General features: G+C 46.2%; 3 protein-coding genes and 1 long non-coding RNA gene across 8 annotated transcripts; all 4 read right to left on the bottom strand.

Annotated features, from left to right (window-relative positions):
• Window positions 1-3934: 3934 nt before the first annotated feature.
• On the bottom strand, window positions 3935-4605 carry LOC134156058 (forkhead box protein E3-like). Its single transcript, XM_062603817.1, has one exon. It carries the CDS (start codon window positions 4600-4602, stop codon window positions 3976-3978), a length of 627 nt encoding a protein of 208 aa, XP_062459801.1. The 5' UTR covers window positions 4603-4605; the 3' UTR covers window positions 3935-3975.
• A 4877-nt stretch (window positions 4606-9482) lies between these two features.
• TMEM201 (transmembrane protein 201) lies at window positions 9483-36431 on the bottom strand. Of its 2 annotated transcripts, none has more exons than XM_062604289.1 (11): window positions 36098-36431; window positions 29253-29373; window positions 28453-28647; window positions 26465-26641; window positions 25681-26072; window positions 25052-25255; window positions 14659-14876; window positions 13026-13097; window positions 11743-12033; window positions 11126-11257; window positions 9483-10684 (listed from the first exon to the last, which is right to left on the bottom strand). In XM_062604289.1, the coding sequence occupies exons 3-11, from the start codon at window positions 28609-28611 to the stop codon at window positions 10587-10589; spliced, it is 1743 nt and encodes a 580-aa protein (XP_062460273.1). In that variant the 5' UTR covers window positions 28612-28647; window positions 29253-29373; window positions 36098-36431; the 3' UTR covers window positions 9483-10586. The 2 variants fall into 2 exon arrangements, with proteins under 2 accessions (XP_062460273.1, XP_062460267.1); XM_062604283.1 differs by lacking the exon at window positions 36098-36431 and adding an exon at window positions 35136-35358.
• A 2995-nt stretch (window positions 36432-39426) lies between these two features.
• Window positions 39427-64461, bottom strand: SLC25A33 (solute carrier family 25 member 33). Of its 4 annotated transcripts, XR_009961890.1 has the most exons (8): window positions 60177-60255; window positions 51272-51451; window positions 44681-44758; window positions 43372-43472; window positions 42536-42602; window positions 40941-41224; window positions 39932-40276; window positions 39427-39740 (listed from the first exon to the last, which is right to left on the bottom strand). XR_009961890.1 is itself a non-coding variant. In XM_062604314.1 (7 exons), exons 1-7 carry the CDS (start codon window positions 64444-64446, stop codon window positions 40074-40076), a joined length of 933 nt encoding a protein of 310 aa, XP_062460298.1. In that variant the 5' UTR covers window positions 64447-64461; the 3' UTR covers window positions 39838-40073. The 4 variants fall into 4 exon arrangements, 3 of the variants coding, with proteins under 3 accessions (XP_062460298.1, XP_062460287.1, XP_062460307.1); XM_062604314.1 differs by lacking the exons at window positions 39427-39740; window positions 60177-60255 and adding an exon at window positions 64427-64461 and having other exon boundaries at window positions 39838-40276; XM_062604303.1 differs by lacking the exon at window positions 39427-39740 and having other exon boundaries at window positions 39838-40276.
• Window positions 64462-69737: 5276 nt separating this feature from the next.
• On the bottom strand, window positions 69738-91392 carry LOC134156325 (uncharacterized). The gene is made up of 3 exons (XR_009961885.1): window positions 90925-91392; window positions 72696-72761; window positions 69738-71573 (listed from the first exon to the last, which is right to left on the bottom strand). It is a non-coding gene; the product is annotated as an uncharacterized LOC134156325 (long non-coding RNA).
• Between the last annotated feature and the right edge of the window lie 15413 nt (window positions 91393-106805).

The raw sequence follows: 106805 nt of genomic DNA, 5'->3' as shown, positions 1-106805 counted from the left end.
CACTGCATGAACGCTGTAGGTGCAGTTACACAGGAGCCTGCTGGTAAACTGCAGTTATAGCTAAATACAACCATAATAATAAACCACTAGAACTGCTTCAGGCACTACTGAAGCATTAAAAAAGCCCCAAACCAAACAGAGCAAACACTGAGAACACCTCCTTTCCCCGAACCCTCGAAAGGCCAGATTTAATGGGGAAGATCATTTATTCACTCACACAAAGATGGAGGCTAAGCCAGCCATTGAAGGACTTCAGACACACAGAACACTTCCAGCTACTAAAGCAGCAAAACCAGGGGATTAATAACAAATCAGCTGTCCTCACATTCAAGTGCAGCTGTAAAAGTCCAAACTGAAACACTTTTAGATCCAAAAATCATGCCTCCAGGACCCAAACTGTTAGCTTTGAAAGCCTTGGACCAGATGGAGCAAAAGGGCTCATCTTGTGAGCGGTGCCTCGGACACCAGGGTCATCTGAGAGTTAAACCAGGACAGAACAACCAAAGCAAGCCACAAAACCCCAGCGGCAAGGGCCACTCGTAAGTACACCAGGCCTGTTTCTGGCTCCAGGCAGCATTATATGAGCTGCACAACGCACACAGTGGAGGCCTTGCTGGGTTGTTTTAAACAGCTGTAAATATAAATAAATATAAACCCTTTTTTGTCCCGTCTCAGCTGGGTCCTGGCCCAGTCCTGAGGCCACCACAACGCACACCAAGGAGAAACCAGCAACAAATTCCTCCCTTTACACCCCCAAAGCCAACACTGCGAGCACCTCACGAGGCACCGCCTCCCCTGGGCCGCTCTCTTCAGCCTACAGCATTCACTTTATACACTCATAATGCCTTGATTTCAAGGATAACAACAGGGACAGGAGCAGCCTTCACTTAAATTCACATAGAAGTAGCTTTACCCATGCATTTGGCGTGGGTACAAGCAAGAGAACACCCACAAGGGGCAAGGCAGAAGCGCCCCTCACACAACCCAGCTTGAGCCGTACCACCAGCCATTATGGAGGCAAAACCCGCCATCACTTACCTCAGCCATCCCTGCCAGGCACCTCCGGGGGTCGCAGGCGGCTTTGTCCCCAAAGCAGTCCCTGTTTTCGGCCCGTTTCCCACACCAAGGGCTGCATCTCGCAGAGCCAGGAGCCGGCAGCACCCACACTGCCCTCAGAGAAGCTTCTGGGTCCATCAGCACAGAGCGGCCCCAGCTGCGAGCGCTCCGCGGTGCTGAGGGGAGGGCGCTGCACCCCCGGTGGTAACGGCAGGTTAGCAGACAGACACCGGCCCCTTAGGAGCTATTGACTTGGCAGCTCCTCACTGGAGCTGCCGCCCCTTCTCCAGCAGATGCTTTTCAACATAAAACCAACCAAAAAAGCTCCCTTTTGGGTCTCGCTTTGCAGCATGAGCTGCATTTGCACAGGAGGGCACAATTAGCTCAATGAAGGTGAGCACCTGCAGGCCAACGAGGCATCGACCCGGTAAGAAGCATCCAGAAATCCCTATGCACATAACCAGCCTCCTGCACCTCTTGTTCCTCCCTCGAAGGAACTGGGATGGGTTGAGCACAACTCTTAGCAACAAGGGAAACTCGGTTTAAACCCAGCTTGGGGAGGAAAGGCATTTCCCTAAGACTCCCTGGGCTTCTTTCCCCAGTACCCAAATCAGGGAGCACAAGTTGTAGTTACTGGCTATAAGTTCCCCAAGTCAAGACTGGTTTGCCTGCAGCAGGGCTGCCTGGCACCCAGGGCCATGGCCCACCACAGGGTTCTGAGGAGAATCCATGCACTGGACCTTTACCTGGGAAATAGGAAATCCCATTTTCCATAGGGATGGGATGTGATGGAGCCATTGAGAAAACCCTGAGCAAGTCTCCCCCAAGACTTGGTTTCTTTCTACTTTTAGAGATCCATGTATGAAAGCACACACATGCAAAAAGCAGACGCTTTCCCCCTTCACAAGGTATCTACAAAACAGAGCAGAAGGTCAGGGTCCAGGTCCATCTAAGACCAATTATACCATGCTCTGAAAGCAGGATGGCACCATTACTTTATACCTGAGGGCATATTGAGTCCAACATGAGCCAAAAACTCACGCACAGCCACACAACTGGTTCACGCATGAGGGCAAAGTCAGTTTATGCATGCGCAAAACATCATTTAATACCTGGGCACACAATTAGTTAATGCATGGGTGCACAATGAGTGCACGTGTGACTGTGGAGGTTCCTACTCTTCACACATCACCTACAATGGAGTAGGATAAAGAAATAGCACAAGGAGAAAATCTGGGTCTATTTGTACTAGTCCTGAAGGCAGTTCTATTTGAACCACAGCAGTTATCCAAGAAACTGATTTGATCTTCCTATTATTTTAGATTAAAACGGGAGTCCTTTAGAAGAAAACAGTTAATGCTGTTCCAAGCTCCAAAGAGCAAGGTCTGTTCTACAGACACCAGCTGAAACACCGTCACATTCAATAACCTGCACTTGGCCCTCAGCTGATGGAACAACCTGGGCAGCACACAGAAAGACCTTCCGAAACAATTCCTGATTCCCCAGTTCTGCACACAGTGGAATTAATGGGAGCGCAGAGGTCAAACCTAATACCCCAGATCCAGCAGCTGCAGTTTCACTCATGTGCTATTCATCCACGCTCGAAATTGCAGCCAAAACACAACAGAAATATGTTTTATTTGTAACAAAAACCAGGGAAGAATTTGTTTCAGTTACACGCTCACCACCAGCTACAAAATGCAACAGTTCTTATGGGCTAATGTTCCACTCTGGGGACTGAACTGATTTGACAACCAGAGTCCAAGGAGAGCTTTTCAAAGCACAGAAAGTGGTTTGGTGTTCAACATTATCAGGAGCTACATCAAAAATGACATAAAAAGAGAACAAAAAGCAACCTGAAAAATCATAAAACCACAGGATCTTTAATACATTAGCATCCCACCATAAAGTTGTTGTCCCAGCTAAATCTAACAGCATTTCCAGCACTATTTACATCGTATCACTAGAGCTCAAAGATGACGTTCAGAACCACTTTGTGAGTATAAAATAACAACTGGAAAACTGGCTTTAAGTCACACTTTCTGTCAGGAATAATCAAGAAAGCATCAAAATAGCTTGCATACTTTCTGAACCCACAGCTCTTAGGGATTTCTATTTAATAAACAAGTCATAAAACAGAACACAGGGCAAGTGCTGCTCTTCACATAACAGTATTTGGACTCTTCTCTCAAACTTAGAACATGGTTAGAAAACTATTTGCCTCTGAACCCTTAAGGAAAAAGCATAGAAACTACTCCCTCTGAAATGAGAAGGGGAGAAGACCCTTACATAGTAATTATAACATCGTTTATAAGAAACATGTTAACAGTGAATACATATGTAAATGTATATAACAAGCAACAATACAAAATACCCCTTTACTGCATGAAAAATACTGGAGAGATTCACTTCAAACACAAACCCACAAGATTCCCAGTATTACTCCAATGATGTTTGGGGTTTGGTGGTGTTTGTCCCGTGTTCCCCCCCCCCCCCCAACCAAAACATCCAGAGATTGTTTTTTTCACAACCCTTTAAAAAAAAACCCAAAATGAGTGTAAGGGCACTTGAAAAGATAACTCCCCTGCACGACCCGTTTGAGGCTGAGCATCTGTGGGACTCTGCAGGTTCGAGAACAGCCAAGACACTGCTGAAGCGTCCTTGCCCAAGTTCTGCAGCTGCCTTTCGGGCCTCAAAGCTCAAACAACACAATCATAATACACCCCCCAAATCCAACCTGACAGCGCCATTCACCCTCCTCAGGGCAGAGAGGAGCGGAACAAGGCGGCACAGCTCAGTCACTGCAGCCGCCAACCTTCTTCGTGCATTTCCAGCAGCGGAGCGGTCTCAGGGCTCAACCACAGCCGCGATGCGGGCTCCAGCTCTGCCGGGCCGGGGCGGAGGGGTGGTGGGGGGGTCTCACTTGAAGGCGCTGTGCGGCTTCGCGCCCCGCTCGCAGATGACCCCGCACTGTGGCTCCGCGGGGCCGGGCATGGCCCAGGCGGGCAGCCCCGGGAAGCCGGGCGGGCTCCAGGCGGGCGGCTCGGGGCAGCGGCAGCCGCGGGGCAGCGCCAGCGCCGCGCAGGGACCGTGCGGGCAGGCGGGGAGCGGCGGCAGCACCGGCGGCGGCAGCGGCCAGGACGGGGCAGCGGGAGCGGGCGGCGGCAGCGGCGGGGCCGGGGGGCTCGGCTGCAGGGGGCGGCGGCGGCGGCGGTAGTCGCCCTCCGGGAACATGTCGTGGAAAGCCGGGTCCAGCGCCCAGTCGCCGCCGCGGCCGGGGCCGTTGGGGCCGGGGCAGCGGGGCAGGCGGCGGAAGCAGGGGTTGAGGCTGAGGTTGTGCCGGACGCTGTTCTTCCAGCCCTTGGCACAGCAGCGGTAGTAGGGGAAGCGCCCCGCGATGTAGGCGTAGATGCCGCTGAGGGGCAGGCGCTGCTCGGGGCTGGCACGGATGGCCATGGCGATCAGCGCCACGTACGTGTACGGCGGCTTCTGCGGGCTCTCCCCTAAGTCCTGGCCGGCCGCCTCCCCGCGGTCCGCTTCCCCCATGGCCGGTGCTCCCCGGCCCCGCCGCTGCCCCAATAAACCCTCCGCCGCCCGCCACCCCCCGGCCCGCTCGGGGTCGCGGCCGGGTCACGACGTCGCTTCGGCTCCGCGAACCCAAACACGGCGGAGGAGGAGGGGGGGACACACACGGACAGCGGCCCCGCCCGCTCCTGGGGCAGGGAGAGGGCATCCCCGCGCTGCTGGCATGCACCTGCAGCAAAGCCGGCCCAGGGGATCGCTGCTTACCCTTCCCGCGGGGTGAGGAGCTCTGCTGCGACCCACACGGGATGCTCCTGCCCCATGGGCACTGCGCTGCATCCCAGCAGGTACCGAGGGGAAGGCGGAGGAGCGGAGCAGAGCACTGCCATTCACCAAATAGAATCAGAATCCCAGACCGGTTTGGGTTGAAGGGACCTTAAAGCTCATCCAGATCCAACCCCAACACCTTCCACTAGAGCAGCTTGCTCCAAGCCCCTGTGTCCAGCCTGGCCTTCAACACTGCCGGGGATGGGGCAGCCACAGCTTCTCTGTGGCTTCTTCCTAATTCCTTCTTCCTAATCTCAATCTTTCCCCTGCCAGTTTAAAGCCATTCCCCCTTGTCCTGTCATTACACGCCCTTGTGCCTGTACCAGGATAGTTAACAGGTCAGTAAATACCCCTGGTAAAGACATTCGTGGCAAGACATATGTGAACTCACGGAAGAAAAACCTTGTCTCCAGACAGTTCAAAGGACTATCCCAAACTGCCCCAAAATAGTTCAAAATACATCCTTGTGGAAAGAACCGTTATTGGGATGATGCCAGTGATGTCATTAAAACACAGATCCTCCTTGGAAAAGAGTTTCTTTGATCACCCTTAATGAATTAAGAAAAACCAACCCCTACCACCAACCCTTAATGAAAAGAAATGATGACTCACTGGGCTGGAAGGAATCAGCTCCTCTTTTCCAAAGGCTGTACAGAAGACCATCCAGGACTATCAGGCTGCTGCTCTCAGATTACCAAAGCTACCAACAGTAGCTCAGCTGTGTCAAACAACGCTGCCAGGTCTCCTGGTTTAAATTAAAATACTTTGGATAGAAAACTTCCACTCTAGATGGAAACAATTAAGAATGAAACATCCCTACTGGTTGTTACAGCAGGAGAAGGGAGCTCTTTGCTGGAGCACAGGAAGGCTCACCTGTATGACCACAGTTTGGGTTTCTGCTAGCCCTGTGTACTGGAAAAGGAATTACATACAACACCAGTGTTGAAAATAAAAACAGATCCAAGCCCAAACTGGTTTCTAACACTAAAGAACAGGGGGAGAAAGGAGGAGCGAAGCGTATCCCCTCCTGCACAGCAATACACAGAACTCCAGGTATTTAAGGAGAAGACTGAACACTGTGCCAGGTTCTAAAACAAACTAGCAGCACATTTTAACAAAGTAAAGCCTAAGTCATAAAAGCAGAAATGGAGGCAAACAGCCTTTGAAGCCTGGTCTAAAAGCTTATGCCACCCATCTTAATTTACATTACAAAATAAACCCATAAATTAGAGACCATAAAACAACATAAAAGCAAAATCTTGGAAAGACTTTCCATTTCCCAGAGGAAAAACATCCCTGAAGTGCCAAATGAGCACAAATCCTACAGTCTGAAGTTCAGAACATCAGTTAATGGCAGTAGCTGATTTCCCTTTTCATTGATGGAAAGCTCTCAAAGCATAACCATGTACTTCCCCTTCCATCTCTGAATCATGGTCATGAGCTCCTCCAAAGTTCACCAGGCTTTGTGCTTTCTCTTAGTTCGTGCCAGCTTTAAAAGAGTGACAAGATCAAAGTCAGTTTGACCAGACACACACACAAATCATGCCTCACTTTCCCCCCCTCCCAAACATTCAGCTCCCCAGAAACAGAATCACACCGAGGTGAAAACTCATCTGGTTTTATTTTCTAAAGAAAAATATTCCTCTTTGAACACAAAGCATCAACTAAAAACCTCCGAGGAACAGTTCCGCCCCCCCTGGAGCGCATTGAACTAAACTGTACAGTGTCAGAGCTCCCCAGACAAGCAGACACACATTGACACACAGTCTGTCTTTCACAGGAAATCAGGTTTAGGACTCAAGAGCTGACCTCCTCACCCTCTCTAGCTACCCAATCCATCCCCAAGTACTCTGTCCCTTTGTCCCACCACAGGTCACAGTGATGGCAATTTCTGGAATCAAAGTCTATTAAAGAAAAGTAGGATTGGCCAAATTGTCCCTTTCTAATCTAACACGTGTCTGTGAGAGAGGTTAAGACCATAGTTGTTTCCAGGAATGGTGCTTGGAAGAAAAAAATATAGCAGCATCCACAGGCAACGCAAGCCCTTCATTCCAGCTGCCCTGTTTAAGGAACCCAGTCAAGTTCAGCAGTGTTTTACAGGTGTTCCCAGCACCCAAGAGGAGGGAGTGGGAATAAAACATTCACAGGCCAAATCACAGCCAAAAAGTCAGTGAATCTGGCCTACATATGCTAGCAATGAGAGATTTCCACATTGCCACAGTGACCAATGGCATGTTAAAGATTAATGTAAAAACATATGATAACCTTCAGAAATCAGCAACTTGTTCTGCCAATCCTCTCTATCCCATCAAAGGGATGTGTGCATTGTATTTGCTGCATCTGCCAAACTGCTCCCATTGCGGCACTGGAATCAGACTCTAGAATCCAAATTCTTCCTACTCCAAAGAGCAAAATCATCAACAGTCTCTGCAAGGTCTCAGAACGTGCCCAACAAGCTCATATGCAAAGTACCTGGATGTTTTCAAGGGGAGGTAAGCAATGGAAAAGGTCTGGAAATGGAGCATATTTATATCCCACACAATCATTAGTTGTTGGTATGAAGTAATGCTCAAATCTATCAGACCGTTTTGTCAGGATCTTTTCCATTCCATACACTCCAGTAGTTTTTACAGTAGGAAAGACATTAGAAAAATAAAATCTCACCCCTGACCAATCCTGTCTGAAGATCAGCATCATCAGGCACAGACTTTTACAGGGGGGCCACATAAACTTCAGTTTCCTCCAAACCAGCTTCATATAGAAAACAGCAGCAAGATAGACACAGTATCTAAGAGCTAGATTAAGGCCAACAATATAAGACAAACATGGGCTCAGATCTTCTGAAATGATGAAACCCTCCAAATGTTTCCATACACATGCATGCACACGTGCACATACACACACACACACACACATACACACGTGTACTCGTGTGTGCTGCTCAAGCAAAGGCTTCACAACCGTGAAAGCACCACTGGAGAGTGTTCTAGCACCAGAATGAAATATAGTTGGTTGTCTTCCCTCTTCAGCAATAAAATCCAAAGTCTTTATATTGCTTTGGACAAAGTCACCCTTCCGAGAACAGTTTCAGCGAGCAGATCCAGAAGCGCAGTGACAGGTTGAAGTGTTCCTGTTGTGGAATACAAGCAAGAAGAGGTGTGTTGTGAGGCTGCAGCTCCTTGGTTGCTGGAAAGGAGGAGAACATTTGCATTGCAATCCCGTAGAGACAGAGACCAACGTGGACTCCAGGCGAGTGCGATGGTGAGGCTCAGCGCAGACTGGGAGGTGGAGGTGGGAAGTTTGCATACACAAAGTCACAGTGCACTTCTGTTGGCATAATAAAGACAAGCAAACCCACAGCATTTTCTGGCATGCTTGTCTCTGCATAGGAGGCCCCTGGTATGCTGGAAGTCAGGAGAGGGATCCATGAATGGGATGTTGCACACTGCACCAGGGCATCATGAAACAGAAACAGCAGAAGTCTAAATAGCTTCTAAGTTGGTTGCTAGCATCTTGCCTATACACATGCTCAAATGAGCCTGCAGAAGTCTATAAAGGGGACAAAAATCTCTAAACTGCAAGGTTATGGGTCCGGTTCAGCTACAACAATTCATGCAGGTTAAAAAAGAATTCATCATCAACCTGCAGCACATCTTCCTGCTGCAGGTCTCTATCCTGGATCTAGGCCTTTGTACAGGAGGTGGTGGCTGCGTGGCCCTTTACCAACACTCTAAAGAGGCCAAGAGAAAGGTGCAGGGTCAGAAGTGACACCTCCACAGTGTCTCAGATCAGCACGTGTGGGCAGAGGTCTGTTCTCTGCCTGTAAGATGCAGAGGAGGAGATAAGCAGGCCTCACTAGGAAAAGAGAGGATGGGGAGCAGCAGCTGGAAGTGGCTGCTAAAAGAAAGCAGGAAGAAATGGAAGAGACACGGAGATTTAATTTGTCAGTGCTTGACTTACCAGCAGTAAAGCCCCATTTAATGTGTCATACAGTGTGCCGAGCAGAGTCTGGCTATCACTCCAATGATGTACTGTGTTAGGAACTCAAAACGTGCAAGAGAAACAATGAAGTGAAAGAAAGGGTGATCATCACTCTGAGGTGTGAGTTTCGGGTTCAAACAGAGAATTACCAGCAGATACACTCTGCTTCTGTGCACATGCAAGAGTACAACAGAGGGAACAGCAGCAGTACTGAAAGGGAGGAAAACACACAGTAAGTGTAACTGTAATTCAGGATGCAAACATAGGACAGTGAGGGAGAGGAAACAGGAGTTTGAGGTAAACAAGCCCAAAGGAAAGGACAATAAAACCCCATCTTAATAGAGTCAGCCCTGCTTCAGGAAACATACAGCTAATGGCAGTTGGCTTTCCCTCTTCACCACGTGTCCTTGACACATTGGTGGATCTGCTCTCTGCACTTGGGATTTAAGAATCAAAACACCAAGACTTTCTTTGTTCCTAAGTTGTCCTATATGATTATGAGCACTCTGCACTATACTCTAAATGGCCCCTGAATCCTAAGCAATGCTGAAGTCTCACCCAAAAGCAGAAGTGCCCAAATGCCAAATTTGGGCTGGATTGTCCAGGAGCAGGTTTGGCATTCCCAGCTGAGAGCACCTTGGCATTTAACTAAGTAAGCAATATCTTCAATGGTTACTTAGCAAATCCCAATATCAGATTGAAGGTTTCCAGATAAATGTCTACAGTCAGACAGCTCCTCATGTATCTTCTAATAGAACAGACTTGTGTGGTGTACAGCAACAACAAGCTGCTCCAGTGACAGCACCAGCAGAGCTGTGAGCTGAAGCTCTCTGACCACGGTGCAAATCACAGAGGGATCCTTCCTCACTACAGAATTCACTGTAACAGAATTAATGCCTCCTGGGTAAAGCAAAGCACAGGCTTCCTCCTCCTAATGCAAATCACAAATGGATGCCTGCCTGGGGTTTGTGCACTCCTGCAGCGACGGTGCTGGCTGGAGGGATGCACAGGTTGTGAGAACCAGCACGACCAGAATGGCAGCCGGTGAAAGCGGCCTCAGGGCACAGCCCAGGTGGAAGCACATGAACAGAGAAGATGCTAGAATATGCCACAGCAGCCAAGGTCACCCATGTGCGTAGGCAAGCTTAAGGCAACTAAAGAAAATTCACTGATAATTTAGAGGAGAGTGCCAAGAGGAAGAGAGAAGAGGAACCATTGGGCGTAGAAGCTGGGAATGCTGCTACAGTAGCCAAAGCCCAGCACCAGCTACTAAGCAACCCCTCTTCTCCAGGTCGTTTGTTCCAATTCTCCTCATTTTACCAGCACCATCAGCATGAGGTTCGTGTGTCAGAAAGAAGAGCTGGGGATAGGTTCCTATAAACACAGCTTACACATTTTCAGGCTTGTCTCTCAGGTGAGTTCCTTTGAAAGAAAGCACAAGGGCCATTTGACTGGCTGCTCACTTTGAACTGGAGCTCTCTGGGAATCCTGCCACCTCCAGGGACAATCCTGGGATATGTTCTACCTGGAAGTGATGGCAGCAGCAACTGGGTTCCTTGTCATGAGAGTTGAGTAGACAGTAGTTCATTAAAAACCAGCATGCACCAGTGGCATGGCCATTAGACATGAAGCCATGGTTGAATCCTTCTTGTCTCCTCCGAAGCGGGTGGAACCAGAAAGAAGGGGAAGGTTGGCACAAATCAACGCAGGCTCCGGTAGACGTAGGCTGACGTGAAGATAGCATTGAGAGTCAGACTCAGGGCTAGCAGGCCTCGGAGAGCAGAGTTACCAAAATGACCTTAGTAGAAGAGGACAACACAAAGAAAAGGAATAGCAGAAAGAGATATTAAAGAATCGATGAGACATATAACAGCAAACGTTGCTTGTGCTCTTTTTCTCTCTTTGCCCAGCATTTTCACCTTAAACAGAAACTGCTGAAGCACTTCTGTCAGGACAGATTCCACTGCCCTCTTTGGTTCCATTTTCATCTCATTGCTCTTCTCAACACCCACATCCCCACCCCTCTCCTTCTGTCTCAGTTCAGTACTCTGCCAGTATTCTTCAGACAGTCCAAAGAGCAGGAATAGCCTTATTAAGACCTTAGAATAGCAGTCAGAACATCCATTTTGCTGCTACTTGTTTATTTGATCTGAAGATCAGATCACTACTGCAGCATAGGAAATAGCTCAGTTACCCCTCCCAGAAATGTATATGAAGCACTCAAATGACTTGCACCTACCTCTCCAGCCTGCCAAATCTTCCCCTTTGGTCGTTGTGTCGACCACACAGGTAGATGAGTGTGATGAATGATCCTCCTTTTTGATGGAATTATCACTGCAAATGCTCCCTCCTTCCATAGCAGATCTCACATCTGCAAGACAAAAAAGGTGAAAATTCAGAAGGCACCACTGGAAGCCAAAAAAGCAGAAGTTACCAGAATAAAGCTAGAACATCAGTAATGAATGGCTGCTTGGTAAGAGTCATGAAAGGATTGAGGACAAGGGCTGGAAACAAAAGGCTAATTTCACTGCTGTGCAGCAGAAGCTGCCTGCATGCTTGCCTCATACACTGCCCATATCAGTATCACCACATCTATGGTAAAAGGAGTTATCCAAACAAGGGTGAAAACAGTGGCAGTAGTACCCCCGGGGCACCACTAAGTGAGCAAAGGACATCTGAGGCTCTCCAGGCCAGTGGATTTTTAAGGGAGCTTTGGTAGCCCAGCAGTCATCACCATCTAGGTTTTTCCTGAAGGTTTCCCACCTATTGTATCACCTAGATGATGCGTGGCTCTGCTTGCAAGCCAGCTCCTCCCTACAGATGCATTTCCGAGTCAGCAGGAAGCTGGCAGCATACCATGAATTCCCCGCTCGTTGAGGTTCTTCTTTGGAAAGGAGGCCAGCTCGGTGGCAAAGATGTTGTTGTCTGAGTGGGTGTGCTCCTCTGAGCTAGACGGAGTGAGCTGAGCTTCATTCTGAGATGGGAAGAGCAGCAGCTTCTGGCCTTTCAGGTTGAGGCGGGCAGGGCTGATGAGCGGGCGGCGGTACCGCAGGGAACCCGAGCTGGAGGTCACAGAGCCAGCCACTGATGGTGCTGGGGAAGGGATGCGGGAGGGAGCACAGCTGCCTGACAGCAGGGAGAAGTGCTCTGGAACGGAAACAGCCCGAAGAGAAAATGATGAGATGGTAATGCCACACAACAGGCACTGTTTCCTTTAACAATTCTACAAGATGCCCCAAACCTCGCAGTGTTCAAAGCACATTGGATGGGGCTTGGAGCAGCCTGCTCTAGTGGAAGGTGTCCCTGCCCATGGCAGGGGGTTGGAACTGGATGAGCTTTAAGGTCCCTTCCAACACAAACCAGTCTGGGATTCTATGATTCTATAAGAAAAGGGAATGGGAGTTGCAAATGTCCAACATATCTTGCACTAAAATTCTTTATTCATTTGAATTCCCACATAGCAAAACATGGAGAAATTCCACATGCACTTTGGTAACTCAAGAATGACTTAGACTAGAGAAGGGTTTACCAGGACCTGAGTGACCTTTCTCTCTGTTCAGTTGTGTCCGCTCAGTAGAGCCTGTTTTGCAGGTAAATGAACTGTTCTGGCATGTCCTTTAAAGGCTGTTAGGAAAGAGCATCAGGATGTGAGAAGGTTTGCATTAGCTCAGGCTGTGCCTGTATTTCCAGCAGCAAATGCTTAGGCAGCACAAACAGCCAAAGGATCCACCTGGGGTCAGGAGGGCAACAGACAGGTCACTGGAGGACACGGGAGCAAAAGGGCAGAGCAGACAGGGCAGCAGCTCCTCTGGCTGGGAAAGTGCAACAGAAGAGCTGCCCTAGGAACAGTTTAGTCTCCTGCCAAAGCAGTCTCAACTCAGCTGTAGAGCAGGGAAGGGATCCTGACTTTGTCTCACTGGGTTCAGCGTGAGCTCTCCCAGGACTTCCAACACATCCAGCACCTTATTTTAATGCAATCCCACTCTTAGCTGCAGCCCCCTCTGCAGCATTTCTAACAGCAAACCTGACATTTGCACTGGGATGTGAGCAGGGAGGAAAGAATTAAACTTGGATCATGTATTTCAACCCACTCCCTGCAAGTCCTGCAAAGAGTTGCTCTGGAAGGCGTCGTGCATTACCTGATGTAGGAGATTCCTTGGACTGAGATGACTGCGAGGCTGGGCGACTTCCACTGAACAAGTAGCCAGAATCTAAAGTGCAAAATGAAACAGTTTGAACCCAGCTGGCTCAGTTTGAACCCCCAAAATGTAACTGCATCAGCTTGTCTCAGAAAGGGATGGGTGGTGAATGCAGGCAGGAAAAACTGTTTTCCCTGTTTTCCTGGCTAAGCTACATGCCAGCACCAGGATAATCCACTTTTCCCAGCTGCCACAGAACTGGCTGATAATAATTTACCTAATATTGCACAGGAGTAGATGACAAGTATACACACAATTTAGTTGCTGTGAAAGCAGCAACAGAAGGACAGGGCAGCTTCCAAAGGTGGTACCTTCATCTGCTCCTAGCCAAGCTGCTAGATGACTCCTGAACACCACATCAGATTCACATTATCTACCCTGTGACTGTATCACAGCTGGGGTGCATCTGCTTCGAAAGGAAGAAGGTGAAGATATGGTTGTATCCTTTTATACTCAGCCCCAGCAGCTCTCTCCAGTCTGTCTGGCTTTGCAGTGAGCAAAAGCAAGCACAGACCTCACAAGGGTGGCTCTGCAGGCAGGGGGGATCCCAGCCGTCTGGTGCGTTCACACCTGCCCTTCCCATGCCAGTTTGGGAACTAGGAGAATGCAGGCTGTGCCCAAAGCTGCTGTGCTGCCTGGCTGGTCTTTCTCTTGCTCTTTCAGAGGAGCTGGCAAAACTGTCAGCAGCAGGAGCTAGAGAAATGTTGGATGAAGTAAAAAGTCCCTGCAAGACTGCTGTCTGCTGCAGTGCTATCCTAGAAACCTCCCCATTTTGGCCTCTGACCTTTTGCTAAGCAGTTACCTGCTTTATAACTCTCCTTGAGTTGCAGAGTCTGACTCCATGCACCAGTTAGAGACACAGGAAAGCTTAGCTTTCCTTGGATGGAGAATAGCACTTGAATGCTATTTTCCATCTGTTAGCTTCTAACACAGCAAAACTGAGGGCTTACTGAGATACTGAGTCTTTCCTTAGGCCTAGAAATCTTTCCTAGATCAGAGAGCCCTTAAAAACAGGAGGAAACAAGGTCTCTACAGCAGTTTCCATAGTTGTGCTAATGCATGTCAAACACAGACTTTATGAAGAGCCTGCCTTTAGCTCTGCTCCCTTCAGCCGTAGCAAGAAAAGCAAGCTACACAAAGCAGGTAGGGGAGGAGCAATCGCTCTTGCCGGATCAGTTATCCTCATGCTCCCAATCACCTCCTAACACTGCTCTTTTCCATTCCCACTTCTAACTGCTCCTTCTGCCTCTCTCCCACACACTATAGCTTGTGCTGTACCACCACAAATGCCCAGAGAAGCCTCTGGATTTCAGTAAGCACACAACAGGCAAACGCTCGCCGAGACTTTGTTTCACCAGGGTGGCAAGAGTAGGCTGCGTAATTTCTTAATGACAAAAGCCAGATTACAGCAGCAATCCCTGAACAGGGCTGTAACATCATGTCCCTGCTCATGGCAGAGGGGTTGGACTAGACCTTTGTAGGTCCCTTCCAACCCAAACTATTCTATGACTCTATATGGATACCTCCCAGCCTGTTTCCTTCTGAAGCATTGCACCATTGGGCACACACTTACCTGCTCTGGCCAAGGAGGGGATGGTTCCCAGTGAGAGTGCCCTGTTGAGACGCCCAGGAAGAGAGGAAGGAGAAGATCTGCGTGGGGACCTGAAGAGCTGCTGGTTTGTCAGCTGGAGAATACTGGGTGGTGTTGGGACAAAGAGAGATGTAGCAGGGGAAGTGAAGCCAGTCCCAGTGCCGCTGGGGAAGAGAGTAATGGAATCCCCAGAGAGGTACCTGCAAATGACACGCATGACAGACATTCAGCAACAAGAACCTTCCAGTAACCCCTCTCTCAGTTGTACTTTTTGTGTTAACAGGTCTGGACTCATTTTGCAGTGCAGGAGTGCAAGATGCAGAATGCTCAGGAGTTTATGGGAATGTTCCTACACTTCTGAAGCCAGGGAAGGAAGAACTGCTCAGCCTTACTGAAGTTACTGTGCACCAGCCTGCCCCACAAGAGAGGGTGTGAAAAATGGTGGAAGAGTTTAAGAACTCAGGTGCAAACAGACATAGGACCTTGGTTCTCTCCCTGCATGAGGGAATCACCCAGAGCCCACCAGAATGCTTTACAAAGTCCAGATCCACACAGGACTAACGATGGAGTACACCTTTTGCTGTGTGCACATGCAAACAACATGCTTAGAAATGTCATGACTGGGAAGCAAGTGGTTATCTACAAGCCTTTTTGTCTTTAGAAACCAGAATCAACATCTTACCTCTGATGCCAGTCTAGAGAAAAGTATGTTTATGGGTACCTAGATAAAGCTGTAGACACAAGAGCTCTGTTTTAAAACTAACATTCAAGCCTCTTCAATACATTTGCTTTTATTATACTTCTGTGAGGTCATGAAGACTCACTGCCCTCATTTTAGATAGGAAAGAGAAGCAAAAGAAAGCTAAGTGACTTGTTGAGAGTCACATAAAACTCCTAGGGTAGAAGACAGACACAGACCTGGGTTTTTCAACCCTAAATTGATACCTAAAGCATCACATTTTCCTTTCTCATATCATAATTAGCCACAGGTATGTACTAGCATAGCCATTCACAGGGAACTGTGCTCCTGTATCATATGCTACAGGAATTGTCTTGCTTTTAGTGAGTAAAAACCAATCTCTATTACAGTAACTGGAGAAAATGTCAATTGGCAATAATAATGGCCATTGTATTTCTAGGTCTGTGAGTTGTTTTCAATGGGCTCTTTCCAAGTGCCAGAGTGGAGCTGTAGAACAGCACATCCAACTTGAGAACACACTACCTGAGAGAACAGACAGAACGTGCTCAGGGTACCTGTACCAGCGAGCTTGATTTTGAAGTGCTACAGATACAAACTGGTTTCTGTTCCACTGTGTGAAAGGACTTTGTATTTGAAAGTCCTCACAGTATTTCACATTCAGTTACTGTATGTAAATAAACTCTGCAGTTGGTGTCTGATATCCCATTTCCTCACTGACCTTTGCAATGGTTTAAGATTTAAAGACCAACCTAAGCTGAACAATCTGTCAAACACTTACTCCTATTTTTACCTTCTTTATATTCCACCTTGCAATCATGTACTGATCTTAGTCTGTATGTAAGGTTTAGCTGACTACATTGCATCAGAAATGAGGGGTCAGCTTTGCAGTCTCACTTGTGTCCATATACCATCAAAATGAGCATTCAAAGAGGGTTGAAAACATAGGAATTTTGTATTATTTTGCACAATTGAACAAAGTACAGGAAGGAAAGTCTAGAATATGAACAAGATCTCTCAGGGATCTCCTGTAAGCTTTTGTTTAGTTAGAAATAGGTAAGACACTTGCCAAATAAGTCATGATGAAGTACTAACTGAGTATGAAGCATACATAATTTACAATAGATCAGGCTTTGCAGCATACAATCAAGCTGCAGCATTTGGAGGGTTAATCTGATGAAAACAGAGACAGATGAGAGCAGCAATGTGGCTTCTCTTCTGTCAGAGGAAAGCCAGCAGTAAATGAGAGCGTGAAGGAATATATATATATCTCAACCTTGAGCTGTGAGGTGATTTATGCACATGCCATTCTCTCTGGGAGATTAAAGAGGGGATGCAGTAAGATTATGCAGTGCTAGCACGTCCAGAAGCAGCAGTCTAGAGTTAAAATTACATTTAAAGTATCTTATGGAACTACTTATCTGCTAGTACGAGGCAGACATCAACAATCCCGACCAGCTTAATCAGGCTGAGCAACATCTGAGCCAACCAGCTTCCTGGCGCTTGCAAACAGGACATGCCTTTAACAGCAGCAAGGAACTCCTCAGTCTTGCAGCAGAAACTGCCCAACCTCTTCAGGTTCCAGAGGACCTGGGAAGGGTGTCATGCTTCGCAAACGTGCAGAGGTCTTTAGTGCACAGACATAGACACATTTGCCCCACCACACATACAGATGTAAACAGCAGAGGTACATGTGCATCTCAGCTTTGTAAGAGGAAATGAATGGGAAAGGAAATGAGAAGTGCAGCTCAGGACTATGATGTGCATGGTATCAGAAAGAGTGATACCTACCACTCACTGGGGCACACCTGCGAAGGGCAAAGCAGAGCATGGCCTGGGGACAACACAGCTCTTTTTTCCTAGCTTTGCACTCTTTGTGTCCTTGGGCTAAGGGACAAACCTCACACAGCTCCTGGCTGCAGTGGAAAATACCTTCTCTGGCTCATTGACAGTTTTCACTTACTGGCCTGGAAGACATTACAGTCATTTAGCACTCATAACCACTATCTTCTTCCTGGGATTTTAACTGTTTAGGATCAGAGTTCCATGGGCTCTGCTGCTCACCAGCCCCACTTCACAACGTGCAGCCAGATCCTCTGGGCAGCTGATGGCACCATCCAGAAAAGGCCTACTTCTGGTTAGCAAAGAATAGCTGAAGAGTTTTAAGCATAACATATTAATGACTTAGGGATTGAGTGCTGACCAGAGAATGGCTTATATATTGATCTGCTCTGAACAGAGTAAATTCCTGCAATATGTGAAAAGTCCTGTGTACTCTACTCTTTCGTGTCCACTGCTGTCATGTCAAGAGGGGTGGATGCTGCTAAGAAGCAGGGTGCTCTCATGGGAATGCACTTCATGCCCAAGAATGGTGAGCTCAACCAAAACTTCTTTGAGAAGCAGATGAAAAAGGTGAAGAGATCAAGAGGACCATAAAGCAGGACGCAGCCACATCACACTGGAATGGAGCAGTGCAGCTGTGTCTTTGCTCTCACACTACTGCCTTGCTCCAAGCCGTTTGTGCACGTGATGATAATAATGGGTCTGGTAACAGAGGGGGGAAAAAGTCACAAAAAAAGGAAGGGGTAAAAAAAAAAAAGGCTCTGGAGTCACAGTTTGTGGAAATAGGGCCCGGAAGCCGTTTATTTCAGAACTTGGTATTGTGAACATCAAAACTGGGGTATCTCAGTCAGTGGTTACAATGGTCACAGCGTTACTACAGTTGGGCACAACTCTGCTACACAGATACTTCAAAAATAAAGTTAAAGAAGAGTATTACATGGTATGGGACTGTACACTGTCCTGAAGAAAAGCCTCCCAGCAGAGCCTCCCCTCCTCTTGTCCCAGTACCTCCCTCTTATCCACAGACACCACCACACGTGTGTGCCTTCTGAATTCACATTTTAACCAGAGATGCTGCATCATCTATGGGATAGAGACATGGGAGAGAGCCTTTTGAATTCACATTGCAATGAGAGATGCTGCATTACCGCTGGGCTACAGATATGGGAGAGCACGGTTCAGGTCAGACTACAGGGCTGTAGCTGGACCCACTATGGGATAATTCAGCACATGAAGTAAGAAGGTAAGACAGTCACAGCCAGGCAGCTTGCTGTATGTGCTGAGGTTCATCTGCCTGGAGGCAGCTAGGGAGCTATGGGTCAGTCATGGGTTATAATATTTGCTCTGGACTTAAGGTCCCATCCTAATTTAGCTATGAGTTACCCATGTATGACTGCACCACTTTCTCCAAGCAGCACGGGTGCTGCTGCCCTGCCTGTGGAAGCAGCTCACTTAGGGCTGGCAGAGATAAGCACATTTGTGTGAGCTGACCTGCAGTCACTTCTCTGGTGCGCTGCATCACATCTGCCAGGGCCATAAGCTGTGCCTCCATATGCCGACATAATCAGGGGTGAAGAGCAATATAGTGAATAAAAAACAGGGAGAGGGATGGATCATGCTAAAAAAGGGGCACAGGTCTCAGACACATTAAAGTGACTTAGCTATAAACTTTAGCTGCCAAGACTAAGAGTTCTTTTCTCCTACACACTGTCCAGCTTTGGATGCAAAAGGAGGGGTGAATTAAAGATGAAAATGCTCCAGATGCCAGGTCCTGCACTAATACCTTCTAGTGTAGACAGAGATGGTTGTCAGATAGAGGGGGGTGTTTGTGTGTATGCACATCCCGTGTCTACAACACTCCAGACTTGCTGGCATGACAAAAGCGTTCGGAAGATCTCTTCCCTGCCTGGGCACTGGATAGCTTTGGTCCCAAATGAGGCTTTACAGGGGATGACTTCAGGACTGAGTACTGCCCCTTTCATATGAGAGCATCTGCTATGGTTCGGAGGCCCCAAGGTACTCGCAGGTGACAACACACCAGGAATGAACCAGTAGGGTATATGTGACAGCACACAAGTTCAAAAGCATCTCTTTAAAAACCAAAGCAAAGCCAAACACCACAGCTCCCTGCTTTCAGGAGTGGAGTCAATCTCAAGCAATCATTTGGCTATTAATTATATTAATTTTCATAAGAGTATAAATAATTTATCCACAATACATGAATACATACTTTCTATAGTATCTAAGCATGATTATTAGCTTCACATCATCTCAGCGTACTGGAAAAATAAGTCATAAAGGCAAAATAAAACACCACTACACCAGTTTTATAGTCCCATCTTGCCCTCAGCTTTTGACACACCCAAGCTCAGCTCACCAGGGCATGCAAAGCACAGACGCAGGCAAGGAGGAGTTAATACAAAGGAAAGACTGGGATATAAATATCGAGTATTTAGAGTTTAGAGTTGTAAAGGGCCACAAAGGCGTCAGTTTGCATGCAGTGATGTCAGTGAGGGCTTCAGGAAGACCAGAAGCAGCAGCAGCAGAGATGCTTGCTTGGTTGCTCTGCGTTCTCCCTCAACCCCTCTGTAGTCTGCAGAGCTGCTCAGAAACTGAAGAGTGCAGCCCAAGTGTCCTGTTCACTGCCACACTCACTGGTGGCACTTGAAGGACAAAAGCACCAGCCTGGCAGACATACAGGCACTGCTGTCCCGAGCTGCAGCTCCATCAGCCCCACTGAAGCAGAGCCACACAGTGTTGTCAAAGACCATGTCCAGGGAAAGGCACTTAATGAACTCCCATTGGCCCTTTTATATATCCAGCTCTGCTGGGCAGGGTACAAGATGCTTCCGAGTTGGCAGATCAGCCACAGCCACTCTGGGCTGGAGCACATCTGATCTGGTGACACACAAACCCTCCCCACCTCAGCTCCATTCTGCAGTACCATCCTCTGCTCCAGACACCCAGCCTGTGGCCAGTGTGAAAAAGTAGCACCTGAAATTAGAGGCTTTTGGGCTAAAACCCTCTAATCATGTTAAGATGTTTGCATGTTCTGGCCTGCATGGCTGGGAGGATCCTCAGGCAACAAAGCCATATCTGGTGACCAAAGGTTATATATTCCTTTATGGCCTGAAATAAGAGTCCAACTAAGTGAAAACAAGAAGCTCAAAGCACTGAGCTCACAGCATATCGGTTCTGGATGAGTTTTGTATCAGCCATGTTAGAAAGTTACAGGCTCTTTTTAGCTACTACCCCCTCAGCAGCAGGAAATGTGCACTCATGTGTCATACAAAATAGCACCTCAGCTGCAGGAGGCTGGGAGCACTGTGCTCAGGTGCTGGACTGGCACCGAAATACCTGAGCTGGAAGCATACATTTTCTTCTGCTGGGCTCACTGGGGGAAGCAACCAGGCAGGGTTAGATGACAGAGCTCACCACGGAGTTATTTGCTACCTGAACCTCAAGTAAAAAATGCAGTTAGTAGAGCACCTTCCATATAGACCCTACAGACTGGCATAGGGTTTAGAACAGTCTATTTGGCATTGCAATAGTGCACTGCAGGAACAGGACTTGGGTGATCTTTAAGGTCCCTTCCAACCCAAATCATTCCATGATTCGAGGGTGCTTTAACCTTTTTTCCCCCCAGAAACAGTTAACAGTGCAATACTGCCAACTTGTAACTGACCTTCAGGGCTAACTGTCTAAGGAGATGCAATGGGTACAGATGGAATGCTAGCAGGTTATAGAAAGAAAACGCCTTTCTGTTCCTCCCAAAGATCAATCATTCTCTTCCATCAGCAAAAGCATGTGAGACAAAGCATGTGAGAACAGCAGAAAGAGAGGAGACTGTCAGCATTAGAGCCTCTAAAAGACCATAAATCCAATCACTGCAAGTTTGCTTTTGCAGCTCTGAGGTTTTTAGTTGCTTTCAGAAGCAGCAGCACAGACATGAGGCACCAAGAAGTGGGAAAATAAGCTGACACCTGAGCAAAGACAAAAGCTTCTTTGGCATTAGAATTGAACCACATTTCAATGCGCTTTGTTATTTTGTTAGCAGTCTTTCCAATTATGAGTCCAAAAGTTGTGGACAAAGCACCACAGAGACCAGGGCATCAGTTGTACAGGTTGGCCACGAAACAAGGTCCTTTTCTGATGTTCTGACATATAAAATTAGGTTAACGTGTACAAATACATCATTTGTATTAATCCGCATGAAGACTTTTGTTTGAAGACAAATGCATTTCTTGCTTGCATGCCACAAGTAACAGATCTCCCAGAGGAAAAGATTTTAAAGTGGGCAGAGATTAGCACTTGCTGTGTAAACAGAGCTAAACCATTTCTTAACAGTATCAGTCAGGTTTCACAGTGTAAATCCCACAGTTCTATCAGCTGCCTGTTCCCGCTGCCTAGTGTCCATCCTCCCCATCCCAGTACTGCACAGGAAAAAAAAGAGAAGAGATGAGGCACAGGGAAACAAGGTAGCACTTAACAGCAAAAGAGGGTAAAAGGCACCAAACCCCAGAGAGCTCAAAGATGAGGCAGGTTGAAATTGAAAGGAAAATAACCCAAAACGTGCTGCTAAAACGAAGGCAGGAAAATAGCTGCTCAGAAGAGACAGGAGGCCACATGAAACAAGATAAAGTGAAACTTAATACTGAAAGCCTTGACTTTCAGCTCCTGAAAGCAAAATGTGCAGAGGCTGAGGAGCATCTTTAGAGGAAGAGCGTTTCCTTTGCTACTGGGTGAGAAAATTTGGACAGATTCATTTTATTCTCCTTAAAAAGAGGGTATTGCTGTGAAAAATCAGGCATGACATTACCATGACCATCCACACACTGTAATAGTTTGTCAGCTGCTCATCCCCCTCCTCCTTCTAGCAGTCTCAATATATCCTTCTAAACATGAGTCCTTCCATCACTTGGACATACCTGACAGCAGCAAGAGGGACCGCTCACCTCTGCCATACCAGGTATGTTCATGTGCTAGAAGCTAGCAGGAACTTCCAGTCCAGCCTGCAGTGCCCAAGGCAATCCCAGCTAAATAGAAACATCAGTCTTTTCCTATGTTTATGAGGACAACTTGAAAGCACTGAAGAAAGAAGGGAGAAAGGGGAAAAAAAAAGGGCTAGATGTCTTATTTCACTTAATGGACAAGGTTTCCTGGCTCTTCTGTGCAGCTTGTTTAGAGAGCAGCAGAACTGGCACTGGATTAGGTTCCAGTGCCCATTACATTGGGTGGCTTCGTCCACTAATTGGGCTACAGAACAATGGTGTTGGAAGGGCTGCTGCAAAGAGTTCTCCAGGGTGAACACATTAGAGCCATCACTGCACTGAAAGGAACGTTGAGTAGACAGCAATAGCACATCCATACACAAGATTGTGTGCACCTTCCTGTCCTTTCCCCAGCTTACTGCTGTCTTAGCATTGCTCCCTGCTCCAATAGGCTGACAGGCATAGAAAAAAGACTGGACTTTTAAGGAATGCATCCTATTAAGTCTCCTAATGGGGTGCAGGAAAGAGGCACCAGAGTGACTGTGAAGGTCTAACCTGGCACTGAGGACCCTGCACGCTTCTGCTGGTTTTTCCTGTTTTAGTAAAGTCATATGGCTTCTTAAAGTATTTACTTTGAAGCACTTCTCTAAATTCAAGTATCCTAGTGGAAAATGGGACATAATGGTTCTAATTTAGCATTTTGGAAGTCTAAGACTGGAACAAGAAACAATGTGTGACTGTGAGCTGGAAGACAAGCCTTTTGGGTCAGGATTCATACACAGAAGACTGGAACCAGACTTTGCAGATGCTGGATTCCTGTTGTGGATAAGTAAGTAAACAACGCACAGAGCAGCACCATTGACAAGCACCAGAATGGAGAAAGGTGTTCTCTTTGCTTGGAGGTGGGTATTGCAGTTATCTGAAGGCACTGGAAAGAAGTTCCAAAGGAGAGCACAGGTGGGAAGGAGGATTGTGTGCCCCCTTCCCATGCCAGTTGTTAAGTTAGAGGCACATGGACCCTCACCTGGGAGCTGAACCTTCCCATGACACCCTCAACTTGGCTGATTGTTAAGGAGACACTACAGAGCTTTGGGGCAGTGCTACCTTTCTGCTTTCACAATGATACCGGTTTGAAGAACATGAACAATGAAGAGCTGTAAAATCTCTTTTGTTTCCTTTAAAAAAGGTTCTGGAACTTTACCAGCATCTGCAGCATCCAGTCGTGTCTGAACTGTTCAGCAGGAGATGCTTTTTCAGAGTGAGAATTCCTACTTTAGAGTTTATACATAGAAAGATCAAGCCACCTGATTAACTTCTGTCAGACTGTTAGCATGGCAAGTTCCACTGTGCTGCTCTGACCAGAAGAAAATAGCACATCCCCTGTAACAATGCTGTTTCCTCTTGAAAGACCTAAACCTGCATGAGAAACTCATGAGTGCCTTGCAGAAACCACTGCAGAGTAATCAGACTGCTTAACCTAAGAGACCCCAAGAAGTTAATCCTACAAAAACCCAAGCAGCTGAAAGCTCCTTCCTCCCCACATGGTAACAACCACTAATCCCAGCTTTCAGTGGAGCAGGCACTCAACCCCAAGTCCCAATTTCCAGACCCCTTTGTTCAGCAGCATTAGCACCAATGCCAGTTTTCAAGTAAGAACCCCTCCAAGTAACAAGAAAACTCCATCTCTATTGCCATGTAGCCCTGCAGCAGAGGCTCCCACCCCTTCCCATATAGCACATCCTCCTGATCTGTGTTCTCAACTAAGTAGTGATGTACAATGAAAGCTGACTGCATAGCATGAGGTTGTTAGTCCCATATTTCTTCTCCTTCTAAGGCTACAGGAGTGGAGGAACATTCTCTTTTTTATCCAGTTGTGCTTTTACACAGATGCTCCTCAGGGGGTGGGTTAAAATCCCAAAGAAAACCAGCACTGAAAGCAACAGCCACTGAATTTGAAATGCAAATCAACAGCCACTGATTTGAAATTGTAGCCTAAACCACCTGAACACCCTCAGATATTGAATCAAGACACCCTGAGCTACAGAACCTTTTAAAGCACCCTTTTACATAAGTCATTGAAGTTCCAGTTAAAAGCACTTAAGGATGCCTCTCCACTTAAAACAGGAGTCACAGGAGAATGGCAGAGAGAAAGCATGCAGTTAAGTGATGCTACACAGTAGAAGGCAAGAACCACCAGGTTATGGACTCCCTCCCCTCGCATGCCTGCACACCATGCAGTGTTACTACAGCACACATTACGAGGACTTGGAATCCAGAGGCAAGTTCCCATCAGTTCAATATTAAAATGACCAGCACCATTAGAAAGCCGAAGGTGGCCTGGGCCCCATGGTGGATCAAGGCAGAGGATTCCTCTGTGACTGGCTAAGGATGGACAGGCAGTGAGAAGAACCAGAAGGAGAGGAGAAGCCAGAATCTCTTTGGCTGGAGGAGCAGAATGGGAAGGAGGCTGCATTTATGGAGCAGTTTGTGAAGCAGCTGCTGGAAGAACTGGCTTTGGGGAAGTTGGATATTTGCACTGCTGACGTAGGATTCAGGAAGAAGGGAGAATGGAGGCAGCAGGAGTAGCTTCCATGGCTAGCACCAGCAGCGGAAGTGCTCCAAGCAGCCAGCACAGTGGGAAGCAAGGATGGGAAACAAAATCATTATCTAAAAAGGAAGAAAAGATCTTCACTGCTTATCTAAGTAAAAAAAAAAAAAAAAAAAACAACAGCAAAAAGAAGAAACAGAGGAAGGGGAAATCAAAAGAGGAGAGAGAAGCACCAGTCGCAAAGAGTTCACAAGGCTTTTTTCCTCCTTCCCCCAGCGTCACTGCTCTGGCTCTGACCTTCGGGGCCGGTATCTCCGATGGCCCGTTGATTTCCGCGTGGCCACTGCTGCAGTGAAGCCCACCAAGCAGCACAAGGATGTGGTGCCAAATTTGGCTGTGTCCAGCCAGCTGGGTGTTTCTGTCTTCAGGTATCTCTCAGCTAAATGCAGACTCATCACTACGAACCACAAGACTGAAGCAAATGCATCAATTCTCCGGAGCCTGCAATGCCAGAAAGAAACCAAACAAGACACAAGGTAAGAGTTTAAACACCAATGAATCCTGAAGAAGGGAAGATGGGGAAAAGATGGGGAGGTACTCAGATTGAGGAGGTTGTGTACTATCTCTTACTATGGTTTTGCCACCTGAATAGGTCAGCTCCATTTTCTACCAGATTAGAGCTGCACTGGGAGTTTTTCATTCATGGTAATTCAAGATTAAATTGAACAAACCACGGCACAGATCCAAAACAAGCTCTGCTGTTGCCATCCAGCAGGCCAGCAACCCAAAGAATAACAAGGAGAACGGTGCCACCCAGTACTACATGTCCCATTCTGGCAACATTCACGCCCTGGCTCACTGGGTCAAGACAAGGCAAAAGACCTCCAACATAATGCAGCTGTGCCAGCAGAGAAGATCCCACGCACCTGATCCGCCCAGCTAAGAACATGGCCAGCAGGCAGGTGAAGAGCCCAAGGACAGCAACTGCAACCTGGTGGTTCTTCCCGTAAGCCCATGCTGCACTCAGGTTCTCCACCATCTGCTCTGGGAGCAGACGGAGCAGCTCCCGCCAGCGGGCCACCGCCATGGAAGTGTCGTTTTCCAAGTCTGCATGTGAGCTTGTGCCAGTCCTGTTTGGAGTGGATGTGGGACCAGAGGAGACAGGAGCAGGGATTGCTGTGCTGGGTGAGAAGGGGTCGCCTGACCCGTACAAGGCCATCAGAACCAGGAATGCACAGCTGAGGAAGGCCAAGAACCGCAGAAGTATCACCTGAGCTGGTGTGGTTATGGAAGCAGAAGAGGTGGATGAACATAAATTCTGCAAAGAAAGGAAGAAACAGCTCATCAGAAGCTGAATGAACTCTGGTAAGGGTCTGAAATGGTGCTTTATGAAACACTTCCAGACTATAGGGTTTACCAGACAGTTTTGCTCAAGTCTTTTTAAGTCTCTGTACTGACACCACAAGGTATGTTGTAGACCAGCAAAGAGGAACAACAGAGCTATGAGCAGAAGCCAAGCTCAGGCAGAGCAGTGAGGGAAGGAGGTGGTCACAATTCACTTCCCATTGTTCTTACTTGTCTTGTAATCTATAGTTTCCTGCACTGTACTCACAGATTGGCTTTCCTACCTCCCCTTTTCTGCCTGTCCCACTATTCTCCTTCCAGTTCTCCTCACTACCCCCTAAATTCATCCATCTCTCCCATATGTACCTGACTATAGGTCTTGTCTGTCTCACGGCGTTTGAAGTGGTGGCTGAGCAGCAGCGCCCGGAGCTGCCGGTTCTGATGTTTGATGTAATACTCCACAGCAGCCTGGCACGGTCGGCACAGCTTGTAGGTCTGCTCCAGGTGGTGCTTGTAGACCTCAATCTCCTCATCGTATTTGTTCTGGTGAGAGAACAGGAGAGGAAAAGCAGGTGAGAACTGCAGGTCCCTTAATCACTATGCTTGCTACTGGCATGCGAGCAGGGAATGATTCCAGTTTCCAGTTCCAGAGGAAGTCCCCTGAAACCAGGCCTGAACAGTGACCAAGCTGCAAGCCAGCATAAAACCAACTCTGCATACAGCTCCATGTCCCAGAAGAGAAAATAGCCCTTGAAGAAGTCTGCTCTGACCCAGTTTCAGGATGCTGAATTTCTGTGGCCTGGGTTCAAGACCTTATGAACTCAAAACAGAAGGTGAGAGCAAATACTAGCATCGCTTCTCCTCCTCAAATGAGAGGATACAAAAGACACATTGCCCTTTACAGCACTGTGCTGGAGAAAGGAACAAGCGCCTTCCAAAACTCAGCCCCAGGCTCAAAGGCTGTCACTGTCCGAAGGCCTTGGTGAGATGAGCTGCATAAATCATTAACAGCACTTGTAAAAACAGTGAGTCGGGTCAAAGGTACATTTTTCAGTGTCACTATAGTGGACCCATCTCTTTATCACAGATGCTTGTAAGGCTTTCCCATCTCGACCCCAGCCTCTCTCAAGATCCTTGTACCAAAAGCATACAGCTGAAAGCATGCAGCTTCTTTGGGAGAGGGAAGTAACAAAGATGCATTGCAAAGGGCCTTTGGACTTGCTGCAGCAGCTTCACAGGCTCCATCTGCTGGAACCGAGCAGGAATCACAGGGGTGAGACCAGTAGCAGCAGACTTACCCCTTACTGGACAGGCCAGCAATGCTGAGGGGCCACTGCTCTCACCGACAAACCTATCTAACCACGTTGGACAACACAGTCCTATGTTTCTGAGCTGGCACAGACACTGCAGCTCACTGAATGACTAAAAAGGGGCCAACGGCTGGTGTTACCTGAGCAAGTGAATAGGTCTGGCATGGGGCAGGCACTAGAAATAAAGCTGAGAAAAGGCAATCAGCCAATGGTGTTCTCATCAGGCATGATCAAATTTGAATCTGTTCCCTGCGTCACGCTGATGAAACTCATTCCAATTCCACAAAGCACACTGGATTAGGCAAGCCAGAGGATGAATGCATCCCACTATTGCACAGTCTTATAACCCCAAGGCTTTACCATAGCTGAAAGTGAAGGAGTGCAGCAGTGAATTCAGCGCATGAAACCCTGCAAGGCATGAAACTGTGAAGGATAAACCCCAGTATCCTCCACACATATTAAGTAGTGGGAAAGCCAAGAAGTTGCTCAGCAGGAAATCCTGCTGTGTAACTGTGAAATCCCTTTGACCTCCTAGGCACAAATGCCTAACCAGGGACACGATGTGGCTCCACAGGATTCCTCTCTCACTCCACTAGTAAAAGCAGAGCAGCACAGCCAAGGCCTCAGGAAAAATCTACTAAATCTATTAAGGCTTCAAAGTGATTAGCAGGCTGTTGTGCCTCCCAGATCCTGCAAGCTCAGCTAGGTAAGTACTGGAGGTGTAAGCTGATCTCAGCAATGTGAGGGTTTAGTTTTGGGCTCAAGCTTCAACTTCCTGCATCTATCTAGAACAGGTCATTACATTCTGGCTTTAGAGCAGGATTAGTAAGTCTGCAACACCAATCAGTAACCTCTGCACTGGAGTGCCACATAGGGCTTCTGAAGACTCCTGAAGCATCATTCCACAGCACACTGAAAAGTTCCTGTCTCTCCTGCTTACTAGGCTGAAGCATGGAATTAAACAGAGCAGGAATAGCAGATAAACGCATTGGAATGCCTTGGACAAACATTCTCCTGTGCCACCAGCCCCTAAGGAACACTTACCTCTTCCCTTGGTGAGAATGAAGCCAGTTGTTTGATCTTTGTGGTTTGATGGTTGTTGCATTTCTTGCAAAGCAGAATTTGGCTGCTCACCCACTGCTGTGGTTTGGTGGGATCACAGAAAGTCATAGCACCTGACACAACATGGTTAAGGTGTTCCATGTACTGAGCAGGGATGGGCTTGTTGTAGTCTCCATTCTGGCAAAAAAGCAAAGGGGGAGGCAGGAGGGAAAGCAAACATGAGATCACAAAATCAAAGCTCGGTATACTCTGATTGATAACAAGAATACTTAAGCTCTGTCAGGAGCTTTACACTCCATGCATTCACCTCTGTAACAAAAGAAGTAAGTTAAAGAGACAAAATGCTTCAAATCTTCTCCCTCCTCCAGTGTTCTGTACACTTACTGCAAGCAGCTGGTGGGGGTGGATTTTGGCTTAAGACCAGCTTTGTTATTTAATACCCTAAATACAGCAATTCAGCTGTTCTAACTGCAAACCCAGGGAATAATTGTTCCATGCATTAAAAGAAAAAATCTTCAGGCACTTTTTGCTCTTTGAAGCAAGAGAAAAATTTGTCTTTCTCATTCTACATCAGGACATCCCAGTACAGAGGATTCCTCTGTAAATTTTATCAAGTGATCAGTTCACAAATGCTCTGCACAGATCTACCACTGTCAAAACCCTGGATATTCACCTGTACTGGGCCTGGATCACCTTAAATGAGGAACAGAGTTTTCTCTGCAAGGCCCATTCTACAGGGCATGCACCTTCCTAGCCATCCATCATTCAATCTGTCCCCATACCTCTTGGAACCCGTTGTACTGCTCACAGTTGGGGCAATCCCAGCAGTTGCGATTCCCATATGGCACTACCGTGTCCTGATTGCAGAACCAGCAGTTCACTGTCACGTGTGTGGGCTTCTTCCTGTTAGGAAAGGAAACATGTCAGGCACCAACACTGATTTCAGCTGATGTAAGGGAAAGTGATGGCTTTTAAACAGGGAAATGCAAGAGAGGCTGGAATAACAATCAATCTTCCCATTCAGCATGTCTGATGCTATGACTCAGAGTAGTCACTTAGCAATGAAAAGATGGGCTTTGAAAGTAGAAATCAATTCTGCCTGATGCTCATCTCTTTGTGCCAGCACCATGGACATGCCAGAACTTTAACAACCTTGTGAATAACCCACTTCACTGTTTTCCAGAGGCATATTTGGGGGTGCAAGACCTCTCCATAATCAGCACTGTTCATATATGCAAAGGGTGCAGCAGAGTTGCTGCTTAATAGACAGGATTCTGGGAAGTGGAAGTTAGGATCCACAAGAACTGTGTATGATGCAGAAACCTAGGAAATGGGCTCATGGTTACAGTTCTATCCATCCTGCCTGTTACAAATAAGGATGCCAAATTATCTTAAGATTCAGGCACTGTAAATAGCTGTTTCTTCAGCTCTTTAGATGTACAAGGAATTGAGTAATCAACACATCTAACCCAGTTTTTATGCACTGGAAGAAATGAAAATCTAATGACCTGGATCCATAAGTAAGCCCCTTGTTTTTGAAAAGAATCCTGTTAAAGTAAGTGTCACAAGAGAACCAGCTGTGACTTGGCCCCATTGCAACAGATGTTTGAGTACAGAACTTCAGTGGCCTGACCCTTGAGCTCACCTGCTAAAGGAGGTCTGAACTGTCTTGAAACTCGGTGCAACATCCCAGAGGAAGCTTCCTGGCAGGTTAAGGCAACACAGCCCAGTTGTCTGGGTTTATCAGAGCAAACCCAATCACAACTCCAAGGAAGGGCAGCTGCTCAGGCAAAGCCCAGGCAGGGATTTGCTATGGTGGCTATGCAGACAGATGGACCCAGCTGCTACCACCCTTTGCTGCCCAACTCCACCAAGCTTCTGAAGTGGCAGGGAAAGCAAAGAGTAGGCTCACCGAGGGCCTGGAAAGCAAGTCACAGTAGCCAAAGTGCTTTCTGCTCTAGGAAATGTGCTCTGCTGCCACACTGCTCCCTAGAGAAACATCTCAATGCTGCAGAAATGCTGTCAGCACCCTGCAACTAAATGAGCACATGGGTCTCCCCTTAACTTAAGCTGGTTTCTCTCTCAGCCACCACCTCTGTAGCTGGATGCCTACAACCCCACTCCCATTTCCATAGACCATGTCTTGAAACCTGGTTCATAAACCACCAAACCCTCAGGTGATGCTTAGGCCTCCTGTTTCAGTACTAGGGATGAGGATAAGCTTGAACTGAAACCTAAGAAGCCAGAGTGCAGGGTGGATTCCCTGCCAGATGCTGAGAGAAAATGGCTGGAGCTACTAGGGTGACAGATTCTCATCTCAAAATAGATGCACACACCCACATCCCCTCTTAAAATGAATATTCACTGCTCAACTTTCTTCATTGCCAAGAGGGCTCAAACCAGTAAGTGATCAGAGTTAAAAATACCAGTACTGAAGCTGACAGGCAAAGAAAGAGGAAGTTTAAAGCAGACAAATCAAGGCTGCTAGTCCAAGTTATCCAGGAGCTACTCCTGTCCACAGCCGTATGAAACACGGACACCTGTAATACCTGTTGGTACTGCTTTTATCTCACTATCATAGGTGTAAAAGCTATGAAAATACAACACAGGTTTCAGTATGTTGACCACCAAAATACAAACCCTACTGCACTGTGAGCATAGACGGTGATAGCAAACACAACCTAAACTCCATCCTCTGGTGTAGGGTATTGCACAGGTCCTTGAAGGTGTCACCTTCACGTGACACCATCCTCTGGCACCCATGGAAATAAGACTGACAACACTTCAGTCCCTACCTACCACGAGGCTCTGACTTCCATGTAGAGTATGTAGAAGCACTGATTTCATGGGTAACACAGAAGAGGAAAGCACACACCAAAAAACATAGCAAAGCATGCATGCTGTAAAGCAAAGAAAGAACCAATGTCAGACACTGTCTGAGAACTTGCTAATATCAGAGACCAAAGCCTTGGTATACTTGAGACCTTTCCATCTTTTCCAAAGAGGATTCCATTTCTCTCCTGCTGCTGATGAAGTGCTACCGAGGGTTAAACAGCAGTCCTTCATTCTCACAATGTATGCAAAAGAAACTGCTAAGTCCTGGCTTATTTAGGATAAAAAGCAATAAGCCTTTCCTTTTGTGAACTTATAATCTGTTGCCATAGAAATAGATGCAAAAAAAAATCAGAAGTTCCCAACCTGTTGTGTGCATCAAGATGGGAAAGAACCAACAAAGGTCATTTCAGGCAAGAACATGTAGGTAGGGTGCTAATTTTACAGTAACTGGGCATGACTTTAAAAACAAAAACCAAGTTGGAAAGACTCTCAAACACAGATTTAATGACTATGGAACTGTATATACCTTGACTGAATTCGGGCAGCGGTTGAACATGGTAAGTTAGAGCACACTGCTGCTGAAGTCAGATAGACAATGCAAAACTAAGCATTTACCCCTGCAAACCACGAGGCAAATCATCCCAAAGGAGTTAGTGTATAAACCTGAACCAGCTTCACTGGGCAAAGAACGACCCCTCAAAACAAAACCTGAGCAAGAAGAAGTGATTGAATTCCCATGTAGAAAGATTCCACTAAGGGCTGACTTGCTGCACTAGCTCAGGACGTTGCCTGCACACCCAAAGAAGTGAGAAAACATTCCCAAGTTTGGGAACACTGTTTTGCAGGTAGATCTTTGCTCAAGACAACACTGGAGGGAAATACCTGGAGTGAATTCAGTTACGAGATCAATACTTAAATGTCTGATATAAAACACTCCTTTGTGAGAGACTATCAGACACCTTTAGCTTGGTAACAAAAATCAGGCTGCAGGTACAGCCATTGACAAACACTGGTTAGCAACTAGTCTGTGCCTCTCTTGGAAGGAAGGTAAGTTCCTTCTTACGTTACAACTCTCAACACTCTCCACTATTGCCACTTACACATGCCTTTAAGGTCATGCTTAAATCCACACTTTTAATGGATTGCCAGAACAATGCTCTCCCTGGTAAGTGCAAGTCTATTATTATTATTAATTATTATTACTAATCTGGATCACCAAATAGTTTTATTTACATCTATTTCCCCCCTTATTCTGATTCTCTTAATCATTAGATTAAGATGTTTGGGTTTCCATATTCTCAAGTGGATGTGCAGCTCTTCACTGGGTTACCCTCATCCTCTGCCAAGGATCAAAAGAAAAAACAATTCTCCACTAAAAGCATCTAGAGCAACACACAACTGCATTAAAAGCAATTATCCAAACAGCTATGCCAGCAAATCTGAAGTAAAAAAAACCCCCACACTAGGAAAAGAAGCTCTTTTGCACAGATCAGTTTTGATCAGAACTTCATCTGATGGCGGTTTCACATAACCAAGGTACAGACCCAGCCCGTGGCACAGTACTGTCAGCATGGCTGAGTTAAGAAGCTCATACACAGGGAAGCTCCTGGGAGGCAGCTCCCTGAGCTGCTGTAATTCGAGGTTGTGCCCATATCCATCACCTGTCAATAAAGGGGTTTGCCAGCAGAGCCCCGATGCTAAACCCCATTTTCCAACAGGAGAAAAACACGCCACAGCTGTCCAGATACCAGCAGGCAAAGGGTATCAGAGATGCATTAGCTCAGAACTAGCTGACAGGGTTGAAGATTCAACCACAGGACCAGATTCCCAGCAAGTATTTAACAGGTTATAATGCAGCCCAAGAAGCAGACTTTGTGTCTTCTAACAGGGAAAAAGGTGCCCAGTGGACTGAAGCAGGGACACAGACCCACAGGCATAAGCACATCCTGTGCTGTCTCTCCCAAAAACTGTCTTCATGAAACTGCAGCTTTAGCATCTTTTAATATCTGGAGAATACAGTCCATCGAGACAGGATCCTCCAGAAAGGTGCCTCTTTTTGCTGTCTCTGCATCCATGAGAGGCTCTCAACTAAATGAACACCTCCTACTGGCCTCTTAGTGTGAGAGATGGCTTATCCTGACTTGTAGAAGGAGCATCTTTTGCCATCACTGACCCAAAGAGCCCTAAGAATGAGATGCTCTTGGGTTACTCTATACTGGTTCTGACAGGTCAGTAGCTAAGAATCAGGAGGGGCACAAGGAAAGGTGGCTACAGCTGCTAGTCTGAACTCAGCAACCTGACTCCCAACTATAGATAACAAGTAATCAAGCTGTGATCTTGAAGACAGATCATAAAACACATCGATTTTCCTATCTGGTCCAAACTCATGAGGTTTAAGGAGCTCCCATGCACACCTGGACATCAAATCTTGATTTCCCTGATACAAAAGCACAGTCTCGGGTGCAGGCAGTTACTGAAGTGTAACTTCACACATTGACAGTTATCCCAGAACCACTTCTCTCTAGGCTGCTCTGATATATTTTGTTCCCCCTTCTCCAGGGGGTGGCAAAGGCATCTTGCTAGATCTGTAAGTGCACTCATGCTGAAAATAGGGCAGATGGAAGGTTCATTTAAGTGAGGCAAAGTAAGAAATCAGGTAATATCAGAACACTGAGAAACACAAATATGCAGCCCCAAAGAATTATCAAGGTCATCTCCTGAAAACATTTGCAGCTCACTAGCAGCCTTCAAGGACTTAGGAAGAAATGCTTTCCATTCCAGAGACCTTTTGATGAACCTAAGCAAAACAAATCCAATCTCTTCCCTCAAAAGGCATCTTAGCCTCATCTGGGTCAAAGAAACACTGCCTGCTTCACTGAGGATTGCTTTAGGCCACTAGTATTTCCTAGCTGCCCTAAATATGCCATAGAAATGCCAAGTTGGGCTAATGCAGCACTGACCATTTAGATGCTTACACGAACAGCGAATGCTTTACAGCAAGCCTTAAGTATTTTATTGTGGATGTAGAAACACGCCTCTACCTCAGCGCGTAAACTTGAAGTGAACCTTAACGCAATGAGCCCTTGGGACTGCCTTTTTCCTCTACATCATGAAATGAACAGATTGCTCAGGTCTGTTGCTATAAAGGCTGCAGTGCCTCCGATTCCATATATTCCTAAACACCTTTCAAGCTATGCTGGATTAAAGCTGTTCAAATTAAGCTTTACTCCTTTAACGAAATCTGTATGCTGACTCCTCTCCTAATGCTTCTCAAACCTCAAGTCTCAATTGGTCTGATTAAATTTGTTCTAAGGTCGGAAACTTGCTGTGCAACTAACAAATAACCCAAGGTTACTGATAACTCTGACTCCTGTCATCTCTGGCTCTATCATCTTCCCGAGTTTTGCCGCTGAACCGCAGTAACTGGCACCTCTACGGCCCTCTCCCACTGTCCCCACCGCACTCACGCTTTCACCTCCACACCAAGCACCAAAGCGTTCTCCTTTCCTGCCTCCAACACGCCGGAAAACCAGAGGCAAACCCGCACACCGCGGACGGCGAGGGGAAGCGCTCCGAGTCCCTCCGGAGAACGACCAGCCCTTCGCGCCCAGCTCCGGCACACAAAGGCCCGCAGCCATCCCAAGGGGACACGTTAAAACGCGCCCGGCCGTTCCCCTACGCGTTTCTGTTGCCGCGGGAGGGTCGCTCCCCGAACACGCGGCTCAGCAGCCCCGCGCACGGGCACAGGGGCAAACCCGCGCGGAGCCTCCCCGCCGGCGCGGCCCGCATCCGCCCGGCCATCGCCCGCCTCCCGCCCTTCGCGGCCCTACCTCCGCGCCATGCGGTACAGCAGCAGCCCGGCGGCGGCGCAGACGGTGACGCCCAGCCCGGTGGCGGGGCCGCGGGCCAGCAGCGCCCCGGCTCCCTCCATGCCGCTCCCCCCCGCGCACACACACACACACACGGGGGCCACCGCTGTGACCTCGACGGCGGCGGCGCCGCTTTGTACGCGGCGAGGCCGGCCCGCTCCGCCCCTCCGGTGGTGCCGCGGCGGGGGCGGGCGCCGTGAGTCACGGCGAAGGACGGGAGGGGCCGCGGCGTGAAAGGCCGGAGTCGTGCGGCGGCGCCGTGAGTCAGCGCCGCAAAGGCCGAGATCGTGGCCGCGGGGGCGGGCGGCGGGCCCGGAGCCGTTCCGGGGGGCGGTGAGGGGGGAGCCCCGGCGTGCCTGGCCCCGCTCCCCGCGTGCTGCTATATTTAGACGCGATGCGTGACCGGAGCGGCTCCAGCGCCTCCGGGTGCCGGCCCTGCCGGGGACGGAGCCAAGAACCCAGGCTAGGGGCGGCTGCAGCGGCCGGACTGGGGCTGGCACAGGCCTAAGCCTGGGGAAAGGGGGTGAAACCCACAGCCGCACCGAGGGGATTTGCCCCCGCCTTGCACAAATGAAACCAAAAACAACGGGGTCTGCAGCAAGGTAATTGAACCTAACTTAGGTTATATGTAACCACACCATCACCAAAGGATAGCTGGGCAGAGAACTGTGGAAACAGAACGGGCAGAGGAAGACGAGGCACTTCCAAGAGAAGAGCTGCTCTGGCAGGAGCTGCTTGGGGAGAATGGCCAATCCCTCCAGTTACACCACTGTACCCTCCCCACTCATTTATAAAGCACCCTTGTGTAGTCCCTCATCAAATTACCCAGTAAATCACTGCAATAACAGCTCACATTAGCCAGGGGACAGTATGGCAAGAGGAGCTGGAACTAAAGCACGGGGCTCTTGTGGGCAGGCTGTTACCTGTGAGCCAGAAGCTGGAGCCTGCAGCTCTGCACTGTCCCTCTCTAGATAAACACAGCTCTGCAGGAAGCCCTCAGGTCTCTGTGGAGAGTAGTTCCCAGGTCAGACTGTTCAGAAGGTCTCTGGAAAGCAAAGTAACACCCATGCATGCTCGGCCCCTCTCAGCACGCAGGGGTGGGATTTACTGGTTCTGCAGAACTGCAGGCAGTTGGTGGTTTGACAGCCATGCCCTGGGAAGGTAAAAGGTAAAACCCCGCCAAAATACGTGACTGACCCTGCCTCCAATTGCACGGCTCTTTTCCTGGTTAAAACCAGCAGTTTCTCAGCATAATAGCCAGAACTGCTTAAAATTCAGGAGAACCAAGTTGTGCCATCATCACGTTTTTAAAAAGCCACAAATGGAAAAGCTCTTCATGGACAAATACTTGGACTGAAAGTGAGCTGTACATCTAAGTTTGTCTTAACTGTGGTTGGGGTCTTAACAGTTCCATTTCTCTCTCAACAGATTTAACCATGGAAATGAATTCTGTGTAATAACAGTGACTATTTCCTCTTGATAAATGCAAGCGGACAGATTTTGTCCATCTCTCTTCCATTGCTTGATTATTTAAGGATTGTTTTATGAGACTAAAAGATATGGAAAGGAGGAAGAACAACTCATTTAGCCCTTCTGCAAGTCCTCTGAGACCTGCTGCACTTGTGAGCTTGTCTGTTTTTCCTACAGAAGTCCCTCCTTCCTATCTGTAGTATCAGTCTATCCACAGATGCATTGTTTACTAGAAGTTTCCTCCTTAAAGGAGCTAATGAGGAACTTGAGCAAAACAGCTATAAATCATGGTGAGGGGCACAATCACAATGCAAGTGTGTATGACAACCATCAGTAAATGCAAATAATGTTGAGGGAAATCAAGGGAACCAGGGATACCTAAAGAGAGGCCGTAAATCTTGTAGTGACAAGATATAGACCTGAGCCATCTTTAAATGCCCATGAAATACAGCTTCCAAAGCTAAACTAACCAACATGAGTAGCTCATACTATTGCAGTAACAGTGTGTTGGTAATTTCAATTTAACTGTTAATTTATGAATGGGAATAGACTCAGTCCTGACAGTGGAAACTTTGGGGTCACTTCAGATACAACCATAGTTTCAACACCTTACTGATAATGAAGCTACAATGGGTCTAGTAATGAACCCTAAATCTGGAGAGAAACAGCCCAGGAAATGCTAACGTGTAACAAATGGTTACCTACCTTCCATGAAACTGGCCTGCTGTGGGAGTTGGAGTGGAATGAACAGGGGAAAAAGCTTTTGGTTTCTCTTTCGCGACCAGAAAAAGGTTGGTTATTTTTAAATCCAGCTATCCCTTTGGAAAAAAAAAAAACAACTTCAAATTCTTCCCTCTGGTAATAGGCTTAATTCCATGCTCAGTGACATCAATGGGATTGCTCACAGAGCATCACCTAAAAATGTTAACTCTTTATGGAGTTACGGAAGCAAGGGTTAGTGAACTCTTAAACATCTCAGAGGAAGGAAGGAACGAGGATTCAATTATACTCATTCAGAAATTAGCTCCCAATAGAGCTTATTAACCTCCAATCAAATTAAGACTGTCAGGGCTGGTAGCAAAGCTTAAAGAAGAAAACAAAAAACCCAGCAGAATTCCCGATTTTCCATCACATTGAAGCAGAACAGAAATTTGTTCGCTTTCTCTTTTGATTCCTCTCTTCCCAAGTCCCAAACTCCCCAGAATGGTTTGAGTTCCCTCCCCTCATTCTCAAAAGAGATCAGCAGCCTACACATTTGACTGAGGTTTTAGGAGTGAGCTCCTGTATGGTAACTACAGAGGAATGCTAATTTAAGAAAGCAAATCTCAGAAAATGTTTCAAAGTAGCAACACAAGTGCCCCAGTTCTCAAAAATAGAAGCAGCTCTGTAGGACAGTTTTGCCTCCTCCAAAGATACAGCTTCTGCTGCTCACCGTCGCCAGAAAAAAAAGCCATGCCAGTTTTTAGTTACTCAACTGTTTCCTATTTTAGCTCAGGGGTAATGTGATATGTTCTTTTCAGTAAGACATAATAGAAATCGGTTATTTTTGCAGTTTTGCCTCATAATGAGGTATACAGGCATTGTACCCTGTTTGCTCTGTGCTCTTCCAGCACACTGATGTCAAATGTGACCTCAAGTACCAGTCATCAGCTAGGTCCGAAACAGAAGAGTCGTGAGGGTTTGAATCCAATTACGGAACCCATTATATTCCTGCAACAAAATACTAGCCTGAAAACTTGATCTTATAAAAGACTCACTACCAGGCTGTCTCTTATTGGGTTGCATGGTCCTTCCAAGTCCAAAGTTTGCTGGATGTGGTCCTTGAAGTCAAAGATGTCTGTAAACTCTGGTTTATGCTCAAGAACTCAACACCTGCTCAGATCATGAGAAGCTCATTGTTCAGTTGAACAGGAGGGAAGGCTGAAGCTGGGCTCAAATGCTGCAGTGTTTGTCTCAGCTGCCAAAGCAAATGACAGTAATGAACAGGGGAGCATAGTATGGTCAAAGCAAAACACAAATCTACATCTGAGTTCTCAGACAGTTTGTCCTGCACTTTCAGTAGTTATTCATATACAATACTTTAATCACAAGGTACTGCTGCAATACGAGTGGTAAAGAGAGTACTGGAGTTAAAAGCATACTCCAATATTTATGAAATGACTATGCAGGATATTTGATTTATAACTGATAGTTAGGACTGCACCATGAGTACTGTTGAAGAATACCCCTTGGATATGGTGTCTTTGAAGGGGAAGGCAGATATCTTATCTATATGAAACATGAGAACTGTGAACAAGATGGACTGAGCTGGCAAATCCTTGTTTCCTTCAGTAAGTAAATCAAGTAATGACATAAAGAAACTGTTCACATGTGGATTTTTTTGGTGTTAGCTCCAGTGACCTGTCCATGAGATAACACAGCATCTCGTGCCCATCAGAAGCACTGCTCTACAAAGACACCAGATCAAGAGGGACATATTTATCGTACTGTAAAGCAGAATCCAGAACTGCATTTATAATGTAGAGTATTTGGGACCTAACTTACCCTCTCTTCCATTCTCCAGAGCCCTAGTATTTAAATATAAGGAAAATGTCACACAAAAAAGCCCCATAGTACTAAAAAGCTGAGGTCAGGGTACAGGACCAAGTTACTGAATCTCATGGACTTGCCTTCCGCAGGGCAGCCAGGCCACAGCCACGGACTGTCCTTACACAAAGCAAGGTCTGCAAGCCAAGTCATGATAGATCCATTCCCACACACTAACATAAGCATGTATCCCAAATGCAGTGGTGCACACAGCAGTGTAATTCCTTTTTTGCTAGAAGCCTCCCACAATCATATTCCAGCAGTATTGCTAGTACACATGGTTTTCCTAAGACATTCTGGTGTGCATATCTCACACCCTCAAAGCAGATAAACATACTATGAATGTCCTGCTTGAACACTCCAGGATGCTCACACAGCAACAAATGATGCACCTTGAATATCCCAGAAGAACTCTCAAACTTGTTTGGGCATTAGGCTATTACAGTGCTAAAGTGACATGACTCCAGTGGGAAGACAACAGAGTTGCACATTTCCAAACCAGTTCTTCTCCTGTTTTAACACAGTTTTAATGAACCAAGAGATCACTTGATGAGGTACATTCCTTGACCACATATGGCTGTGCTTAAGGAAAAAGACAAACATATACTTAAATTAAATAGTGTAATTTAATTTAGTAACAGTTTAACTATCATTAAGTTAAAAAAAGTTATAATTAACTGTTAACATTAATGACTCAAGACCTTTCAGAAGGCATGAATCCAAAAGGAAGTATCCAGCAGGTGGTCACAGACTTGCTCTTCCACCAGCACTGCCACCTGCATCAGTCTCTATTTGTTCAATGAAGAAATTGGTCTACAGTCTGTAACGGCAGTCTTGGCTCTGCTACTTTGCACTGTCTTCTAACAGATACACAATTAACTCATAGGTGGACAACACAATGGCTGTGTTTGGTATCTGCCGGATGAGCTGGGCAAACAGTCCTCTATAGAAGGCAGAATAGCCTTCTTCACGTGCTACCAGACGTGCTGTCTGAATTAAGGTCTTGTACTTAGTGCCTTCTTCTCGCAGCCGTGTCCGTATGACCTCTGCAGGAAAAGTAAAACAGAGCCCAAAGTTAACAAGACTTCAACCTTCCCACTGAGAAACATCCCATCACCATGAAAGCATATGCAAAACCCAGGGACATGAAAACCTCCCTGTACCAATTGCCTGCCAGTACTTTCAGCCATGGAATCCTGTACGCATTTGGAAGAAGCAAAGTTAAAGATGGGTTCCCTTTCATGTGGAGTAAACAGATTATTTTATTTGCTCATTCAAGCTACTACTAAACTAAATGCTTCACTGATACTCATCATCAATATTGCTCTTTCTAGGTAACCATGATTACATTCACATCTATCCAAAAAGAATAGCACTGCTCAGCCCACAAGTGTTTCTCACCACTTGATCACAGAATCGCAGAGGCTGTGAGTACTCAGCTAGATGAGTACTGCTACGAGTGAGAACAGAAGCATCAGGCATTCAGTTTCTTTTTGGCATTTTTTGGTGCTGCTTTTAAAACAGGAATTCCCAACCACCAACTAATGGTGAGCCCAGTGCTGAACATGCCAATGTATATGCACACGCCACTGTAACATGCATTTGGCCATTCAAATGACTAAGAATTTTACAGCCCTAAGCCCCATCATTTGTCTTGGATTACAGGCAACAGCTGCTCTACTGGATTCATAAATGGAAAAGTTAACATACCATGTGGATAAGCAATACAAGAAGCACAGCCCTTGGAAACAGCAGCAGCAAACATCAGTCCAAAGAAGTTGGTTGAGTTCCTTTCGGTCCCGTTAGGAGGAGAAGGGGGCAGTTGCACTTCCTTTAAGTGCTTTTTTAAACTTTCATAAATAGCAAAGCAGATAATGGTCTCAGAAATCCCAGCATAGGAAGCAGTCAGGCCCCTATAAAAGCCGCGGACACCTTCTGTCTGGTAAACATATCTAGCACACTGCAAAGCATTCATTGGTTTTGAACCCCTGACTCTAAAAAACAAAACAGAACAAAGCATATCATGAGCCCAGGAAAAGAATTAATGTTATAGTTAAAAGCCCATAGCTTTTAATAGGTTTTATAACTATAGAAACGCTTCTCTACTAAGTTTGACTCCAAAAATCTTCTAGGAAAGCTGCACAGAGCAGGACTATCATGTTAACAGTGCACACTTGCTCTGCTTATTCACCAGTACATGTAGTAATTCTTTCAGCTCAGTTCTATTGAGTTTGTCACACTTCACACCAATGTTTTAAAAGACAATAAGCACTAAAGAGACACTGCTTTGTGTTAAACTGAGAATTCCATTTAAAGCCACCTTCAGCAGGCCATGCCACAGAGGCCTCCTACATGAGAAATAATCCTTTACTTTAAGAGGCAGCATTCAGTTCAGAGGTGCCACCCTGTGAAGTTCTGGAATTAAGTCTTATAAGTTGTTTGTAAATTGTGGCCTTAAAGGATCCTTCTCATTTAACCTAAATGTGTCCTTGCAGGAACTTCCATTCTAAGCAGTCACGTTATTGGCAGAGTCCCTCATTGTTTCAATATCCACCAGTGACTGTGAATCACTCAGCTAAAAGATTACTGTCAAATCCCCTCTGTCCCCAGAAGGTACTGTTAACAGCAATGCAGTGCTGAAGGAAGAACAGTAAACCACTGCAATGGATTCTTATTGCCTCTAGAATGTTTTATGTAACTTATGTGGCTTCATTACAGTTTAAAAACGTCACCTTTCTGTTTACAGCCATGTACCATGAACCTCAGGTTGCTGCAGTAACACACAGTCTGTGTGATCTAGGATCAGTACAACTGAGGTTGCCAAATGGGACAGCCTGCAACCTCACACTCAGCCTCCCACATGAGCTCTTCTGACCTTTCCATAGGCTCTATTATTGCTGTATCAAAACCTTTCAACCCTTGATATATTTATCCTTAACATCAACCCCTGAAGCACATAAGACTCTGTAAGCAGGAATCTGAGAGAAAAAGTAATGTTGTGCCCAACTTTACTGAAGATTTACAGTGAAACCAGAAACTGAACCTAACTCAGCACTCAAGGCAACTTCCACAGCCTTCTCAATAGTAACAGTGCATCGATCTGAAGCAGGACACACGGAACCTTAACCTTTAGTTTCACCAGGCAGAAGCATGGTGGCTTGAAAGGTGGAATTGCAAGTCAGGGAAACCACCAGGCAAGATCTATCAAAGTACAAAGAGCCACAAATAAAACCATGGAAGTGCAGTTTTCCAGAGGCTCCCTTAGCCACTCAGTGGTATCCAATCTCCCTCCATCAGTTACTTACTTCCTTTCAAGTTGCATTCTGGTTTTCACCATCCATATAGGATTCATGAGGGAATTTGTGATAAAGGCTGAAAAAGAGACAAGAACACCAGAAGTACAGTTAAATCCAGGCCAGTGTATTGCCATGGCAAATATGAACTTCACACACTGTGTAGTGTGACAGTTCTAGTTACCAGCTCTATCTAGACATTTCAAAAGACACGCAGGTAAGTAGCTTACAACCTCTCCCTTGCCAAAGAACCATCTCATGTTAAACTTCGAGAGGCAAGGACTAATACCCTTGGAATTTCTCAAAGGATCCTTCCTTTTTGCTCCTACTTTAGTATGTACTTCGTGCTCTAAAGACTGCTGCAGACATGATCCCTTACTTACTGACTGGGTTTTAGAATGATACATAAAGGAAACTTGTGGGGAACACAAGCATGTATTAGCATTTTGTTCTCCCCATGGCTCTAGATGGTGCCATTGAGCCACCTCATTAACAGAACCCAATCCTAATGAACTGGGAAAGATTGTTTTTAATGGTCACTTGGGTGACTGACCCTTGAACTAGTGGAGCTTTTCTGCAGTGTTTTTCCAACAGGAACAAACTATTTTCCCATCCTGGTAGGAAAAATACAATGTCCTTAAACAGACTCAAAGTTCAAGCCTCACCTTGTACTTCATTCTGTTTGTTTCCTAACTATTGAGAGGGATATAAGAAGTCTTGTAGCAACACCAGCTTGCAATAAATACTTTAAGGAATTAAGGTGCATCTCGGAGGCAATGCAGATATTGTCCCTCCCGGACAGCGGGGTATTGCTGCAGACCGTATGGAGAGGGATTACAAATACATACCTGCAGAACCTGCAGAACAGATGTGCACAACATTGCTGTTGGGCACAAAAATGCCATTAAATTGTTCTTTAGCTTTGGAGTAGCACGCAAAATAGACAGCTCTGTGGGAAAGCAGAAAAAGAAGCAAATGAAAGAGAGAAGAAAAAGGCATGTAATGCACACAATGTCCAAGCAAACACATTACTATTCTTTCCCCCACAGTACAAGGTTTTCTCTCCAGAGAGAACTCCACATGACTGGTTCCTACAAGGACTCGGGGCTGTTGTTGGTTTGGGTGTTTTTCTCTTACATTACAGTGCCACCACCTTGACACCCATAGGGTAGCAATATTTTACTTTCACACCAACTCTGAGATGAGTCTACCCTACACCAGCTCTAGCATTAAACACACTTTGTAAACTTGGGAATGTTCCTTTCCCACCTGGAGCCTATGTTTTCCATAAATCTGTGCAGCACTGTGTTAGCAACACTTCGTGTTTTAAACACTTAACCCTGGACTGAAAAAGTTTTAGACCTCTCAAATCCCTACATAATGCTGAGGAACAGAGGGAGCTCAGCTGAAAGGCAGCGGTCTATGTGAGTAAGAGGCTGTCTGAACCAAGCGTGTTCAGATCACACCTCCCTGAACTGCTAGAAAAAAGGTAGATAATGATGACTCCAGTTTGAGAATTTCCATATAGCACCTTATTCCAATCTTATGGAAGAATATGAAGGAACACAAACAACAGCATGAGCTGCGTAAAGAAGCAGGCAGACCTGATTTCAGATCCCTGTGTAGAAACAGGATTCCCACTTCCGGGGGGGAACATCCTACCTATTAGGCAGAAGGCCAAACAGAGAGTACACCACTCTTCAAGTTCCTTTTTAACTGGTTCAACCTCAAGCAGAAAGAGCTGCCAATTTCCTGACTGCTAACCAGTTCTAACATTTGCTAGGCACAAAGATCTTCACCCTGCCAAGATGCTCAGTGTTTGGCAACTCCTTTATGTATTTGCACAGACGTAGCAGATCACATTAGAAAAAGGCAAATATTAATCCCACAGATTTTTCTGCTCTGCTTCCTCTTTTCTCATGCATATCATATGTGGCTCTTGCACTGACTAGGTATTGAAGTGCCTTGTTCAATCTGCACCTTTCAGTGTTACACAACTGTAAAGCAGATGTATGCTTTTGGTAGCACAGTGCACAGATAGAGGCACAGATCTCAGTTTACAGATGGGATAACTTCATGACCTTGTATTCTGAAATGCACAGCAACATCTGGGTTGGTATCTTAAAGGTGGCTTTTAGCAACAGTTTAACTATTTACCTTGATGGTGCAACCCCGACCAAGTTTGGACCCAGCCCTCGGAAGAGTGACTTTGGTCCTTCTTTTTCCAGAATTGACCTTAAAATAAAAACAAACAGAGAAAACCAAAAGTATTTGGGTTAAAAATTATACTTCTTGTTCTGTTCAGACAGTCAAAAGAACTGTACAGAAGCAATGAGTATTAACTGTGAAGCTATAAGCTATATACTTGAAAATCAGCACAATTATACACTGCTGAATAAAAGACACTGTACCATAAAACTTCAGCGTTACAGGCAAAAGGTTGTCATATGGCACCAGGTTACAATTTCCTTTCTTTGGAAGCTGTCAGGAATTGGTTTCATGGAGAACCCAGTAAGAGTTGACTGATGAACAAGGAGTATTTTTAGCATTCTCTGTATCTAAGCAATTCAACAGTTTGCTTCCTGTCTAAAGACATACAAAAAGATAAAACCTTTTCCCCCTTCACAATTACCTAGTGATGAGTCTCTAACCCAGAGTGAAAGTTGAATGTGGCAGCTCTACTACAAGCTGTGATTCCCCAGGTAGCTCAGGGTATCTAGTTTTGAGGGCATTCAAAAGAGTTTACATCATCTTTCCAAAGTAAACTCCAGGTACAGAGGTACTGCTGTCAATCAGTGTCAGGACTGGACCTCACAGAATCATAGAATGGTTTGGAAAGAGCCTTAAGATCATCCAGTTCAACCCCCTGCCATGGACAGGGACGCCTCACCCTAGACCATGTTGCCCAAGGCTCTGCCCAACCTGGCCTTGAACACTGCCAGGGATAGAGCATTTACCACTTCTCTGGGCAACCTGTTCCAGTGCCTCACCACTCTCACAGGAAAGAACTTCTTCCTTGTATCTAACCTGAACTTCCTCTGTTTTAGTTTAAACCCGTCACCCTTGTTCTATCACTACAGTCCCTGATGAAGAGTCCCTCTCCAGCATCCTCATGCTCAGGTCTAAAGCAAGATCGTGATCAAAAGATACTTTCCTGCAGCTCTGCAAAAGCCATTTCCACCCATGTCCCCTCACATCTTGGAAGGCACACTGGGCTAGGACTTCTGTGAAGAAGATAAACTGACTGGACAGCTTCCCCAGCAGCTGCCAACTTCTCTACAACACCTTGCTGGAGTGCCTCATTAAAGACGACTTATCTTACCAATTCCTTGTACTACTACCAGCAGGCATATTTACAAGGACTAAACCAATAGCTCAATGCTAGTCAACAGCTAAGTATTAACCAGTGAAAGCCAAGCACAGTCCAACAGTCACCAGGATTTCAGTGCACAATCTGCTGGACAGCACCTCTTTTAGCTGAACTCACCATATGAAACCCATGCAAGGAAATCCAGGTAACACCAGGCTCCAGGGGAATTTCACATACATCTGCTGGAACTTTCTAGATCATTAGCACTGTTGAGAACATTCCCCATGAGATTCCAGCACCAAGCTCATAAGACAGCTGATGACACAGGAGCCTCTGAAACCCTTTTTCTGCAGCAGAGTTGAACTTGCTGTGTAAACTTCAGGGCTGAGTGTCTCCACGGAAACAGATCCACCAACTACTTGTTCTTTGTCACTTAACAGTCACGACTGCAGATTCCAGCTGGGGTAACTCATCAGAATCTTAAATGGATTAGACAAAAACAGCGTGTCCTTGTGGAGTGCTTTCTGCTCAGCAGCAGGCTTAACCTGCCCTCCTGAGTACCTACTTACTTGCTATTTACAGCAGTTAAGGGGCTTTCATACTCAACACCTTTGACTCTTACAGAGCAATTTTTTATGTAGGGCTCTGTCCTGGGTTCAGCAGTAGCACTCATTTTTCCCCTTCTTGGTAGCTGGTGCAGTGCAGTGTTTTGACTTTCAGCTTGGGAACAGAGCTGATAGTGATGTTTAGGTTTGGCCAAGGACTTTGTGAGCCTCATGCTCTGCCAGGGAGGAGGGGAGGCCAGGAGGAAGCAGAGACAGGACACCTGACCCAAACTGACCAAAGAGGTATTCCATACCACAGCACGTCATGCCCAGGAGGTAACTGGGAGTGAGCCGGAAGGGCTGGGAGACTGCAGGGTTGGAGGAGGTATCGGTTGGAGCTTGGTCGGGCTGGGGGGTGCGAGTTATCGGTTGGCTGGTGGTGAGATGATGTATTCTCTTCCCTTGTTATTTCCTTTATCATTATTATCATTGGTGGTAGCAGTAGTGATTTGTGTTATACCTTAGTTACTAAACTGTTCTTATCTCAACCCGTGGGAGTTGCATTCTTTTCGATTCTCCTCTCCGTCCCTCCGAGAGCAGGGGGAGGGCAAGAAAGGGGGGGAAGTGCGAGTTACCTGACTGGGTTTAAACCACGACAGTTCTTTTTGGCGCCCAACGTGGGGCACGAAGGGTTGAGATAACGACAGATCTGACTGGATTAATAGTCACTCGTCACAATGCTGATTTATTGGCTCTCAGAGTTGTTCTTGTTGATCTCACAGCTTCAGAATGTTGTAAGTTACGTAGAGCCGGTATTTGCTGTGATAGTGTTTATCAAGTGTGGGGCCTGGGCTAAGGTTCTTGTCTCACTGTGCTTTATGGCAATGGCTTGTAATACGGGCGGGCTCCAGCAGCAGGGCGGGACGGACGTGGCCGTGGACTTGTACCTGGCCGTCCGGCTGCTCTTCACCGGCCTGGCCCTCACCCTACTCTCCATCTTCGTGAGGCTGCGGGGAGCCGAGGGGGAGCGGCCCCGGGAGCCGGCGGCAGCCGAACCGGCCCGGGAGAGCGGCCCCGGGGACCAAGCGGCGGCGGGAGCGGGGCCGGAGGCCGCGAGGGGACGGCTGCCGGTGGAGGAGGTCGGGGCGGTCGAGGAGAGGAAGGAAGCGGCTGCCGAGCAGCGGGAGAAGGCGGCGGAGGAGCCGAGCCCCGCGGAGGAGCCGAGCCCCGCGACGGAGCCGAGCCCCGCGACGGCCGAGAGCATTTCCGGGAAGCCGCCCGCCGAGCCCCAGGAGGATGCAGGAGACCACGCAGCATTTCCCAGCAAGGCAGAGGAGGAAGAGCTGGACTCAGGAAAAGAGAGGCTGGCGGTGGGAGAGCCGGCAAGCACAGCAGCTGCACCAGCCCCAGTGACAAGTACAGCAGCTACACCAGCCCCAGTGACAAGCACAGCAGCATCAACTGAGGGTTCTGAAGGTTTTGAATGGCCTTTGGGTACCCTTGGGACCTGCCTGCTGATTGTGATGGGGATCAGCATGTTGGCACACACACAGGCTGTGTTCTACCCAAAACCATTTTGTCTGATCTCAAAAGTTAAGCAGAGTCAGGTCTGGGTCTTGTCTGGGGTTAGACGACGATATGGGGGGACCAAGAGATTTTCTCCAAGGCTGGACAGTCATGAGTGGCAGGGTGTGTGGGACAGTATGGGCAAGTATCTAGTCCACTGGGCCCCTCCAGTGCTTTGGAAGCATCGGAGATGGAAGGCAGCTGTGTGGAGTCCCCAGCAACAAGCTGCAGAAACTGCTGAAGGGGACAGTGAATTATTTTGAGCCTGGCGGGCCCAATGCACTTCAGGCCAGCAGAGCAGAGATGCAACATAGAGATGGACTCATGATCGAGGGGTGGACTTAGCAATGGACACTATTGCCCAGGTTATTCACGAGTGTGAACACTGCACACAGTCTCTCCTGCTCTGGAAGACTATTACAAGAGATGGAGCCTGACATCATGGACCAGATGGACTCAGCAGCTTTATAGGGACTGGTCTATGCACTAAGAGTGATGGTATATTGAAAATGTGGGATCTGAGCATGACGTGAATGGTATGGAATAAGGGGTGGATAATGTCCTGGGTTCAGCAGTAGCACTCATTTTTCCCCTTCTTGGTAGCTGGTGCAGTGCAGTGTTTTGACTTTCAGCTTGGGAACAGAGCTGATAGTGATGTTTAGGTTTGGCCAAGGACTTTGTGAGCCTCATGCTCTGCCAGGGAGGAGGGGAGGCCAGGAGGAAGCAGAGACAGGACACCTGACCCAAACTGACCAAAGAGGTATTCCATACCACAGCACGTCATGCCCAGGAGGTAACTGGGAGTGAGCCGGAAGGGCTGGGAGACTGCAGGGTTGGAGGAGGTATCGGTTGGAGCTTGGTCGGGCTGGGGGGTGCGAGTTATCGGTTGGCTGGTGGTGAGATGATGTATTCTCTTCCCTTGTTATTTCCTTTATCATTATTATCATTGGTGGTAGCAGTAGTGATTTGTGTTATACCTTAGTTACTAAACTGTTCTTATCTCAACCCGTGGGAGTTGCATTCTTTTCGATTCTCCTCTCCGTCCCTCCGAGAGCAGGGGGAGGGCAAGAAAGGGGGGGAAGTGAGGGAACGAGTTACCTGACTGGGTTTAAACCACGACAGGCTCTAATTGCTGCTTCTTTTAGCCACATAATTTTCCCAAACCAGAAGGACCAAGTCATATCCAGTTTGGCAATGCATGCATACCCAGGATTAAGAAAGGGATAGAAAAGTAAAAGCAAGGGATCTAATGTCCCTTTTTTCTTCATACATTTATATTTTAGTAGAAAGATCATGATCAATAGCATTATCTGTTCTTCATAGATGCCGCCTGCAAGGGAATGAAAGCATCACTATTTAGTTCTCATTTCTTAATCCTCTGAATTAAGCAGGTGGAAAACTTGGTGGTACAGACAGCTGAGTAATTCCTGAAGTTAAATGAAGTCAAGATCATAGTAATCAAATTTAATGAGCTTATTAATAACTATATTAAAAGGCTGCTCCAATTTTACACCATTTCCTCTCTCCCTTAAAAAGGCAACCCCAGAAAAAGATGGGCTCAGGGATGAATTAAGAGCTTTGTGCCTTGAAGTTTTCACTTCCTTTAGTTACAGCTGCCTACAGTCCAATGCTGCAAGGTGAAATAATAGCAAGGGAAAGGAGATGAAAAATCAAAGGCAACTAGCACTATTTTCAGTCACGAATTGTTCTAGACTCACCTCTGAACAGACAAAGCAATGTTTGGCAGGGGAAAGCAGCACTATTTACAATATAGAAACTCAAGTCCCTGAATGACTCTAGCCAGATAGCTCTGCAGAGAATGTGAATTAGCACTCTGCTGTTATATAACTGTGCAGCTTCTCCCCAGGCAGCCTGCCAAGCTGCTGGCCTTACGTAAAACCATTCAGCTTGCTCTGCTAGTCATTATTTTCCTTGGCATTTCAGCTACCTGATCTAAACAGGACCTCTCAGCATCACCCTGGGGTGCCCAGTGACTCAAATCAACTTAGTCCATTTGCATGAGACCTGAAAGTTCACGGTGCTTTGATATGAAATGCAGCACTGGGGATGTGGACTTCAGAGTTGCTGGTAAAACTCTTCAGCAGTTTTAAGCTAGAAGATTGCTCATTTCCTCTTCTTTATGAATGCACATCTGAAAATTGAAGAGCTGGAGCATCAACTGCTGCAGTCTGAACCACACAGAAGGCTTTTAACAGGGATCATATGTAATCATATGTAATACAGGTGAGAAAGGACTGATAATTGGCAAAGACAATATCTAATAGCAGAGGAGAGCTCAATAAGGCAGCTATTGCTGAGGAAATGACCCAAACTTCCAAGACCCCATTAGCCATTCTGTTTCAGTGAGACTGCTTTTGCCGTGTCCTTCCGCTACTCCCATAAATCTCAGTTACAGATCATCCACACCAGAGTGCAGACAAGTGTAACTCAAAATGTATGGGAACACTGAATTCTGGAGGTCATCTCATTCAGACTCACGCTCAAAAGCAGGGCCAGATGTAGAGAGAGATAAGCGGCTGACATGCATCACTACGTGCAGAGAATCAAAACCCTTGGTACAATGCTGGTGAAGGATACAGCTTTTATATGATGCTCCACAGAGAGAACACTTCAAGACAGGAATTAAAGCTTTCCTCCATCAAACAGGTAAACAGCATGGGCAGCAACAGCACAAGTATCTCTACTACCTACTTAAAGCAGACTGGGAATGGCTCCAGGAAAAAGAAAACATACAGCATATATGGCTTATTCAGGCCTTCAACCATTTGCAAAGAACTGGCCCTAGCTAGTAAGGATTACATGTTCCAGTGCTAAAAGGAGAGTGCAAACATGATTATTCCCAATAAGAGACAAAGACAACACTTCCCAGTGTTGATAAAGAGAAAACCCTTTCTTCCAGAATATTTTCTGTGATAGTTCCCTCAAGCAAGGGCTTATCAAGAGTTCCCAGCATGTCCTGTGTATTGATCCCTACAAACTCCTACCTGCCCAAAAGCCTCAATGTGAGCAGACAACTTAAACCCAAACCCCTCCAGGCACTTATTCAAATCAATTTATTTTGGAAAGTTTCAAAGTGGTGGAAGCAAATTTCTGTGGAAGTTCAAAGGAACACTCAGGAGCCCTGAATATGTATGTGTTTTTATAAGAGTAATTCATCTTTCTACTGCTGAAGGCAGAAATCCAACTGACATAAATCCTTCCAGTGCAAGTCTGGAGCAAAATTTGCATCCAGTGTTTGCATACAGGAATTGGAACTCAGCTCACTGGTGTCAAGCAGCACTGAATGAGAGGAGGAGCGGTACTCACTTGAGAACACTAAAGAGCCCAGGTGATACAGATGTTGGCCTGACCATTCCTTCACCACTGATGGTCCCCAGCTGGACTTGTGGGTAGTAGACAGCCCGGAAAGCTAGCTTTGAAGATTGGAGCCGAGTCTTTATTACCTCTAAGGGACAGGTAAAGATGGCACCAACTGTTCCTCCGCATCTGGAAAACACAATTTAAACAGAAGACAAAGTCAGGAAAACAGCTGCACAGATGTGTCAAAACACAGCATGGAGTACGAATAAAACCTCAAGAGTTGTCTCCAGTTGCTCTGCATTGTGGATGAATTATTAGGAAGCAGGGCAGTAGGCAAAGGTGACTGTTCCCAAGCCCTGAGGCAGGGGAGAGAAGGTTGAGAAACTGGTACAACGATCATGTGCAGTGATGAGGTTGGTAAACACAAAGAGGATACCCAGATGATGCTAACAAAGAATCCTCGACTGACTATCTGCTGGTTGCGTGTTCTGCCAGGTCTTGGAATTCTACCTGTAAAAACTTCAGAGGCATCCATGTTTCACAAGTTGTCCTAAAACAGACCTGCCCTTAGATGGACTCTTTTTTTATGGGAAGCAGGAAGCTGGCACATGAGAACAAGTCACTGGGGATTAGGACACTATACACTGAAAACACAGCAATACGATTCTTCCCCATTTCAGTGCTTATGATTTAAACAGCTGCCTAGAGAAATATTATAACTACACTAAGCTAAGCTCTCTGAAGAACAATGGACATCAACTTTTTGGGGGTGGTGAGGGAAGGAAGCTGCAAGGATGGTGGGAAAACAGAATCACAGGACAGAAAGGCTACTAAAGAACAGAATTCCCATAGTCTGATAACAGAATTATACATATACATATAAAAAATGATATGAGAAATAAATGAGTCTACAATCAGCATGTATTCATCTTAATATATCAGTTCATCATCTGACTAAGCCTCACAAAAAGCACACTGGACCAAGAACAGAAGGTGCACGAGTCCCGATTGTCATTTTCATCAGTGATCTGGAAAGTGACTGGTCAAAGTAATCATTCTGCTGCTGTTCCTCTCTGCTGACTGTCCCTTCTGTCCAACTTCACAATTAAACATGATGCTGAGGCTGTCTAAAAGGTACAGTTCTAAACATTATTAATCAAACAGCTTGGGCTTTAGGAAGACAACTAAAGATTTCAGCTACTACAACTGAACCCATTGATTAGGAAATAGCTTCTTTGCTTGCACAGGTATCAAAGCATGTGATTCCTTTAAAAACCTGTGTTTGCAATATTCCTTCTAAACCACCATGAGTCAACAACTGAACTCACTTGAAATATGAGTGTGAAATTGTAATTTAAGTAGTTTCTCATGAAAAGGAGACTTAATTAAAAGCAAAATCCTATCATTTGTCTTGCACATAAAAAAGCAGCATTGCTTGCTAGAGTCAGGAGAAGCCTGCATGCACTAATTTAGGAACAGAGATCCATAAAAGGCTATTAATAAAGGTACTAATGCATGTTTTAAAGCCCCATATATACATGAACTATTTTACTGGGAGGATCTTTTTTTAACCACAAGGAAAAGGACAATTAAAAGAATAGCAGAAAAAAACAGACTGTGGATACATCCTAGTTTATAAATGCTTTATCTGGTACAGCTTATTTTGCTTGTTGAAACAGTCTGTCTTACATCAGACAGTAACCATTCCTTGCCAAACCCCTGAAGCCTGCCCACCCTGGCTGTACAACCACAAACACTGAGGTTTTTTGTAAGGTTCAAAAGGACACCCAGGCCACATGGCTGGGGAATACAACCTCCTCACTATGGTTTTCATGTTCTACAAGAGTCTGTCCAAGGACATGATCCCAAACACTGTGTTTCTCTGATGCAAACACATGCAACAGAAGAAACAGTTTTCATGAGACCAGCAATATGATTTAACAGCATGCTGCAATAAGTTTCTCCTCTAAGTTTTTGCTTCTTACTCTTCTCTGCTGAAAGGGGAAAAAGCCTAAGCTAAGGACCATCCATACATCCAACCATAAGAAAGAGCTTTGTCTTCATCCCTTTTGAACCACTTATATATGACAAATTAAATCACAAAGTTGTTCATGGAACTAGGTACACAGCAGCTGAAGTTGTGTCATTTGGCTCAAAAATGACAGTGTTCACAGAGACCTTACCAGGCCTCTGATTAGTTTGTATAGAACTCGGATTATCTTGTGTACCGAACCAGGGCTTGGACACCAGCCTTCTGCTGTGTCAGTACTACCCAGGAAGACATCGCTTCAGTTTCTCCTTTGTTTTGTCAGATGCATCTCATGTTGCTCCCACTTCCCCGAAATTAGATCTTGGGGGAAAAGAGACAGGTCAGGAACCTCTCCTGTTCCCACAGCTCAGGGCAGGGAGTGTTTTGAGGAACCCTCTTGCAGATCCCACTGCCACACTTCTTGCTATGTATATCCAATAGAGACACAAGTCTGTACAATTAACCCCCGACAAATCAGCATACTCAAGAGAAATTGTAAGTCTGTGGCAACTCCATGAAAAGAATTTGATTGCCTACATTCCCAATACATTTCTCTGCCAATGCTCCACTACTGTGTACTCTCTTCAGCCCTTATTTATTTCACATTTATGAACACTGAAACAGGAACAATTCATACATTCAGGACACTAAAACTCCATCTGCCTCCCTAGCCCACTCCTTCCCTTTCATCCTTTTAGTCTGATAATCCAATTCATTTATGCAGCCTTTACTATTTAAGTACTTCTGGTGATACATATGCAATCCTCTGCTATTCAACACAATCAGTTAATATCTGCATCATGAGTTTGGACAACTCAGAGTTCATGTTGTCAGTGTGACATTTCATAACAAAGCACTCTCTAACAGAGCAATAGGCAGAATATCAGCAGGGTGCATACATTATGTCCCAAATACAAACACGCAGCAGATAGTTCAAGTAAGGACTTTGATGTACTGGGCAGTTTTTTCAGATGAGCTGATCTTCCTCCAGATGGGAATTCTATGCATCATACTCTGGTGTTGCTCTATTCCCTGTAAAGACGGATGAAAAGCAACACACTGTGCATAAAAGAAACACTTTGTAGGGTGTTCCAGATAACTGCTTGTTTCTCCTTGCTTCCCAGAGGCAGGTTTCTTCAGCTACATAAATAGCCATGAACCCTGAAAGGTTCAGGCCATGGACATGTAGCAGATAAATTTGATTTGGGAAAACCTTATGCTGCAACAAAGGCAAAACCTCCAAACCTTCATAATGGTTTGAGTCTGTTGGGTTTTTCTGATGCATCAGTGCAGAACTCCAGTTCCAGAGCTGTTTAAGCAGTGCTCACTGCATTATCCTCTTACAAAAACCCCAAACGATGTCTAAATCTGTCCTTAGTCAAAGGACAGAAGCCTGCCTAGAAACAAAACACTAAGGCAAAGTATTCTTCAGTAGGGCACAAGAGGTTCCCAGCTATGCTCTGCATTGTAGATACAAAGATCTCTTCAATGTGAGACCCCCAACAATTCATCTGCTTTGGCCTGTCAACGCCAGAAACACAGTATTTGTACTTCTGGCTTTGAATGCCCCCTCTAACTATATGATGGGCCAGGCATGTATCACCAAAGCAGGAAAATACACTTCTCTGCTTTGTGATGTCCAAAGGAACTAAGGAAACTCTAGGTCTGAGACTAATGAAACATATTTTGTGTCTATGGAGATACACAACATACTGTAATTTAACAGCTGCAGGAAAAATATTTACTTCCATAAAAAGAAACACTTTAAAAGACATGCCAAGGATGAAAATGTCAGAATCCAATTCCCATTTTCCTCTTGCTGCCAGCTTTCTATCTTGACAAAGTCTACCCCAATATACCAATGACTGGCATTTGAAATAAACTCTCAGCACCCATTAGCACAATTAATATAGATGGCAAGAATCTTAATTAACATTCTTAATGACTTCATCTGTCCTGGATTTCGTCACCTGTGATATCCTTAAACCAAGTAACAATACACTGCTGAATGTAAAAGGAAGTTCTGCAGAGCAACAAAACCGTATCTTTCAGTAGAGCACCACTGACCTGACCAAGGCCATAAGCAACAGTGATGAGCTGCTTGGTGAGAGCAACCATGACTTAGCCTAGCACATTTGGCTCTGTGAGCATCTAAAATTGCCTGTTTCTTCCCAAAGGAAGCAACTACACTCAACATTCAACAGTGAATTTTTGACAGGATTCAAGCAAAACACTCAAAGAGAAGCATTAGTGCAAACAGTCTGACAACTGTGTTTAATGAGCTGCTTTAAGAACCACACTGGGAAGTATGTGTTAGTTCACTCTTCATGGATGGCACCACATACTGCTTTAAATGTGAAAATACACCTTGGGAAATCATCCGTCACTACAGACTGGACTCCTTTGATAGATTCAGAAGCCTGTAGAGCTCCCCAAACACACCTGCAAGACTCTGTCCCACTCAATTCAGTGGCAACAGCCAGGGATACAGCTCAACCACGGCACTAACAGTGCAGAGCATTATTTGCTTTTCTGGTTGCTGACATAGAGCCATGCCCATGAAGGCAGATAAGCAAATCCCAAAGTGAGCAGTATATTCACAGCAAGTGTGACAAGTTTTAAACCAGACTGTATCTGCACTAGGAATTTCATTCTGTTGTTCTAAAACATGCCACGTGCTCCAGCACGACAAAACAGCAAAGCAGATTCTAGCTTTGATATTTCATTACTGCATTGTCAAGACTGGGAACAAAACAAGCTGCTGCATACTCAGATGCCATAAGGAAACGAAGTACTAAACCAATAGAGACTGTTCCTCATGCCTTAATTTTGAGTTGTTAAGCATTCAGTAAGTTTCCAGCTAATAATGTTATCACCAGGTACAGATATTCCTGTAGGCACCTACTGTGTTCCTTGAGCTGATATGCTGCTAGTGAACTACCTTCTGCACCCGAGAACCTAAACTAGGCAGAGGGCTAGAAAACAGTCGATATCATCCCCTCTAGCTGTCCTGGAGCACACACAGTAGAGCAGACACATACTTCAGGTGAAGACTGCTTCCCTTCCAGTTTACGAACAGAAACATCATTTCCCAAATGACTTGTCAGCATTAGCACATCGCTTAACAATTAACATGCGTGGGAGCAGTGTTCCAGTCCTCCTCCCCACAACTCATTTGGTTACTAATTCAGTGAGTAACTTTGCATTGGTTCTGTGACCTGTACTAGACACTCAGGTCAAATTCAACATTTTAAACAAGGCTCTCAGCAACCCAGTGCATCAAACACTTCTCAATGTGACTGAGACAACCTGTGCCCACAGAGATGGATATGGGTGTCACCTCAATGCAAAGCAACCTGATGTCACCAATCTTCCTAAAGTACGCTTCCAACTCTTTTGCAGGTGGCTCGAGGAAGGTTTGGTATCTAAAGTTGCTTTTCAGACCCATAGGAGCAAGGGAATTACTGTCTTAGGCCTCAATACCAAGACAGAAAAAGTCACAAACATGATTTTATTCAAACAGCCCCCCCAATTTGGTTCAAATTGCTATAGAACTCACACCACACTGTATCCATATGAAATGAAGCTAAAGTTTGTTCCCAGTTTCTGCTCTTTGCCAGTTCTATGAAGGGCACTGCAGCCTCTAAATACAGGTTCTTAGGAAATCCCTGTAGTAATCAGTATTACTCCACCTGGGAAGAGAACACAGAGTAACCTCTGCTGAAGCCTAGTCCAAAGTTCTTCCCAAACAAAAATAAGCAACAACTGTACTGACTTCAGCAGGGAAGCAGTAACACAGACTTGTAAACATGCTCACATCTGTTGTGCAACTTAGGCATGGATAGTTCTGTTCCTTCTGAAATCTTCCCTGCCCTCAGAGTCATGTTCCCACCAAAATGCCAAGCCCCTTTGGTTTGCTGTTCCTATTGTAAGCCTTAAAAGGAACTGAGAAACAAAAGGAAGCCAATGAGTCTGCCTGCCTATAATCAGCTAATAGAAGCCATCTCTTTCAACAAGTGGAGAACACTTCTGAGTATTCCAGTGCATTTCATCACTCCTGGCATCTGACGCAGTAAACACTTCTATTCTCATTATCTGGGGCTGCTTTTCTTGTGCACAGACTGTACTAGGTCTTCTTAAGCTGACACTGCACCCCATCCTCACCTTCACAGGAAGCCACCCCAATAATATCTCTATCAAAATTCTTTCAAGTGAATGAGTTGCTCTTGCTTTACAATTCAACAAAGATTAACATCTTACACAACTTAGAAAGTATTCTGACCTTCCAACACTTTCTTCTGCTGGAGGAGTAATTTTATTCAAGGCCCTGGTTCTGCAAACAGCTGGAAGTCACAACACAACCCAGTTATTATGGAAGACCTCTCTGAAATAAAGTGTAAAGGTATTTGAAGGACTGTGAAGGACCTCCACAGAGACTATTAGCTAAGCACTAACACACTAACAATTCTTTCCAGAATCCCTTTGATGATCTAAGAGATGTAGTAAAATATTATCACAGCTGAGCTCCTTTAATCACATTTTATTGAGCAGACATCCTTTATCACTGCTGCTACTCAAAATGGAAGTTAATAAGGCAGACATGGCACTGAGCTTCACATCTACAATCTGGGCTTCTAGCTTGCCTATCAGCTGCCTGGTCCAGCATCCCTCCAAACACATCACCTATCCCCTACATTTCTTACTTGTACACAAAGGTGTTTAATGTCTTGGTAACAGCTCAAAAATCATGTTCAATTTCTTGTCCCATCCAGCAAGCTCCAAGAAATGTGCATTTCTCACTTGAAAAGCAGAGATAGCGGCATTAGCAGAAGCGTGCACACACAGGATATGGAAGTTGATGGTCTTGAACAGGGAACTACTCTGAAATCAACTGTTTGGATGCTTGGGTGGGTGTGTGTGTGGTGGACCAAACACTTGAACATCAGCTGGTGCATGAAGACTAAATTTGCTGTCTCATTTTCCTTTCTGTAACACCACAGCAAGATAAATGACTGACTGCTTTTCTGTGTGCCTTTAAATAAAAAGATGTGCAGAACAAGAATTGGGTCCAGCAATGAAATTTTAAAGGCCCATATACCCTAAAAGGCCATCTTTTTCCTCTGTGCTGTATTTCCATTGCTGCTTTAGGAACAGAACAATCTTATCATACCAGAGTGGCCAGGGGGATATTCCCTGCTGACGTTCCATTCTTTCCCTCCATGCACCCTCAAAGCCAGATCAGAACCAGTGACTTCATGGGCCTGCAGCAGAAAATGTTTACTGGGATCCTTCGAGAATGTGGAGGATACATTAAATGAGTAAGGAAGATGCTGATCACTCAGTGCTAGATTAAAATACTGATGAGTTTCAAATTCCTATTTATTTATAGTCTGATGAGCTATGTGAGGACACCCAGAGCTCTGGATAAGCATTGCTGCTATCCAAACAAGCTGCACACGTACGTTCAAGCCCGATTTCTGTCCCAGGCTCCAGGTACTGTGCCAATGCAAGTGGGTGAGGCAAGGGGGAAGAGAGGATTTAACACCTATTCAAGTCAGCAGAAGAAGGGCAGTGTCTCTGCTGGGTTTAATATTATATTAAATGAACCTACTGCTCCAGGGACATGTCAGAGGAGACTGAAGTCTCCTGTTTAGCAACGGGAAACAATGGTCTACTATTGAACAGATTGAAACTAACAACAGATTTCGTGTTGGCTTCCTAACTCTTCCCAGCTGACAAGCACTCCAAGATATTCTATATATCTACAAGATAGTTTAAGCCATTAATAAAGTATTAAAAGATGATTTCTGATGACAGAAGTGCAAACACCAAAACCAGCACTTCCTATCTGCATAACGGTCATTTTTAGTTAATTTACATCTTAAAACTATATTACTGGATTACTATTAAATTTACCCTAACAAGTTAATTCTGAAGGCTTTTTGGGAGGGGTTTTGGTTGGTGGTTTGTGGGTTGGATGGGGTGGGTTAAGCTTTTAACACAACAAAAATGAGAAGTTTACAAGGCCTTGCAAGAACTTACGAGAAGTGGCCTGGCCAGGTCACCTGCTCTGTGGTACCAGGACCTTCTCGAACTCTCTTATCCCCCCACTCCTTTTCCCTTTTAGGAGCACTTGCCTTTCAACATAATTACAGGGATCAGGCAGTTACACAGCCCCCACTGTTCAGCGCCTCCACTGTTAACTATCACCTACACAGAGCTTATTGAAGTGTTGCACAAATATGTTCCTTTACAAGATCAAGATATCAAAACACACAAAGCCTTCTGCCTGGACAATGCTTTTTGAATGACAACCCTTAGCTCCTGCTTATTTCAGGATCTGGACTTAGAGTGTTTCATTGAACAGAGCTGGGTAGCTCTGTAAGATTTGGTAATTATATATAGCTAAATGTCAGAACAGCCCGAGCGACTGCCCAGCGACGACCTCAAGTCGCACTATGATCTTTTCTTGCCCTTCCTGCCTGGCTTGCTAAGGATGTATTTGCTAATTATGGAGGGGCACCGCTTGCCCGGCTCCTCTGCACGGGCACAAGGAGAAAGCCCCGCGCTTCCTGAGGTGTTCTGAGGGGGACAGCGAAGAAAGGCGGGCTGCACTCGGCCACCACAGCCGAGCGGTTTCCCTGCTACCGGCCCTTGGGCCGCGTGGCCGGGAAGTGTGACAGGAGGGGGGCCATGCCGCAGGCACCTCCACCGCCCGGCCGCCCCTCAGCGCAGGCAGCGGCCGGGCACGCCGGCGGGGAGCCGCGGCCCGCGGGGACACCGCGTCCCTCTCCGTGGGGCCTCCCCCGGCGGACGGGACCCCGCGCCCGGTCTGGTCTGGTCTGGTCTGGCCCGTCCCTCCGCCGCGGCGGGCTCACTCACCCCCCGGCGAAGAGGTGCAGCAGAGTGTTCTCCTGCTGGGCGCCCGCCATGCTGCTGCCGCCTCTGCTGCTACTGCTGCTACCGGGACCGCCGCTGCTGCTGCTGCCGGCTCAGGCTCCGGCTCCGGCTCCGCCGGCGGCAGCTGCAGACGGAGGCCGGGCCCCGGCGCGCACGTTATGCGTCAAACGGCTGCGCCTGACGTCACCGCGGGCGGCCGCGCCCCTAGCGGCGCTGTGCCACAGCGGAACCGGGCGGCGAGCGGCGGGGGGGCACCGATAAGGGTCCGCTGGGGACCGGGAGCTGCCGGTTCAGCCCCTCGGGTCCTGCGGTGACAGACAAGATGGCGTTGTGAATACACAGCAGGCACCCAGCCTGGCCTTGAGCACTGCCAGGGATGGGGCAGCAGCAGCTCCTCAATCTCCTCTCTTTGCGTCGGGCCCGTGGTTTCAGGTGAACACCTGCGCTCAGGGATGGATGTAAACTGCCGCAGGGAAAGCTTAAGTTGGTCATTTGTGGTATGGGGCGCGGCTCCATCACTGTAAATCCCATCTGCAGTGGCAGCAACATCTCACTGCAGATAAAACGTACTTTCACAATATGCTCTCGATTCCCACATGGCAAGGGCGGATGGGTTAGGCAGCTGATTTAAACTAAGCCACTGCAGGAAGAGCATAGATGTGCCAAATGAGCCAGTGACATGGGGACACATGGAAACATCTGGAAAGCATGCTGTGTTCTAGCCTGTGCTGAACGGGGGCATCCAGCGAGCAGTATGGAAATGGTCCTTCTCCTTCCCTACTCCCCAGGGATTCCAAAAATGTCAAGCTCTTGTTTATGCAGATGGCTCTTCTGTTTTTATAGTAATACTAAGCACAGAGGAAACATCTCAGTTATTTGACTAATCCAACAGAAAAAATATCCAAAGTGCTGTTTACATATTCAGAGTCCTTTGAATGCCCCAGGGAAAGCTCAGACATCTGCACTGCCGAGTAAGTGATCTCAGAGGATGCTCAACAGTGACCCATAGAAGTGTTTGTACTGGAGGGACACATGACATGAGGCTTTTAAAACTTACACTCCCCTAAAGTCTGTGGAAGATGTTCAACCGGGTGCAGTGATTTACACTCATCTGCAGGATAGATGCTGTTTACATGCTGTGGGTTAATTGCACAGGCAGGACATTTACAGATGTCAGCCTTTCAACATGACAGAGTCCCGAGGAAAACATTAAAATCTATAGCATGAGTCTAGGTCTGCATACTTTCCATGTTTTCTATGGTCCTTGACAACAAGCTTGAACAAACAGCCTCCTAGCTTCAATTCACAGCCACACATGAACTTTACTCCTGCCTTATGCCACAAACCAAACTTCCCTATCCTAATGCTGCCAGGTGCTGGAGTTTGAAAACTGATTGTGCACATTTCCAGCATTTAGACTTCAGCCTACTCAAAGGAACAAATGGCTTGAGGGTAAAACCCAAGGGATGAAGCCGTACCTGGGTCTACACTATGGTCATGCTGTTTGGATGTGCCTGTCCTTGGGTCCTCAGTCTCAAAGTACAGGCCTTCTAGACCTTTCTGTTTCTTTCTGAGGTGGTGGTGCTATAAAGAACTGTTGCCTCTAAGTGATCATGTGTGGTGACTGAAGCAGAATCAGTCTAATGGACAAAGGTGATGGGATCCCTCAACTACAGAGGTAGCTGAAACAAAGGAAATCAGCATTGTTGCAAATAGGATCTGAGGCAAAGTTATAGTTCTGACTACCTGGTCCCCACGCATCCTGGGATGTTGAGGACACCACACTGTCATCGAGAGTCTATAAAGTTACTCTTTGTAATTATATCAGAATATGTACCAGAGATCCAGGCAGCAACATGGATTTGCTCATTGTAAATACATCAAGGATGCTGGGAGTGTCAAGTGGTGAGATAAAGGAAGAGTTTGCTTTAAAGTGTAATCCCATCAGGTCATGCAAATGAATCTAAGAATAAAACAATCTGGAGAGGAGGCTGACTCAGAGAAGAGCTAGTACCATTGCAGGGCTGTCAGAATGTAGATGACTGTATTAACATATCTCTTTTGTTTGCTCAAGGTGTTGATTCCACCACCATGTGATTTTTGGAGGCCCACCTTGTTTATAGTGCCTCTCACCAGCCAAAAAACATAGCCACCTTATCACAATGATAACAACTTCCAGGTAGGTATAAACATTTAGAAAACACATCTACATCTCCTGATAACATCAGCACAACCAAACTGGCTGTAGAGACCCCTTTACCAAGGCTTCAGCTGAACACCGTAGTGCCACACTGCAAATCTGTAAGGATTCACATTAATAGAAATATATACACAGTGAAACCTGGGCCAAAGATTCTCATTTACACACATACATAAACTACAAATGCACACCAACAGAACTACAAGCCTTCTACATCCATGCACACAGGGCCCTGTCACACATACACACACATAGTTCAATGGGGCTTAGCCATGTATTTTCCCATGTGTCCAAAGAAGAGCTGCCCTTACATCAAACCCAGTTTCAAGGCTCCATCTTTATGCTCCCAGTTATACAGAGGCAAAGCAGCCTCTCACAGTGCAACAACGTGCACAAACCCAACATGAGATGCAGCAGGAGGAGGCTATTTCTAGCCCACCAGCAAACTAAGGAAAACATTTCCTTGATCAGATGGGTTTGTGTTACCTGGGGAGGTGTCCAGCTGTCCGTTACAGCATGGAAACAAGAAGCTTGACCTGAGTGACCGAAGAAGGTCTGCTTCAAGCAGGGGGCAGAGAGAAGGAAGACAAAATTGGCCTTGCTGGCCAACAGCGCATGGGGTGACTGTGACATGGGAGGGCAAGAAAGAAGGTGAGATATTTAAGCAGGAAAGATATTGGTCAGCTGGTTTAGGGCAAAAAGACATGAAGGAAGCTGATCCTGACAGGCCAGAGTTGTGCAAGCTGTATGAAAAAGGATGGGAAGTTCCTATGGCAAAGGTGAATGAGGAGAGAAGAGGCTGTTCCTTCTCGGCACAAACGAGGAGGGAAAACCTTTAACTGGAGCATACAGGGTCCTTCAGAATGGGCACATGGGATGGGTGTCCTTTTCCTTGGTTTGTTTTATTCTGTTGCCATTCCTTTGCTCTCCTTATGCTGTGCACACTGAAGGATCTCCTGCAGCTACCAGTTGGTCACTGCAGTGGGCTTTGCTGTGAGGAACAAGAGCTGCTGCCAGGCAGGAGGGAAGAGCCAGGCCCTCAGCCAGAGCGGGGTGTGCAGGAGGCGTAGGCTCCCGGCAGCCACTCATCAAACGGCTTCCCAGAAAAGCCTCTGCACAAGGAATTGAAGCAGCACTGCCTGTGAGAGGAGACCCGGGAAGGATGTGTCCAGAGCTGTTGTTTTTAAACGAGGCTATTTGGAGCTGGTTCACTGACTGGCCTGGCAGGGTTATGTGTGTAGGAGGGAGGTTGTGTTACAGCTTTCGGTGCTAAAGCTGTAGGGTGTGATTTCTGCTTTCTCTGTTTCCATGTGGGCTCTGCGCAGGCAGGACAGATGAAGGTCAGTGAACTTCATACTGTTTGGATCTTTGGCATAGTGTACACACTGCATGCAGTGGCCCCTCACAAAAGCAAAGACTTGCAGCAATAGAAAATAGCCATAAGGCCAAACTGCAGCTCTGCACCTCCCTGTCCACCCCGTGTGACATTTACCAGGCCTCTGGTGACTTCTTCAAATACTCAGCTCTTATAGAAGCATCTTCACTCACTTTATGCTCTTGGTACTGCCAAACAGACACGTAGCAGCCACTGAAGTTTGGTATTTGAGCTCTCATCATTTATGTGCAAGCAGCTTAGGGGATGTCTTGCTGCAGGCAGCAGAACTGACGGAACTGACTCCTGTCATCACACCTACAGCCCAGCAGAGCAATTTAAATGTTCATAGCTTTCAGTTAAATTCAATACATTGCAGCAGCTCATGTAGGCTCTTTAGGTAAATATCAAGTCTAACTATGAACACTTCTGTTTAGTTCTCTATTTGCTGTAGGGTATAAGACCACATATCCCAATTTATCCCCACTAAGAATGTTCAGGAACAAGTTGCAAGCTATTGAGAGTTCATACAATGTCAGTAAAGTAGCTATAGGCTATTTATGGTAAGCGCTGCCCATAAGGAATACTAATGAAAGGGGAGGACTCTGCCATAACATAAAACCGTATCTGTTGGAACCAAGATTTTGATTAAAACTGTACCTTTTCAGCTGAAAGCTCATCTAAACAAGGGGCAGTTCTGAACGTGAAGGTCTGTCCGCAGTGCCCTCTGGTGGAAGTATCCTGGGAGCACAGGAAGGTTTTGGCTTTTCTCCATCAGGTCACCATTCTGAAATAATGACATTAAGGTGACAAAAGTGCTTTTCCATCACCAAATCCGAGGTTGGCAGGGCCTTTGGTAGGTGATCAATAGGATATGGCTTTCCATTTTTGCTAGGAGATCAATTATCACAGGGAGAATTACCTTTTCCCCTATTTACCATGGCCAGCAGCAGAGTGGAAGCAGTGAAAGACTAATCTTTCTTGCCAAGCTCACTAAGGAGTGTTATAGGTGTTTCCAGATGGGTGCCTTGACAGAGCAGCCTGAATGTGCTCCAAGCTGCATGACAGGCCTGTTTGCCTGGGGACCACTGTCACGACAACAGAACGGCAACAGAACAGCAACAGGTTGCTGGCTCTAGACATTTATGCATTGGCTAGAAACTTATTCCTGGAGCAGAATGTATACACCGTCCTCCTGCCCATCAGTGCAAACCAGTTTGTACTTACTCGAGCAATGCAGAAGCTGAATTTGTACATTACTTAGCCTGTGATGGTCATCTGCCTTCTAGACTAAAGGCTACTTGCAGCTATGCTTGCCTCTACCTCTCATTGCCCAGCAGAGAGCACTATAAGAGCACTGTTAGAAGCAGAGCTGCTTTATTGCTGTGAGGAATTGGGCATATAAAATCTGATCTTTAACAGATCCTGCACATGTTCTCTGTCCAGTTTTGTCTATACAGGCCTATCATCCTGGACACTTTGAAGTTACTTTGTCTTGTGGCTTCCTCTTCACAGAACACATCTCAAAGGGGAGATCAGTTCTAAAAAGCTCAGGCATTGCTTTTTCTGAAGCCCTGGCAAACAAAGACATAGACACTGTTGGAGCACCTCACTTGAGCCAGACAGAAAAAGTATTACCCGTTTCCTGGCTGTCATCACCTTTAGTTTCAGGTGGAACAAGGAGGTATGCTTGCTTGTACTAACAGCTGTACCTTGGTCGGTGCAGGGGGCTGCCTCTCCTTCCTCATCGTTTTCCAGTCTTGATCTCAAACTGGGAAAAACACTGACTGTCCAACCTCCCACACTGCTTCACGTGCCCAGTGGGATACTGTTAGAAAGTCAATCTCTTTCTTGCTTCAGTCAGCCATTGAATTTGAGCTCTTGGGGTACCCTACACTATGACGTGTCTGCTCTTCTATCACACAGTGCACTTCACCTGCAAGAATGAGTACTGCAGAGTGTAGGCACTGAGTCCAGGGGATGCAGCTACAGGCAGGGAAATCAAAGAGGAAGATAGGTTTCGTGGTTATGCTCTGAGTATATCAAAGCACCAGGAGAGTGGGCCAGATCTGGGAAAGCTCTATGTTCCAGACACTGTTTGCATAGCATGTTGAAGATTTCCAGGGAATTTCATGAGGATAAATACTCACAGAAGCACTGTGGCCTCCACAGATCAGACACCACAGGAGCCACATCAGGGGAAGTTCCTAAATTACTCCCTTGCCAGTACAGCATGAACCCAACCAGGAAGGGGTTGAGCTGGCTATTCCTGGGACTTGTTTTGTCTGGTGGCTTCCTACAAACTGGAGCAAGGACTCACCAGCTTGTTCCACATCATAAGCGGCTGGCAGCTTCCCAGCCATTACCAGTGTAGTCTGGATTTCACCCAGCAACTTGGAGATGAAAGACATTGCAGCACCACTGCACTCACTGTTTTAGGTCCCAATCCAGCTCCTACTGAAGTCAGTTACTCTTTTTCCACTGAGTACAGCTGGAGCTGGGTCTGACATTTCTGTAACACTTCTGTCTCAAGTCCTCAGCTAGCTGAAATGTTGGTAAAAGAGTCCAACACAACAGATAGGTGCCTGCAGCTCAGCTATTTTCTGGCATTCAAATTAAAACCAGCACCACAGTCAAGCAAGAGCATGAAGAATTATGTTTCTTTCCTGCAAGCACAGACGCTCTGAGCTTAGAGCAGCCAAAGCACCTGGTGAAAGGAATCTAGAAGCCTGCACTAAGCAGCTGTGTGTGGAGGCTGACACACATGTGAAGCTCTGTTCTCGTGCCCAAAGTGCATCCCTGCCAGGAGCATCATCAAAGAAATCTCTCTGGTGGTGATGAAGATACTGACAGTGCTCAGCTGCCCTAAGAATGGCTGAGGTCATTGCTCAGAATCAGGGAGGAGCCCCGGGAGAAGTGTATGTCTGAAGGAGTAACCAAAGTCCAGGGTGTAGGAACATGCAGGACATAGCTGTGTTTTTGCACACATAGCCACTTCACCTGGCTCTTCTGTCAGCAGAGTTTTATTGAGAGTCCTCCTGTGAGTGATTTAATGAACATCCTAAAGGCTGTAAAGTTTACACACATAATTTGAATTCCTTCTGTCTCATTCTGCAGTGAGTGATTATCGACTCCTCCTGGTTTACATGTGGGAAGCAGAAGCATAAAGACAAGAAGTACAAAATGAGCAAGCAGAGAGGAGGCCAGGGCAGAGACTGCTCAAAGGTCAGCAGTTGTCTGTTCTAACATGTACTACTTCCTGGTCAGCAGTGCTCAGATGCTACACATGGCCTGGTTTGCTACAAGACTTGGCCTCTGTTACTACACACCTTGTCATTGCTAAATAGGCTTAGTTCCACTTTCAAGGCCAAGACACCAAGAAGCAGCTACCGTTTTAAGTCCTGTGTCATGAAACCACTGCAGGGCTGACCCAGCACTGGGAGCAGGAGGCTGTCAGCACAGGAACAAGAAGGGCATTCAAGAGAATTCAAAACTGCATAAAATCGAAACTGGGAAGAAGTGTTTTTCCACACTAACAAGGAACTGGATTCGGGGGGCTTGTGGTAAGAGGATGCCACTGAGGCCAAGAATTTAGGCTTCTGGTTTTTCTCTCTAGAAGAATAGGAGGTGTAATCAGTTGTAAGGAGTGACTGAGGGCCCTAAGAGTCCTTGGTTGTTGGGGGACAGCCTGGCTCAGTACTGACTGAGAGATGTGCCAGCCATTGACTGAGGGAGACCAGCTCTGCTTCTGCTATGAACAGCAGAAAGTCCTGGTTCCTTCACACTGTGGGCAAGGATGACCTGTAGCATAATGCTGAGGCACCTCAGTAGTTTTCCCTCTAAAGGATACATGAAATTCCTGGGATCTGTAAAGTACCAGGAGCCCATGAGAGCCTTTTCCCAAGAGCCAGCATTACTGAAATGCAGTGGGTGAGCAGAGATCCTCCCCACCTTGGCAGTTCACTGCAAATGGAGCCAAATATAGGCAGAAAGAGTCCTGCTTTCTGAAGAATGAAAAGAGGAGCAATGGAAAAGAGCAGCAGCATCCCTCTGTGAACCCACTCCTCTCCATCCCCATAGCAAGCTTCTCTGAAGGCAAGACTAGGATTAATAAGAAACATATGGGAGGAGAGTCTGTGATCCAGGGCTCCAGGATGAGCAGCTGAAGCACTAAGGAGCTACCTGGACCCCATTCAGGAGTGAGCTCAGGGATCAAACATCTCACGAATGGGGAGTGGGCTGGGTGGGGAATTTAAAAGGTACAGGCTGCAGTTTGGTGCTTCCCACCCTCCCAGGGCAACATGCCAGTCTGAGAGGAACATTCCAGTTCCAGCACAACAAAGCGTGAGAGTCACTAACATCTTCCGTGCAACATCTTTCCCTCCCTACTCAAATTTAATTGGAGCTGAACTCATATTAGTTCCATAGGGTTCCAATCCATCCAGTTTTCAAGCTCTGAAGCCTTAAGGGACTTGCATGAAGCTACATTTACAAGCAATGGACTGATACCAAAATCAAATGCCCTCAACTTTGGTGGAGCTGAAGACTGAATTAGAGGCTGTAGCTCAACCCCTCTATGGAATTTGGTGGAGGCAGATTCCCAACCTCACTGAGGACACTGCCAATGCTCTCCACTGCTTTATGGTCTGTATGTACAAATAAACCCTTCTCCTCCTTTCTGCTCCATCTTTTTTTCACCCTTTTCCCTTCTCTTTGGAATTTCCTCCCTTTGTCCATCCCAGGAACAAAGCAGCCATTATCTCAAAGCTCATCACTCCACACAAATATAATCCAGCTAAATATCTGACCTAACAGGCAGGGGACAGCTGTAGGAGACCAGCTGAAAGGGTGAAAGGTCTATCCTGGGCAGCAAAGAACTGGTCTGAAGTATCCAGCATAGACCCTTAGACAGTGCAGACGAACTGTGCTGTTACAGTGTCTTACACATCAACTACGATACTCATCTTTGACTGGAAGAGGGGAAAAATGGCCACAACCACAGTCACTGAATCAGAGCATCCCCAAAGCTGGAGAGAGTTTGTATCCACACCCAACCTTCCATTTTTTGCCTTTTCCATAAGGAGTATAAACACAAATTACACACTCACCCACCTTTGCACTGAAGCTGCATAGGATTGCTTTGCTTTGTAGAAATGGCAGCTTGCTCCTGCACTGGTTCTCTTTGACATCCTGTTGTTATTAGCACTCTTTGGCCAAGCTTCTTTTCCCCTCGGGAGTCCAGGGGCTGTGGCAATCACTCTGCACCGTCAGTGTCTCCTCATCTCAGGCCCTGAAAGCCACAGTAGTGACAGGATGCTGCAATGCGTGTACAAACAATGCCCCCAGTGCCATTTTCAGCTGGACATTCACATCAGTACCTCAGTTCACTGTCCTCTTGGTTGGAAAAGTGCTGGAGTTTGACACAGGGCCTGCATAATGACTTGGGGGCTCAGCAAATGTCTGCCATTCCTGATCTCCCACTGACTTCCTGGAAACCTGGAAGTTTTCCAGGTGTGTTGTCTACTCAGTGTGGGATCTATTTGAAGCATGTACTGAAGTTTAGCAAGAGGGGACACTGGTCCTTGCCAGGGTCTTAAGACAATGCAAGTGAACAAAATAGTTGCTATGCAGAAGAATTGGAGCTGTTTCCAATTTAAACCGATTAAATTTACCAATAGATCACATTTCCAGTTTAAACTTATCCTGGTGGTGGATGGATGCATCACCTACATGCTCTCATCACCCACCAACTGGAATTAGAGCAGGAACAAGGTGGGGAAGATTTTCAATGTGACAGTGATTTGAGTATCTTTGTTTCCTGTGTTTGTGCTTCTCTGCAGTTTAACTACACAATATCTGCAAGAATGAAGTGAGATATGCTTCATCTCAACAATATTTCTCACCTCCCTGGATTTGCACATCATTGGTTTAGTCTTTCCCTTAAAAAAACAAGGAGGAAAAAACTAATTCAAATAAGGGTGGAATGCACAGAGATGAGCTCTGTTCCCAACCACTGCTGGTTTAGTAGCTACCATCACTACTTAGTGCTTAGTGAATGGTTGCCCATCCCATCACATTTACTACCTTCCACATGTGCTGTTTTTATTATCATTAGCTTTGCTTTAAACAATCTTTTCCAACCTTTCCTGTCTCTTCATTTTTGCTGTCCTCAGTCCAGAATGAAGTAACAAGCCTGTAACCAAGCATTTTCCATGCCTTACCATAGAAGTTCATTGGGTTATTCCACAACTACTTCCTTTACCTCATCCCTGACAGCCTGATTCTGCCATGAGGCCTGTGCACAGACCCCCCGAACTTACTGAGGCTCTAACTAGAACATGAAAGCTCTGGGTGACCTCCAGACTGATCTCAGTAAACCTTTCTGTCCAACATGGCTTTAAAAAGACTTGGTCTAATAGCCCAGGGTAGGATTAAGGTTTATGGAAATAAGAGCAATAATTGCTACAATTTGAACAGATTTTTTGTCCTGGGGTTGTTATTTTTACACAGTGGATGAGGATTTTCATTTAAATATGCTCTATAATGTTATAGTCTGGACACAGGAGCAATATACACATATGGATCTTGCCATACAGCAGTAAACCCTAACCCCCAGGATGGTTATTTAGGAAGGAAAAAGTGCACACTTATTGTAACTCCCCATTTCAGCACAGCTTTTGGGAACCAGCACAAACTGAGGTGCCCACAGCACAAAGACATCACCTGGCTCCATGTTTCATTTCCCAGAAACCAGAGTAAATGGCATGGTAATAGAAGGGGTGGGTTAGCCACTGACCACTGGCATTCTGTAGTTAGATTTATGCTGTGTCTGCACAGGGCCTGGATCTCTCCTGCTCTGCCTCTCTCCTGCATGTGGTTATGAAAAGAGCAAGAGAAGGAGAAAGGAAATTAACGCAACAGAGAACTTGAAATAAAAGTGTTTTACATCATCTCATATAAAACAACCCATAAATCCCTGCCCTCCTGCTCCACCCCTCACATGGTTTTCATTTTGCTGGCAGGCTGAATAACAGAAAAGTGGAGGGTACAAAGCACATATTCTTGGTGGGAGAGGCACCCCCCCTTCCCTATACACTTCCTACTCACACCTTGTCCCTGTGCCTACAGCACAGCATACTCCTCTGGTGAGTAATTGAAACACGGAGGAATTCAGCATCTGTCTGCCATGTGCATTGCTCCAATTCCTTTCATTCGAGGATCCCTGCCCCACTGTGAGCATCTTCAGCCACCTTTGCCCAGTGCAGGGGAAATAACAGAACTGTTGGGACTTCTCAGCCACCAGCATAAACCCCCAGGTAATAGGAACAGCAGAACACCAGCAAGGCCCCCAGGCAAACCCATCTGTCACTCCAGCAATGGCATAGAAGGTCACAACAGGAACCCAGGAGGGCTGAGGCAGTGTCTTTCCCATTCCACCCTTGCACCCAGAGAACCTGCAGATCTTCAGAGCCATTCATGCTCCTTCAGCAGCCACTAAGGTTTTCTGAAGACAGCAACAGAGAATTTAGTTCTGTCCTAAAATTCCCTGGCTCATTTAAGTAGCTTTTCTGAACAGGATGTCTCTAATGCCTGAATATAATCTAAACATCCAAAGTGCTGTATAAATGTATTAGTTACTTTCAGTAGAGTTGGATAAACAGAAATGCTAACGCTTCAATTCCAGCATTAGGTTTGCCATTGGAAATAAACTGCAGCTCAAGAATTTGTTAGATCCACCTTCTCCATAGGGTTAGAGGTCCTCTGGAGCTCTCAGGAGTTGCCACGCTGTCTGTCATTGCTTTCCTTGCTAAGAAGAGAAATCACAGATGGCAACTAACCTACAACATCAAGCTAGGTCTCATTTCTCTCTTCCCACCTCCACCCCAAGCACTCCTCACCAGAAAGAATGACCTGGTGTAGTTCCAGGAGCTGAGCAAAGACAGGGGAGTGAAAACGCCAGCCTGACTTGCACAGAAACATAGGCACCTTTTTGTTTTACAAGCTCTGGTAGGGCAAGCTCCAGGAGATGCCAAGAACATTTTGTTCAGAAGCAGGGACCTGGAGCAGGTTTATTCTCAGGGTCCTGTCCCTCTCAGGGTAGGGATATACCGGCTGACAGCCGTTTTCTCCACCCAGCTGGTGAGATACGCTGTCAGTCCTGGGCTGTGTCAGACTTCAGTTCCAGCCCTTCTGGGAAGAGAGTTGGGGTTTGTTCCCATGACAGTCTGGCTTGTAGCTAACCTGGTAGTGACTGTGTGTATAGGAGAGACACCCAGACAAATACAGTTCAGAGCAAGGTTGCATGCAGGCGGAGGGAATGTACTTTAACAGTTCACTGTACAATGGCTTTTTCATTTCCACTGCTCCCAGTGCTGCTGGGCCACATTCTGGCTTTGGCACTGGTCTCCAAACCAAACCATCTATCCACTACACTGTGTAAGCTGCCATCCTAACACCCAGCTTTTGCTGGCCTAGCAAGTTACAACCTGCTGGTGCTTCCCCTCAAAGACACTTACCCATTTGCTAACTTTAGACCTTGCCATAAATGGATCCAGCGCATGGATCTGCTGACAAAATGGGGAGTTCTCCAGGCTTCTTTTGGAATTCACTCACCTCCAAAAGTGGCCCTTCAGCTCATGCTTTGTTTTCCAACATGCTGCCCACAGCAGTCCATAAGGGAAATGTTGGCTGGACCCTAAATGCCAGCTATGATACCCTTTTATCTGATCCTGAGGATTCCACTGCAGTTCTAATCCCATTGTCAAGGCCTAGATGGTTCACAATCTAAGGGGATAAGGCAGGTAAAAGAAGGATAATTATTCCTATTTTATGCATGTATAGAGATGCCTACAGGAGTTGGCAAGTGGCTGAGTGCAGGGTGGCATCAGTGTGTGACCTTATGGTATGGTGGCTATGGTGAGAAACATACCATTGCTAATGTGTGACTCCAAGGCAAATGGCATTATTTGTTGTAGTTCACATTTCTTTGTCATTTCTGACTGAATAAAGAAAAGCAAAGGATGAGAATGAGTTAAGAGGGAAGGGGAAGCAGCATAAGAAGACCTTAAAAAAAATACATTAGTCACTGCATGCAAGGCAAACAGCAGCCTGTTGATATATCCCACCCAAAGGGGACTGAGAAAGTGACCTCATGCTGCTTGTCAATTATAATCCCATCCCTCCCATGACGACCTAATGCTACAGCTCCATCTGTCTGGAAGCAAGTCCCCACTGCACCCGGGCCAGCTTTACTACAGAGACAGAACAGCACTAGGAACTTTTAATGACTGTGTGTTATACACCCTACCCTCGTCAAAGCTTTTTCCAGTAAATGTAGGAGCAGCACACAAACAGTAAGTCCTGTGCTGTAACATGTACGTGATGCAGACTGGTCATGTGCTTAGGTACAAGTTTATGTCATGCTATACACACTGTACAAAACCCCTTAATTTGTCATGATACTGCGTTTGTGCCTAAAGACCTTGTCATGGACCTGGATCCTCAGCATGCGAGGTGCTGTGTGACCAAGATAACAGGAGGATCTCTGCCTCAGTTTTGTTCTTGCTTGTGCAAAGTGCCCCTAGGTAACACAATGCAGACAGGCAGAGCAAACTGCAGCCGCCATCCAGCAGCAGCTGATGCAGCCCGTGCATTTGGTGAACCGTGCAAGAACTGATCCCACTTCTGGGCATGGAGGGCAGAGCTGCAGGAAGCCTTGGTCCCTTTTATCCAGAAGTACAGGCACAGAAGATAAGGAAGAGAGGCTGCCCCTTTCTCCACAGACTCCTGCTCTTTTCTTCCTCTCTTCCATTTCTGAGGCATCTAAAAACCCAGGGACAGCTTCCTGCTTCCCATTCAAGCCAGGCTTTAGTCACAGCAAAGCAAGATGCAAGCCATGGCTGAGCCGTGCTCATAGCACCCAGGCTATTTCCATGCAGAACGAAGTCACACTCGGTTCCCAGCCACCATAATGGACCAACACCAGCAGAGCTGCAACCTGCCCTAGAGCTTTCTCTTTCTTTTGCTGTTAGTTTCAATGCTGAACCCATAAATTAACCTATCATTGACTAAAGTCTAGCAAAGCTCTTGTGTGCAAGGGACGCAGATTGCTGCTCAGAGTCTGTAAGGATGTGCCAAGAAGCTGTACTGCCTCAAGGATCTTTGGGAAAACAGTCTGTGTGTAAATCTTTCCCCTTGGATGCATTTCATAGAGCCATCCAAAGGCTCAAGAAAGCCACAGACAACACAGGCAGTAGCAGGTGGCTGGATACGATGATGCAGGAGCCCACCTGAAAGGACCAGGACACCGCAGTGCCTCTGCCTTGGGTACAGCTTGTCAAGAGCTCTGAGCACAGGCTGAGCTTCAGCCAATTTGGCTGCACAAGTAGCTTTTCACTGTGGATTTTATGGGGCTCCCTGGGAGCAGGGGCAGGGGCAGCCCCCCCTCTGCCCCTGATGCTAAGTTATTTTACACTTATTATCTGAAGTCAGTGTTTAGCCGTTGCCCAGGTAACAGCTCAAACATGCCTCACCTCGTGGCCTCCCTGCAGCTCCGCATGGCTGCTGGAGAGCTGGGAAGCAGACTTTGTGCCAGGCGCTGAGGAAATGAGCTCTGCAGCCTCCCCAGGACATCCCAGCATATTGGAGAGCCAATCCAAAACATCCCCAGCCAGATTCCTGGGCAGGCACCTCACCGAGCATACAGTGCCTGCCACAAAATCCACACCATCTCCCCCACCCCTCACACCCTTTGCCTTCTCCAGACACGTGCAGAGCCATGAGGCAAATGCAGCCCAGCTCACACCACTCCCGTTGGTACCTCTTCTCTACCTCTCCCGACATCTCCTCCAGCAAGTGTGTGTCCTCTGATACACACTTAAAGCCAAACACATAAGCCTGCAGTACATATTGTGTCCTGCTGAGCCACAGCCTGGGCTGAGATACAGGAACTCAACACACACAGAGCCTTTCAGTCCATGGAAGGGGTTAAGGAGCTGGAATGAGCCTGTGGCAGGCACTCAGCAATCCTGTGCTGCTAACACAGGCACCTCACTCACTGAAGTCACAAGGAGTATATAATGCACATAAAGGAGATAGTATCAAGCCTGGTGTCCCTGCTACAGCCTGTGTATCAAATGTGCTCATCTCCCAGGTGAAAACACAGTGCTGAGGCTCAACCTGCTAACAGGAAACAAAACAAACACATCTGCATGTTGCATAGTACAGCAAGATCGAAATGAGGTGCTGCCAAAGGAGCAAATGGTGCCTTGCATGTACTTCTGCCCTAACACACAAGGAAACAAAGAGCAAATCAGGTTACAAGTACTGATGTGCAAGAGTGCAAGAGGCAAGTGCTGTGCCTCTGGTGCCACAGGTCATTGCTGGAGCAGGGGTCAGGAGATAAATCAAACAGGCAAACCAGAGCCATTTAACACTTCAGTTCCCCTGTGCCCATAAACCTGCAGAGGGCTATTTTGTTTTTCTTACCTCTGGGGCATCAGTTGCACTCCAGCTCACACTTCAGTGGTGTCTGCAAACAGACATGCATCCTGCCCAAGTATGTTGTTACAGTTCTGTTAGGTGCTTGCTGGGTGCTTTCAGCACCCCATAAACCTTTACTTTTCTTCTCCTATTCCTCCTTTCCTAACCCCAAGTCAATAAGTGAGGGATCAGTCCCTGAGCAACTCAGAACATAATCTTTGGCACCCTTCAGACTCACTGAGAGGTTACAGGAGAGCCACACCAGATCAGGATTTGCCATCTTGCCACAGTGAGACCTGCATCATTAAGTGTGGTGGCACTTCTGCAACAGGTCATGTCTGATATGGGCCAGATCTCACATCGTACTGGCATCAAAAGGACCATCAGGTATTCCGGAGACAAGTACACAGGTGACACCTTTTGTACTGAATGGGTGGAAATCTTCCCCAGCAGAAATAATCACTGCTTGGATGCTTGTTCCCAGTCAGGCACTGGCAAAGCACTCCTTGGGAATTCTTCAATAGTTTTAAATACCGTGAGATGCCAGTGGGGTTCCAACGTATGTCTGCTTGAACAGTTACTCAATTCCTTTTACTGTCCCCCTGCTGGGAGCCTTGATACTAGGAAATGTTTAACTCCATGAATGGCAGAAGTTTTCACATTACTGAAGATCTGAGTGATTTTTGCCAGGACAACTGCAATTTAGTTGGAGATTATTTCTTTGCTTTTTAAGACTAACTCCAGAGTGGTCATAGAAGCAGTGTGGGGAGCAAGGTACCAGTATCCCCTATAGTTTTCCATGAAAGAGATTTCTCATGTATGTCTTCATCCTCTGTTCTCCCTTGAGAGCAAGAGAAGCGTCAAGATGAGACCTCTGTAATCCTTGCAGCTCAACCCAAAAAGAGATGGAGTTGGCAGCAAACAAAACTGATGGGGACAGAAAAAAATCAAGTCCTGAATGACCTTCCCTAGCATCATGGCAGAGACAGAATCTGCCCCTATTTCCTTTTGTTGATGGCCAAATGTTCATCCCCCATGGCTAAAGCAACTCCATCACCTTAGCCAGTGTCAGCAGCTGCTGTGCTGGGTGCCCCAAAGGGGAGAGTGATGCTCCCATTAGCCAGTCCCCAGCCACCGAGCACCCACTGGGTGGGACCCATGTCCTACCCAGAGTTCTGCATCCTGACCCCACTATTCCCAAGCCTGCCCTTTCACTGTGCCTGGCTCCCTGTGCCTCGTGCCACGGGACATTCATACTTCAGCTAAGTCATCACTGACCCATTTTACTTCCTTTCTTTTTTTCATTCATCTTTGCCTTCTTGGGCTTGCTTAAAGCATCTGGTCCCACTTGGGGCTGGTTTGGATCCATGCGAGAGGCCAATGGGATGTGATGTAGCATAAAAAGAAGTGCTCCCAGAATGGCTGCACACTTGCTCTACCTTTCTAAAGTCTGTGGAAGCTTAACTGCACCCTATAAATCATCAGGGACCTCTCAGGGACTGACTGTCAGCTCTAGGCTCCCTGCTGCTGGGAGCCCTGTCTGCCTACATGCCACAGCCACATGGAGACGTTCCACATTCACAGTCAAGCCACAAAAAGTCTGTCCTGTTCCTTCAAGGAATGCTGTGTCCTTTGTGAATTAGAGAGGAGCAATGATGTATAGCAGTGAACCAGCTATGGAGTCAAGCAGGCTTCAGCATGCTGCTTCCTAAGGTTATGGTCCAGAAAGATTTCAGTTTTGGCACAAAATATTTGTACAGCCAGTGCTCTGATGTGAGATGTGATCCTCTGTTCTGTCATTAATCCATCACATAACAGCCCCACAATGTGCCAAAGGTGCTCTTAGCCTCAAACAAAACCCAGAAGTGGGAAGGAGTTCATGTAGCCTCCCTGACATAGATACACATTGCCCTTAAGTGGTTCACTGTCCTTAGTCAAAATATGTATTATCACTCAAATGTTGCATGAGGAAAACACATCAGCTTTGCCTGTGACTCTGCATTTACCAGCAGAGGTTCCTGATGCAGCTGTATCAGCACAGCTTGAACAGACAACTAATGCTTGTTTGTTCTTCCTTTCCAACTCAGTCTTGCAGCAATTCATCCCTTCCCCAGTACCTCAGTCTGTGTCGCCAGCCCAAACCCAGCCTCAGCTTGGATCTACCCAGAAGTGAAGGTGAGTCTGTGATGTTTTGGGCCTCTTGCACTCAATGGTGCATTGAAGCACATCAGGAAAGGATAAGGTGAGGTATTTCCTTTGGGCTGGGTGCCCAGTAGCTTTGGAGCAGGGGAGGAAGAGAGTTTCCAAGGCCCCTTCAGAAAGCAGGGCTAGTGCTACTCTGGCATGGCAGGAGGAGAAGTCTCTTGCCAAGTCGTCTCTGGACCCATGATCAAACACATTGGGGCACCCCCTTTGTGCTAATAGATGAAACTGCTCCTCTCATGAACTTGGGTACCCAGTGCCAAGTTTAGATACAGTCTAGACTCAGTAGCATATTTATAGCCTTGGCACATGACGTGGCAGGCAGTGGGGTATAAACAACATTCAAACACCATGAGGCGCAAAGCTATTTATACATCCAAGTGCTGAATGTAGGGTACCACAGCCCCAGGGGCAGGAGCCACAGCTTCCTGGGGATGGGAAGAAGCTGCCCTATCAGTGGGAGTGGGGGTTCTGAGAATGGGACATGACAGGAGTTAAGATCACTATCTAATCTTCTGCAAGACACTAAACTGACCACACTTCTTCAGGAATAAATGTTGTTTTACCTGTTGCCACAAGAGCTGAAAAGAGTGAGGAGCTGACTCAGCCATTGCCCGAGATGCAAGCAAATGTCCATTCACTCACAACAGCAAAAATGTCCATATTCAGCAGCTAGTATTCATGATGAAACTCTCCTGCCAGTTTGACACTGTCCAGTGAACTGAGTGGCAGCAACTCTCTCACAAGTCTAAGAACTATCTAATTCATGGCAGTAACAGGAGTCAGCATCTGTGCTGCATCTTGAACACAAGAGCACATGAGTACTGTGAGCCTGCAGGCTGCTCAGGCTGGGAGGGAGTAAGGCATTACATACATGTATGTAATATATATAGTATAACAATATACAATCTCAGCAGCTCCTTGCAATTCAGTTTCTCACAACATAGATGCAGTCCACTGTCAAGCAAGGTTTGGGCAACATTGTCCTGAGCTGACAATATCAGCTAAAGATCTAGTTGAGGAAATAGAGGAGTATCCTGGGTTCAGCTGGGCTCTGATTTGTTCCAGAATCTTAGCCAGGTTGTGGATAAAATTGATCTAGCAGAGGATTAATATTTATGGACCTCTTTGAGCTCTTGAGCTGAAAGAGGACGGAAGCACCATGTGTTTTTATTTGCCCAGGAGGCAGAGCTTTCAGTCAGTTCTCTGCTTCCTTGTGCAAACTGCACCCTTAGAGTAGGCTCACAAGATGGTTTTGATTCTGTCTTGCTGTCAATACAGGAATCAGGGGTTTTCAACTGCTTTAGCTGCACTACACAGTGTTCTGGTATGTTATTATAGTGCGGCTAAGTCATGTCTGGTGGCTATTAATGTCCCAAGCCTCTTAGAAGATGGACACCCCGTGAGACAGGTTGGCTGAGACAGCCAGGCAAAGTGACAACATCAGTCAATGATGACAGGGTGAAGGAAGTCTCCTTGTCAAATCTACCTTCAGGCCTGCAGGGAAAGGAGTGTCACATCAAGAGCTGGACATGACTGCTCTTCCCTCTTCTTTCTTCATCGTGCTACAGAGGGTTTTAGGTTACTGACTCTAGGTGGGGAGAACCGGTTCTGCAGGTGATAGAGGGGGAGGAGAAGGGGAAGAGTAAGGCTGGACTTGTGTGACAGTGAATACCCACCTGTGTCCTTTCTGTGACTTACATGTCATGAAACACCTCAACCTTCCACCGGAAAGAAACTTTTACAGACATAATTGGCTTTAATGATAGCTTGCACCAACACACTTTCTCCTGAGAATCCCACGCACCGGGCAAACATCTGTCCTACAGACCTCTGCCCTGAGCACAGAGCTGTCACTCTCACTCAGAGATGGATTATCCAAGCAGAAAGCATACTAACCAAATGTTAGCTCATTACAGAGGTCAGAGAACGTTCAAAGAGTCGAATCCTTCAGTGCTTTCACTAGGAAGATATCCCTTCTCCCTAGCAGGTTTTTGAGGAGGCTCTTCTAATCTGTGAGATTAGCCTTACTCTGCCATGAGCATTAGCCCCAAATCTGCGCTGTGCCACACTTAAACTGTGGGGCAAACATCTCCCACTTAGAGGTATAGTTTTGTGTGTCAACTTTGCAAGGGATTGCATGGATGCCAGGGAGCTCTGCTTTCAAGTACCTGATGCCTTCTCTGTAGAGTGAAGGGGGGTGTCAGCGGAGACTGGTTCCTGCAACATCTAGTCTTTGGAGGGAGAAGGGCAGACAATACAGTCCAGAGACCTGCAGATCTCAGGATCTTTCTGGTGGAAGGCCTCATTTATCAGTCATGAGTGCCATGAATGACAGAATGGTCTCTGCCCTTTCATGCCCATCTGACCCATGAGAAATTACATCAACCCATGCACTTGGACTGGACTTAGACAGAGAAAGAAGTGGGCAGTGCAGTGACCAAATGCCCATCTCCGTGGGCCAAATACCTCCTCTGGCAGCCATAAATACAGCTGTGAGGGAGAAGTGTTCGTGTGAGAGTGCTGAATCATCTCATCCCAGAACAAGCCTTTGAGAGGTCACCCAGTTCATTCTCCTGCACAAAGTGGGTAACAACTACATCAGCATCCTTCCTGGCAGCTTGTGCACTGCATCCTCCCAGCTGCAAAGAGCCAAAGATTCTCCCTTCTGTTGAAAAAGTGCTTGCACCCTTCTCAGGCTACTGCTGAGCACATGGGTCAAACATCTGAGTGCCCCACATTGCTCCACAAGCTACAACCCGTCTGCATTTTGACACATGATGGTGAGAAAGTGCTGTCCCCCTTATCCAAGATTTCCAGCATGGCATTAACCAAAGTATTGAGACTTTCTGGATATGAAAAATAAGAAAGAGGAAAGTGTGAGAGAGGGGGAGAAATTATCAATAAAGATCAACCTGACTCATGCCTCATCCTCTTCCTCCCCCTTTTTTACCCTTCTCAAGCAGCTGTAGGGCATTACTTGGTTTGTACTGGGCTGAGAGGATGCTGCCAGGTCAGCAGGATATGTTGTCCATTTAGATTATTTAGTCTAGAGCCTCTCAAAGGAAATATCCATTTGCACATGAAAAATCTCTAGAATTCCATTTGCTCTCTCCAGGCTCTGGGTATCTCTGCAATCTCCAAAATGCAATTGCTGCTTCCTCCATCCTCTGCTGGCTCTGGACTTCAGCTGCTCTGAGCTCACAGTGAGTTTTTGCCTGCACCAGACACGTTAAATAGTAGGTGGAAAGTTTTTCCTTATCCCAAACACATTTCTTCCCAGATAATTTGCTGCAAACTGGTTGAAAAGGGAAATTGTCAAGCTTCTTTGGAAACTTCACTGCTCTGCTAAGGGATCTTCACCCATATAGGTGTAAGTAGCTAACAGGAAAGTAGTACTTATATGGAGTTTTCAGGTCTGTGACTACATTCCACTTGTTTCACAGCCAGGGACTTCCAGGACATTGTACTAATTACATTGACCTCATGGTTAGAGGAGAAACTCAGGTATAAGATGTAGCTCAGGAACAAGGAGGAACATTGTGTTTATGGTATGTAAAACTGCTATGCAGTGCAGCACAACTTTAGCAGCAGGAAAAGATAACTAGGGAATGCTTAGGATCGGGAAGGATGGAAGTGATACAAAGAAACTAGATCCAACACACTTTCTGTTGTTAAAGATTCCTAAGAAATCCATATATGCATGCAAGACAGCACTAATTCTGCTTTAAAGAGCTCCCTTTTGTCTCCTACCATTTTTCTAGGAATTTTACATCTAAGCTTTGTACAGTTCTCATTTTCAGCTAGTAAAATACACTATAAGGCAAGAACGCCCTTCTGCACTATGGGCAATCTATTTAGCCAGCTCTTGTGAACTTCAAAACACATATGGTCATGACATAAGAGGTCAGCAGTGTCCCAGCAAGACACTTGCTGACAACCTTTCACCTCATGTGCTCCCAGCCTAATTAGGGAGGGCTTCCCAAAAGGGGCAGTGTCTTGGCTCTGTGTGCTTTGGTGAAGAGCTGTGACAGCTTGTATTTAATTCCTTTGATCTACACAGTGTGTGGGTAGCACAAGGGTCCTTTCTCTCATTCTGAACACATGTATACTGCTGGAGCATGGCCTCACTCAGAGAACAATGGGGTTCTTGGCAACTCACTTATTCCTGTTGCAAAAACACCACCTCTGACTTGATTCCTCCCCCTGCCTGGTGCAGAGACACCGACCGTGGCCTCGTGATAAAGGAATCGTTGCAGGGGTGTTATAAATAGCTATCAGACAGGGGTCACTAATTCTGCCTTACTCACAGCAAACATGTCAGCCAAAGTTCTTTTATCAGGAAGCTGCGTTTCCTACCCTTGTCTGTCTCACTCTTCCCTCCCTTCCTAGAGGTGTCAGCACCGTTATTAACTCCTATCTCTGTGAGCTTTTTCCCTCTTCTGTTCCTGTTCCCTTTCATTTCTGCAGTGTGGCAGGGACGGAGACATACAGACATTCACTTTAATGGTGACACTGTTCATGGGGATCCTCTTCTGTTCTGCCACCATGGTTTGGAAAGTGCATTCTGACAAAGAATAGGGAGATGCCAAACCAATGCTGCCCTTATGATGATAATTAGTGTCATTTAAGCCCTGTGCTCAGTAAAGAAGCTATAGTCAGGTCATACTAGTGAGTCAGTGTAGAGAGAAGTGAATAAGGGATGGAAAGTTTCAACACTGAGGTACTCGGGACAAACTCCCCAAGCCTGTGGAAAAAAACGTAGCAGAGGACTCAGTGAATCCACTGAGGAAAGGGCAGTGCTGCATATGTTGAGTAGTCCCTGGTCACAGCCTATGGGAACCTCAGCTAGGAAGCCAAACTGGAGATCAGGCCATTTACAGGGATCAAAGGCTGGAAGGGTAACAATGCTGGTCCCAAAGACACAGCTGAGATTACAGAGAAATTAACATTACACAGTTCTGTTTTCTAGAGATCATGGTGCATGTAAAAGGGAGTACAAGGTTCTGTTTTCCTCTGAGGTATCTATACCAGCTGTTCTCAGAAGTTAGTGAGCAGAAGACTCAATTACACAAGTTCCTAATATAGCAAGTTATATGATCATAGGCTATTTTTTTAAGTTTTGACTCACCCATGTGTACACTTCTCATGGTAAAGGTCTTTACTCTGTGGAAACTCTTCCTACCAGAGCTCGAACTGATTCAAGGGAACATTTATTTTGGGAGACTGTCCTTTAGAAAGAAAAAAAAAACCCATCAAACTCCAGCTCTCTTCACGTTTATTCATGTCTTGAGCAAACTGCTTCCTGTGCAGACAGAGCAGCATAAAAACTGGGTAACACCCAAACGCAGCAGCACTGTGTCTCTGTGAAGAGAGCTCTGGGCTGCAATTCAAGAGGCTGTGGCTTGATTCCTAGCTACACTGGCCTTTTGACTGCCATTCAATGAGTCAATTCATTGATCCGTGCCTCAGTTTCCCTACTATGGTAACAGCAACGATACAGACATCCTTGGGGGTCTGCTCCTGAACACTCCTCGGTAACTGTTAAACTTCTTATACCAGGCTAGCCTAATTCAGCCTCAGCATGATCCCTGTTCCTAATGTGTTTACTAGGTTGCATTCTTTCTACAGGATCCTGTACTTCAAAAAGCATACTAATAAGTAAACAAACCACAGCTCCATCAGCCAGGAAGAAGAAGCAAAATAGTGCAGACGAAGACTCGCTTGGCTAGTTGACATGGTGACATCCTGCCCAGGCAGAGTCCTAACTGCCCAAGAAGCATCTTGTGAACAGAGCTGGTTTTGTGTCCTTAGGGAAGGGTGTGTTCAATTTGAGGAGCACAAGAAGATGGAAACTGCAGACATTAACTCCTTTGGCTGGGGAGAGAAAGGCTATGTAAAAATGACCCTAACAAGGTCACATCAGGAGTAAGCCCTCCCTTTCTCAATGACAACCTCATGAAGGCCCAGCAGAGGTTGGGCTGCCCCCAGCATGTCTCCTCTGTGTGGTTTCAAGTCCTGTCTGCCTCCTGGTCATATTGAGCAGAAATGAAAGCCAACAGAGAGAGGGAAAAGGGAAAAAAGAGAACAACCTAAACCCAAATCTTTTTAAAGGAAGTCAAAGGCCAGATGCTCCTGGTTTCCTGTCCACCACTGCCACAGTAGCTGTAGCCTGTGGCTGTGGTTAGTCTGTCTAGAGCTCACATGTGAGAGACTGAAACTGTGTTTACTGGAAACTGCCCCAGCTCTGTGGCTTATGAGATGCAGCAATACCTGACAGTGGCCTTGCAAAACCCTCCTCTCAAATGGGAGGGTTTGTTTCTGTTGGGCTCATGTTGCTCATATTCCTCCATCAAAATAAAAGGTACATAAGCATGACTTCATTAAAAAAAAAGTGCACTTTGGACTAGTTTTAAAAGGAATGTGGGAGAAAATGGTTAATGGCTTTCTGCATGAAGTAAAGAAGTTGCTGTATTGCATCTGAGGCTTTGATATTGTAACTCTTTCTGTGATAAGGTCATTCTATGCTTTATGCAAGAACGAAGACTGACCCTGAAATCAAAATAGACATTTTTCAGCAAGTACTGACAGAGTATCTGTTCTAATTACAGTTAATTCAATCAACCATTTTCTGCTTGTGAATTACAAGAAACTCTTCCTTGACAGAAACGGGTGTTTGAATGGAGTCCGTTAAAAGCTACTATTCAAGTATGGCAAGAAGAAGAATCAAATCCAGTCTGATTTTGATAAGTAGCATAGGAGGCATAAATGGAGCAGTAGAAAAGTCATGCTTTTTAAGCATCATATACTGCTCTTCCTAATTCTACTAAGGGAGCATAGGCCAAATTAGACCAACAAAGTGTGTTTATGTGTAGGATCTGCACAACCCTTTTGTTTTTGCTATACAATTTCTAAGTCTAAGTTCAGTTTGGACATGGCAGATGATGAGCCTGTTACAAGGTGATAAAGTACCCGCTGGAATCAGGATAAAATATTTCTAACTGGCAAGCAAAGTGAGAACACTGATTACAGGATTGTTTTAATTACTACATGGATGCTCAGTGGGTTTAGAGGATCCATCTGGGTCTTGCAGTAGGGAGTAAAACGAGAGAGTAGCAGGCCGGATACCTGCACTTCTGGTCTGAGCACTCCCTCTCTGGTTAGCTTAGAGCATAGGGAATATTTACATGCTAGACTTGCAGGATGCCATGAAATGAGAAGAAAGCAGTGCACATCTCTATCTGCATTTGTACTGATCAACCAGCATATCCCACCCTGACAGTAAGTTACGGGAAGCCCTCCTGCACAATCCAGCAAATGCCTGGAATGGCACCAGTGCTATTTGCTGGTACCCACTGTGGGTGCCAGCACTGTGTGATAGCTGTGGATGTTAGGTGTCTGCCAGCTCTGCCATCTGGCCAGCACAGCAGTCTTTGCTAGAGAACACTAGCACAGAATGGTGGTAATAGCAAGCTTCATGTTGCTCCCTTTGGATCTTTACTCTGAGGAACTGAGAGGATTTGAAGACATTATACAGCAGAAAGAAAGGTGCTTTTTGGGCTCTCCCTTTGTGGGTGGCCAGTGGCTTTTACACAGAAGTGATATTCCCCTCTCCCCCCAAATGAAGTATTTCTGATGCGAATGAAACTGAAATAAATCCCTGCACACTGGACAGCATTCTCTTTTCTGTCTTGTTTCACTGTACACAAGCATTCTCACTCGCTTTTGTGAATGCAGGTGAATGAAAGAAATACGTTTCAGTGAAAGAGAATACAAGTGCACATGTTTTGCTGTAGCACAGAGCAATGAGGAGGTATTTCTTTAAACAGCTGGGAAGCTTTCTGTTGGCACAATGTCCTGTGCTAGGGAGCACTCCAGGAATTAGCAGGATGGACAGAGACAGGCATTAAATGTTAGGGGATATTTAGTAAACACCATTGTATGAAATCACGTTTCTTCACATTGCTTCTCTGTAACTGGCTGCATATGAACCAAACAAAAAGAAATACAAATTGTCTTTACTCCAGAAAAGAAACTGTAAGCAGGCAGAGCATGGAAAGCAAAGCAGAGCAGCTGCCTGGCATATTTTGGCCACTACTGAATAGGTGGTGTCTAAGGTGGGCCAGCACATATACACATTGCTAACAACTGCTCCCAGGTCTCCTGAGATCCGAGCACAGCCAGTAATCCAGAACAGCTTGGAGAGGCTGGACAAGTCTGCAGGAAAGTGGAACTTGAAGCAACACAAACAATTTACCTAAAACATTTACAAGGCCTTGATAAACCAGATTAGTTCTTCCCCTGCATGTAGAAAACTGTGTTTTTTTTCCTGCTTGATCTATACAGAGGGCAGCAGTTTTCTGCTTGAGATACACAGCAGTAACAGTGAAAATACATGCAATGCCTGAGGGTAAAGAGCACTGTAGCAGTATTTGTGCAGATTAGGGCCTCAGGGACCTCAAGGCCATTCCTTCCCTTCCTCACACAGGGCACTCTCTCTGTGTCTTTTCTCTAATTGTGGTGTAATCCTGATTAGTCACAGCCTGTTCTTGCTGCTGCACAAAGCCATGTGGGCAGCACCGCTCGCGCAAGCCTGTCTGCCGCAGGTCTCTGAAGCGCAGCCAGAGCAGGAGGACTGAACCGCTGCACTGTCTGGCCCTCTCTCTGTCAGGAAGCTGCACTGTTCACAGCACAGACAGAAGCCTCCGAGGTGGCTGCAGGAGGATGTCATCCTCTCCACATGTGGTGGAAAAGGAGGGGGGCAGAAGAGGGGGGCAGAGCAGGGGACCTGCGTGGGGAGGAAGAGTGTAAAGAGAGATAAAGAGGCAAGAAAGAGCAAAACCAAAGGGAGAGAGCAGCAAGCAAAGTGAATCCAGCCGTTAGTATAAATCACTTCAAAAACATTGAGATGATCCAGTCTGAGGGGACTGGATCAATTCCATCTGTGGTATCAATACATTGATGTCAGCAGACAGACATACCATGCAGTTGGATTTGATCATTTCAATGGGGCAAACTTTGTTCCCTTCAGAAACAGGAAGCCTTAGAATGTCTTGTCTAGAAGATCCGATTCATAGTTCCTAGAATAATTCACAGCACAAACCCTGGATTATCTCCAGAAAAGCACTGTCCCAGGAAGGGAGGAAGGAAGAAATGGGTGGTGGATGCCTGTTCACTATGAATTCAGTCGGATGGACATCTAGATAGACATCTCGCTCTGAACCCAGAGCTAGATGACTTCCTATACATGAAACACTTGTGCTCCTCTGACATTTCTAGGGTCCCCTCTGCTCTTAAAAGCGTCCCTTCTGCATCAATGTAGAACACCAGCTGCCAAGACAACACACCTCCACTGAGATTCCTGCACATTCAGCTTGCTTCCAGCAGCACTCACATATCCTCTTGCTGCGGACTTATGATGTATCTTCTGCCAGTTTGTCTGTGTGACCTTAAGAAGGTGACTTGCTAATTAAACACAACATTTTCAGACTATGAACTCTACTTAACCAGCATGAACTATTCTGCTTTCAAGTGGTTTTGGCTGCAATTCTCAATAATTAGGGGGATTTTCCATGCTTGCTCTTCTCTTTTTAAAGGAAAGCTGATTTTTCTGTCTCTGATGCTTAGCTTGGGTGGCATTTGGCCATTAGCTATGTGCAGGAATCATGTGTACATCCAGTGATCTAAACCTGGCAGAAAGGAGCAAGGAGCAAACACAGGGGTTTGAACTCTGCTGATTCTCCCCATCATTCAGCTGGTGATTTATTCATACCAGGAAGGAGCCAGTTACACTTCTGTAATCACCAGGAAGGAACCGACAGCTTTATACCAGTGTGAATGAGAGCAGCATTCCATTCAAAATCTCCCTGAGATTTTGTGCCTTGGGTCACAGTCCTCTAACATGTTGAATCATGCATCCTTATGGTCACAAGCAAAGCAGGCAAATTCTTTGGGGTCTGTGCCTTTTGCAAACTTCCTGCTCTGGCTGACTTGTGACCTGATTTGTCTCACACATAGAAAACTGGCTGCACAGGGAAAACAATTAATCACAGACCTTTCCTCTGGAAGCAGCAAATAAATCCTGGCCAACTCCATGCCACTGGGAAGCAAAGGAGCCACTGGATGCAAGTAGCATTGTCACTTTTCTCTGCCATCTGTCTGGGGTAGAGTTGACATCCTAATATTGAGGACATGTACAGATAATGTTTTGCCTGGCCCGAAATCAGTTGGGGAGCCACAGACAGGCCTCCTCACCTTCATGTCCTTTGTATCCAGGACTAAAATGGGCATCTCTGAACCACGTGTATTTATGTAGACGTTGATATGATGCAGTTTGGCCTCAAGTTTACCAATGATGAAACATAGCTGTCATTACAATCAGCCATCACCACAATCAGTCAAGTCCTCCCCACCCTTGCCTCGATGCGCACGTTGTGAATAACATCCCCACTATGACTAAAAGCTTGGTGCTAACCTTGGCAGAATAGAAACAAGCACTCAGAAGATTCAGATAACAACTGGTGCAAATCCCAGCCTGGGCTGGATAAGACTGAGCTGAGCCAGATGTTTTCATCTCAGATCAGACTTTCTTTCCATGAGCCGCCTGTTTCCACTTACAGCAAGACAGGGACAATGCAAAGTTTCCCTCTCTGAAGGGCAGGAAGGCACAAAGCTTATTTGTGTTTTCTTCCTGCTCCATAAAGAATGCCACAGAGATCTCTAGCCAGCATCTTTCTTTGACAGTGGTAAGCAACAGATGTTTAAGGAAATAATGCAAGGTAGACTACAAGCGTGCTGTGAGCCTTCTTCTGGTTTACTCCCTTGCATCCATCAATGCCAGGTTTCAGGCTTGTGACAGAAGCCTTTTCACTATTCTGATTCTTCACAAACGTGCCAGGTGGAAGAAAAGGAATCAGATTTCCATGGATTTGTTTTCCAGCTTTACTATGGGCTCCCTGTGGGACCTTTTGCATCTCAGTTTCCCCAGATATATAAATGGAGGTGGTAATTCTTCCTCTACCCTTTATTATGTGCAAGAGGTCTTAGGATAGAAGGTACAATATGCACAAAGCACTGAGAACATAGATTCCTATTATGGGCTTCAGTGATGCTGAGCAACTCTAAGTCTCTGTAGCTTCACGGCATGCAATGTGCGCAGCACCTTTGAAAATCAAATCAGAAGTATGTTACACCACTGACTGCATCTGACAGGAGACAGGGAGCCAGAAGACTTAACAGCCAAGTGATGGGTGTGTATTAGCCTAAAGGTCAAATTGATTCTCAATCTGTAACAAACAGCAAGCAAGCAATCCTCTGTATTTACAAAGACCAGCCATGTATTACAGGTAGTTCTTAGGAACTGAACTCAGAAGGCAACTTTTCCCAGTAAAGACTACCACAATAAGCATCTCTGCCCTTGACCAGATGCCATTTCAATAGAACTTGCAGGAACTTAATGGCTTAGGAACCTTTTCCTCTCCATTAGACTCATTTGCAATAGGCCAATAATTGTACGTGCAGACAGTCAAAGGGCCTAAATCCAGGCTAAAACAAGTCAAGTGGTAAAAGCTGTGAAAATTACCCTCTCTGTAATCAAACCAATTCATCAGTTCTGGGTCACACATTGTCTTTTGAGGGACACTCACCTTTCCTATCTGATGCTATCAGCAATTCATTCATAACCATGACTTGTGCCCTGTTTCTGCATCACTAACTGTCTGGAGCCAGTGCCATATCTCAGCACTGCACCTTTAAGCACAAATCACTCTCTGGTCCATGCCTCAGGCTTTCTGCTTCCTTCTGCTGTGACTCATGATCTCAATCTTATGCAGAACTGTGAGTGGCAGCTCATAGAATAGCCCAAAAGCATTCCATGGAGAGGAGATTGCACTGCAGTTGCATTTGCTTTGCTGGGATTTTTTTCCTCTATGTTTTACAGAACAATGAAGAAGCTGGGAGTTATTGGTGGTGTGAAGCTCTGTGAACTGAGAGGAATAGCAGGGAAGATTCTTACTCAAAAGTCCTCAAAATCTTTCAGTATGTGGTTTGGATTATGACCCAAAGGCCTCCAAAGCCCATGCAAACACTCACTGTTCTTTCAGTTTTCTTTGGATTGAACTTCAGGTGAGCTGAAAAGATTGTGCAGGTGGTTATTTCCAAAGCCAGGGGAACAATTCAAATACTGTCCTTACACAGAATGGCTCTACCAGAAGTGGTGCTAAATGCAGGACTATGCCAATATTTAATTCTGCTGCATGAGCCTAACAAGCAGAAAATAAGAGAAAAAAAGGCAGTATAAGGAAAGTGATGTGAAATATGAAGGTAGCAGAGGGCTGTTATGATGCTCTGATGTAGATCTAAAGTTGTCTCTCTCTGGCAGGAGCAGTTACAAGTTCTTTTCCAACAAAAAAGAGAATCATGTAGTTCAATGAATAGCTTTTCCCTGGACTGATTGGGAACATAGAAAAGGTGACAGGATGTTATTTCTGTTATCACACTTGCAAAGCCACCAGACTGACTGGCAGGAAGAACTGCGGTCGGAGTGTAAAAGGGGGGAAGGCAAGAACAGAATCAACCTGAACAAGTTAAAATACCAAGAAGGGAAGTCAATCCAGGTCAGGGAGGAATTGAGACACTGTATGTGCCCAAGCAAATCTTCTGGCTTCCCCACACCTCAGTTTCCCCAGCTGTGAAATAGAGATGACAACCCTTCCCTCCTACACAGGGGCATTGTGAGGCTGAACTCATTAGTGTTTGCCAAGCTGCTTAGAAATCCTCTGACGGAAGTTGCTGCACAGCATGAGCACAAAGTTGTTGTTCTGGGAGTTGGTTTGGGTTGGTTTTTCTCCTTTTTTTGAAACACTAAAGAGATGAGCAACTGAAAGAGTAACCAGCATAGTTCACAGCCTCTTTAGAAATGCCTGGTGTAATCCTAGCCAGCAAGGGAAAAGGGTTTGCAAGGGAGATGAGAAGCATGCTGATGCCAAATCCAGTCAGAGAACTCTGGCACGAGGAAGATGAAAGCCTCCATCCTCTCTGACACTTGCCTGGTGAGGAAGAAAAAGACAAAACAAAAGAAGAAAGGGGAAAAAAAAAGAAAAAAGGGAAAAGAGAGAAGGAATAAAAAGAAGATGGGACAGAGGGGGAAAATGAGAAAGAAAGAGGGAGGGAACAGCAATCCAACGTGGTTGGAATAACTCTGCTCACTGTAGCCTGTCCAACAACAGCCCTGGCGGATCATAAAACAGCCTCTCACATCCATGTGGTTTTTGCTGCTAGGAGACAAGGTACAAAACACACAACCTCATGCCGGGCTCCATAAAACCTTATATTCCCCCTCAGACCCAGAGATCATCTGAAGAATTTGCATCACCTAATTAGAAGCAAGCCAAGTTTTAAAAGTAAACTAGAAAAAAAAACTTTCCCTTCTTTGTCCCCTTTTTGTGATTTCAGCGACCATGAAATGTAAAAAGTACCTTCCTGACCTCTTCCCAGAAGGGTTTCCACGCAGAAGCTTTGCTGGCAGGTGTTTACCAAGCCCATTTGAAGGCTAGTCACTTCCTTTTAGTGGTGCCCAGGGCCAGGTGTACCCCATTCTCCTGCTTCCATGGTGAGTGTTGCTAGCAGATAGCTCCTGAGAAGCACAAGGAGACCTCAGCTGCTGTTGGCATTTGGAGGGTTGGTTTTCTGCACACAGAATGAGAAGCCAGTTTCTGCTGTTACAGACAGTGATGAGTTTTCTCCTTTACTTTCATCCTTTTGATTTTCCTCTTTTACTTTCATTCTTTTTACATCTTTATATTCTTTTATTTTAGCTCTAAATCAGGATAAAGCATTCCTTGGCACAGGTGTTTAGCATTGTCGCTTCACCTTCACTATTTACTGAAGGAACTTTACTATAATGTATTTCCTTTGTGTGTGAATGCACAATATTTGATACTACATGCAGCTTTACCTACACATGCTCCCACTAACCCTGTCTAGAGCCTCCCATGACTGCAGGCCATGGCAGCAAGTGACTGGCTGAGATAACCACGGTTTGGCCAACACACACTGAAGAGTGGAGCCTGGCTCATGGCTGCCCTCTGCTCTCCCGTGCCGCACCTGATGGCTGGCCAGTGCCACGGGGAGCCACTCCAAGCAGTGTCCTGTCAGCTGCGAAGAGTGAGAGCAGGGAGGAGCGCCTGGGAGGAGGCTGATGGATGATGATTCATGTGGCCTGCATCCAGGCATTACAACCAGCAGGGACCACGGGCACGGCTTGCCTGTCCTCACAGCACGCAGGGCTTCTCAGCCATCCTCTTCAAGGAGCCTTCCTCTGGGAAGAGCTACCAGGCTGCATTTACTGCTCCTCTCTGAGGAGAGGCTTGGCACTGTTTGGCACTGTAGCACACACTGGTTTAGGTCTTGTATCCCCGTTGCTGTGGAAGCAGGGGAAGCACGGGAATTCCCTCACCTCGCTGCTGCATCACCTCACGCTGCCCTGACAAGATGGCGCCTGGTGGGCTTGTGCATGGACCTGGCCCCAGCTCTCCTCAGCACCCAGAGGCAAGGTGCAGGCTACGGCACAGGACTGCGGCCCTGGAAAGCTGTGGTGGGGAGAGGCAGTTATCCAGCAGGGATATATCCTCCTTCAGACAGGCAATCCATGTGCATGAAGGGCAAGTGCAGGGATTTCATTGAGTCATAGAATAGTCAGGGTTGGAAAGAACCTTAAGATCATCCAGTTCCAACCCCCTGCCATGGGCAGGGACACCTCACACTAAACCATGGCACCCAAGGCTCTGTCCAGCCTGGCCTTGAGCACTGCCAGGGATGGAGCATTCACAACCTCCCTGGGCAACCCATTCTAGTGCCTCAGCACCCTCACAGGAAAGAATTTCCTCCTTATATCCAATCTAAACTTCCCCTGTTTAAGTTTGAACCCATTACCCCTTGTCCTGTCACTGCAGTCCCTAATGAAGAGTCCCTCCCCAGCATCCCTATAGGCCCCTTCAGATACTGGAGGCTGCTCACCTGCATGCATCACCTCAGGCTGACAAGATGGTGCCTGCCGCTCCTCAGTGCCCACAGGGAAGGACAGCATGGTGCAGACTACAGCACAGGCCTGCAGCCCTGGAAAGCTCTCCTGGGGAAAGGCGGCTATCCAGCAGGGAAATATCCCTCTCCTTCAGAAAGGCAATCCATGTGAACACGCGGGGAGCACAGGGGTTTGCCCACCTCCCTGCGTTACCTCAGGCTGGCTGACAAGATGGCGCCCGGCTCTCCTCAGCCTCCAGCCGCAAGGACAGCAGGGCAGAGCTACAGCACAGGCCTGCAGCAGCGGGAAGCTGTGCTGGGGAGATGTCCTGGTTTCAGCTGGGTTTTCCAAGGGCTGCCCAGCTGGGAAACAGCCCTTTCCTTCAGAGGGGCAGGCCATGAGGGCGGACAGGTCATGGAAAACATGGGGAGGTGTGTGCCACATTAACAACTGCAGGACTCTCTGGGATTCACAGCCTAGAGCAGCTTCCCCACATGTCCCATCCCAGGATCTAAATAATATCTAAATAAGCCTAATATCTAAAGAAGCAACTCTAACAGCCCTTGTCAGCATGTTGCTGTCATGGCCAGGCACACGCCATCCGTTCATCCAAGCTGTGGAGATCTATGTGATCCTGGGCACAGTCCCTTTGACCCATCTGCAGGGTGGAACAACATCCCACTGACACAGCAGTGCCGGTGGGACTGAGGAAACAAAGTGCTATTACCAGCACTAATCCAGTATAACGTAGGAGCAGCACAGTGAGACCTGTATGGTACCAGCACAATGTGTGGAAATCTCTCAGCAGCGACCAGCCAGCAGTTGTTTGCTCTGCGGGGCCTCGAATGGCACATGAACATGGTGTGGGCAGAGACAGACCTGTGGTGGATGTCACACGAAGGAACACAATATCAGGACCCATCTCAGAACTTGCCAGTGTGAAGAGCAGAGCCCGAGGCTTGTCCTTGGCTTGCTTTCCCCATCTACCCACACTTCACTGCTTTGGCTGGGATCTCAGCAGAGGGGCTCTGAGTAGGGGACATGCAGTAAGTGTGGGTTCAGATTGTATTTTGATTACAGAGGCTGTGAGCAATGTTCATTCCTAGTGGGTGTCTCATGGCTATGGCTTCCGGAGAAAGCAGCCAGTAGAACAGCAACAGATCCCTGACAGGGAGGGCCGTATCCGCTGCAGCCTGTACGCTCAAGAGGATGCAGCTGTATCCTCCCCACCAGGCTTGCACTTGTATTTTCCTTCTTCGGAACTCAAGCAATAACCAGCCTTCTACGTGTGCCTGTGCTGCCCAAAGTGCTTGGCGGGTGGGTGAAAGGGAATTGAACATGTTCTCCCTCACATAGCCCCTGTATCTGACAAAAGAGGAGGCAGCTGGCTGAGGAATTACTATTATCTACCCTCTGTAACCACAGTACACCCTCAGAGTCTTTCCACAGCAAGGACAGCCTTAGAGGCACTGATGTCAAGAGGACCTTATGGACACTGTATGCGTCACTGTGACAAGTGAGAGGAAAAAGTCAGCTCAGGGAGGGAGAGCAGAAACAAAACAAGGACCCCAAGGATCACACGCTCAGAGGATGAGAGGCGAAAGAGGTCAGTTCCTGACAAGCAACTCAAAACAAAGCCATTGTTCTGTGTGAGACTGTATCAGCCCTCGTTTGCCAGGTGTTACCTGGAAAACCCATCTGCCCATTCCCCCTTCCTTCACCATTCCTCTGCCGTGGCTGCTAGCAAACTGGGGAAATTTGGGAGAACTGTAATGGCACCAGCTTCCTGGCTGCTCTCGCCTCACCTTCCTAGAGGAGAATCAGCAGATCTGTCCTGGTGCCTGGAGGAGGAAGCATACCCTGGACTGATCTGAAGAACTCTGTGGAAGCACCAGGCAGCTCCACGGCAAGGCTGTCTTTTGGGCAGAAGTGCCACAGCCCATGCTAGGACACTTACATTTCATTGTGTCTGTGGTTTTGCTCGGCCTATATAGACTCGTTCTGTGTATTCACCAGCCAGACACTGCCCTGTAGTAACACATACCATGTTTAGAAACCATACCAGCCCATAGACATGCTGCTGTCTTTCGGACTGCCTGCTGTCACCTTCTGGAAAGGCTAAAAGGGGCAGTTTATAAAAGAAAGAAGCACCAAGGCCTTCTAGGCCTTTTTGTGTTGGAAAACAAGTCCAAATACCTCCCCCTGCCCCAACTCCAGTGAAAAAAGTCCCTTCTGGGTCATCTCACATCCATTCCAGGGCTTATCTGTAAGACATTTTTGTTCAGTCCTGGATTTTTCATCCTAAAGAAGACCATAGCCTAGCAAAGTTCTGTTAACACACAGTTCTGTCATGTCCATCACTGCACTTGCATCACAGCACCACTTCCCTGAGTGGTGCCAGAGCAGGCTCCACAGGTACACATGGAGTACATAAGCCTTTTGCATAGGATGGTTAAAACCTCCTTGAAATCATAGTGCCAAAGAAAGGGCCCTGCAGAGGCCAGTGGTGTGTTTAAAATGAAAACATTATGCTCCCCAAGATGCTGTCATGGGGAAGCAGGACAGAGGAGAAGGGAACTTCTTGTCATGGTTGATTTATGGCTCCTTTGGCTCATGGCCAGCTTGGAATACCCCAAGCCTTTGGAGAACCTATGGAAATGAAATGCTGAGGAAGTTGCACATCCTCTCAGAGAGTCAGCTAAAAACAAAAGGCAGGTTTTATAAACATGGACGCTGTTAGAAGACGCTCTTTCTGCTTCTGGTTTTGGCATTGTGCCTCGTGCTGCTGGCCAGAAAGGGTGCTTGGGAGCAGGAATTTGGGGATTTCTTACAAATGGCAGTATTGGAAAAATGTTGAAATGTTGAAATTTCCCACAAAATGAGAGTTCTGAATTTAGTTTCAGTCAGGAACCATCAAACTGTCTCATTCTGCTTCTTTTGAAATAATATCCACGTCCAATACGAGTGTATGAGTCTGATTCTCCCAGTATTTAAAAGGCAACATGAAAACTGAAAACTTTCTTTGTTCTGTACATAACTGCCTCTTTATGTGTCAAGAGAACAGCACTGGTAGGTTTTTTTAAGCTTTTTAAGCTTTATGATTGTCTTTCTTTCTGCAATAAGCTCCCTTCAGGGAGAACTGATGGTAACTGGTGGTAACAGTAAAGTTAACTCAAGTGTTCTTTACAGAGGTCACCTACGTGAGTGTTTAAATTAGAGCAGGTGCTAAAACCCCAGCTTGGCATGTTCCTGAGCTGAGGCCAAAGGCAGGCAAACACTGAGATCACTGAATCAAGCCTTGCCACTGACATCAATAGGATTTAGCATAAGCCCATTCCTAATTACAATTGTCATTCAAATGGTAAGGCAAGTCCTTGTTTTTCCAATACCTAGGCTCTGTTGTATGCCCTTCATCCCTTGGTGATGTGAATGGGCTGGGCTTTAAGTGTTGCTCATCTGGTTTTTATCAAGTACAACTACTCTTTCAGATCGGAAGAGAATGTGTTCTATGCACAAGTATTTGTCTCCTTCGGAGCACGGCAATTTCCACGCGGATGCCACTCTGGCTCCCTGCCCTGCCTTCCCGAGGCAAGCAATAAATAAATTCCATTCCTTCTACACGGTTTAGCAAAGGCCATGTGACTCATCACTGGGTGTAAGGACAATGATAAATGTTCCCTTTAAAATGGTTTCAGCTTGACTATTCCTTCTTTAAGAGGTCTTTTGGGAAGATCTAATCAGGTCCCTGGAAAGAAATGCTGCCTGGGGTTGTGGCAGGCTGGATAATGCTTTCTGCTGTGAAAAACTGAAAACATTTTTCTCCAGGTAATGAAAAATACTGTCCTGCTCCCCAGGGACATTTGCAGTTAGGCTGTTCGTTTCTTAAGCTGGTTATGGCTTGGCTGTGATGGTAACTGCATGGATCCAGTTGGCTATGTGGCTGCTTCTGCCCTAGTCAGTAACACTTGGGTGCAAAAAGCAAGACAATTCCCAGTGGATGTAGCCATTACTGTCTCAGAAAGGTCTGTTCTTTCAATTCCTGCTAAAGCTTTTCATGAAACTTTTGGGTGGAAGGAGATGCTATTGATATGAAGTGACTTAAATATTTCTTCTTCTCCATAGCCCTATATGTATCTCCCCCACTTGAAATAAAGAATATAGATTGGCTCTGTTGCCAAACAGCTAGAGAAATTTTTCATGTTGAACAGCTGAGAATGAACATGCCCAAGTGTTTGTAAAAGATATATCACATGCATACAGGTTTTCTTGCCAGGAATCTGAGTTTGCTATATGCAACTTAAAGGACTGCACCTTGAGTTTCCCCTCATTAGGATAGTTTCTTTTCCCTTGTTCTTTTTAAGTACCATCATTCTTTAACGTCAGCAGCACTTCAGTGGGAGCTCTTACACTAGATGACTGGTCTAGGATATTTATGTAGCATATTCTGTAGGCTTAGCTCTTGTCAGCTCTGCATCTTTGTTCCAGGCAGCCCTCCGGTTGACTAATAGCACTAAACTCTCCCTTAGATGTCCTTAGAACACATTGGGTTTTTCAGGAAGCTGGCAATGATCTGCTCCTAGCAGTGCAAGAGTCCTTGTACCAAACAAAGCCCTGCCTGATCCCTCCAAGAGACACATATCAAGGCACCTTAGCAGGCTAACAAAAAGTGGGACACATGGGAACAGATCCAAATGTTTGTGTTTTCCTAAACACAATTAAGAGAAAAGGCCCCAAAACAAAACAGAATTTACTTCTGCAACAAGGTAACACTATCAGGCAGCAGCAAGTGTGCAGTACAGGCCAAGAGACTATTCTGTGAGTACATCCCCATTCTTAAAGGCCTCTCTTTTCACTCCTTTTCTTGCTTATGGATTTTGACAATAAAAAGGTAGGTCAGCCAGGAATGTGCATATCCCCATCCATCTGTGACAGGCACGTCACAGATGCCTGTCACAGATGAATGCAGCAGTGCTGCAGGAGTACGTGATCCATTTGTCCAGCCTGTGGTGCACTTTGACATGAGCTCCACCATTAGGAAAAGATCAGCACATGCTTCCTTAAATAGCATCAGAAAAGGAAATTTGACAAGACAAGTCTTGATGTCAGAGAGATCACCTTTGCACAGGGAGAACAGTCTGGGATCCTTTGATCCTACCCGCCTCTCCATCACAGGCTCTGAAGGTTTACTCATTTAAATTGTTTTCCTGCTCTGTAAAAGGCAGATCATACTAACAGTAAGTAAGTAACTAGACAGTAAATCTGGAGAATAATTCTTTACTGACTGAGACACCAAGCATCTCCTGGCATGGCCCCAGCCAGCTCCATTCCCCTCCAAGAGATGGCAAAGGAAGTGGGAACAGTGCTGTGCCTCTCTTCACACAGCCAGCCTCTCCTGCCAGTCCTGGCTGTGAGCTGCCTTGACAAGAGAAGGAAGGAAAAATAAACCCCAAAGCTCCAAGCCTATTTTTATTTATGCTCATGTCCATGGGGCCACTCTTTGTCTCAACAGCTGGTATAAGGATCTGAAGCTGTGCTGGAATCTGAAATAGCATTTATTTACAGGGGAAATAAAAGCCCTGGATTAAACAGTTCATAAAATAATCTGGGAGCTGAGACAGAGCCTGTGGAGACCAAAGGTATCAAGATCTAGAGAAGGCATCTTTGTGTGTCTTGGCTGTAGAGATGTTTCCTCAGCAAACAAAACATCTTGCCCCTCCCAGCCACCTCCCCAAACCAACTTGGCTTCAGAGGAGTATTTCCTTTTGCCTCCTCTCCTCCCACCTTTGTTTGGCTGCTTTAAGCATATCCCCAAACACCCCCTAAGAGAGAAGTTTCTAAACAAACTGGTCACCCAGTTGAGAAGTGGGACTGGAGAGGGGCAGCTCTGGCCCTTCCAAGAAAATCCTTGGAACTGGGAGCTGCTACGTTTTCATGCAGAGAGATTTTGCGTGTCACAGATGCAGCAAAATGTCACATTGACATGGGTATCTGTCAATGGTTTTCTGTCTGCCAGCAGCAAAGAATAAGAGCAGGGAGGCAGATAGCAGGAGCCTGTGGTCTGCCCTTCTACTGCCAGGCAGCCATCAGTGCCTACTGCACTTGGCCTGGCTCTGCTGCAGACCACCTGCTTGGCCTTCACACTGCACTCATTTTTCACTGCCAGTTGACAGGCTTTAGGAGGTTTCCAGACATGGAGCTAAGCAGGAAAAGAGCAAACCAAACTTCTGGGCTCCATCTGCTCCCTTCCCTTCAATGAGCACTGCACCAGCACACAGGGCAGTGTATAAAAAGAGCTTGATGGAGTCACCCTATAATCTTACACAGCAGCTGCCAAACTTTAAAGACAAGCAACACAAAGGTATGAGACCTTCCCCTTTTAGAAGGGGCCACCAGCTCCTTGGTGAAGCAGAGAGCTCATATTAAGTGAAGCATTAGACCTAATGCAAAATGGCTTGGTTTGTGAAGTGCTGCAGTGCTCAAACCACACAGGGGCAGTTCAGTCAGTAAGGCAGCAGCTGCAGGAGAATACAGCAATATCAAGCTGGCTATGGACTGTCTGTGCAGCATTGGCAGGGGCAAGAGTCAGGCTAAAGGTGATGGGCAGAAGTCCTCAGCAGTTAGAAAGCGTTTTGACTCAGAGGTCTCTGAGGGGAGAAGCAACCCTTAGTTCTGTGAGCCTCAAGAGCACTAAGCCCTTCTGTTTTCCTTCACTAGTGTCTAATGTGGGGTTTTCTCATGTAACCATTCTGGCAGCTCCCAAACATGAACGCAGAGCATGGTCTACATTTACTGAAACTGCCAATTAGAGTTGGTAGTCTCATTTTAATATATATTCCAAGGAAATCTGCCATTTTAATCCAATGCAGACAGTAGAGGGGAAAAAAATAGATCAGTGCTGGGTTAGGAGCAGGGCTTAAGTCACAGCAAAAATACCACTGTATTCAAGTACTGGGTTCTTGAAAAGTCAGCCTTTCCAGCTATATGGAACATCCAGGAAAGAAAGATGCATGTTGGTAGTGTACCTACAGCATGTGATTAATTTCCAGCTGTGATAACAGAGTTCATACACGGCCTTGTGCAAATCACCTCTGCTACCTGCCTTCTAAAATTCAGCTGTTAAAACATGTCAGGTATCAAACTATCCTTCTGTATACTTTGTCTGGAGATGGATACTGTAGTTTTGGACAGATAGTCCAAAGAACAAGTAGGACGAAAGACTTTGTGTACAACAAACTAAAGGTGAGCCTCCTTTCTTCTTACCTGCTCTCTGCAATGTTTAAAGCATCCACCACATTACTGAGAGGGTCATTTTCTGTGGAGAATAGTTGAGTTCTGACTACTGCTGTAAGGCTCAATTTACTGGACCACGGTCCTCACCCAAGGTGGTCAAACCTGTTATAGTATGGAGACACTGCTGATGAGATCAGAGCCTGAAAAGACAAATTCCAGAGAAAAGGATGTTTTCTTTTCCTCTGGACAAAACACAACTTTTCTGGCAGGCACAAGCAGGACAGTCTGTCCACTTTGGCAATACCCTGCATGCCTGGACTTACACAAGTGTGTTTTTACATGCAACCCAGTTTGATTGCACAACCTCCCTTCAAGAGAATCTGGCAAGAAAGATATCTGAGAGACTTTAGAAACTGAGGCTGCAGCATGCTGTTTCTCTCACTGTTCCTAGCATCATGATCAGCATGTCAAAGGCTTTCCCTGACCAATGATCTTTTTGCACCTTGGCTTCTTCTGAAGTTGGATCTGCTCTTTTAGTGTTCATCCCTTCCTGAAAACACAATTTAACACCCATCTGGGGTGATAGTTAATGCTGGTGCTTGATTCTCCTTGACTCCAAGTGAAACTTCCTGGGAAATGCATCACAGCTGGTCTCAGGATGCTCATGCTTATTTAGGGTGCAGGTATCTTACAGGTATCACCATAGTATTATTTTATTTGCATCTGTTGTTTGTAGAGAAACATACATGCCTTGTACTCACTGAAATGTTCGTGAGCTTAGTGCCAGTGCCATGCAACCTTAAAGAAGAAAACAAGTCTATTGTAGTGAAGGTCTCTGTTACTCTTGGTTATGAAGTTCAAAACATAGTTGGCAAACACCAGTACAAGATAATGCAGACCTAAAGCACGTGGAGCACAAGTCTCTTGCTCTAAATGTTAGGCATCCTCCAAGGCATCACTTGCCTGAGGATCTGCAAACCCACCTCAAGAGTGCCTGAGCTCCAGGACACAGCTTCTCAGAGAGGTTTCCTGTCCAGAAACGTGTCACCCTTTTGAACTCCAGGTTTATCTGCATTTTTTCTGACTATTTTTTAAATACAAATAAAAATGTCAGATTGCATATGAAGAATCACCTTCTTTCCCTTCTAATGAGCATCTTATTGCACAGCACTTACTTTGGAATAGATAGCTGGCATCTGTCAGGACATGAATTGAAAATGTGTGGATTTATCCAAGCAAGATGCATCATAAGGACTTGTTCTTCTAGGTTTTCCTTTACAAAATCCATTGAAAACTTCATTTCTAACATTCTGTAAATCTTATTTTCATTGCTGTATTTCCTATCATGCAGCATAGTTTGGCAGTTTTCATTTAACAGCATTTCAGAGGCTCTAGATGATACAGCAACACAGCTGGTTTAAGGATTTACTGTGCCAGTGTTGTTATCAAACCCCACAGCCAATAACTCCTGAAACCCTGAAGTTTGTGCACTGTCTCTACCAGATCAGAATGAAAAATGTCAAAATGTCAGCCTCAGTGATCAGATTTCCCCACTTGTCTGCTTGATTCACTGCCTTCCCCTGGGTTTCCATATAGCCCATTAAACAAAACAAACCCAAACCAGGCCTTTAGAGAAAGAAGGAGTTTGACATGATTAAGTAGCTTTGCTGGTAATGTGTGTGCAACCCACCCAGGTGTCTAGACACTCCGAAAAACACAGATCATATTCAGGAGGAACAGCTGGTATTCCTCAAGTCTCTCTCTGTTGGACCTCGAATTAAGTAGGAACAGACCTTATCAATAGGAGGTGATCCTCTTCCAAAGGAAACATCCACCGTGTTGCAGGAAATGAAGTTACTGGTTCAGTAGGTGGCACTTCACCATTCAGATCAACACCACTTGTGTAACCCAAGAGGAAGTTCTGCACTCCCAAAGGTCGCTCTTTTTGAACATTGGAGAACAAAGAGTTCAGACTCTCAGAGGTGAAACTTCACTATTCATTATGATAAAAGAAAAAAGATCACAATCTGTGTCCCAACCAGATGCCAGTTTAGGCCAATGTTTATTGCCAATGTACCCTTTATAATAATAAGTTGGAGAGCATGTTTGCTTATGTAGCTTTTAGACAGTAAAATTGTGTTAGGCCCTCCTAGGTAATAGTTAAAAGCTTAGCAAGATGTTCTGAGAAGGAACAATGAGAGACTCTGGTAGGAAGTTCCATCTGTGGAACTCCTCAGGACAAACAAGGTGCTATCTAGAAGATTATGCAGAGGTAGCATCTATTTCTTGGCCTGTTTTCCACACAATACCATTACACAGCACAGCTTCCCTGGGCCATAAACTCTGGCCTGCAGAGCAGTCATAGATGACATTAGAGGAAAATGCAGAGTAGTGTGGACCCAAGCCCTCAAATTATTTAAAGGTGTAAGGCTGAGCAAAGTGAAAAATTGCAGGTTAAACACATTTAACAAGGACTCACGACGCTGTACTTGTACAGATGTGGGTTTGTAGGAGCTCAAGTGGTGCAGCAGTACAAGAAAGCCAAGGATGTGTGCTTGTAAACCTGGAGGCTGCTCCCAGCTGAGGAGCTTGACACAGATAATGTAACAGCTTGGGATGCTGCTGGAGGCAGGCAACCACCAAGGGAATCTTGAGGTATCCCTGTTGGCATGTCTTTCAATTGCATCAAATGTGTCACAGTTCTGCAAAACACAAAAGGTCTTTGCCCCACTTAATTGTATTTGAGACAGTATTGCCAATGTTACTCCGAGGGGTAAAGGAAGATTTATAACTCAGCTAAGTTACAGCCAAAGAGGCTGCCCAAGGCATGAACTGTGGGTGTTCAGTGTAAGGGTGTTTAGCAAGGCCTAAATTCAGGCTTTAAGTGCTTTTATAAGACTGTAAATCACCTTAACTTTTATACACCGTGGCAACATGGGAGCAGAGGAATGCGGCTGGTCTGTGCTAGTCCCAGAAAAGGTCCTAGATGAGGTCAGCAGATTGGGCAGCAGACGTGCGATGCTGAGCCTTGGAGTAAAATGCTCACACTTGTATCTCCCCTGTGCTACGTGCATGCAACTAGGGCCAAGGGGCAGGAAACAAGCACGGGGTGCCACAGGAACAGAATACACAAGGACAGCTTCAACACACCATGGGAAGAGCATTGCAAAGCAGTAAGCAAACTGTAAAACACAAGTCAGACAAAACATCTGGCAGCTGCTTCAAATAGTTTTCTGTCTGAAGGGCAGACAAGCCTGCAATAGTTTCAAATCAAAACATGTGCAAGGACAGGATTAGTGCTCCAATGTGTTTTGTGCAAGCACTGAATGAGTTTTGTTCCCTTCAGCACTGTTTTGTATGCCAAGAAAGGTTTTGCTTTGGGTTAGGTTTTTACTTTTAATAAACTTGACTAAAGAAATCCCCATGTATTTCCTTCTCCAGTCAAATGCAAGTTAGTCTCTGGCATAACATCAAGAGCACTAGGTCTGCATGGGAAGCACATGGGAGAGGAGAGGGGGAGCATGCTAGGAAATGTTCTTAATAATTGTCTTACCTTGTGCAGGGGAGAAGGTGCAACTGCCAAAATAAGTTCTTACAAGTATGATGCACGTCCTTTTGAGTTTGCACATCTCAGGCACAGGGAAAGGGAAAATTGCTTTGTGCTGCAACTGGCAAAGGACTTGAGGGGCACAGACTGACATGTAGGCTCCAACAGGAAAGTTGTTTGAGCTTAGAAGTAAATTCTTAGTTCAGCACATGGAGAGAACTGGCAGCTGTCCCGTCTCCCCAAAGTCCTTCTGTCTTGACAATGTCATAGCTTCAACCACGACCCACAGTAGGTATGTCTGCTGGCACAGATATGCTGCACAGGAATGTAACCTGTACCCGAGACAGGCTTTCCTTTTGAAAGGACTTACAGCAAAACTAAAGTAATGACAGACAAGCAATATGGCAGCTACTGAACTCCCCACTGAACACTCGCCCCCTTGCATGCATTTCTAGACTTGAATTACTTTTGCCAACTCTCAGCTTCCAGGAGTACACAAAAGCGACTCCACTGCTTGTCTGGAGCATCAGGATACAAAAATTCCCTGCAGAACTGCCACAGCACTTCTGCATCACCAGCAAGGCAACAGCAGGCAAACTGTCAAGGCCAGAAGCCTCCTATGAAATGTAGGAACAGTTCCATGTGCATAAACTTGATTAGTCAGCAGCAGCAGGCAGATGAGATGCTGGCCAGCAATAAAAGGGCTGGTTTTCAAGGAGGCCCTGATATGAGTAGGACTAGCAATTTTTAATGCTGCTCAGAAAGGGGTGTATATGCCTGCCATATGCCAGTGCTTGAACACAGGCACTAGCAGGGGAAGCGGGGAGCCACTGATTCATTAGGATTTGCTAATCTGTGATATCATTTGTTGATTCCAGCAGGTCCAATCCCCATCTCATGACTTCCTCCACTGTTACCATGGCACTGTACATAAACACCACAGGCTCCCAGCCCTGAGCAGGTCATTTGTTTCAAATATTCCATGCAGCTGGAACACAAGCCTGTTTGGGTGTCTGGAGCTGAGCATGAACTAATTTCTCAGTCTTTTGCACCGGCCCCACCTTCTGCAGCCTCCAGAAGCCCTCCAGCCACACTCCCAGCAAAGCAGAGGCAGCCTTCCCCTGAAAAGAAAGGGGGAGCTGGCCTTGTTCACACAGAGCCAGAAAGTAAGCGCTCCACTACATGGAGCAAAATAAAAACGATTATTCAATGTTGCATGTTTAGGCTTCAGACCTACAAACAGTCTTCTACATGTGGGAAAAAAACAAGATTAAGCCATCCAACATTCACAGAATGCTTGCTCTGACTGGAGACAAAGGCAAGAAACCACTTGCTTTTTTTATTAAGCTCTCCTCACCCAGTACCCTTATAAGGCAGTTTATAAGTACAGCTCTGAGCTTGAGATGAGCCTCACATGTTGTAGTGTTTGTGTGAACTGATTAAAGCATTTGGTTTCCACACACAAGTTGGAAGCTGCAGGGAAGACAAAAAAGCACATGGACAGGAGAGGGAATGAAAGCCTTTGTCATAACTGACAGAAGTACCAAGTCATCTCTCTTCCAGTCTAGGGAGGCTTAACCTCACCACTCATAGAATCTGAGAGCATCTCTGTACTGCACAGGTTAGAGGTGGAGGAGACTGAAGGCATAACCCACAAGTGAACACTTTGTACTCCACAGTGTAATCTCCACCTCCTCACAGCCCAGGAATGAAGTCTCTTGGGCAAACAGATCTCAAAATGTATGAAAACACAGCAATTTATAACAGTCCATAGGGAGTGACTGAAAACTAGTATCAAGTGACTTGAGCTAAATCAAGTTCATGACCTAAAGAAGTTAACCAGAACACACTGAAATCAATCTGCCACTTTTCAAGCACTCATCATACAAGAATGACTCTCCCACCACTCAGCTTAACTTGCCACAGCACCTTCTGTAATTCACTCTGCTGTTCCATTGGCTAGGGATGCCTTTAGCCCTCACTATTTTGCTTTCTTCTATCCCTCTCCATCCCTAACAAAAAGGACAGTCTTGATATCAACATAAATAGGTTAATGATTTGTTTTCATAGGAGCTGCTTCTCCTGATAGGAAAGTTGTTTGTTGTAATTTAGGAAAGAAATCCGCAAACCTGCCCAATGCATGAAGACAAGCAGAGCTCTATTGAACCTATCCCTATCTATGCAAACAAAAAGGAGTAGGGCTTTAGTAAGTCAGTTGTAAACCAAGTTAAGTTAGGAAACCAAGGCTGTATCGCATCACAGCCTTTATCCAACTCCATTAGGAGTAGCTATTACTTAGGGCTGTACAAAATCTGATGTTACCATTCCCTGCCACTCTGCACCAGTAGCTGCATCTTGACCTCCACCTTTTAGATACTAGCTTCGTTATTCTTCCAAGCAGAGATAAGGCCACAACAGCCCCTGCTTTGCCTGTTCGAGCTGCCTTGTTTGCCTGTTTGAGCTGCCTTCTTTGCCTGTTTGAGCTGCCTTCTTTGGAGTAAGCTCACCAATCATGTAGAAACTAGATAGAGAGCACTCTACTCAATTCATGCAAATGAAAACCAACATCAAATAATATTTAATAAAGTTTATTAGGTTACTGAGTATTATCTACAGTCATAAAATAGAAAGTCAGGATTTAAAACTGTACAAAGCAATGTACTGGTGAGGTGAGAAGAGATGGAAACAAGGGAGCACGAAGAGCATTAGAAGGAGGAAGAACACAGCTACTTCCCTGGAGTTCTGGAAGACACTGGTTCAAGTTGAAGGCAACCAAGCAGGGCTCCACACACTGAATATTCTTGTGTCCCACCCTGTAACAGAAACTAGTACAAACCCCTACATTAAAAAAGAAATCATATAACATTAGATTAAAAAAGGGGCACATCACACCCCACCCAGTCTTGGCACCAAATCTGTGCTTTAAAAAATATACTATGCAAGTAGTTTATCTTAAAAAAGGTACCCTACAGCAGCTGTTTAAAACATGTTCTTATACATAACACCACAAATATATATATTAACATTTTCAACAACTAAACTCATTTGTACCTACACAGAACTGAAGGGATAACTCAAGAGCAAAAAAAAACAAAATACAAACCAACCACACAAACATTTTTCAAGACAAAGAAATGTGCAAAATAACCCCAGAAAGGCAGCATAGTAACCTGTGGAGAGGTCAAGAGAGCAGCTCCTGCTAGTAAAGGAGTGTCATTCTCTTTACTTGGCTACTGAGGTGAGAATCTATTTGGGATGTGCTGATTTTGCCTGAATTGCTTGTCCTCTTTATTGCAGTTCTCTCCTACCCCCACCCTCAGCTCTAGAGAGGTTCAGTTTCTTCTTGCTGTGCCTGAAGATCATCCCTTCTGGTAAAGTCTCACCAGTACATTCTGCAGCAATCACCTTCTGGATTTCTCATCTGCTGATGGGGCTTCTGCAGCCACACTTCTATGGGAAGACTCCCACCCACAAGCAAGAAACAGAACTATTCTGGCTGCATAGTTAAGTGGAGATTACACTGATGGTCTATGACAGAAGAAAGCCTGGTCTGGATGCCT

Source organism: Pezoporus occidentalis, unplaced genomic scaffold (genome assembly GCF_034315485.1).
Source record: "Pezoporus occidentalis ecotype Australia unplaced genomic scaffold, CSIRO_AGI_Poc_V1 ctg119, whole genome shotgun sequence".
In the NCBI taxonomy this organism is placed as follows: domain Eukaryota; kingdom Metazoa; phylum Chordata; class Aves; order Psittaciformes; family Psittacidae; genus Pezoporus; species Pezoporus occidentalis.
The sequence above is the reverse complement of the archived record's forward strand: the minus strand, read 5'-3'. Positions and strand labels throughout refer to the sequence as shown.

Coding starts and splice junctions, on each gene's coding strand:
- SLC25A33 (XM_062604303.1), bottom strand. CDS start 60,226: ATGGCGGGCGCCCAGCAGGAGAACACTCTGCTGCACCTCTTCGCCGGG. Junction 41,225..42,535: donor AGAATGCAACTTGAAAGGAA/GTAAGTAACTGA, acceptor TTTGTTTTTTAG/AGTCAGGGGTTCAAAACCAA. Junction 40,277..40,940: donor TTGTATTGCTTATCCACATG/GTATGTTAACTT, acceptor CTTTTCCTGCAG/AGGTCATACGGACACGGCTG.
- LOC134156058 (XM_062603817.1), bottom strand. CDS start 4,602: ATGGGGGAAGCGGACCGCGGGGAGGCGGCCGGCCAGGACTTAGGGGAG.
- TMEM201 (XM_062604283.1), bottom strand. CDS start 35,236: ATGGAGGGAGCCGGGGCGCTGCTGGCCCGCGGCCCCGCCACCGGGCTG. Junction 12,034..13,025: donor CAAGGAATCTCCTACATCAG/GTAATGCACGAC, acceptor TTTCCGTTCCAG/AGCACTTCTCCCTGCTGTCA. Junction 11,258..11,742: donor CAACGAGCGGGGAATTCATG/GTATGCTGCCAG, acceptor TTTGTCTTGCAG/ATGTGAGATCTGCTATGGAA.